The 144,179-nt window shown below is 43.0% G+C and overlaps 3 protein-coding genes across 3 annotated transcripts; 2 read left to right on the forward strand and 1 right to left on the reverse strand.

Annotated features, from left to right (window-relative positions):
• The first annotated feature begins 4,625 nt into the window (after positions 1-4,625).
• Positions 4,626-57,210, forward strand: NME8 (NME/NM23 family member 8). Its single transcript, XM_043975664.1, has 16 exons — positions 4,626-4,658; positions 4,749-4,806; positions 5,024-5,133; positions 11,080-11,151; positions 13,483-13,599; positions 20,633-20,702; positions 26,555-26,628; positions 28,542-28,634; positions 34,796-35,055; positions 37,167-37,348; positions 43,728-43,872; positions 47,295-47,390; positions 51,723-51,874; positions 53,995-54,139; positions 54,872-55,113; positions 57,103-57,210. Exons 1-15 carry the CDS (start codon positions 4,626-4,628, stop codon positions 55,110-55,112), a joined length of 1,848 nt encoding a protein of 615 aa, XP_043831599.1. The 3' UTR covers position 55,113; positions 57,103-57,210.
• A 9,257-nt stretch (positions 57,211-66,467) lies between these two features.
• SFRP4 (secreted frizzled related protein 4) lies at positions 66,468-80,119 on the reverse strand. Its single transcript, XM_043975894.1, has 6 exons — positions 79,647-80,119; positions 76,920-77,000; positions 76,760-76,825; positions 71,852-72,050; positions 70,811-70,874; positions 66,468-69,066 (listed from the first exon to the last, which is right to left on the reverse strand). The coding sequence occupies exons 1-6, from the start codon at positions 80,089-80,091 to the stop codon at positions 68,887-68,889; spliced, it is 1,035 nt and encodes a 344-aa protein (XP_043831829.1). The 5' UTR covers positions 80,092-80,119; the 3' UTR covers positions 66,468-68,886.
• Positions 80,120-86,674: 6,555 nt separating this feature from the next.
• On the forward strand, positions 86,675-104,999 carry EPDR1 (ependymin related 1). Its single transcript, XM_043984759.1, has 3 exons — positions 86,675-87,311; positions 102,049-102,257; positions 104,124-104,999. Exons 1-3 carry the CDS (start codon positions 87,085-87,087, stop codon positions 104,312-104,314), a joined length of 627 nt encoding a protein of 208 aa, XP_043840694.1. The 5' UTR covers positions 86,675-87,084; the 3' UTR covers positions 104,315-104,999.
• The last annotated feature ends 39,180 nt before the right edge of the window (positions 105,000-144,179 follow it).

Consider the following 144,179-nt stretch of genomic DNA (forward strand, 5'->3'; position numbering starts at 1 on the left):
GGATTTGTCTTGGATCATTGCACTGCTGAGAAGAGCCAAGTCTATTACAGCTGATCATCACACAGTGTTGCTGTTACAATGTTCTCTCCGTTCTGCTCACTTCATTCAGCATCAGTCCACTTCAGTCTTTCCAAGTTTTTCTGAACTCCGCCTGCTTATCTTAATAGGTATTTATTGACTGACGTAAAGGAAGTCAGACATTCTATGAGGTGGAGGTTAAGGGGGAGAGCATTGGAGGCAGGCCCGGTGGGGTGGGGCTGTCAGGGCCCAGGCACGGAGACGGGAGGTGGAGGGTCCAGAGCTGGCAGCTAGGCCAGTTTGGCCGGCATTCATGCCGGGAAGAGGAAGGAGTTAAAAGACAGGAACGCTAAGAGGGACAGGACAGGCCGTGGAACTCTTTCTATATCTCAATGCTGTGGAGTCAGACACGGAAAAAGCACCGACCAAGCACAATGATGCTCCTGCCTTGGGGTGTAGGAGCCCCAAGTCTAGAGGGATTGACAAAGAATAAGGCAAAGGAAGGAAGGCCTCCGGGATGCTAGGCCCGGGCTTGATGCCATTTGCCCCTTGGTCTTCTAGTCCAGAACGTTCCAGACCGACAGTGTCAGCAGCGTCTTTGTCGCCCCTGGAGAAGCCGAGCGCCGGCTCCTGATGCTTCCTGGCGCTGGTCCGGGCCAAGCGGACGGACGGAGATCCGGCTGCGCAAGGAGCAGACGGCCACTCCCCTTGCCACCCACCCCAGGACGGTGACTTGGGGCTGGGAGAGAGGGCCTCTGACGGTGGAGAGAGCGCGGCGCGGCCCCGCCCGCCCGCCCCGCAGCCTCAGGTGACGGGTTGGTCTCAGCTCGAGGGCGCCGGGGGTTGAGCAGCGTCCCCGAGGGCCCAGCGGCACTGTCCAACCTTCCCCCAGGCGATCCAGTCGCCCGTCCTCCCTCCTTCCATCCGTGCGCCATCCCTCTCTCCCTTTAGCCACCTTTCCTGTAGTTCTTCCAACACACTGCTGTGTGTCTCCTCAGGTATTATGAAAGGAACAAGGGAAAGAAAATCCACGGGATGGGCGGGGGAGGAAAAGGCTGCTATGTGGGGGTCCATTACTTAGGTCCCTGAGGCCGCACCGATTGTAAGTATCAGAGAGATTTGAACTCAGGTCCTCGGACCGACGGACCTCAAGTCGGTAGGGGGCGTCCAGATGACAACCATCCCCGGGTCTTGAAGGCTCAGCTGTGCGGAAAGCCAAAGCATCCCATGGATCTTTCCCCGATTTCCTTTCCTAGAGCTGAAGGATTTCTGTCGGTTCTCCGAACGGTCGGATTATGCGCTACCTGATTGTTTCTGGTCCTTACTGGTTCTTAATCCTTCAACTGACGGCTGACTGTTTACAGAACACTGGCGTCTGGAAAGCACTTAGCATTCATTATGTCATTTAAACCTCGCAACAGCCCTTGAAGTATGGTCATTCCCATGTTACAGGCTGGGAAACTAAAGACTCAGAGGTTAGGTTATTTGCCCATAGTCACCCAGCCAGTACAGATCAAAGGCAGGACTTCATTCTAGGGCTTCTTTACTCTGAGGTCAGCCTTGTGTCCACTACGTGAGGTTGCCTTACTTTGTACAGGGGAAGAAACTGCTAATTGCTTCTTGGGACAGTCCTTTCTTGGCCCACATTCAAGACCCTTTAGAGTGCTTAATGTTTACTGTATTATTTCATGTGATTTTCAGTATCACCCTGTGAGATAGGGACTGCCTGGTCGATCATCTTACAGTCGAGGAAACTAAGGCTCAGATAATTAGTGTCAGAACCTGACATTTCATAACTCCAAGACCAAAATAAGGTTTCAGTGGGAAGGAACACAAACATGTTCCTTTGGACTCACTGCTCTGGTCTCATTAAATGGTATTAAGAGGTGTTTATTTCCTGTTTGAAAATACCAGTTATAGAATTTTAGACATGGAGTATACCAGGATTGGACAGAGGTAGGAAATTGGTGAATTGTTCTTGAGGACCATCAACATTTCCAAGCTGCCTTTAGAGAGAACAGGACTGTTTTATGTAAAAGTAACCAAGGATCAAATAAGATAGTATTCTTAAAGTATTACAAATGACAGAAAAAATAAGATACAACTGTCTGCTCTCAGTAGTCTGATGGCATGTGCTTGATTGCTTCTGGTCCTGGCTAGGTTGGTCTCCTTTATATGGAGAAAAAGCTCTGCTTCTGATGTCACTTATTGGCAAATTCTCAATTTTTAAAAACTTGGGTTTGGAGGTTTGAGGGGCTAAGAGACCTGTGGATAAACATGGATACACGTGGTTTATCTTTTTGTCACTCATGACTAGTCCTTTCACCAGGTAAGCAGCAGCTTTAAATGCATGTGGTTTTTATTGGGGTGGGAGGAGAAAGATATATAATGGGCAATTTCTCATAATTAGCTTGAGGGTGACACTCATTTAGTCATCTTGGGTGACTCTTGGCTGCACACTGGTTCATATCTTATGCCTATCATTTACTCTCCGTGTGACATTGGGCAAGCCACAATCTCATGGGGTCCCAGTTTTCTCGCCTGTAAAATGATGAGGTTAGACAAGACAAGATGACCTTGATGTTTCTTTCAGCTCTAGATCTGTCAGCCTATGGTAACAACCTGAGGGTGACATTGGAAGAATTGATCACCATCTCCAAGTAAGGGAGGGGAAGCCCAGGAGGATTTCTTGCAAAGGAGGAATCAGATCTGTTGAACTTTTAGCCTGAAAATTTTGAGGTTAACAGCAGCTATACTTCCAAGCAAATTGAACATTTTATCATGTAAGCAAACAAGAAGCATTACAGTCAATGATTCTTAATATAGACATTTCATCTGCTGAGGAAAGAAATCTTCTTAAATGGAAGTTACATTGGCACTTTTCATATACAGTAACGGATACCTGGATGCTAAGAACTCAAGGTTTTTTTTTTTTTAATTTTAAGTTATATTGGGAGACAAAGAAGGATCTGAGAAAGCATTAAACCTTCGGTTGGGGAAGATGGGCTGATGATTGATAACCAACAAGAGAGTGAAGGTAGAGCTACCCAATCCCCATTTTGTTTCTGTTTTCTCTACCAAAAAGACTTTCGTCTGGGAGGGACAAAGAATGACTCATAGGGAGTTGGTAACCAAGAGAAATAGTAAAAGAAAACCTAGTTATCATCGATGCCCAGATGAATGAGCTCCCCAGTTCTTGAAAGAATTGGCAGCTGTGATGGCCAAGCCCCTGTCAATGATGTTTGAAAGATTATGGAAAATAGGAGAGGTTTAGAAAAGGACAAATGTTCTGATGAGAGAGAGAGAGAGAGAGAGAGAGAGACAGACAGACAGACAGACAGACAGACAGACAGACAGACAGACAGACACTGTCCACTATAGAACAGTGAATTGAGCTTTGATTCCTAAGAAAATTCAATCCATTAAAGAGATGATTGGTGAACCATTCTCTGGAAAGGGAAGCAGTGATGCTAAAGAGCCAGACTGGTTTCCTCAAGAACAAATTGAGCCACACTGACTTCATTTCCTCTGTTGATGTTGTCACTAAGCTATCGGATGAGGGCAATGATTTTAGCAAAGCATTTTGATAAAGTATCCCATTCTGTACTTGTGGAGATGATAGGGAGATATGGATTAGATGATTTGATAATAGAGGTATTCAGAATTGGTTAGATGGCTGGATTCAGAGAGCCATTGTGAGTATTCAGTATCATTGTGGTAGAATGTCTCCAGGAGAGTACCCTAGGGCTCTGGAGTTGGTTAAATATGTTTATCAGAGACTTGGATAAAGCCATAAATGGCCTGCTCAGCAAGTGTGCAGATAACACACAGCTAGGAGGGTTAGAGGGTTAGCTAACAAATTGGATAACAGAGTCAGGATGCCAAAGGATAGAACATGGGACTGAATCTACAAAGATCAAATTCAGTAAAGGTCAATGTGAAGTCTTGCCCTTGGGTACACAAAATCCAAAGATGGGAAAGGTAAGAATAGACAGAGATGTGTTCAGGAAAGGGTCTGGGGGTTTGGGTGGACCGCAAGCTTAATGGGTCTTCTTGGAGATCTTCAAGCAGATGTTTGATGCCCCCAGTTGGGCATATTATGTTGGTGATTCCTTCTTGTCGGGGCTCGAATAAGTTTCCTTCCATCTCTCAGATTCTGTGATTCAGGGAATCTAGGGCCATGCAGGGGCTCCGTCCACCAAGCAATAAGGCTGAGCACTCACAGGCATAGAGGAGAGAGGATGCCCCTGGGTCAGCTGGATGTGTTGATTACTTCTGTTTTTGCTAGATCCTCTCAGTCAAAAGGAGAAGAGGATGAGGAAGAAGGCTTAGCTCTGCTTTCCATCTACAAGCAAAGCTTCACACGCTAGTAACACCTTGAATCATGGCATGGGTCAGAGCAGTCTCAGTGGACAAGAAAGAGGCCACCCAGACTAGCCTGAGAAACAAGCTTCCATTGACCGCAGTGCCCGCTTGGGTTTGCTTGGGCTATGTGGCAATGATTCCTCAGACACGTACAACTCTTTGTGTGAACATACTCAAGCCCATTCCTCCCACTTTCTCTTCAGTGTCTTCTCTTTTTCTCTTTTGGCCCATTCAGCAGGTAGATGGCAGGCAAGAAGAAAGAAGTCCAGTTACAGGTATGCATCATGAACTGTGAACCACTTGGGAGCTTGGGCCCATTCTTAGCTTAACTCATGGGTAGAGACACAGTCCTTTCCTTGTTGCAGACAGTCATCAATAATGAAACCCTGTGGGAAGAAATGTTGCAGAACAAAGGCCTAACAGGTATCTAACAATGTCTGATGTCTATTCCAGGGACTGCTACCCCTTCAGTGGCTAGATTTGGGTCCAGTCATTCTCCCTGACCCCCCTGCTCAGGTTCCCACACCCTCTGTCACCCAGTAATGGGATGCTGGCCAGTCAGGAGCCACCATATTTGGAGGGGTGTTTCTGGAGATGTCACTGAGCAACCTAACCCTTCGTAAACATTTCTGTGTTTTAGTAATCGATGTCTACCAAGCTTGGTGTGGACCTTGCAAAGCAATACAGACTTTGTTCCGGAAGCTGAAAAATGAGCTTTCATCTGACGAGGAGCTTCTGCATTTTGTTGTGGTGAGAACTTACGTCCATAGGTCCTAGATGTAAAATTGGAAGGTAGCTCAGAAGTCCCCTGTTCCAGTGCCCCAAACAACCAAAGGGCTGAGGTGGGTTTATGGAAGCACATTTTCCATGGTGTATAATGCCACTCTTCCTCTCTCTCCTGCCTGGTATGTCTGCCAAAGAGTAGTAACTACTTTAACTTAGGTGAGTTATTAATTTGTTTGTTTGTTTTGTTGTTGTTTTTTGCGGGGCAATGGGGGTAAGTGACTTGCCCAGGGTCACACAGCTAGTAAGTGTCAAGTGTCTGAGGCCGGATTTGAACTCAGGTCCTCCCGAATCCAGGACCGGTGCTCTATCCACTGCGCCCCCTAGCTGCCCGAGTTATTCATCTTTTTGAGCATAAACTTCTTCATCTATAAAACAGAAATGATTGCATTTATAGTATTTCTACTGATGCCCCATCTGGATGCCTCTTCATGGCTTGGAGCTAACCTTTAGTGATGTTGGTGGGTTTGACAAATGCTTTCATTCAGAAGAGGAGGCAGGGGCATGTAGACAGAAACAGCTAGAGTGATTAATGCACAGTATCACCCTTAGGGGGTAGCTAGGTGGTTCGGTGCGAGTGCTGGGCTTGGAGTCAGGAAGACCTGAGTTCAAATCTGGCCTAAAACACTCGCTAGCTGTGTAACCCTGGGCAAGTCTTATAACCTCTCTTTGCCTCAATCCACTGGAGAAGGAAATGGCAAACTACTCCATTATATTTGCCAAGAAAACCCAATGGACAGTAATGGTGTGATATATTCCAGGGGTCATGATTGAACAACAACAAAAACAATCACACTTAGACTCAGGCAGAGGTAGAGGGGCAGTCCTGGCTCCCACACCTTAAGGGACACCGCACTTTGGAGGACTCGACTCATGGTAGGCAAAAAAAAATTAAATAAATACATAAATAAATTATGATGAGATAGCTTTAGGCTAGGCTGGATCGGATTTACTTTCATTCTGTCCCCTGAGCATCATGGGCCTATCAGTGTTATTATTATGCCTCATTTACCAGTGAGGAAACTGAGGACGATAAAGACTGTGATTTGCTTAGGGTGGCAAAACTTTTAAGTGTCTGAAGCAGGATTCTCCTGACTCCAAGTTCAATAGATTCTCCCCATTGTGCCATCTAGATGGGACATTTCAATCACTCTCTTTGAAACCTCTGAAATGGTAAATATGGGTTTGGAAACATACTCCTTTTTAGTCTTTATTGCTCTGTGTCTCTCTCTCTCTCTGTGTATGTGTGAAGTACAAGAACCACTGCTATAATCTACAAGGAGGCAGATCCCAGCTCAATGTAAGGAGCAGTTGGGAGGCAGCTTGGCCCCTGATCCAGGGGAGCTGAGTCTCAGTGCCGTAGGCCAGTGTTCTCCAAACTCTTTTGACCGATCGCCCCATCAATCAAAAATTATATTTAATTATAAATGATATGCATGGATTCCTGTGCTCATTTGTTATGTTACAGAAAAATAGACATGAAAGAAGAGATCCCAGTGAAATAAGCAATCTAAAATATTTTAGTTGGCCCTGGAACAAAACCCTTTTGTTCTCACTAAAATATTAACTTTTTTTTCTAATGAGAAGAGTGTGGCTACACAGGTTTTATTATCTAAAAAGAAAAACCTTGTTTCTGTCCTGACAGGGGAAACTTACTGCTTTTTATGTGGTTTCTTTGGTGGGTTGACTTCATGTCATGCTTGATTTCCCATCAGCCATTGCTGCTATAACATTTTGTTAGCATGACTCACTTTAGACAGTAATGTTCCAGCCAGCCAGGACCAGGCCCTCTTCTCCAGACTCCCTGTGCTGTCTCTTGCCTCTGTGGATTTGCAGAGTCTGTCCCTTAAGCCTAGAATGAGCTCTCCCTTTCGTCTCAAGTCTGGCAGTATGGGGCACCCTAGCTCTAAGTTCTTTCCCACCTACATTTTCACTGAACTCTTTCTCTCCTTTACCCTTGTAACCTGCCCTGTGACATTATAACGTGTGCCCCCATGAGGGCAGGGGTTATAATGTCAACGTCTAATAAAAAAGCATGTTGGTTACTGTGAGATACTTACTGTACAGAACTGAGTCAGTCCCCCTCCTCAGGAAGCTTCTATTTTACTAGGGGAGGCACAGATGAATACATATATAGATCACATACAAAATAACAACATAGTGACTTGGAATGGGGTTAACAGCCAGGGAAAGAAGGAATGGACTCTTGACTGAGGTGGCATTTGAGCCCAGGTGTCTAGGAGATGGGCAGCCTGGGCTAAGGTCCAGAGAAAGGAGATGGGATGTTACATGTCACATTGAAGCCAAAGAATGGTAACTTTAAATACTGATGTTAGTAGCATCCTCTCTATGTTCTGTGCAGTTAATGGCTTTTGATGTCCTATATTTACTTCCTAGAAATTTCTAATATATATATCCTGCTTAAAAATTCTGGGTGCTTTACCTAAATTTTTGTTTTGGTTTTTTTGGTGAGGCAATTGGGGTTAAGTGACTTGCCTAGGGTCACACAGCTAGTTAAGTGTTAAGTATCTGAGGCCGGATTTGAACTCAGGTCCTCCTGAATCCAGGGCCGGTGCTCTATCCACTGCGCCATCTAGCTGCCCCCTAAATTTTTAATGGTTCATAAAATGCACCACTATTCCTTTAAATTAGTTTTTTTTTTATAAAAAAGTATAATAATCATTCTTGTTATGACTATAACTGCAAAATACTTAAATCAAAAAAATTATCCTGTTTTTACAAGGGGCAGATGGATGGCATATTGGCATCAAAGTGTGCATGTGCCCTAGCTCATCATATTGAGCATGAGGAGTGTCTTCTGTTATGTGATGCTAAGATAGAGACTGGATTGTTTGTCTATAGACTGGAATATTTTTTTTAGTTTTCATTTTAATTGTTGTGTTTATTTAAGTTGTCATAAATAATAGTGCAACCCCGCTCCCTCAGGCGTAGCATGATTTTTAACATGAAAATATTGTCCGTTTCTATCAACAATTGAAACATAAGTTCCATTTAATTTCATTTTCTTAAATTATAATTTTCTTACATTTCTGTTTGATACAAATGATTATTTTAATTTCAAGAAAGATACAGTTATTGTATCTGAGGTTTCAAAAAAGCAGGGCACTATGAAATGTAGACAGTGTTCTACTTTCTGGTTTATTTGTATTGGCAACACAACAAATAATAAAAAAAAAGACAATTTAAACTTTAGTGTAAAATGCAACATTTTTCTTTAAAATCCTCTATTTCATGAAAATGAACATCATTGTTAGGGTCTTCAATGAAGGGTGTTTTTCATGCAAAATGCACCAAAATAGAATTCTGTTCTACAATAAAATTTTTATTCACTGTGCTTTGTTCTTTGACATACACTATTACAAAAAAGGGCTACATTTTCTGTTTTTCTTAGAATGTATATTATTGGCAATTATAGCTGACTCTTAAATATAGTCTAACTTCTGAGTCTTGGCTATCAATGGTGTTGGAAAACACTAAAGAAAATGAAGCTATGGACCTTTCTGGCATGTTGAAGGCCTGCAGACAGGAGTGAGGTGAGCCTTCACAGTGTGAACTATTTTCCTGGAATATCTGAAGAATGTTGGGAATATCTTGGAGGATGGGGGTGTGTGTGTGTGTGTGTGTGTGTGTGTGTTTGAGAGAGAGAGAGAGGGCTTATTCCTTAACTCTTCAATGGTTGTGAATTGGTTTACAAAAGTAATCCCCATTTAGACAATCATTTCTACTTTGTACTGTTCATTGTTTTGCACCATAATACTTATGAAAAGATGAATGTTGCAAATTAATTATTCTAAATCTTCATTGATAAATCAGCATGCCTCCCATGGACCCATGGATTTTGTAACACATTTAAAACAATTTACAAAATTAAATCATTTCTATAGACAGGGCCCTTAGCAAAAAAACCTTTCCTGGGGGTTGTACAACCTAGGGTGGCCCTGCTGATTCACGTCCATGAGTACAGCCACTATTTCCAAAGAAATTCTATCATAAGTCATTCAGAGAAAGGCTTGGAATGGCTTCTCAGGATGTATCCTGGGAGTTGTAGTCTTTTCCCAATCTAGAAAGAAAGAGAGAAGCGTGGGGCCATCTAGAGTTAGAGCTGTGCCTTGTAGGGAGAATTTACACATGCTGCCTCATTTCCTCCAGGTCAGATCAAGTTTGGGAATCCAGTAGGTGGCAGTGAGCATGTGCGTGTCTTCTGTATCCTACCTGCATGATTGGATGTGGCCATTTGTTTGTATTTTATTCAGTCCAGTCAGCATGAGGCTTGATCTTTGTTCCAACCCTCTAGTTCTTGGGTTCTCAAAAAATAATGCCTGTAGAGCTTCAGCTCTGCCAAGCCCTACCATGCTGGAGGGAAGGAGATTTCTGGTTCATGCCTTGTTAGCTTAGGGGAGGCTGCTCATGACCAGCTTGGTCACAACTCCACAACGCCAATGACTTTTGTAACATAATAAGTCTGGGGATGGTGTGGAGGGGACTGTGATACATAGTATATGAACTAGCTAACTAACCAACTAGATAGAGAGATGCTACCCACATCACTGTCCATTGAGCACCTGCTACCTGCAAAGAAGAGGCAGTGTGGCACAGTCAAGGTGGCTTTGGAATCAAGAAGGGTAGGGGTCAAGTCCTGCCCATGACTCTTACTAGTTGTATGACCAAGGATGAGTCGCTTCACCACTCAGCACACCAGGCTATTCTGCTACTGTAAGTTACTGAGACCTGTTGACCCTCACTAGAGGAGGGAATTTCCACATCAGGAATTGCCCCCCTACCCCCACAATGAAATGACAGGTCAGAGGCTTGAAGAGCTAGTGCTGGAAGCAATCCTGGAGACCAAGTACAGATTGACCGATACCTATATGTCTGTAGCTTGGATTCTGATCTCAGCCTACATGACAGCCAGACCAAGTACACACACACAACTGTATATACATTCATGTGTATTTGGACAGCTGATTGCTCTCTCTCTCTGTCTTTATTTATGAAAGTACGTCCATGTATTTCCTTAAGGAAATTAATTCCTTTAAGGAAATATATGTGTATATGGATATTTATGTTATATAAAAGGCTGCCCCAATACACAAACATATATGATAGGTTGTCCAAATAGATATGTATATATGTATGTGAACATACATGAACACGCATTTTATATGTGTCACTTTGTGGTTTGCGAATTGATATATATATATACATACATATATTTACACACATACCTATATGTATATATAAATATAAAGCCTATGTATCTGTATCTATGTAAATAATCAATCTCTCTCTCTTTTTTTTTTTTTTGCTGGGCAATGGGGGTTAAGTGACTTGCCTGGGGTCACACAGCTAGTAAGTGTCAACTGTCTGAGGTCGGATTTGAACTCAAGTACTCCTGAATCCAGGGCCGGTGCTTTATCTACTGCACCACCTAGCTGCCCCAATCAATCTCATTTGATTCACAAGATAGCCCTGCCAGGTAGATGCTAGTATTATTCTCATTTGCAGATGGGGAAACTGAGGTCCAGAGAGATTAGTGACTCAGAGTCACACAGATGATAAGTGTCTGAGGGGGGATTCAAACCCAAATCTTCGTCTCTAGCATCCTTTCCACCATAGCAAGCTGCCTAGTCAGATGCACATGACTTTGGGTCATGGGATTTATTGTAGGAAGGGACCTAGAAGAGTTCGTCTCATCTGACCACTCACCTTATGCACACGAGGAAACAGGCCCAGAGATGCTCATTGATTCCGCAGAATTGTAAAGTGCACTAGCGGCAAGCTAAGTGCTCTCTCCGCTGTATTAAGTGAATACAGAAACTGATTTTAGACAGTTTTTAACCTGGTGTGTATGCACTAGCCTGTGACTATATAAAATGTTTGCTTTTATTGCAGGCAGAAGCAGACAGTCTGGTGACCCTGCAGCCATTTAGAGATAAATGTGAACCTGTTTTCCTCTTTAGTCTTGTAAGTATCATACCTATGCATACCATTGTCTTGTCTAGTTCAAACTTCTAGTAGAAAATTGAAATGTAGCCCAAAAGACAATGGCCAAATTCATTGATGTGAGAGAAAATGAGATGTAATAGGGATCAAAGGCACATGGTAGCTTTAGCATCAGGGACTGGATGAAAGAGGAGAGAATTGTGTCAAGGAGTTTTGAGACAGAGAAGGCAACAAGAAAAGGGGTCTCATGGGGAATAATTTTATTTTCTCAGGAAAATTAGAGATGTTCCTTGATGAAACAATGCTGTTGGGGACATCTAGGCCAGAGAGAATGTGCCAACTTAGCCAGATAGTAAAGACCCATCTCTAACCCTAGTCCAGCATTGCCTGAGATTCTGAGACTTTGTCCCATTCTTCCAAATTCCTCTATTTCAAATGAGGGCACTGCCACACTCTCAGGAACCTGGGTTTACCACCTCAGATTCATGCTTGACTTTTCCCTTTGTGTCCCCCTTCACCCTTGTATCCATGACTTACTGAGATGGTTAAAAAAAAAGTTAAGAAATTCCAGGGTATCGGGATTTGGATTTTAGCAATTCATATAGTGAAGATAGTTATTGGAACCCATCACTTTTTTGTTTTGTTTTGTTTTGTTTTGTTTTAGTAAGGCAATTGGGGTTAAGTGACTTGCCCAGGGTCACACAGCTAGTAAGTGTTAAGTGTCTGAGGCCGAATTTGAACTCAGGTACTCCTGAATCCAGGGCTGGTGCTCTATCCACTGCACCATCTACTGCCCCCAACTTTATTTTATTTTATTTTTTGCGGAGCAATGGGGGTTAAGCGACTTGCTCAGGGTCACACAGCTAGTAAGTGTCAAGTGTCGGAGGCCGGATTTGAACTCAGGTACTCCTGAATCCAGGGCTGGTGCTTTATCCACTGCACCACCTAGCTGCCCCCGGAACCCATCACTTTTTTCGTAAGCAGTGCTGGCTTGACATTGCAAAGAACACTAGTTGTGAATGCCTGTTGGCCAGGTAGAAATCCCCTTAGCATTTCTCTTCCTTGACTCCTGAGGAGTTTATCCTGACTGTAGGTCTGGTCTGTTGGGGCTGAACTTTAACAAGCTCCTAGGACACTTTGGGAAGGCAGCCTGAGAACCTAGAGTAGGGGAGAGAAGTTGCATAAAACAAGAGTCAGAGTGAGCAGTCACCATGAGTTGGACAGTCTTGGTCCCCCCTGGCTCCCACCTACTATTTGGTCCTACTCTCCCTAAACAGCATTCCAGACCACTGACCACAGGGTGTTGCCTGGATTTGAATTGTAGACCATGTTTGCATTGTACTTCCTCCTCAATTTAACTTCTCATTTCTATTTTCCTTGAAAGCTCAAATTAGGTTCCACCTTCAATACTCAATTTAGATTCTATCTCCTTGGTGAAGCTTCCTCTGTTTTCTCACCCACAGGTCCCATGCTTCCCCCCCCCCCCTTAATCCTCAGTATAATCTCAGATTATAACATTCTGTTTAACTCTCTATGTACTTGTAACTCTCCATCCCCTCCCAATAGATGTAAATTCCTTAGTGGGAGGGATGAATTTGTTTTTGACATATCTCCAGCACCTAGCACAATGTCTTGCATATGGTCAGAATTTTATTGATATTTTTTGAATTGGAGGGAAGATTCATCCAGTATTCCAAATTGGACTAAAGGTCTGAGCCAAAGCATCCAGAAAGGGGACAGCTAGATGGCGCAGTGGATAAAGCACAGGCCCTGGATTCAGGAGGACCTGAGTTCAAATCTGGCCTCAGACACTGGACACTTACTAGCTGTGTGACCCTGGGCAAGTCACTTAACCCTCATTGCCCTGCAAAAAATAAAAATAAATAGTAGACAAAGCATCCAGAAAGGCATTTGTACAGTGTGTATGAGGAGATAAAGGTGACAAGGCTTCATGACGTTGAGGGTCTGACATGGTCTGACATGGACTGACAGCTAGCTTTGTCTTTGTCAGAGTAGATTTCATTGATCCCTTTTGGTTTTATACCAGTTATTTTTGAAAATGCTCTCTTCTTCTGATCTTTAAATTGAATGCTTTCTTGTTAACAATGAGATACATTTAAAGAAAAACAGCTCTTACAGTGATGATATCTGAGAACATTTTGCTCTTGTGATCTCCTATGTCTCTGCTGAGAGGAGAGGCTATGTTTTTATTAGTGATCATCATCTAATAGCTTACTTTAAAACAACAAATTGTAATAGTGAAAAAAAGACTGATGAAAGACAATTACAATTGAAAAACTGGCCATGGAATCACACTGTGAATATGATTTTCTTTTTCCTCTTTTCTTTCAGAATGGCAGGATCATATCAATGGTTAGAGGTGCAAATGCACCTCTGTTAAATGCTAAAGTGATTCAACTAATAGAAGATGAAAGGAAAATATTAGCAGGGGAAATGATCCGCCCAGTGGTAATTTACAAAAAACAATTTGCTCTCTACTCGTGACATATTGAGACTGAGATATTGAGATAGCTATTGCTTCACCAATGTGAAGATACTCTACTAACTTAATCCATCAGTCAACAATCAATAAATAAGTACTTTTTGTATGCCAGGCACTGGGGCTACACATACAAGAATTAAACAGCGCCTAGCCACAAGGAGCTTACGTTTTAATAGGAGAGACAACACACCAATATGAAGGTATAAAAAAAGACACACAAAAAAGCCAGGCCCGAGGTAACCTCAATGGGGAAGATGCTAGTGACCGAGGGACCCAGGAAACAAGGATGAGAAGACCTCCTCCCCATTCTGTGCCATTCCTGTCCATGTTTCCCATAAGTCCTCCTCAGAGGGTCTTTCCAATGCACTGGCGATTTTATCTTGGTTTCCTAATAGAGCAGGGGCAGCAAGGGGGCATGAGCTCATAGCTCTCTCTGAGGATGTTTGCACGGATGTGCCACAGACTGTTCCTGGGGTGAGTGACATGCCTTTGGTGGTGGTGGTGAGATGGAGGGAAAGAAGCAGAGACATTTAGGGGAGGAGCTCATGCCATCTGGCGGCTTCCTGTTTTAACTAATTATTTTTGCTGATTAGGTCCTATGTTTTGTTGTTTCTATGTTATTGAAGGACTGTAAGTACTGTTGTTATCCCCCTAAGCTTGTCAGGTGACAGGCTCTGACAAAGCTCTGGTCACTCCTGCCTAGGTACAGTTATGCTGCCTGCCCATCTCTCATCCCGCACATATGTCTTCTCCCAAAGTCTTTCCCATAGCTTCCTTTTCTCCACAATTGACGATTAGTAGCATTTACTTATCATTTAGTCTACAGTTGAACAAAACCATCCGGTAAATGAGTAAATAATTTGTTGCTTGGTGGTGGTGGGGAATTGACTACTTGGCCAAAGGAATAATAAGTATGTTTCTTTGGGGGAAGCTTTTCAAAAGTTGTTATTGATTATGGTCATGGCAGAAAACAAAAGCAGGAATTATAGGTTGAAAGTATGTTATCCTCCTCATCAAATTCCAACAATTAGAGCTTACTTAACATTAAAATCCATCGAGCCCCTTTGCTCCTTGCAATCAATGAAAGGATCTCTGAGCCACACTGATTGATGATCAAAGGCCAGAGGCATCTCCACATCCAAGACACTGTGTGGTACCCTAGAATGTGTACTGAATTTGGCATTCAGATCTCCTCTCTTATCACCTCTAGTTGTGTGATCTTGGGCAAGTCACTCCTTAAATCCTGTGGGCTTCAGTTTACTCATCTGTAAAAATGGAGGGGTTCTACCAAAGTCCTTTCCAACTTTAGATCTATCTCTGATCCTATAGTTTTACTAGATAACCTTAATCAATTTCTAGTACTTTTGGGGGTGGAAATCCACTTGGATGATAGTTTTATTTTGTCAATTATAGATCAAAAGAGTGATTGAGTATTATTATGATTATTTGTAAGTAATTACAACATTTTTATTTAAAGTTTTGAGTTCCAAATTCTATCCCTCTTTGCCTCCCTGCCCTCCCCCTTCCCTGAGGCAGTAAGCAATCAGATGTAGGTTATACATGTGCAATTATGTAAAATATTGCCATATTAGTCATTTTGTACAGGAAAATTTGAATAAAAGAAAAAAATGAAAGTGAAAAATAGCATGGTTCAGTCCATGTTCAATCAGTATCAGTTCTTTCTTTGGCAGTGAATTGTATGCTTCATCTTTAGTCCTTTGGGATTGTCTTGGATCATTGTATTGCTCAGTCATTCACAGTTCTTCATCAAGCAACATTGCTGTCACTGTGCACAATGTTTTCCTGGTTCTGCTCACCTCACTAGACATCAGTTCATACAAGTCTTTCCAGGCCTTTCTGAAATCATCCTGCTTGTCATTTCTTATAGCACAATAATATTTCAAGGAGTGATGTATTTAAAACCTGAACTGCTATAACATCATTTTGTTCTCTGTTTAAGAGATAGAGCAAAAAAAAAAAAGAGATAGAGCACATTTCTAAAGAACTAAAGTTGAACATCACTGAGAGGGGGATGGAGAGGATAAGGGGAATGTCTAATGACAAACAAGGAACTAGGCAGGAGAAGCTATGTCATGGAGGTCATAGGAAAAATATGTCAATGGAAAACAAGTTGGATTGATCATGAAGGAAGAGTGAGGCATATTTGATGTTTAGCTTATGTGCTTTAGTAGTGCCCATGGTATGTGGAAAGAACTAGAGGAAGGTCTCTTCTAGTGTGTGGACCCTTTAGGATTGATATATGGGATCTCATCAGCCTCTCCCCTACCTCCCAGGTCTTTCTCATTTCCCCCACCTGTTGGTGCCTGGGCTCTAAGATTACCTTCTGTCTAATCTGTAAATATTTGTATATAACTATTTTTGTGCTGGTTATCCTCCCCCATTAGAATGTAAGGTCCTTGAGGGCAGGATTACTTTTCCTTTTCTTTGTGTACCCCAGCACTTAGCATAGTGCCTGGTTCAGAGTAAATACTTAACAAATAGTTTTTGACCAAATGATAATGATTCATGTAGGTTATATAGACATGGATGAAGGATAATCTGCATCTTGGGAGCACATGTCCATATTGATGAGATCACAGACCCATTTGAATATCGAAATATAAAGGGGTGTCACAGAGTGGTTTGAAATGGCATTTTTCTGGTTATGAGAGTTTGAACAATTTTTTGATCATTTGTGTTTCTTCTTTTGAGTACTCCCTGTTCAGATTATTTGTTTGCTTATTAAATGGGGGTGGGGTAGGGGTAAGATGGATTGTACATTTACAGATTTGTGCCAATTCTTTATGGGCTTGGATGTCAAATTTGTATTACTTTACACAGTAACACAAAAGTCTTCCTCCAGTGCCACACATTGTATGGATGGGAGGCAGGATTCTCAAAGGCTATCCTGAACAACACAAACTCAGGCAGGTTCTCCCTAGCTGGAAAAGCTTTGAGGATCATCCCAGTGACAGACTGTGGCTGTGCTCCGAGGGCTTGTATGGCTGGGTACCAAGAAACTTATAGTCACTAGGCTGGCCACTCAGTGATGAATTTTTAGGTCATGGAGATCCATGCATTACAAACACAGATTGCCTTCACTTCTGTCTGATCCTCTTCTGCTCCTGCCGGGAGGGGGAGGATCAGAGTGGTAGAAAAGAGTCAGGACAAAGAAGCAAAGTTTATAGGCTTTATAGACATTAATTTACCTCTTGGTATACTAAATGTGAGATCAGAGAGTCAGAGAGCGAGGGTTTGTACCTGAGAGGTTCTCTTATTTTACAAATGAGGAAATGAAGGGTAAGTGATATGTTCAAGGCATTTAGGGGGCAGAGCCCATATTGGACCCCAAGTGAGAGAGAGGCCACTCGTTCTGGAAGCCTCGCAATTCACTGGAGTCTGGTCTCATTATAAGGAAGGTTTTCTTTACCTCTGCATCCAAAGACAAATTTATTTTCAATAATAAAAATAACAAACATTTATAGGGTGCTTACTATGTACCAGGAATTGTACTAAACTCTTTCCAATTATTTTCTCATTTGATCCTTACAACAACCCTGCAAGGTAGGTACTATCATTATCTTTGTTTTACAGATGAGGAAACTGAGATAAACAGATGTTAAGCAACTTGCTCAGGGTCACATGGCTAATAAGAGAATCTGAGGCTGGATCTGAACTCAAGGCCTTCTTGACTTCAGGCCTGGCACTCTATCCACTGTACCACTTGGCTGCCCCCATTTTCCATGATGACCAGCATGTCAACCCATGACTGGAATAACAGAATCCTATCTGTATAGAGATCCTCTTTGAATTTCCAAGTCAAAAGGGCCCTCAGAAGCAGGCCTCCTAGACCAACAGAGTGACCTCATGGGTGTTCATAGAGCTACATCTGGCCTGTGCTCTGTGTGTGCCAACAATATCAGAGACTTCTGAGGCACAGATGAGACTGGGTAGATTTTATATATTCTCAGGTGTAAGCTGATTATTTCTGGCTCAGCAACCACATTTTAAAATGTTGTAGGCAGGGACAGAGTTTTTTGGTAAAGGAAGCAAGCTCAAAATCCTTTTGTGACTCAAACAAGATTTAAATGAATGAATGAATAAATGAAGCACTTATTTATTTATTTATTTATTAAAAATTTTATTTTTGCAGGGCAATTGGGGTTAAGTAACTTGCCCAGGGTCATACAGCTAGTGTCAAGTGTCTGAGACCAGATTTGAACTCAGGTCCTCCTGAATCCAGAGCCGTTGCTTTATCCACTGCACCACCTAGCTGCCTCGTAAATGAAGCACTTATTAAGTCCTGACTGTATGCCAAACACTTCTACCAGAGCATGTGATCACAAGGATCATTTTTACTATTACAAAAATCTCTAGAGAAACAGCTTTTGTGTCTTCTTGGTATATTTTCAGGACAAACAGGTGGTGCTTCTCCCTTATCTTTCCCTCTCTCTACTAGCATGCAACAATGGGGCTTTAGCTATGGTTCTGAGGCCTTCATTTTTTACCTAACTGCAGTCTGAAGTCTTACTTTCTAAGCTTCTCCAAGTGAGAGAGAGGCCACTCGTTCTGGAAGCCTCCCAATTCACTAGAGTCTGGTCTCATTATAAGGAAGGTTTTCTTTACCTCTGGCCTAAATTGACATCTTTGCTGTTTCCATCCTTTGCTCCTATTTCTTTCCCATTGAGACAAGCAGAACAAAAAGAATTCCCCTTCTACCTCTTGCTAGAAATGAAAATAAGAGACAAAAGGATGTTGTAACTCAGGGGAAGGATGCTTTACAGTTTCCCCTTGGAGAGGTGAAGAAAGGAGTTGACAGAGCTGGCTTTATCATTCTTCCAAAGACAACTCCAAATGCTATTTCATGGGGCATTCGGTCATCTTTTATTACAGTGCTTATGATCAATATTGTCAAAAAGACCAGCGTGAAGATCATTGCAGCTTGTGCACTAATGTTGTTTGTTGAGGATAAGGGAGTAGAGAAATCCTATGAAGACCTTAGAAAAACCTCCAGATTAAATCAACATATACCTTTTATATGTGGTGGCAAATGTGAAAGTAGGCATAGGAGAAGGTGGCAAAGATATGTGGCAATGCATGGTTCGGGAGCAAAAGTCAAGATACGTAAAAGGCTTGTGGACATTACCAAACACCTTGGTCACCATTCATGAATGCTTTCTTCACAGAGTGGAAAGATGCTGGATATGAGAACCCACAGTATCATGGAAAAATGAGAATTATTACATTTTGATAGGAAATAATTGGTTACTTATTTGTAAGAAATTTCCAAATTAGCCATAAGTGTCCAATATGACCATGGACATGATAATGAAAAAAACCCTATATATTACATTAGGAGAATGAATAAGAATGAGAAGATATGGTACACAGTTGAAGCAGCTCCAACTAGTACTATTCAAACAACATGTTGACAATGAAAAGTGGAAAGTGGATGAAGGTTAATGAAACAGACTATTAATGTTTTCTAAGGAATTTTAATGACTGTAGATCAATGGTTGCTTCCTCTCTCCTGGGCTGCTGGTAAATCCCCAGGCTTTCTTCCTCTGTACACTGATCATACCATAGACAACTCTGCTACACACTCCTTGTACAAGATTTACTAGTCATAGCACTTTACTACTGGTATCTTTAAGACTGATGAAAACCTTGAAAAGAAAGCTTAACTGTACTGGGAAGTCAATTTGGGGATGTAACCATATACCTCAACTTTTTGTAGGTCATATTCATACTTTTTTTATTGTGTTTAGAAAAAATCTTGTGTAGTTAGAATTAGGGCGTTTTGATATGTAATATCTTTCCCCTTGGAAAAGGTCACCTTCTTGTCATTGTCATGTAGGTAATGTGTCTGGGTTATTTGAATTTGACTTCAACCCTGGTTGGCACCCTATACGTTTTGGTGATATGCAATATGTTCCTTGTTTCTGGGAAATATTGTGGTATAATTTCCCAAAATCTAGTGGCCAAGTTAATTTTGGGTTATATTCTCTTTTAGAATCCGGATGATCCTTATATTTAAAAATACCATTCTATCCTATAACTCAATCACTTTGTATTATAAGTCTTTCATGTCTTTTTCTAGTTGATAACATCCTGTGCTCATTTTCTTGCTTTCTCTGTTGCTTCTGCAGTTCTGGCATTCAAAGATATGATTCTGTTGTCCAATGAGAGTATGATTTTCATGTACCTAGAACTGAAAGGGGCAAAGAAAACAGGAACACCATCCCAAGACCATTTCTCAGGACCATAGGATTAAGGGGAGGGGAAGATGGCCCTTCCCCACCCATCATGGTGCCCCTGGTGTGGATGAATGAGTTGTTTACCCCTGGATATCACCTGAAACAGGGAGACTATTCCCCAGTCAGGTAGATTGAAAATTGAAGCCCATGGGAAGAGGCTACTCACACCTAGATGGTAACTTATGCCAGATATTCACATATGTACCAATTGTCCCTCAATGATGGGTGCCTCCATCTTATGTGTTCTGGGCATGTGCTTAAGTCCCATTGTATTTGTATCCTCAGCACTTAGCACCATACCTGGCACATAGTAGGCACTTTATAAATGCTTATTAACTTGACATTCATTCCATACTCACATTTGGTACATCCCTCATTCTTCCTCTACTCAGCATGTTGTTCCTTATAAGAAAGATTTAAAAAAGGATGAAAAAAACAAACAACAGTCAAGCAAAACTAACCATCAGATGGACTGTGTCTGATAGTACATGTGTTGTTCCAACCCTGTAGACCCCCACCTCTGCAATGGAATGGAATGAAGTGCATTTTCTCAAATTTTGTCTTAGAACAATTTGCCATCATAGTTACACAGGATTCCGGGTTTAAAAAATTGTTCATATTAAATTGCGATAGTTATTGTGTACATTATTTTCTTTATCCTAATAGCTCGGTTTAAAAAAAAAAATATTGATCAGGAAATCAGTCATTATCCTCCACTTGTATTTTCTCCCTTCTCTAATAGCTTCCTGAATTAGTACTGACAGATTCAGATGAAGGTGAAGATGTGGTTGACACTCCAGAAGTACCTGCGGGCAAGTAATAATTATTTAAATTAAATGGGAAGCGCTAAACCAAGTTACATGGCTCTTGAGTGTAATCATGTGATTCTCCCAACCACAAAAATCCTCCTCATGGCATGGAAGATACTCTTGGTTCTTGAGGGCCATATTGGCAGAGACCAAATCTTGGCAGGTCTGACTCATTTGAAGAGGCTTCTGGTATGGTCCTGGTGGCAGCTGGAATCTGTGGTCTGAGGGTCCCTCTATGGATGGGGAGGTTGGCTATTGGTAGACTGCTCACTCACCAGATGATGGATTCTTTGTCTGTGTTGACCTACACAACACAGCATCTCTTCTTTTTCTTTCTTTTTTTTAGCATCTCTTCTTTTTCAAGAGACCTGCTTGTGATTCTGACAGAACATGGCTCATGGAGGAAATACTGAAAAAATTCCAGGGTCTAGAGTTACCATCTTTAAAAGATTAAAGGCACCTCTGATCTTTTTGTGAATCATGTCTTCCCTTATTATAGTATTCTTTAGCACTTCTTACTCATTAGTGTTTCTTAAAAAGAGAGGCAGCATGGGACCAACAGCTGTTTTCTATGGGTGCTTGGTTAATATAGTCACATTTAAACTGCTCAAATGAGAAATCCATCTTCCCTTTGACTTAATTTTTAGGGTAAAAACCTATGGGGGAACTTGGATAGTTTTGATCAAATGAGATCAAGTGTATAAAGTGCACATTGCCTGGCACATAGTAGGTGTCATATAAATACTTATTTTGCTTCTTTTTTTTGGGTTTATGGAGTTGAACTTTAGAGAGTTGACTCTGGTTAAAAATGCCATGGAGCTCTTTGCCTTTAAGAGAGGTTTTTTTTTTTTAAACAATTCTGGATTGATTTTATCTGTATCTAACCTTTGCCCAACTTGTGACCTTCTGGACATGAATCCTCCCTTCAGGGATGTAGGCTGTAACTCATGGATGCTTCCCAATACTGAGTGACTCTTGTCCGTGTGAATGTCCTTCCTAAAATCCTTCAGGGAGGGTCTGCTGAAGGTGTCTTGGGGCTTCTCCTAGTTTTCTTTCTGGTAGCATCAGGGGTGAAGGATTCATTCTCTCACGAAAGGGGTACCAGATAGTAGGGTGGGTGGTAAAAGGCCACCTTCCCCTTGGGCTCTATCACCCCAAGAAATGGGGTTAAGGCTTTTGTCTTGTTTTCTTTGTGTATTTCTTTCAGGTCTAGGGACAGGGAGTGGAGTCCCTGATGTAGGAGCTCCAACACCCTGGCTTCTTAGGCCTTCTTTAGTAGGTTGGTTACAACCTCTGGCCTGGAATCCAGTTGTTAGGTGGTCTCTAAGTTTCCCATGGCTAAACCTCCCAGTTTGGGGGACTCCACTCTCCATACCTAGAATTGAAAAGAACAGACAAAACAAGATAAAACCGCCTGAGATTCCAGAGGACAGTTTTTCAGGACCACAGGTCCTAAGGGGAGGGGTGGGACAGACCTTTCATGCCCAGCTTATTGCAAAGTGCCCCACTGTGAGTGAATGAGTCCTGCACCTCTGCATGCCACCAGAAAAAGAGAGTGACTGTGCCTCCGGTAGATTTAAAGGTGAAGTCATTTCTGGCTAGATACCCAGTGGAAAGAGGTTCTCCCCACCCATTCAGCAGGCCAGCACAGGCCATCTTCTCCAAGAATCAGGTCCTTGGTATCTCCTATATGGCTGCCTCCATCTTAGATGCTCTGAGCCAAAGCCCTATTACCACTTGATAACATATTGCAGCCTTTTCAAGTTAGCTATATGTCTTTCCATTGCCCCAGGTGTCACTGGGGTTGCTCAAATATTATCATGGTTTTAAAAAGATTAAAATGGAGGAACTTTAGATGTAAAAATGACTTAATATAACTATCCTAACCTAGTTCTATTTTAATGAAAAGTTTGTTTTTTTTAAAAATCACTTTCTGTGAAGAGAAGCACAGTCCCTATTTAAGACTAGAGACAGAGATCTGACCTTGTTTTAAGCGGTTTCTAATGGGAAGACAATGGATGCAAAGGTAAATTGATCAGTAAGCCTCACGCATAAAGTTCAGAGATGTGTTCCGATAGCTATAGAGTATCTTTTGAAATGAAGAAGATGGTTGAAGTAATTCAGTGCTCCTGGCTATCACCTGAAGCAGGGTGGCCATCAGCTTTTCCTGTTTCTGGATGATTTCAAGCTGTGTGGATTGGCAAGGAAAACTCCTGAAGAGAAGGGAGTTAAAATCTTTGGGGAGTTTCTTCAGTAACTAAATGAGAAAGTGTCTGGAAGAGCAGACAACTGCAGCTCTGAAAAAATAGAACTGAAAGAATATTGGAAGCTGAGTAAAAGCTAGGAGAGAATTAAGTACTAAGTTATGTGAACATGAAGAAGCCAGAGAAAAGCTATCTCTTTATTTAACCTAATTGGAAGGTGAATCTAAACACTGAAGGGTTTTGAAAGTTGGACAAACCTCATCAGAGATTCCAGAACTTGAGACAAATCTCAGGCAATTTGAGGATGAGTTAAGTAGGGGTGAATAGGTATATTCTACTTAAGCCAAATAGAGAACCAGTATCAGACTCAGCAATAATGAAATTAAAGAAAAATTGAAAAGGAACCTAGTTGTACCTAGTTTGTATTTCTTTAAATCTTGCTCCAATTATCTATTACCCTTTAAGATGTAGTGGTGAACTGTCATTTTCTATTTTTATAGTAAAATCATTATTGAGTAGAAGAATTGTTATGTCCTTTTTGACTCAGTTAGAAACACATAAGGCAAACCTAATTGTTCAAGCCATGAAATTCTACCAAAGACACCACTGTTTACCTGATGATGCCAGTTTGCCACGATTACAAAGTGCTCCCTGCAAAAAACACGCCAAAACTTTCCCAGTGGGATTTCCTTATAAATCCCCACCTATGAAATGATGACAAATGCCAATAATACCTAAATATAAATGATTTCAACATAGGCTTATAAAATTGATGAATGATAAATACATAAAAGATTATGGAAGGGAATTTAGTAATGTTTAGGCTAGATGACTAACTTTTTTTCGGTGGGGTGGGGCAATGAGGATTAAGTGACTTGCCCAGGGTCACACAGCTAGTAAGTTTCCAGGGCTGGTGCTTTGTCCACTGTGTCACCTAGCTGCCCCCTAGATGACTAACTTTTTTTTTTGCGGGGCAATGAGGGTTAAGTGACTTTGCCCAGAGTCACACAGTTAGTGTCAAGTGTCTGAGGCTGGATTTGAACTCAGGTCCTCCTGAATCCAGGGCTGGTGCTTTATCCACTGTGCCACCTAGCTGCCCTAGATGACTAACTTTTAAGAAAGACGGGATAGAGGACTACCCCAGCATTCTCTTTCCCATAAACTGTTCCTGGATGTGTACAGGTGAACTAAGTCAACTCTAAGTGAATTCTAAGTCAACAGACCATCTCTGATTTTCTTGTGACTTGTGTCCCCCAATTAGTATATGATATTCTTTAGTCCTTATAAAGAAGAGAGGTGGATGATAGATGGAATATTAGAATTGGATTCAAGACGACCCGAGTCTATATTTAATTAGTTTTGTAACTTGCTAGTTGCTAAATCCCTCTAAGCCTCAGTTTCTTCATCTGTAAAATAGATGTAAATATCTGTAGTACCTCCCTCACAAAGGTTGTCATGAAGTTCAAGCTAATCAATATATGTTGAGCACTTTGCAAATGTTAAAGAGCTTTGTAATTGCTCCAGCCCTTACTCTTTTTTTTTTCTGATAAAAGTATTTTATTTTTTTCCAAGCCCTTACTCTTAAAAGACCTATGATTGCTTCTGCTTGGGTTACTCCATCCAGAGACTCAGATAACAGTCCATGTGGGTCTTAGGAGATAGTATTCTTGAAATTGTGGGAAATGCAAGACAAATACAGGAAGCATTTGATTATTTCAGGGCCAGCATTCTGGGTAGCTGGGGTCAGGAGGAGCACAGGGGAGATTCTCCAAGCTTGTCTCAGCTGCTATTTGAATGTCATGGTCCATTCTTAACATGCTGGCAGAATCTGCCAAATTATGTCCTCCTCTGGAGGGCCACCTCCTAGCATTGGAGAGGACATTAATGATTTCAGTTCAACATGTCAGCACAACACTCTTAGTTCTTACTACATTCAAGGTCATGTGGAGGCCCTACCTATTCATGAAGGTTATGAACTTTCTTGACATATGCAAGGTCAGTAATGTCTCTTTGAAGTTGGCCAGAAAACCTTTTGAAGAGTTGGAATGGGTCATTGAACCTACTGGAAGAGGAGGAGACATTGAGGAAAACATTGCCAGCATCCTGTGCCACTGTTTCCTTACCCGTTTGCACAATAAATCTGTTGGAATCTTTTAGGCATTGGATATAGAGCCCCTGGATATAAATAAATATACTATTTCTTCATGTGGGTTAGTGAGGAAAACTATTGTATATCACTGACCAAAAACAAAGCAAGATAGCAAACAATGACCACCCCCCCCCAAATCCCTAAACACAGGGACTATATTAGGGGAAACATCCAAGGGTCGAACCAATATGCAAATATATCATAAATGACTTTTATATAACAAAAATAGAATCTTTAATGAAGAATTCTAAAGATCTAATGTAATAATAATTACTTCCGAAAAGAGGACTGTAATAGATTAATACCTTCCTTGGACACAAGGACACAAGAACTTCCCAACTGGTGTGTGTGTGTGTGTGTGTGTGTGTATGTGTGTATGTAAAAGAGACAGAGTCAGACAGACAGAGACAGACAGGAACACAGACAAAGACAAAAGGAGAGACTGAGAGATTTGAAATGATAGAGGAAGAAAGTGAGAATGAAAGGAGAGGATAGAAGGAGAATAAGGAGGCTATTCTCTCACAAGTAATCAGAAGGGAAACAGAGAGAAAGGTCAAGAATCAAGAATCCAGCAGATCAGAATTAAATGCTGCCTACTACTTTAAGAGTCAATAACAAACTACTTTGAGTGTCCTAGTTATGTATCTTGCCACTTACTATCTGTGTAACCTTTGGCAAGTCACTCAACCTTTCTCCTCATCTGCAAAATGAGGGGTTGGACTAGATGATTTCTAAGGTCTCTTCCAGCTCTAAATGAATTATCCCATCATCCCAAAGTCTAAGGCTATTCTTTAGCTTCTGCTCCAAGGCTGAGAAAATGTCTCTGGCTCTACCAACAAGAGTCAGTTAAGAACCAATAACAATAATAACAACAATAGCTAACATTTATATAGTGCTTCAAAGTTTTCAGAATAACACACATACATACATAAGCTTGTTTTGCCCCTCAACAATAATAGCAGGTGCTATTATTCCCATTTTACAGATGAGGAAACCAAAGTTGGTTGATGTGAAGTGACTTGCCCAGGTTGACATAGATAGTTAGGGTCCCAGGAAAGATTCAAGATAAAGTCTTCCTGACTAAAATCAAGGAGGTAGGTTCAGCTCCATTCACAATAGCAAGCTACCTCTTCAGTCCATCCCATGCGACTCATTGGGAACCAAAGTTTTGGATCAAGAAGCTCCTGACCTTTTCACAAGAGAGTTTGGTTACTCTCCTGTGACCCACTTGAGGACCACTTCTGTGTTGGTTAGGGATTGGGAAGATGGTGGTGGTGGTGATTATTTTATAACTTGCTCCCATTCAAACAGCTTGAAGGCATTGGGGATCAACTTCAGTATTGCCAATGATGATGGAGCTAAGAAGACTTTGTTAAAATGGTACAATCAGATGATAAAAAGTGGCTAACTGGTGTGTTCATTACAAGTTAGGAGTTTACATTTTAGAACAAAACCCCCTCATTCGTTATTTTGTAAGAAAAACCAATTTATTTTTATCCTAGAGGATATATACAATGTATTGGTAATAAGACCAAGTGCAGTAGAAGAGGAAAGAGCAGAAGAAATTAAACAAATGGTGAGTAATATTTTTAAAAACAAAACTAAAAGATGACTGTTGGGTTCATATGAATGTCACAAGACTGAGACTTTCCTGACTGCTCCACTTAGAGGGGGGAAATGCTTCCAATACAAGATGGTAAATTCCAATTAGATATAGGTCTTCTTGAGTCCAGGTTAGCATCCTATTTATCTTGGCTTATCCCTTGTTATTCAGCTTAATGTTATCTTTGGAAGAGTGAAAGGAAAGGAGGAAAGGAAGAGAAGGAAGGAAGGGTAGGAGTGAGGGGGAGAAGAAAGAAGGAGGGTTGAAAGGAAGGAATGAGAAAGAAAAGAGGAGTAGAAGAAAGAGCAGAGGAAGGAAAGGAAAGACTGAGAGAGGAAAAGAGATAAAAGGGAGGAGAAGAAAAGAAGAGGAAGAAAATGGGGAAGGAAGGATGAAAGAAAAAGAAGGATGGAGGCAGGGAGGGAGAAAGAATTATTCTTTAATACATAGTCTATATGTGTTTTTAACATGCCATTGGAGGTACAGATACATTTTTATAGTGAGTCTCCATTTGGAGAGGAAGTCCCATTCTAGGAAAACAGAGGGTTGTGATGGAGAGGAAAAAGAGCAAAGGAGTCCTGAAGACATCCTTGTGATACTGGAATTCTAGTGGTCAGCGTCGTTTCCACTAAGCAGTAGGTGGAGCAAATGACTTAATCCAGAAAGGCAGAGACAAACAGTAGATTCTGGCCAGGGAAATTTAAGATATGCTAACCAGAAACAGAAAAGGCAGGGGGGGGGGGGGGAGACAGACACAGACACAGAGAGACAGGCAGTGAGAGATAGAGACACAGAGAGACTGAGACAAAGAGAGAGACACATAAAGAGAGACATAGAGACACAAAGACAGAGACAGAGATAGAAACAGGAGAGATACACAGACACACACTGAGATAGAGAGAACACTGCTAGGGACCACTGACATCATGATACAGAGATTGAAATATGTAGCCTGAAGTCCCTGCCATGTTCCTGATCTTGGGGTGGCAATTACTCATGAGCGAGGATCAAAGAGGGGGAAGGGCAAACACCTCAAACCTGAAGGAGGGGAAGCTAGGTCCTGGCCTTCAATCCTTTGTTCCACATTCCTGGCTTTCTTATCTATATGTGCCTAGGGCTTTGAGCCCTACATGGGAAATGCAGGTCAGTGAGAACAGTGAGCAGTAGGAAAGTCTCACCTGGCAGCAAATCCAGCCAGTTGTCTTGGTGACAGAGGTAATATTCTATAAAGATAATGGACCCAAAGTATGGGATGAGCGCTAAGGGTAGTGAGGTGAATGAGGAGATCATGACCTTAGAGTTCACCTAGTCTAACCACCTCATTTTACAGCTAGATAAGGAAATTTAGATCAAGAAGTATTAAATAATCCAATCAAGATCACTCATAGGATCATAAATCCAGGGCTAAAATGGACCTTGGATACCATCTGGTTTTCTCTGTCTTTTCTCCCTAATGTACAGGATTTCAGCTACTTTATGCATTAAATAAGTATCTGTCACCTGCCCTGGGAATCTGATCATTGTTTACAACATGATTTCTATGGGAAAATGTGCCCAGACATAGCAAGCAGCCAACCTAAAAGAGTAACATGTAAATTGACCTCCTAGGAGGTTGATGATCTCCTGTCAGCATTTCAGCCTTCAGCTTCAATGTGACACATCTTTCTATACCTCTGACTAATGCTTTTGAAAGCTTAAAGGAATAGGGCACAGGCAAAGAAAGGCCTCCCTATTGGTATATTTAAAGCAGCTTAACAGGTGTAGTCTTTATAGGAAATGAAATCTACTCCAAATGGTTTGTTAAACACTGTAGAGTAACCTGAGTGATTTCTTTTCTCTGTTACCCATCAATGCTTCTGAAATGCACCATGAATCTATAATTGGAGATTGTGAATTTTGGCGTTCTCATAGTAGCAGAGGAGCAGAGGATCCTAGATGATGAGCAAACTAGAGATTTTTATCATGAGATTTCAGATAAGGTAAGAAAAGTATAAAGAAATGATTGTCTTTGTCAAATATAGTGGGATATAAATATTCTTGATATTTGTCTTAGAGAAAATGTCATTTCTTTTTCTTTTCAAACAGGGAAATGAGGGTTAAGTGACTTGGACAGGGTCACACACCTAGTAAGTGTCAAGTGTCTGAGACTGGATTTGAACTCAGGTCCTCCTGAATCCAGGACTGGTGCTTTATCCACTGTGCCACCTAGCTACCCTGAGAAAATTTCTGTTACTATATGTAACATCCCTTCTGGCTACTTTCATAGAGTAGCTACTACTCCCAGATTCGAAGGTATACTCTTTGGGTCTTCACTCCTAAAACTATAATTCATGGGCTCCTACCAACGTGCTTCTCCATAATAGTCAGGTAGTGGACACAATTGATTTAAAACAAAGACATTTACTAAAACAGTGTAATAAGAGCAATAGTACAAAACATTCGCCTCATAAGCCTTGGGTGCAATCTTCCAGAAACAGTGTCCATGGGAAGAGTGAGCATAAATTTGGCAATGAGACCCACACATATGAAACACATGTGGCCAAGGCAACTCATACTTCCTGTACTGTAGAGCCCTGAGATCCTTTCTCTTTTTGTGACGCCTTCTCTGTGGTTCCACTCTCAATTGCCCGTTCTTCCTTCAATCCACATTTGTCTTTCTTCTTTGGTGCCAGGCATCATATTCCTTGAAGCTGCTTTTGGACTGTGATAAATGTGCTAAATGAAATTCTTCATTTCCTGTTACTAAATCTACTAGAGTTGGAGGACAGGGATCATCTGATCATAGGACAAGAACCCCCTGCACTCACAGATTTAACTTTCTATTTTTGTCGAGGGTATCACTACCCACCTTGTCACCTAGACTGGTATCTTCAGTCATATCCATCTCTTCCTTCTTCATCACCCCTGAATCCAGTCAGTCACCAAGTTTTGCTGATTCTACTTCTGTCAGATCTTTAGCATTGGTCCCCCTTTCTCTATTTATATATGTATCCACTATCCTAGTTCATGTCCTTACCACCTCTTTCTTGTACTATTTTAATAGCCTCCTAACAGCATTTCCTGATTCTAGTCTTTCTCCTCTCTAATCCATGAAGCTGAACAAATAATTTTTCCTAAAACGCATGTCCGGCCGTGTTACTTCCCTGTTAAAAACCTTCCATGGCTCCCTATTACCTCTAGGATATTATGCAAACTCCTCAGCCTGACATTTAAAACTCTTTACAAACTGACTCCAACCTTGGTCCAGTTTCATTTCATATTACTCCCTTTCATGCACTTGATATGACACAACATTTCTCTTTCCTAGGCTGTCACACAGATTTTCTCCCATTCCTGTGATGTACTCCCTCCTCATTTCCATTTCTTAAATATACTTAGTATCTTTCTTTGAAGTTCAGCAGAGGTACAACCTTTTCTATGATCCCTAGTTATTAGTGATCTCTTCTCAAATCACCTTGTATTGCAATGATCCAAGACAATGCCAAAAGACTTATGGTGGAAAATGCTCTCCATATTCAGAAAAAGAACTATGGAGTCTGGATGCAGATCGAAACATACAATTTTCACTTTTGTTGTCCCTTTGTTGTTGTTGTTTATTCTGTTGTTTATTCCCTTCTTTTGTTCTGATTCTTCTTCCAACATGATTCATGTGGAAATATGTTTAACGTGATTGAAATGTATAACCTATATCAGATTGCTTGCTGGCTTTGGAAGGGAGGAGGGTGGGAGAAAAATTTGGAATTAAAAAAATCTTTACGTGTAATTTGAAAAAAACTCCCCCAAATTCCCAAATCACCCAGTATTGGCTTATTCATGTACATGTTGTATTTTTCTCAGTAGTGGGGTACAAACTCCTTCGGTTGACCTCCACTGTCCTCTTCAGAATTTTTGTCTCCTACCATAGGGGAAGCAAGAAGGGATAATGGGAACAATACTGGGTCAGTGCCTTCCCAAATATCCCCTCCCCGCTATTAGTCTCCCCTCCCCCTCCATTATCACCATCCCTATCTGAACTTCCCTGAAGGGTAAGATAGATTTCTATATCAAACCGATTATATTTTTTGTTCCTTCTTTGTGCCAACTTTGATGAGAGTAAGGTTTAATCTTTGCCCATGTCCCTTCCTTCCCCTCCATTATGATAATTTATTTATTTGGATTTTTAGGCCTCTGTGTGTATGTGTGGGTTCACTCCATTCCGTTTTTACCTTCCTACTTCTTCCATGCACTTTCGTTTTAGCCCTTTATTTTATTTTTTTTTATGGTGTTATATCATCAATGTCACTTTATGATCATACCCTCTGTCTACATATACTCTTTCTAATCATTCTTATATTACATTTTTAAATTTACAAATATTATCGTACCTTAAATATTATCTTATGACCACAAGCTCTTTACATATACTCCCAATTGCATTAAAAATTACTTTTATAATAAAGTTACTGAGAATTACAAATATTTTATCATACAGAACTAGAAATAGTGTTAACCTTATTAAATTTCTTAGAGTTTTTCTTTCTTGTTTCTTTTTTATCTTTTTATGTGTCACTTAAACCTTGTACTTATATTTCACTTGAACCTTGTATTTGGAAGTCAAATTTCCCATTCAACTGTCCTTTTAATCAAAAATGCTTTAAATTCCTCTATTTTGTTAAATGTCTATTTTTCCCCCTGAAAGATTATATTCAATTTTGCTGGGTATGTAATTCTTGGTTGTAAACCTAACTCCTTTGCCTTCTGGTATATTATATTCCAAGCCCTGTGATTTTTTAATGTGGAAGCTGCCAAATTGTGTGTAATTCTGAGTGTAGCTCCATGGCATACGAAGTGTTTCTTTTTGGTTGCTTGCAATACCTTTTCTTTGATCTGTGAGTTTTGAAATTTGGTTATGATGTTCCTGGGATTTTTCATTTTGGGATCTCTTTCAGGCAGTGATTGGTAGATTCTTTCAATATCTATTTTGCCCTCTGGTTCTAATATTTCAGGGCAATGTTCCTTGATTATTTATTTATTTTTAAGTGAGGCAATTGGGGTTAAGTGACTTGCCCAGGGCCACACAGCTAGTAAGTGTTAAGTGTCTGAGGCCAGATTTGAACTCAGGTACTCCTGACTTCAGGGCTGGTGCTCTATCCACTGTGCCACCTAGCTGCCCCCTTGATAATTTATTGAAAGATATTGTCCAGGCTTTTTTTTTTTTCTTTTTTTTTTTTTCAGTGAGGCAATTGGGGTTAAGTGACTTGCCCAAGGTTACACAGCTAGTAAGTGTTAAGTGTCTGAGCCTAGATTTGAACTCAGGTACTCCTGACTCCAGGGCCGGTGCTCTATCCACTGCGCCACCTAGCTGCCCCCCCCCCTTTTTTTTTGGTCATACCTTTCAGGTAGACCAATAATTCTTATATTATCTTTCCTGGATCTATTCTCTAGGTCAGTTGTTTTTTTCAATGAGAAATTTTACATTTTCTATTTTTTTTTTGCTTTTCTGATTTTGTTTTACTGCATCTTGGTGTCTTATAGAATCGCTAGTTCCCATTTGTTCAATTTTAATTTTTAAAGAATTATTTTCTTCATTTACTTTTTGTAATTCCTTTTCTGTTTGGCCAAATCTGTTCCTTAGGGAATTATTTTCCTCAGTAATTTTTTGTATTTTATATTATTATTTTGTATTTCTTTTTCATGGTTCTCCTGCATCACTTCCAATCTTTCCTCAACCTCTCTAATTTGATTTTCAAAGTCCCTTTTAAGCCCTTCCAGGAATTAATTTTGGTCTTGAGACCAATTTGTACTTCTCTTGGAAGGTTCACCTGTAGTCATTTTGTCCTCCTCTATACTTGTGTCTTGAGATTTCCTTTTATCGAAGTAGCTGTGAATAGTCAAACTTTTTCAATGTTTTTTTTTTTTACTCATTTTGTATCAGCTGGGCCCTGGAGGAGTGATTCCTTTGATTTTCAGGCCCTGTGGTGGTAACCTGCTGTTGGGTTGTTATGGTAACCTGTTACTCTGTTAACAAGCCGTGAATAGTAATTTTGTTGTGATTTTCTAAATCCCTGGGTCTGGTTTCACTCTGGAAATAAGGAAGGACCTTTTCACAGGGAGGGGGCGGGAATCTGTTGCTGACCTGTTTGTGTGGGGCTTCACTACTGTTCAGCAGGCTCAGAGGTCTGTTGTTGGCTTCTGCTGTGAGCCTAGAAGCTGTTTCTGTTGTTGCTGCTCCTGGACCTCACTACCCTCCCACCCAGGTAAGACAGACCTTTCCTGCCAGGCTGGTAGATTGTTTCTCTGTTCCTTGGTGAGTTCAGAGGCAGTTTTATATCAGTTTAGAGGGGAAATCTGGGAGAGCTGCAGTTGGCTACTTTCTCACTCAGCCATCGTCTGCCTGCCAATGAGTGGCTATGTGAACTTGGGTAAATCACTTCTTTTTTTTTTTTTTAGCAACAAACATTTATTTATTTTATTTTTTCCAGTTACATGTAAGGGTAGTTTTCAACATTCATTTTCATAAAATTTAGAGTTCCAAATTTTTCTCCCTCCCTCCCTTTCCTCCCCCCTCCATAAGATCTCAATCAGGTTATATATGTACAATCCACAAGTGTTCTTTTTATCAGTTCTTTCTATGAGGGTGGATAGCAAGTTTCCTCATTAGTTCCTTGGGATTGTCTTGGATCATTGCATTGCTGAGAGTAATTAAGTCATTCACAATTGCTCATTGAATAATACTGTTGTCACTATGCACAATGTCCTTCCAGCTCTGGTCACTTCACTATACATTGGAGTTCATTAGTCTTTCCAGATTTTTCTGGGATCATCCAAGACAGTCACCCACTGCATGACCCCAGGCATGTGCCCCAACTCCAATTTTTGTCATTTCCTATAGCACAAGACCATTCCACCACAGCCATATACTACAGCTTCTTCAGTCATTCCTCAATTGATGGACATTGCCTTGATTCTCAATTCTCAGCCTCCACAAAGAGTTGCTATAAATATTTTTTGTACAATTTTCCTCCCTTTTCTCTTTTTCATGATTACTATTGTTAACTGTTTCCCTTCCATCCTATTCCCTTCCCCATGATATTTATTCTATTATCCATCTTCTTTCATCCTATCACTCTTCAAAAGGGATTTGCTTCTGTCTGTCCCCTCCCCCACTCTGCCCTTCCTTCTTTTGCCCCTCTTTCTTTATCCCCTTCCCCAACTATTTTCCTGCTGGGTTAGAGATATTACTCCACCCAATTGAGTGTGTATGTTATTCCTTCCTTGAGCTAATTCTAATGAGATTGAGGTCTTTGAGCCAATTCTGATGAGTGTTAGGCTCATTTACTACCCAGATTAAATAGATTACTCCACCCACTTGGGTGTGTCTGTTAGTCGCTCCTTGAGGCAGCTCTGATGAGTTTAAGGTCTTTGAGTCTTTTCTGATGAGTGTAAAATTCATTTACTGACCTGCTCCTCCCCCATCTCTTCCCCCCACTCCATAAGCCTTTTCTTGTTTCTTTCATGTAGGATTTCACCTCTGCCCTTCCCCCTCCCCCAGTGCATTCCCCATAGTCCTCAATTTAATCTTAAAGATGTCATGGGCAGCTAGGTGACACAGTGGACAAAACATCTACCCTGGACCCAGGGGGATCCTAGCCAAAACCTGGCCTCAGACACAAGACAGTCACCCACTGCATAACCCCAGGCATGTCCCCCAACTCCAATTTTTTTATAGTTCTCTAAGGTCTTGTATTTGAAAGTCAAATTTGCCATTCAGTTCAGGTCTTTTCATCACAAATATCTGAAATTCCTCTTATTTATTAAAGTCCCATTTTTTCCTCTGAAAGATTATGCTGAGTTTTGCTGGGTAAATCACTTCTAATCCCCCCACCTCACTTTACCTACCTGTAAAATGAAGAGTTTAAATTAGTTTATTTCCAAAGTCCCTTCCAACTATATTGTTCTACAACTTACAGGTTTCCTCACTTATTTAGGAGGCATTTAACATTTTCACCATTGGCATTTCCTAGTAAAATATAGTATCATATAAATCATCACATGGCAAATATTTTTCACTTTGTGAAATTCACTGTAATAAAGTAATCAATTTCTGCTGACTGCAGGAAGCGGATCTGCAATAAATAACTGAGATTTGATTTCTTTGTAGTTTGACTTTGAAGATTTTGTCTTATATACAACAAGTAACCCAAGTTATATTCTGGGCATTTCCCTGGGACCCCCGGTAAAAGAAGGAGAAACGAAAGAAAAAACAGATCAGCCAAAGGAAAAAGAGGGTCAGTCAGAAGAAAAAGATCAGCCAGAAGAAAAAGAGGGTCAACCAGAAGAAAAAGAAGATGAATCAGAAGAACCAAAAGAAGAAGAAGAAGTAGAAGAAGAAGAAGAAGAAGAAGAAGAGAAGCCAAATAGGTATGATGAGACTTGCAAAAAATGACTCCCATCCACTTGGCCTCTTCCTAATAATTACTAAGTCACAAAGGCTTATCTTCAATATTGTTCTAATTCATGTCTTCAGGTAAATTAAAAAATATCTCATAACCATCAGTTGAATCTAAAACATGGGTGAACTCAAGCCTTTTTGCAACTCTAAAGATTCATACATTCAAACGAGCTCTGAAGGTTATGGGCCTTTTTCTGATCTTGTTGGGGACTGGTTGAAGGATAAAGATGAGGAATCAATCTAGACTGAGCTGTGCTCTCACCATATGGGAATTTGGCTCTACTGTGAGCTCAGATGTCTTCTTTCCTTTTCTCCTCTCTCTCTGACCCTAGAAAGCTTGATGCTGGCAAATCTAAATAAAAATAAATAGGCAAATAAATAAATAAACAAACAAATAAAAAATACTGGCAAAAAAGTCATTTGACTTTTCCTTTTTTAAGCTGCTGAGCTGAATTAACTTGGAAGCATAGAGGCCTGATTAGGGCAATTCCCTGACCAACTTAGTGAGGGCCACAAGATTTGTATCTCAATTTAGACTGTGGACATACCTCTTCCTGTCTCATTAGTTAAGTTTTGAGTCTTCACAACGGAGGATGGTTCTCAGGGGGTTGGAGCCACAGCTTTGTGCTGTGCTGTTAAAAGGGAGCCATGAGATATGAGCTGGTTCTTATCTCAAAGACCTTGAGAGATTTGAGCATAGAACAGAGGATAGAAGAGTTAAGAGCCTGTGCATACTCATTTCTGTCGGGGCTGGATGCCATTAATGGCACTGAAAAACACTAATGGAGCCTTTCAATCATGTGACTTCAAGCAAGGATGAAACCACATGCTCAGACTGGTGTGTGTGTGTTGGTTTCTGGACGTTGTGGTGTTCTTAGAGAGCTTAGAGACACAGCCTTCTAAAGAAAAAAGGCGGGGGGTGTTCCTGAATAGTGTTAACCTCTTGGGGAGAAAAGAATTATGGCCCAGGAGCTGGAAGAGCAACAAGGGACTGAGCCAGAGTTGGAGGAGAAAAAACAAACCAAAACCCTTCCAATACCCCAAACAAAAAACCCCATCTCTACTAACTGTGAATTATTTCCCCAATGGCCTAATGGGAATATACTCCATGAGAGTCATTGGGGTCATTCAGTCAATCCATTCATCATGTTGAACCCTAGACAGTGAATGAAGGGGCAGCTAGGTGGTGCAGTGGATTAAGGACTGACCCTGGATTCAGGAGGATCTGAGTTCAAATCCAGCCTCAGACACAACATTTACTAGCTGTGTGGCCTGGGGCAAGTCACTTAACCCTCATTGCCCCACCCAAAAAAAAGGACAGTGAATGAATGAATGAATGAATGAAAATGAACCTTTAAATCATTTATTATGTGCTAAATGTTAGGGCTACAGGCAAGAATATCACCTCCACTTAGAAGGAAAAGACAACACATAAAGGGCAGCTAGTGTTGCAACAGGGGGATGGAGCATGATTTGGAAAAGGCTGGGAAGCATCATGGAGGCCTGATTCCAGACAAGAGAAGGCCAAATCTCCCCTATCATTGTCCAGGGTCCCAGACATGGAAAAGAAGGAAAGGAAACAAGCATTTATTAAGTACTTACTATGTGCTAGGCATTGTACTAAGCACTTTATAAATATTTCATTCGATCCTCACCACAACCCTAGGAGGTAGGTGCTGCTATTATCCCCATTTCACAGTTGGGGAAAATGAGGTAAACAGAGGTCAGGTGATTTCCAGCGTCACACGGTTAATAAGTATCTGAGGCTAGATTTGAACTAAGGTCTGAACTCTGACTCCAGAGTATTCAGTCATTCTGTGCCATCTGACTAGCCCCTGGTTCTGATGGGAAGTGTCTGGGAAGTGGGCTAGGAGGCTGATCCCAGGCAAGGTGAAAGGTCACCTCTCAGAGCCTATGGTCCAAGGGAAAATGAAATAATAGGTGAAAAGCAGGTTGGAAATCTTGATATACTGTATATATGTAAACTACTAGCATTATTCATCAAAGTCTAAATATTGTTCTAGACAGTATATGATAATCGAAGGAAATTAATCTATAATAATGGCTTTCATTTTCACAGCATACGAGAGCTGTTGGAAAGGAAAGAGTTGTTACCAGTTTGTGATCTTGTAGACAATCCAGAATTGGCAAGGAGGCATCTCATTCTATTTTTTCCAGATTTTGCTAAAACAAAAAATCTCGAGCTGTTGGTTGAAAGGACACTGGCTATAATCAGACCTGATCTCTTAAATGGAAATGTCGGTAGGTAATGACACTTGCTATTGCATAAAGTTGTCTTTTGGATGATACTTGCAAAAAATAAAATAAAAAAGATGCTTACTGCCACATTTAAAAGAAAGGAAAGGAGAAAGTGACCAGTTATAATCTTGCTATGCTGCTTAGCTGCCTCACCATCATGTGTGGATGGTGATCCTGGGCTCTCAAAGGCTATGATGCTGGAAAGGCCTGGTAGAGTCCTGAAGGTGATAAATATTGGCAAGGACAATCCATGACAGGCAAAAAATTAAAATAAAATAAATAAAGCAAATGTTCCCATCCACTTCTTTTTAATATAATATTTTATTTCCCCCCACCAAATTACATGTTAAAACAATTTTTAAAACATTAAAAAAAAAAGTTTTGAATTCCAAACCCATTCACTTCTGTTGTTTTTGTTTTTTTGTTTTTGGTGAGGCCATTGGGGTTAAGTGACTTGCCCAGGGTCACACAGCTAGTAAAAGTCAAGTGTCTGAGGCCAGATTTGAACTCAGCTTCTCCTGAATCCAGGGTCAGTGCTCTATCCACTGCACCACCTAGCTGCCCTAACCCATTCGCTTCTAAAGAGATGGGACTGAGTGTTCGCCAATGGGACAGAAAGTGCTAAGAATCATACCATTCTTAGGTCATATATCAGCATTAAGTCAACTGTAGGTAGTTTTAATGTGAGACCCTCTTTTCCCCCAATGAGCAGTGGGTCAGGGAAATCATAGAGGGGATTCTTGGTCAAGTTGGGGCTGCACTAGCTTGAATCAGAAACCCCTTTCACCTCTGACAAATTGTATGGGTCAGTCCCTGTGGGAGAGGATTCACTGTAAAGAAGGTGACCTAACCCTGGAATGGCCTTCCCACTGGAAAAAGAATCAGGAGGCATTCTAGCTAAAGAAGGTCCTTGTACTCTCCTCAGGGAAACATATAGAGAAGTTGGCCAAGTTGGTGCCATTGGGAGTCCAACGGCAACCAGTAGTGCTGACTCCATGTAATCCTCTTTTCCTGCAATACTCACCAACTCAGAAAATAGTGAAATCAATCCATCAACAAGCATTGATTAAGAACCTACTATGTGCCAAGCATTGAGCCAGGCACTAGAGATACAAATACAATCGCTACTCTTAAGGAGCTTACATTCTAATGGGAGAGGCAATAAGAGCATGTGTTGTTCCACCATTTCAGTCGTGGATGACTCTCCATGGCTCCATTTGGGGTTTTATTGGCAAAGATATTGGAGTGGTTTTGGCATTTCCTTCTCCAGCTCATTTAATAGATGAGGAACTGAGACAAACAGGGTTAAGCAACTTGTCCAGGGTCACACAGCTAGTAAGTGTCTGAGACCAGATTTGAACTTGTAAAGATGGGTCTTCCTGACTCTAGGCCCAGGACTCTATGCACTTGCCCCAGAGGCATGTAGAAGAAAATAAATATAAGGAGAGTAAGTACAAATAAAAATGGAGTAGTTTGGGAGGGAGGGCATCAGCAGGGAAGAAAGAAAATAATAAGTCCTGTACTGTTGCCCTTGATGGGTGTGTTGGTTGGTTTTGTTGAATTGTTCCTTTTTTCTCTTTCTCTTTCTTCTTCTTCTTCTTCTTCTTCTTCTTCTTCTTCTTCTTCTTCTTCTTCTTCTTCTTCTTCTTCTTCTTCTTCTTCTTCTTCTTCTTCTTCTTCTTCTTCTTCTTCTTCTTGTGACTTCTTGGGTAGAGGAGCCAGAAAGATATATGTAGGGGGAAATTATGTATTACAACAACAAAAAAGAGCAATACAATTTTTTTCTAGGAAAAAGATCATTGTAGTTTATGCAACAATATCTCTTGTTGAGGATGAATAAAAAGAGAAAATCAATGAGGGAACTAGATGAAATTCTCTCAGCTAAGTTAACATTTGCCTGCTAATTAGTAATTTCAGTGGGATTGTTGAAGGGCACAGGGAATGATAGCTATAGACACATTGGGCACAGTAGTTTGGAATCAAGAAATAAAAGGTGATAAAAGCTTGAAGTCCACTTGGAAAACTCATAATCATGCCATATCAATACTTCCTTCCAGAAGGGAGCCTGAAGCCTTTGGATATAGTGAACTCAGAACAAATCATTGACAAGATAAAATCAACTTCCTTTTTAAAAAAATTTTTATTATTATTTTTTTTTGCAGGGGAATGAGGGTTAAGTGACTTGCCCAGGTTCACACAGCTAGTAAGTGTCAAATGTCTGAGGCTGGATTTGAATTCAGGTCCTCCTGAATCCAGGGCTGGTGCTTTTTCCACTGTACCACCTAGCTGCCCCAATCAACTTCCTTTTAAGAAATGGAAAACTTCCTGACGTGGGAATCATTACAGAATCAGTTGTTTGTGTGTAGCAAGTTAAATTCATAAATAATAAAGATAACAAAATACAGTGTGAGATGGCAACAATTCCAATCTGACCTGGCCAAAAAACCTTGGGGCTTGGATCTGGAGAGTTACCCAGGCAAATAAATGTCTCGTTGTTTGAAGCTCAGGTATTCCATGTATTTTAGATTTGGGGAATGCTGAGTCTCCAGCAGGGGTGGCTGTAAGCAGAGGTAATACATTGAGCATGTGTACATTCTCTTCTTTAAAAGAACTAGCTTTCAGTGAAAGAATGAAACTTGGATGGCCTTTGGTTAAATTTTCAGAACCTGAGAGAGTTTCTCAGCTCCAAAACTATAGCTTGTCTCAGTCAGCATATATATATATATATATATATATATATATATATATATATATAGTTATAGTTATAGTTATAGAAATAGTTATATAGCCAGCTTACATCACCATACCAAGGAGGACAAAGGAGACCAGAAACTTTAGCAAGAAACCAGTCTTTCTTCAGAGGCAATGGCCTTCAAGAACAATGTTGGTTGAGTGTATAATCTCCTTTACAAGAGTATCAAAGGGGATGGAGACTTATAAACAGTGTTACCTAACATAGTAGCAAAAAACAGCTGAGGGGAAAGTGAGACTGCAGTGAAATTGCTATGAGAACCAGCTAAGACATTGGTACATGAGAATTGGTACATGAGACCAGAAACAAGTTTATTCTCTCTCTCTCTCTCTCTCTCTCTCTCTCTCTCTCTCTCTCTCTCTCTCTCTCTCTCTCTCTCTCTCTCTGTTTCTGTCTCTGTCTCTTTATTGTACTCAAGAACAAAGTACCAAGGTACCCTGAAGGTACTAGGTGGAGTATGCCAGGCAAGCCAAACCACCACCACTTCCTTGACTAAAACCTCCTCTCAGACTCCAATGGGAATATCTTGATAGATTGGGCTTGAGAGTATCAGTGACCCCCCAGACCATCAACTCCTGTGCAAATACATCCTGGCACCTAACTGTTCCTGTGTTCTTACAGCCATGGCCACTGAAAATCCAGAAAAGAAAGTTCTCCCTATCAAAGTCCCTGGCACTATCAAGTGACTCAAAATTAGAAACTAATGTAATGTAATTTTCTCACTGGAAATGACATGAAATAAGAAACATCACTACTTGCTTTGCTACTGCTCACCAAGGATGATGGGACCTTTTCATCTGCCTTTCAGTTGCAACTCTGTTCTGTGTGTGCTGTCTCCCTGCATCAGAAGGGTCATTCCTTGAGAGCAGAAGCTTGTCTTACTTTTATATCTCCTGTGTTTGCACAGAGTAAATGCTTAATAAATAATTATTCATTCATTCATTCATTTTCTTGCTGATCTCCTTAGCTTCCATGAGTTTATCAAGTCTATGTAGATGACTCCCCAAACCAAATATATGTAGCCCTAGTGTCTCTCCTGAGCTGCAGTTCTACATCACCTTCTTTACTTTCCCACCTGGATGTCCCATAAACATCTCAAACCCAACACATCCAAAGTCTGACAATCATCTTTCCCCTTAAATCCACAGAGACTTCTAATTTCCCTATTTCTGTTGATTGCACTACCACCATAGGGAAGTCGTCACTAACTCTTCCCCCACCCTCATGCCCTATAGCTAATCCTTTGCCAAGAGTTATCAATTCTATCCCCTCTGTCACATCCTCCCCTTCACTCCAGTTATATGACTAGCCCCTAATTTCGTCCCTCATCTCCTGAGCTACTGCAATGATTGGTTCTAGTCTCTCCCCATTCCAGTCCATCCTTCATATGCTACCAAACTGATATTCCTAAAGCACAATCTGAGCCTATCACTTCCCTGCTCAACAATCTTCAATGGCTTCCTATGACATTTAGGATAAAATAAAACCTCATTTATTTGGTATTTAAGTTCTTCACAGTTTAGCTCCAACCTATCTTTTATTAAAATACTTTTTTATTGATTTGTCTTCATTTCATCTTATAACAATATAAAAAGAGAAAAAAGAAACAGCTCAGCAAAACTAACCAATGTATTGAAAGAGTCTGAGAATTATATAGTATTGAACATCCACAGTTTCCCATATTTGCAGAGAAGTGGTAGAAAGTTCCCTCTCTGTTTTTGGGATCTAAGCCAATCATTACGATCTCACAGAATTCAGTTCTAATTTTGTTGTTGGTCTTTCCACTTTTATTATTGTAGTCATTGTGTAAATTGTTCTCCTAGTTCTGCTCACTTTGCTCTGAGTTCCTACAAGTCTTTCCATGCTATTCTTTAGTCATCATTTCTTGCAGCATACCAATCATTTATTTTTTAGTCCAATTGATAGACATCCATTTTGTTTCCAGTTTTTCACAGTACAAAAAAGTACAGTCATAAATATTTGAGTTTTTATGGGGCTTTTCTTTTTCTTTTTGAATTCTTGAGGGTATATACTTAGCTGTGGAATTTCTAGGTAAAAATGTATGGACATTTTTGTCACTTTCTCATAAAAATTCTAAGTGCTGCCTAGAATGGTTATACCAACTCACAATTTTCCCAACAGTGCATTAATGTGCCTGTTTTTTCATGACCCCTCCAGCATTGACTGTCCTCATCTTTTGTTATCTTTGCCAATTTTCTGCGTGAGATGAAATCTCACAGTTGTCATGTTTCAAATTTCTCTTAATATTATGGATTTTTTCATAGAGTTGCTAATACTTTTCATCGCTTCTTTGGTAACTTTGTTCCTGTCCTTTGAGCCTTTATCTATTGGCCTTATGGAATTCTGTTAGTTACCTATCAATCTGGGACATTATAGAGCCCATCATAGTTGTTGATTCCAACCAATTTTTTCAGACTGATTTCATGTTTTTTCCTCTTCCCATCCTCTTTATTCTATCCAGGGTAGACTATTTGCTATTCCCTATAAGCGATGCCTTTTGCTTTTTTGTCTTTGCATATAGGTAGTTGCCCATGCCTGAAATGCTTTCTGTTCTTACTTAAACCTCTTGAAATCTCAGATTAAGTGCCACCTCTTGTGATTCCTTTCTTGATACCTGCTGTTTTTAGTTCTTCCTCCTCTCCTTGAATCAGAAGGGGAGGCTCCTAAAAGAAACGGTTCAGGAGCTTGAGAGGGAAAAATGGAAGATTATCTGATTTGTAATTTCTGGGTGTATTCTGTGGCATCCCTCTAAATGGGCCCAGACCAGAAGAAGGGAGCAAGGAAAGTCGATTCCTATTGGGGATGTCAGAGCGCCATCTGGGAACAGTGAAGGATATTACACCCATTAGTAAAGCCCATTCAAAAGCATTGTTGCCTAGCACCACCTGATGGGAAACACACACACACACACACACACACACACACACACACACACACACACACACACCTGTAGACCTCTATCTGGTCAATTAATTAATTACTTGTTTAATCACATGATAGTGGCTCTCTGAAGATTTCAGAAAGTACTAGTAGGAGGCAGGGTGTGGATGGGTATAACCTTAGCACCAAGCCCACACCACTGGTTACATTATTTGGGCACCTTTTCTTAGAGTAGAATGGAAGTTTTTTCTATATGTATTTATTAAAAAGATTTTGTTTTTTGGGTTTTTAAAAAAACATTTGGGGGAGGGGACAGACAAGGAGGTAATGATAATAAACGCAAAAATAAATTTAAGAAATTTAAAAGTGAGTTAAGACAAGAAATACAAACCCCTTGAGGGCAGGACCAATTTTGCTTTTGTCTTTGTCTCCCTAGCACCTGGCACAGTGCCTGCCCTGTGGTAGACAATCAATGAATGCTTGTTGGATTGAACTGAATAGTAGTAGGTATCCGTGGAGGACTCATGGGAGGTCTTGTGGCTCTAGTTTCGGCCAAAAATTTCCAGTTTTACTTGGTGCCCCATGGGAACAACAGTAAGGCTTGTTTGGCCAACAGACTACTACTTGCCCCAACTAGTGAGACCCAGGCCTCCCTCTGTACTGACGTCCACCCATGAGCCCTTCAGCATCTGGCCACAGGGTACTGACAGTTTTCTTTTTCTTCTTAAGAGGACATTCTGGAACTCCTCCAGAAAGAGGGCTTTGTCGTAAAAATGGAAAAAGAGTTGTCCTTGACGGAGGAGGAAGTCAAAACATTTTATGACCACTACAAGTATAGAGACTTTTTCTCAACTCTGATAGAGCACATGAGCAGGTACAGTAGTGCTTTGAGGGAGTCACTGGCATCACTGAAGAATGCCAGACAAGAGTGGGAGAGATGGATTATGTGGGTCTCTGGGAAGCACCTTTGTCTAATCCATAAGACCCTGGTTAGCTCTTAGTGCATTTACTTCTCTAGATAATTTATATAACCTTGAGAGGAGGGAATGAGTTTATTGCAATCACTGTTGTTTCCATTTTACAAACAAGAAAACTGAGACTCACTCAGGTTAAGGAGGAGCAATGCAGCATAATGGATAGGATGCTGGATTTGAACTCAGGAAGACCTGAATCAGATGCTTAGTAGCTCTGCACTTCGAGATAGTCACCTCATCTCTCTGGGCTTCAGCTTCTCCATCTGTGCAATAAGGGGTTTGGACCCTTCCACCTCTCAGTCTGTCATGCCACGACTTTCTCACGGTCACACAATTAATAAATGTCAGGGCTAAGATTTGAACTCCCTTTTCTTTTCTGACTTGAAATTCATGATGGGAATTGCATTCATTTATGCTGATTTACACTAGCCTCAGTTTCGAAGGGTGATGTTTTCTAATCTAGCTCCAAGATCCTGGGGAGCAACCCTATTTGGAGCCTGAAACCCCCTGAATATGGTGAGTATAGTATGCTATGTTTTGCTGCAAGACACAGGGTCTCCCTCTCTAAGAAGCAATGTAGGTAGTAATAGTAGGTAGGATCCTGAAAGAGGAGTAGGGTAAGAACTGGATTAGAATCTTGTCTCTGATACTCATGGGTTGTGTGACCATAGATAAGTCATGTAACTTTCTTGAACCTCCATTTTCTTATCTCTAAAATGGAAATAATAACATCATTAGTACCTATATAATAAAATTTATGTGGGATCATATGAGATAATGAATATAAAATGCTTTACAAATTTTAAAAGGAATATAAATATCTGATAATAATGATTAGTAGCTAATTGAGTACCATTGAACCACAAATTACACAGTGTAATGCCATGAAACCAAGGTACTATTTTTAGGAAAATTTAGAAAGATGGTCATGTGATCAAGATTTGTTAATTACAGGGTTTTTTGTTTGTTTGTTGTTTTTTTAGTGAGGCAATTGGGGTTAAGTGACTTGCCCAGGGTCACACAGCTAGTAAGTGTTAAGTGTCTCAGTTTTTTTTAAAGGGTATTTACCTTTGTAAAGAACTGATCTCCAATCCAGGAAGGGTTGGATGAAAATCCTGCATGTGGGACCCTGGCTGTGCAACCCTGGGCAAATCACAGAACCCCTCAACCTTCTAGGCAATGGCCCACCACTATAAGTTGCAGAGAAAGTGCCAACTTGAACTAGTAGAGGGACTATGTTCCTCTGGGAGTTCAAATTAAATTACAGATCTCATATTTATATATATTTATATAGAAAAGACTATGTTAAAAGAGGGGAAGGGAGAGCTTCTGAGTTATGTTTAAGGTCTTCTCTGTTGGAATGAAAAGTTTATGCTGTCATGTAACTGCATAGAGGCTGCTCTCTGAGGCTGCCATGGTGGTCCTATGCAGTCAGAGAGGGCTCTGGATTCTTGCCATACATTTGTGGCTTCTCTCCCTTGTCAAGAGTAATCTAAGGAAGGGGTTGTCTCTAGCTTAGCAGTACAGGCAAAGTTACAGTTCAGGACAGAATGCTGATCCCCAAGAAGAAAGAAGCAACTCAAACACCTGTTTGTGATGTAAAACTGGAAAAATATATAAATTAATATATATTATATAATATATAAATTAATTATATATATAAATAAATTCTGACATTAAATGTCAAGAGCATTTTCACACACAGTAGAACACAATTTCATAGTATGTTTTTTAAATATGTATATAGGTGTATGTATGTTTGTATATATATATATATATATATATATATACATTTTACACATTACTTCTAAAACTCTCTTGCTTATGTATGCTTCCTTCTGAATTTCCTTCTATTCTGAGCATTAAAAAAATGTTATAATGGCCTAGTTTTTTGGCATCACTATTGAGAATCTCCTCTTTCTCTTAATACCCCTTTAATTAAAAACCGAGTGAGAGAGAGGAAAAAAAAACCTTGTAATAATCAAAGACAAACAAAATAAATCTATGTGCTAGTCATGTCCAAAAATACATGTCTCTGATCCTCGTGTCTATTCCTTCCCTCTCAGGATGTGGGTAACATGTTTCATTATCTTGCTGATTTTTGGTATAGTTCTGGGGTGGAAGAAGTCATATGTTGTGGTTGTTAGTTAGATTTCTGGATCATTATTTGATCTGGTGTGAACTTCAGGGTTTTGCTAGAGTAAGTAGATGGGAACTGGGTTGTCTGCTCAGCCATCTTCTGTCTAGGTATTTTCCTCAAACATTTCTCACAGAATAATTGAAACCCAATGGACTCTTGGGCTCCATTGTCTAGGACAATAGTGCAGTCCACATTTTCAATCAGTATCATCACATCTGTACATTCTCCTATGAGTCCAGGGGGAAAATAAATCCCCTAGTGCGGTCATGATAATTACTTGTGAGAAATTAGGCAGTCACCTTTCCAGCTGCCTTTCCTTTTTCCTAAAGCTGGTCCTGGATTGGTCCATTGTTTGGTTTCTTCAGTGCCAAAGTCACCTTCTCCTTTCATCTACATTTGTTTTTCATAGAGTTTAACCATGAAAAGAGAAGAGAGTTATGGAATGATAGCTAGCAAGGGCTTTTCGAGGATGGAGGAGACATGGACATATTTGTAGACACCAGGGAAGCAGTTGGTAAACAGGGAGATCCTGAAGATAAGTGAGAGAGTAGGAAAGAGAGGGGGGACATTCTGCTGCAGAAGATGGGATGGAATGGAATTGCTTATCCATATGGAGGGATTCAAGGTTCCTTGAGTGTGGGGCCTGTGTCCTAGCTATTTTTATATTTCCCCCATTACCTCAATTGTACTTTGCACAGTCAATGTTTATTGAGTAAATGAGTGAATGAGAATAGTGATGGGGTCTTGGCTTGGGATTTTTTGGTATAGAGAACCCATGGATGAGGAAACTCCTGCCACTGGGGTGTGGCATCTTCTCTGCAACTTAGAGTCTTGAAGTTACCTCAGTCATTGGGATGTTATGTGGCTTGTCCAGGGCCACACAGACACTATGTGTCAGAGGCAGGACTTGCCCATGGTTCTTCCTGGCTTTGAGAACAACTGTCTATTCACAATCTAAGATCTCTGTGTCTGTGTCTGTGTCTCTCTCTGTCTCTTTTCCCCTCTTCCCTTCTTCCCCACACTCAAACATACACACACGCACACACACATGTGCACACACACATGCACAAACACACGCACAACACACAGCTAGAGCACACGTACTTTATGAGTTGGACTTTCTCTTCAGTAAATGACTATTTCCCTCTCTCTCCCCCCAACCCCATCCCCATTTTTTTCCAGCGCTCCAGTTCTGGCACTTTGTTTAGAACGAGCAAATGCTGTGCACTACTGGCGATATATACTGGGCCCAACAGCTGTTAATGAAAACCCCACCAGGTACTTCCTAGCAGAGGGCTCCAAGCTTTTCTAGAATAGCAGCGGGTAAGAAAGGATGGGATGAAAGTCACTTGAAATGTGGAGGAGGGGTTGATAAGGAATAGGTGGGTACCCAGTTGAAATCCCACTCTGGACATACATAGGGTGGCTCCCTGGCACTAATTGGGAGTATATAAGTGGATATGATACTTGGTTGGAAACTTGGCACTTAATGGTTCAATGCCCAGCCTAGGGGTTCTTCTGGGTGGATAAAAGCAGCCCCCATGCTCTCTACCTGTAAGAAGTCTCGTCAGGGCAGTTGTCAGATGCCAGCTGCTAGCCCCTAGTTTAGGTAAAGTTTGAAGGCTAAATGTATGACTGTAATTGACCACCTGGGGAACTCTCTTATATGGTAGATAATCAATAGGTCCATTTACAAAATGATTTCTTCATATACTCTTAGAAATTATTAATATCTTTTTGCACTAGAGATTTCACCTGTAGGTATATATACCTAATCTAAGTAAAAATAGGAGGAAAGGGAATCTCAAATGCTCTAAGTTTATAGCATCACAAGAGCTGGAAACAAGGTGGGTGCCCATCACTTGGAGAAAGGCTGAATGAACAGTGGTATGTGATTATAACAGAGTATTACTATGCTGGAAGAAGCAACGAACACGACAAACTTAGAGAATGTACTAAGAAAAGAGAACTCAGAAAATAGATTCAGGCTGTCCCCAAAGTCTTAGTACAGTTATAGGCTACTTAGTTTAAAAATTATAACCTACAATTGCACCAATATTTTTGACATAACCTGGATTTAATGAATAGTCAAGAATATAAGTGGAAACATATAATAACAATAGTGGAAATGGAATCCTGGGTAATGATAATGCTCCATCTTGGCCTTCAAGAAGATGGAGGAGAGCGGCACTGCCCCTTCTCTGCAGAGATGGAAGATTATGTATTTGAAACACAGCACATGCTGCTGAACTTGGCTGATGGACTGGTCAGTTCTTCTGAATTGCTTTTTGTTTTCTCCTTTCTTTCTTCTCTCTTTTTCTTTTATGAGGAATGGCTTGCACCCTGGAAATGAAAGTGATATAAGAACAAGAAATACTAGTAATTTTTCAAATTGGCAATATGCCAATATCTCTAGAGAGATTATGGAATCCTCTCGAGGGCCATCTTGTATCCCTCATTCCTGGCCCATAGCTGCACAGAGAGGAAGGACCTCCATCAGGATTGATCATCTTGAGAAAGATCATCCCTCAATGACTGTGTTGAGTAAGGCATTCCTACCCTCGAGGAATGAGATGGTCCTAAGCTATGGAGACCACTTTTGGAATGTCACATTCTGTTCTGGGTGACATAGTTTAGAAAGGACATTAGGAAACTGGAGGGCATCCCAAGGAGGCCACACAAGATGGGAAAGGGCTTTGAGAACATGCCAGATGAGAAGCCATTGGAGGAACTGAGAGTGCTTAGCCTGGAGAAGCCTCAGGAGGGAAATGCCACCTGTGTTTGAGAATTTGAAGGGTTATCATGTGTGAGAGGGATTGGAACTACTCTAGAGGTTTGACTCTAGAGAGCAGAAATTGAACCACTGGGTGGAAGTTCAGAGAGGTAGATTTAAACTCAAAGAAAGAAAAACATTTCTAAGGATGAAAGTGATTGAAAAACAGAATGACTTCCTTAGGGGGCAGGGGTGGGCTGGGCCATTAGATTCTCCTTCTCTGGGATGCCCACTTGGTGGTGATGGTGTATTCCTGCTTGGGAAGAGGTTGGGAGAGATGGTCTCTTGAGATTCTGTGCTAATCAGTTGGAGGAGCAAATCCTTCCACAAAGCTAGTGATGGCTCTAAGGAAAAGAGAAGTTGGATTGGAGAGATCCCAGGGAAGGAAGTTGATGGGGAAGTTCTTATTGACAGGCAGTAGATGAAGCAGGACCAGGATTATTGGTTATGTTACACAGGAAGCTTCCTACTCCACTATTACCTAAATGGGGACAAAGCCCTCTGCCACAGAGCAACGGAGGCATCAGATAAAAATAACTCATGAATAGAATGAATGTTGAACTTGGAGGCAGAAGAGAGCTGAGTTCAAATACCGGCTCTCCTACTCCCTCACTAGGTGACCCTGAGCAAGTCACCCTAGCTCATTTAGCTTCAGTTTCTTCACCTGTAAAGTAGGAATCATAATACAATGCCCACCTCACAGTGTTAGTGTAAACAAAGAGCTTAGGTAACCATAAAGTGCCATGGAAATACAACAGAGATTCTCTACCAGCCAGCAGCACACCATCCATATGTGGAAACCTCAGCTACAGCAAATGGAGAAGTATTGAATGCTGTGGATAAGTTCATCTACCTTGACAGTATACTTTCCAGGGATGTCCACATCCCTGGATGATGAGGCTGACACACACATTGCTAGAGCTAGCTCAGTGTCTGGGAGGCTCTGAAGGAAAGTGTGGGAGAGAAGAGGAATTAAACTGCCTACCAAACTGAAGGTCTACAGAGCTGTTGTGCTGACCTTATTGTCATTGTTGTATGCCTGGGAAACCTGGACTTTCTGCCAGAGCCATGCCAGGAAACCGAATTGCTTCCATTTGAATTGCCTTAGGAAGATTCTGATGATCACCTGGCAAGACTAGGTACCAGACATTGAGGTCCTTTTTTGAGCTCAAGTGCCAAGCATTCAAACTCTACTGCAGAGAGCCCAACTCCAATGGGCTGGCCACATTGTTGAATGCCAAATATATGCCTGAAAGACTATTTTGTGGAGATCTCACACAGGGCAAGTGCTCACACAGAAGTCATAAGAAGTGATACAAAGAGATTCTCAGGTTCTCTCTGAAGAACTTTGGTATCAATTTGAGACATGGGAGACACTGGCACAGGACCATCCAGCATGGTGTGCCTGCGTCAAAGAAGGTGCTGTGCTCTTTGAGTAAAGCAAGATTGCAGCAGCCTAAAAGCAATGTGAGGTGCATAAATTTAGAGACATCTCCATCCCAAATGTTTACATGGATTATTTGTGCCTGACCTTTGGAAGGGCCTTCTGATTGGCCACTGTCAGACATACTGTACCTTGACCCTAACATAGCGATGTCTTTTTGGACCTCTTCAATTTGGAAGGACAGTCACTGTAGTCAAAATATCATGTCAATTGAATAATTCTTATGAGATACAAAAATACTTGATTCCTTACTGCCTATTTTTGCCATCATATTTCTTATTTTTAGAAGTATTTTTCAACTTAAATTTGTTCATTAGTTTAGGGGCAACTAGGTGGCTCAATGGATAGAGGACCAGGCCTGGAGTCAGGAAGACTTCCTTAGTTCAAATGCAGCCTTAGACACTTGCTGACTGTGTGCCCCATGACAAGTCATTTAACCCCGTTTGCCTCAGTTTCCTCATCTTTAAAATGAGCTAGAGAAAGAAACAGTAAACCACTCCAGTGTCTTTGTCAAAAAATGGGGTCAGGGAAAGCATTGAATACAACTGAAATGACGGAACAACAAAAACAACAATACAACTTCGTGAGTCAACATGGAAGACAGCCAGCTTTGGAGTCAGAAGGACCCCTGTTCGAGTCCTGCCCCAGAGCTGTACTGGCTGTGTGGCCAGTCATTTAACTTCTCGGACAACTCTAATGCTGTAAATGTTGGATTAGGAGAGCTGCTCTGCATTGCTTCCTAAAATCACAGGCCCAGTAAAAATACAAAACAGGACAAATTTAGATGAAATAACATTGTAATGCACAGTCAGCTCTACAACAGTACTGCAATCAACCCATGAGACCCGTTCAGGAAAAGCCAGCTTACGTGTTGTATAAACTCTCTGAGGGCAGGGACGATTCACCTTTGTCTCTGCATCCCCAGCACTTAAGTACAGTGTCTGCTGTATACTAAGTGATTTTAAGATGCTGATTGACTGACTGACTGAGCCCACGTGGAGAGTTGTAGCATTTAATCTCCCAGGGCTGGCTAAGGATTGACAAGGATTGGACAGTGGGGGCTGGAGTTTGGCCTGCATACAGTGAGTGTTGTTGCTGAAGGACACAGGCAGGGGTCACTTTAACACACACACACACACACACACACACACACACACACACACACACACACACACACACACACTGGTGAATTTGATCTTCTTGAAGCCAAATGCAAGATGTTTATCCCTACTATATTTCATCTTATCTGTCCCACTGCTCGTTAGACCCACTGGAAAGGTCTTTTTGGCTCCAAAGCCTGGTTACAAAGAGAGTGTCAGGTTTCTCAGTGTTGATAAGAGCTTGCAGGAGCTCGACAGAGTTGGACTTTTAAAACTTTTCTCCTTTTTAAAAGTTTGCGGGAAATTCTTGGCCCAGAAAATTCTCAGTTCAACCAACTTCATGGAAAGGATTCCCCAGCAGCTGCCACTGAAGAAATTCGCTTCTGCTTTCCTTATGAGCACACTGTGGCATTGATCAAGCCTCATGCCTTCCAAGACCTGAGGGGTGAGCATTTAAATAAACAGGTCAAGGTCACTGGAGTTTCGGATTCTCTTTTAGGGGTGTGGATTGCATTAGATGAAGGCTCCCTCCATTAAATTGCTTCATGTTTTAAGTCATTACTCCTTAATAATACCTTAATAAATACTTTTGATGTATGTCAGCCCCCAAGGGATAGGAACTTCCCTACTCAGGGAGGTCTAAGTTTTCTGTGTCTAGTTCTGAGAATAAGGAGTGGGCAGGGATCCTGATCTGAGTTTCAAATCCACCACCTGTGCTCATAAGCCATTTGACTGTGGACAAATCACTTAAATCTCCCTTGGCCTCGGTTCCTTCAACTCTAAAAGGAGAGTGGTGTGAATGGTATCTGATGACTGGCTATAGCATTTGTTAAGCACTCAGTGTGTGCTAGGTACCATGCTACGTCTTAGAGACATAAATACAAGATAGTCCCTTCCCTCAGGAAGTTTATATTCTAATGGAGGGCAATGTCTAAAGGAGAACCAGAAAGTAGGGCTTGTTGGGGTACAGTGTGGGCAAGGCTGTTGGGTAAGTGGGCAGAGAAGTCTAGGGAGTGAAGGGGGCCTGGCTGAAGCTCTACCTGCAATGGTGCTAAGGGCCAGGGAGTCACCACCTGGGAGAGTGGGGGAGTCACCACCTGGGAGAGTGGGGCTTCTGGGCTTCTAACCATAGCTCTAGTATATCTGCTCCTTATTTTTTTGATTGCCTCCCTCCATTCATGCACATACTCATCTGAGAAGACATAAATCCTTCCAGCTTTGGAAAAAAGCTGCTTTTAGAAATGGTAAAGTCGTTCTAAGAGTACAATTACCCAAGATTCATATTTATGCATTATGTGGCCAGTGTCTTCACGATAACTTGGTTATGAGACCAAAACCATTCCTCACTGCTCCAACAGATGCTGAAGAGGGAGGTAGAGGTGCAATTGTCTCACATGCACACACTCACACACAGTGTAGGGTTATTCTGTGTTGTGGATACGAAGATTGCCACCACCCCACCCCGCAAAAAAAGGAAAGAAAGAAAAAAGGGAAGCAACAGTGCTCCAGTAGCATCCATCTTGTTTAGGCCTCCCATTGTTAGAGATTTGAGGTTTCATGATATACTTTATACTCATAACTGACATGGTTGGAGAATTGGTACTGAATTTCTAGCATCAGCAGAACAGAAAACTCACTGTATTTTATGCATGTTAATAAAGGAATGACTTGGGGGCAGCTAGGTGGTACAGTGGATAAAGCACTGGCCCTGGAGTCAGGAGTACCTGAGCTCAAATCCAGCCTCAGACACTTGACACTTAACTAACTGTGTGACCCTGGGCAAGTCACTTAATCCCCTTTGCCCCGCAAAAAAATAAAGGAATGACTTGTTCTTATTCTACAGAAAATGGAAATTAGAAGTCAAACACCCCTTGTATTCCAAAACTAGGGTCTTGTACTTTTTGTAATTGTCATTTAAATTGTCAGGCGGTTTGGAGCTATCAGTTAATCTGTCTTCTAATACACTGTTTAATATAGCACTGAAGAAATGATCCAAGTTGTCAACAGATGAATGATCAACTAATAGCTCTGCTAGTAATTGATTTATTTTTTTTCAATAAAGGTGCATAAACAGTGTGTGTGTGTGTGTGTGTGTGTGTGTGTGTGAGAGAGAGAGAGAGAGAGAGAGAGAGAGAGAGAGAGAGAGAGATTTGTTCTGGACATTAGCTGCATGGATTTACCCATTAACACCTCCTTGAAAGGACAAGGGAACCTCCTGGATATTCCCCCCTAGTAATTGTTCTGGGCATCTTGTTGAAGATGAGTGATTATGTCTATCTTTAGGCAGGTCTTGTTTGACTCAGTCTGTTCTTAGATGGATGGGAGCCTCTCCTTTGTTCTGGTCCTATAAAGAAAGTGGGTGGGGTATGGTTCTTGAGATTTTGTGTGTGTGTGTGTGTGTGTGTGTGTGTGTGTGTGATTTTGAGGGAATGAAGAAGCAGCAACTCAGCACCCCCACTACTTCCCAGCACCCCTCCCTTCCTCCCCAGTTTAAGCCCACCTGAATAATTGTAGGAAAGTAAACGGAGTTAGAAAGCCAACCAGATGTCTGTTTTTCTCACCCAGGGGGTATCATAAGAAAGATTCAAGAAAGTGGGTTTTCGGTGTCCCACATGAAGGAAATTCAGTTAACTCAAGACAAGGTCAAGACGCTTTATCACGCTCATATAGAAAAAGACTTCTTTGAGGACTTAGTGTTTCACATGACTGAGTAAGTGCTTGTTTTCTTTTCTAAAACCAATTGGTGTATGAGAAAAATCCACAGACCAAGAAAAAAGACTTGTGTTGACAAAAACATCTTGGAATTTTTCCATGTTCTGTTTCTGTTAATCGTAAGAATCAGGGCCTTTAAAATAGTATTTGGTCCTGGTTTTGAAGAGGGAGCACAGTGTGAAGGCACAAACTCATGTACCTCTACTCAGCATCCTGTGAGAAGTCCATTGGCAAGGTGGCAAGATCAAGTCTCAGGCTAGGCCTATGCCAGAAGACCATCACAGGCAGGGCAGAGCGGGAGGGGCTTCACAGAGGAACCCCTGGAGCTGACTTCAAATCATTAAATGTATCACATCAGGGGGAGGACTTGTTCCCCAGTAGGATGAAGTACCAGAAGAGAGCCTTTAAATATAAGGAACAAAATCATCTGTGGGTTGCAATATGTAAATACAATGTGATTTCATTAACTATTAGTGCCACCGGTCCAAATTTCATATCTGAAGTTGAAACATTTAAAATATTTGAACATAGGAGAGGTAGTGTGGTAGAACAGCTAGAGAGCTGGGCTCGGGCAAGAAAGTCTGGGTTCAAGTCCCTCCCATCCCTGACAGATATGACTGTGGGTCACGGGACTCAGAAGTCCATCAGTGAAAGGCATATGCAGTCTTTCATGTGGTATACAATAGGACAAGAGTTGGCGACCATTCTTTGATGGTCTTTTGACTTCTAGGGGTCCCTGCATGGCTATGATCATAAGTAAGGAGAATGCAGTGCAGGACTGGAGAAAGTTAGTTGGCCCAGCAGACCCAGAAGAAGCGAGAAAGGTTGCCCCTGAGTCCGTCCGGGCCCTCTTCGGGAAGGACATCTTGGACAATGCAGTGCATGTATCATCTACCAAAGAACACGCCCTGAAGACCATTGAGTTGTTATTTGGAGATATCGATTTGGACTTCGTGGAGCATGATATGTAAGGTAGAAAGCCTGGAGTTTCTTATTTTCTTTTCTGGGTTTGTCCAGTTTTTAGGACTGACCCCAGAATGGGCTTACCAAAAGTACTTGTTTAGAATTGTAGATCTTGAGTCGGAAGGGGCTCCAGGGGTCATTGAGTCTGATCACTCATTTTATAAGGGAGGAAACCAAGTCACAGAGAGGCTGAATGGATTGACTAAGGTCACACAGCTATTAAGAATCTAAGGGGAGATTTGAACCCAGGGCTTTCTGACTCCAAGTCTTCTCCCAACCCCTTTATCTTGATCATGTTCACAATTATCCTGTGCATAGGACCTCAGAGTTGTAGGGGAATCTGAAGGTCACTCATTTCAACCTAGTCAAGCTGAAGCATGAAGCCCCCACTCAGCTTTCCTAACAGATGGTAAGCCAGCCTCTAGTGACAGGGAACTCTCTACCTTGTGAAGTGGAGAGCTGGGCCTTTTGGAAGGTTGACATTTGTCTCAATATGGTTTGCCCCATTATTCCTAGCTCTGGCCTCCAGAGTCAAGAAGAAGAAGCCTAGTCTTCCCTATTCCATGCCAGAAAGATCCCTGTCGCATACAGGAAGGCCCTGCAAACGTCCCACTGTCTCTGTAGCCCAGGTGAAGGGAAACTGTCTAGTTCGTGATTGGGGATTCAGGCCCACTCAGTATCTGCGGCCCAGCTGTAAGCAGTGTAAAGACGATGCAGTCAGTCCTTCGGTCAGTCAATAGACATTTACATGCTTACTTACTGTGCTAAATTCTAGGGCTACAAGAGACAGCAGAAACACATTCTGTTCGTCAAATAGCTCGTATTATTATTTTTTTTTGTGAGGCAATTGGGGTTAAGTGACTTGCCCAGGGTCACACAGCTAGTAAGTGTTAAGTGTCTGAGGCCGGATTTGAACTCAGGTACTCCTGACTCCAGGGCCGGTGCTCTATCCACTGCACCACCTAGCTGCCCCAAGAGCTCATATTCTAATGGGGGAGATATACAGAGCAGATGTGAGATAGAGCAGAGATGGTATTAGTAGCTGGAAGGATGGATGGAAAAGGGCTCTGGCAGAAGACAGGATTTGAGTCTGGATTTGGGGATGCTCAGACGTCTTCCTTGGGTCGTCCATGCCTTCAGTTACAAAGAGGATCAGCTGGGCTCCTTAGAATGGGGCATTCCCCAATGCCTGGTAACTAGGCTCTTGTTCCTCATCACGAGTTTTCCTACTGATTCAGCACTTGGAGGACTGTGGAAAGATGATGATGTGGCTTCTTCCTGACAAGTGTCAACTTGCTAGGTGGCCCATTTCTGGGACCCAGTTTGCTGTTCTTTAAAATGAAGGGACTGGGGGCAGCTAGGTGGTACAGTGGATAAAGCACTGGCCCTGGAGTCAGGAGGACCTGAGTTCAAATCCAGCCTCAGTCACTTGACACTTACTAGCTGTATGACCCTGGGCAAGTCACTTAACCCTCATTGCCCCCCCCCCAAATGAAGGGACCACTGTTAGGCAAAGCCTGAGGTCCCATCCTGCTCTAACATTATGGGATTCTATGCAATGGTATTGCCTGCTGAAGTCAGGCAGGGGGGCAATTGGAAGGAGTGAATATTGAATGAGGCAGCTAGGCTAAAGCAGTAGACCTAGAGTTAGGAAGACCTGAGTTCAAATCCAGCCTCAGACACTTTCTAGCTGTGTGACCTTGGACAAGTTTCCTCAACTGTAAAACGATGATCATAACAGCACCTACCTGCCAAGGTTGTTGTGAGGAACAAACAAGATAATATTTGTAAAGCACTTTACACAGTGCTTGGCACACAACAGTAGAAGTATTTATTCCCTTCCCCACTCCCCATCCCAAGGCATGTTGGTCTCCTGTATGCAAATAACTGGGAACTTGCTTTGAACATGGCAGAAAGGATGTAAATAAGAAAATAGGCAGGAGTATAAGGACAGGCTGTCATGGAGAGGTTGTGAATGGGTTCATTTTTCTTCCCTAGAGCTCTCAGCAGATGTTGCTCCATTCCATCCACATGTGCTACAGCAGTGAAATCTATGATACACCTTCCTCTTGCAACAATGGGAACAGCAGCCTGTTGGGGGAAAGGACACAGTGATATCAACATAAATAAAACATAAAAAAATGAAACAATCCTCTAAAACTGGAAAAAAAACCCTTTTTCTGCATTGGTTTTATGGGGCAATTGTGGGCATTATAAACATAAAATAGAGATCCATCAGTGTAGAGGTGAACATTAAACTCAAGCTGATGAGGATATGAGCAAGAGCGAAGAGAGAAAAGCAAAAAGGAGGTGGGACAGGACCTTGGGAAACACTTGGAGGAAGAAGGTGGCTAACAGAGCTGCAAAGAGGGATCAAAGGGAAAACAAAACCCCACCTCATGACTGCTGGCCCTACACAGCAATCCTGTTATATTCTTCCATGATCAGGCCTCTAAAATTTGAGAGTGTAGAATAATTATCCCACAAAATATAACATTCTTTAAGAAATCTTTATAAAGTTGAGTTGGTGCAACTGGCCATCAAAGTTCTGTCCTCTCATTCAATTTGCTTCAGAAAACAAGTTAATAAATATTTGAAGTGACATTATTTCCCAAAAGTTTTTAGAACTACCAAATTTGCCAACTTGCTAGCTGTGTGACCTTGGTCAAGTCCCTTCCCCTTTCTGTGCCTTTTTTCTCCTCTGGAAAGTGAAGAGATTGGATCAGAGTAGATCTTTCTAAAGTTGCCTTCTAGCATGGATGATCTTTGACTCTATGATTCTAAATTAATAAAAGAAATCCATCCCAAAGATGGCTTCTTTGACTGCCTTCCCAATAATTCCTTGCAGAATTCACAGCATCTTTGGGGTTTACCAACTCTGACACATGCTTGCTGTGGGGCCCTTGGCATATCACTCACCCATAATGAGCCTCAGTGGCCTCAAGTCTAAAATGGAAATGAATAATACCTATGGTACCTTACTTGTCAGGTTATTGGGAGGCTCAAATGAGATGCTATACAGAAAGTTGTTTGCAAACTTTTCAGGGCTATAGAAATGATCATGATTGTTATTATTATTGTTGGTTTTTTTTTTGTCTGGACCTGTGACTCCATTGGTGTAGGGAGTTACCAGTGAGGAACCTCTCTATCAATTCAGATGGATGTCCATCCTAGATCTTAAGTGTCTTAATTGCCTGAGACACAGAAAGGTTGAATGTTTTGTACAGAGTCACACAGCTAGTATATTAGAAGCAGGGTCCCACCACCATGACCACCACCACCACCATCATCATCAAATAGGGTTTCAATGAATAGATTTACTGTTTCTGCCAGCATAGAATCACATATCTCACCAAATGAAGAACTGGCACAGCCATTTCCATATTCTCCCCAAGTAAAATTGCTTCCTAGTATCTCACCAGTAGATGGCATATGCAGACCTAGTATAGACATATGGGCGTTTCCATTTAATCACTTGCTTGGGAATGATGGAGAATAATTTATAGGATTCCTGGTTTAGAGCTGAATGGAATTTTTTTCAGATGAAGAAACTGAGATAAGGTGAAATGATGGTTGATCTGGGTTGGGAGCACAATGGAAGAGGAGTGGTCTTTGTGGCCAGCGAATGCAGACTGGAATCCCATCTGTACCATATCCTACCTGGGGGACCGTGGGTAATCATTCTGGGCCTCAGTTTGCTCATGTGTACAACGAGAGCATTGGACCTGGTGACTTTTAAGGTCTCTTCAAGTTGTAAAGCTAGTAACCTACAACTCATTTACAGGAATACAAATAGAAAGTGTCACAACTAGGATTCAAACCCAGGGTTTTCTTTTAAATTTTTTATTGATATATTTGTTTTTTCATTACCTTCATTTTGGAATATATCACTTTCCTGGCCCATTCCTAAGAATAATACCTTATAAATTTTTTTATTTTTATTTATTTATTTATTTATTTTTGCAGGGCAATGGGGGTTAAGTGACTTGCCCAGGGTCACACAGCTAGTCAGTGTCAAATGTCTGAGGCCAGATTTGAACTCAGGCACTCCTGAATCCAGGGCTGGTGCTTTATCCACTGCGCCACAATGCCACCCTCTAAAATTTTTTTTAAAAAAGAAAGAAAATCCGGGGGAGGATAGTTCAGCAAAATTGGCCAACTCATCAAGTGGGTCTTGCAAAATAGACAATATTCCACATCTGTGGTGCCCCATGTCTGCAAAAATGGGAGAGAGGAGCATTTTTTCAACTCTTCTTCAGGGACAAGCTTGTGAACCCAAGTTTTTTGGCTCTAGGCCCAGCAGTTCCTTTACTGCATCAGCTGCTACTGTCTTATGATGACAAAATATTGCACAACAGTCCGTGACAGTCCCCAAGCTGCTCCTTTCCTATTACTGGGTAGGGAACATTTTTCATTAGTGTAGTGTGGCCATTTTTCTAGATAAGTGAACCAATTCAGAGAGGTGAAGTCACTTGCCCAGAGTTACACAGTAATGGAACAATTACTACATGAATCTTACAAGAGTTTCCTCTAGGTTTTGAAGGCTCTGGGCTCTTCTGGCTTTCTGGCTACCTGGTCAAGAAAGATAAATGAATTTTATAAATGAATCTTTAAATAGATCAACTAATTCTAATATCAAATAAATGATTTGTAATAATAGGCAAAGAAAGGATCCTACCAGACTCCTTTTGTGAAACAAATATACAGTGCTGATACCTAAACTAGAAAGAGCAAAAACAGAGAAAGAAAATTATAGACTAATTTAATTAATGAATGTAGATGTAAAAATCCTAAATAACATTCTAGCTAGGAAACTACAACAATCTATCACAAAGATTATAAGTTGTGACCAAGTAGGATTTATACCAGGAATACAGGCATGGTTTAATAATTACAAAAGAAACAAAAATCATATGATTATATCAATAGATGCAGAAAAGGCTTTTGAAAAAACGCAACACAATCCTATTAAAAACATTTGAAGCCATAAGAATAAATAGATTTTTCCTTAAAAAGATAAGAAACATCTATCTACAACCATCAGTAAGCATTATTTGTAATGGGGATAAGCTAGAGGCCTTCCCAATAATATCAGGAGTGAAACAAGGATGCCCATCACCACCAGTATGATTCAATACTGTATTAGAAATGCTAGCAATAGCAATAAGAGAAGAAAGAGAAATAGAAGAAATCAGAATGGGCAATTTTTACTTTTTTTTTTTTTTTTGCGGGGCAGTGAGGATTCAGTGACTTGCTCAGGGTCACACAGCCAGTAAGTGTCAAGTGTCTGAGGCAGGTCCTCCTGAATCCAGAGCCAGTGCTTTATCCACTGCACCACCTAGCTGCTCCTTGGGCAATCTCTTTTTGCAGCTGATATGATGATATACTTGGAAAATCCTAGGGATGCAACTTAAAAGCTAGTTGAAACAATAATTTTAGGAAAGTATCAGGATATAAAATAAACTCACATAAATCATCAGCATTTTTATGTTATCACCAACAAATATATAACCAAAAATACATGCCAAAACATTTCTATGTATCATATGAAAAAAGGGATAGTAGGAGATAATCCATTTAAAATTACCATAGACAGCATAAAATACCCGGGACTATACCTGACAAGACAAAGCTAGGAACAACTACATGAACATAATTCTAAAACATTTTTAAAAATACAAATAAAGGCAGATTTAAATAATTGGAGAAATGATCATTATTTGTGGGTGGCCAGAGCCAATATAATAAAAATGACAATTCTACCTAAAAGAACCTATTCAATGCCATCTCAATTAAATTACCAAAAAATTTTATTGAGCTAGAAAAAACAACAAAATTCATTTGGAAGAAAAAAAGATCAAGAATACCAAAGGAATTAATGAAAAAAGGTAAAGAAAGGAGGTTTACCAGTACTAGATCTTAAATTCGCAATAATTAAATAAGGCAATAATTGTCAAAACTATCTGGAACTTGGGCAGCTAGGTGGCACAGTGGATAAGGCACCCTCCCTGGATTCAGGAGGACCTGAATTCAAATTCGGTCTCAGCCACTTGACACTTACTAGCTGTGTGACCTTAGGCAAGTCACTTACCCATCATTGCCTCGCCAAAAAAACCCAAAACAAAACACCAACCTATCTGGAACTGGCTAAGAAATAGAAATGTGGATCAGTGGAATAGAGTAGGCATATATCACACAGTTGTAAATTATTATAATAATATTGTCTTTGACAAATATGAAGATTTAGCTCTTGGGATAAGAATTCACTATTTGGTAAACATTTTTGGGGGGTGTGGGAAACTAGAAGGCAGTCTGGGGGCAGCTAGGTGGCGTAGTGGATAGAGAACCGGCCCTGGAGTCAGGAGTACCTGAGTTCAAATCTGGCCTCAGACACTTAACAATTACTAGCTGTGTGACCCTGGGCAAGTCACTTAACCCCAATTGCCTCACTAAAAAAAAAAAAAAGAAGGCAGTCTGGCAGAAACTAGGTATAATTCAGTATCTTACACCATTTATCAAGATAAGTTCAAAATGGACACTTGACCTCGATATAAAGGGAGATATCATAAGTAAACTAGAAGAACATGGGACACATTACCTATTAAACGTATGCATAGAAGAATTTATGAATAAGCAAGATGTAGAGAGTATTGGGAGATGTAAAATGGATAATTTTGATTACATCAGATAAAAAAGGTTTTATACAAATAAGACCAATGTAGCCAAGACTAGAAGGAAAGCAGAACATTTGGGGAAATTTTTCTCCAATAAAGGTCTTGTATCTCAAATATATAGAGAACTTTGTCAAATTTATAACATGAGTCATTCCCCAACTGACGAATGGTCAAAGGATATGAACAGTTTTAGATGAAGAAACCATTGCTATGTAGAGTCATATAAAAATCCTCTAAATCATTATTGATTAGAAAAATGCAAATTAAAACAACTTTGAGATATCATCTCAAACTTATCAGATTGGCTAAAATGATAGGAGATTATGATAAATGTTGCAGGGAATGTAGAAAAATGGGGACACTAATACACTGTTGGTTGAACTGTGAACTGATCCAACCATTTTGGAGAGCAATCTGGAATTATGACCAAAGAGTTATAAAACTGTATATACCTTTTGACCCAGCAATACCACTATTAGCTCTGTTTCTCAAGGTGATCAGAGAAAAAGGAAAAGAACATGTATGTTCTCAAATATATCAGCTCTCTTTGTGGAGGCAAAGAACTGGAAATTGCCCATCAATTGGGGAATGGCTAAACAAATTGTGGTATATGATTATGATGGAATACTACTGTGCTGTAAGAAATGATAGGTAGGTTGATTTTCAAAAAACATGGAAAGACTTGCATGAAATAATGAAGAGTGAAATGAGCAGAACCAAGAGAACATTGAATACGGTGACAGTAATATTGTTCAAAGAATAACTGTGGGGCAGCTAGGTGGTGCAGTGGATAGAGCATTGGCCCTGGAATCAGGAGGACCTGAGTTCAAATCTGACCTCAGACACTTAACACTTACTAGCTGTGTGACCCTGGACAAGTCACTTAACCCCAATTGCATCACCAAAAAAGAAAAGAAAATAATAATAAGAAGAATAACTGTGAATGACTAAGCTATTCTGAGTATTATGAATATTTAAATCAATCACAAAGACCTATGAAGGAAGATGCTATCCTTCTCCAGAGAAAGAACCTATAAATAGAAATATGCATATATAGTTTTGCATATATACGTATCTGTCTATGTGTGTGTCAAATGGTGGCTTTCTTTAGTGTAGGGTGGAGAGGGATGGAGGAAGGGAGACAGCTTGGAACTTAAAATGTAAACAAAAAAATTAAATTAAAAAAAGAAAAAAGCCATCTAAACTAATTAACTCTAAATCTTCATTTCTCACTCATTTCTCAGGGCCTTGAAATCTGCCATTAGACTGCACCATTCAATAGAAATCATTTCCTCTGGGATTAATAATTATCTCCTAGATGCTAGGTCCAATGGCCTTTTCTCAATTTTAATCCTTTTTTTTAAAGACCTCTTTGTAGACTTTGACTCTATTGATGACCCCTTCTCAAGGATACTCTCTTTCCCTAGTTTGCAATGCAGCTCTCTTCTGGGTCTCCTGACTATTCTTCAATTATTTTTTGCTGGTTCATCCATCTCCTGCCTTTTAGCCATGGGTATCTCCAAAGCTCTGTTTTGGGCCTTTTCTCTTCCCTTTCTCTATACCCTCTCTTGGTAACATCACCAGCAAGGGTTCAATTATCCTTTTTATTGTAAACTACCCTTTTTTTTTTTTTTTTGGTGAGGCAAGTGGGGTTAAATGACTTGCCCAGGGTCACACAGCTAGTCAGTGTCAAGTGTCTGAGGCCAGATTTGAACTCAGGTCCTCCTGAATCCAGGGCCGGTGCTTTATCCACTGCACCACCTAGCTGCTCCTCAATTATCCTTTTTAATATAGATGACCCCTAGATGTTATCTTTCTCTTGAGTTCTACACAAGAAGCATGTCAGATCTTTCTAACCTAATGTTAAGTAGGGATCTGAAATTTAATATGGCCCAAATGGGACTTGTTATCTTTTCCCCCTAATCAGTACTTCTTCCAAACATCCCCTCCCCCTTTTCTGCTGAGAGCACTACCATTCTACCACTTCCCATGTTCTTAGCTCTAAAGTCATCCTCCACTCCTTACTGCCAACCCATTTATGCAATCAGTTGCTAAATCTGGTCTTGCCTCATTACTTGTATACTTGAGAAGAAGCCAGAAAGGAAAATAATTCGGGTCAAAGAAGACAAGAACATCCCAGGTACAATGAAAGCCGCTTTTAGAAGTTTCTCCATTAAAAAGAAAAGGATGTCCCAAATGAGCTCATGGGAGTCCTAGGTTGAGCCCCTAGTATACATTTAATGCTCTCAGGATCATCAAGGACCCACCTGAGGGGTCCATGATGTGAGGGAGGGTGGATGTTTCCAAGGTGACCCATTTATCCACAGGACTAGATGAGATTATGGAATAGGTTTGGACTAATAGAATGGAAGTCCCTTGAGGACAAGAACAGTATCATTTTAACCTTTGTTTTCTGAGCACCCAGCCTGTGGTCAGTACTTACACATGTTTACTGAATTTGTTTACTGGGACAGAATGTGGCCCAGGGGTTACACTTTATCCATCCGTTACCTTTTACATGCATTTACTGTGCCATTGGGGAAATCTTCAGTCTAAGATTTCTCTGAAGTAGAATAGAAAAAATTCTATCCCTTCCCCTTCTCTGCTCTTCCTAACTTGTTCCTTGGACTTTATCAAAGGAGATTTAGTTATAGAAGGTGGCGACAGGAAACTTTTGCAAGTTAAACATAGCTCACAGTGTTATTTGCAAGTATATTTTCTACTAAGATGTATACACAGTTTTCCCTAACTGTATGTTAGCTCTATGACAGACTGGGACTATTTCTTTGTATCCCTAGCACTTGATACAAAGGAGGCTCTTAATAACAGCTTGTTGATTGATACAGTGCTTGCCCTGAGATTCACTGAGCATCGATTGTAAGAGGTCACATGACAATTGCCCATGGTCACACAGGTAGGAAGTATATGATAGTACATCTAAACCAAGGGCTGCCTCCCTACTGAGCCAGCCCTCTCCCTTCCCATATCCCATCCTGCCTTCACAATGAGGTTCAATAAAAAGGTCTGGCTTAGCTTTCTTCTAAGGAGGTTTAGTTCCAGGAGGTATCAGCAGACTCATTTTAAGGGAGTTCTAGCTATGGTGTGACTCTAGACAAGTCACTTTACCCCTCTAAGCTTTAGTCCCCTCTTCTATTTTTTTTGTTTTATGTTTTTTTTTTTGGTTTTTTTTGTTTGTTTTTTTTCCCCCTCTTCTATTAAATGAGTGAGTTGGACCCAAGGACCTCCGAGGTCTTTTACAGCTCTCAAACTGTGCTGCACCTGTACCTGTCCAACTGGTTCTACCACAAACAGAAAACCTATTGGTCATATGGAGGCCAGAATTCTTGTAGAGCCATCCACCCAAAGATTCCTTTTCTCCATACAGGATTCCCACTCAGCTCAGAGCCTGATTCATTTTCTCTTGCAATTTTACTGACTTTGGTGTATTGAAAGAGAAGAATGTTCCCAGGAGCACTCAATTCAATTGTTATTGTTTGTCCTTTGTTCTTGAAGAGGACCATGACATTGGGGTGATGTCATGACTTACAATGAATTGGATTTAACTGAGGGAGGGATGTGTAAAGTCACCAACCTCACTCTCTCCTCCAAAGCCATCTGGGTCCAGAGGCAAGATATACATCAGGCTGACTGGGGATGGCCCTGGATGTTTAAGGCAATTGGGGTTAAATGACTTGCCCAGGTTCATACAGCTAGCAAGTGTCTGAGGTCAGATTTTGAACTCAGGTCCCCTCAGCTTTAGGGCCAGTGCTCCATCTACTATGGCACTTAGTTACCCCTACTCAATTCAATAGGCATTGATTAAATGCTAAGACTAAAGTGGGCAAAGTGTTGGGAAGGAAGAAGGAAACCAAGTCCATCAGCCCAGGCTCTCAAGCAACTTACATTTTAATGGCAAAACCACCTGTACATAGATAAGAAAACACATGTAAATCAAAGTAATGGGGGGGGGGGTTGTTTGCAACTAGAGGGATCAGGACAGACTTCCCCAAAGTACTGAGAGGAGCCTTGAAAGAAACTAGAGATTCTCTAAGGCAGGGGTGAGGCTGAGGCAAGGGGATGACATGCAAAGGAACAGAGGCTGGAGATAAAGTAAAAGGACCTTCAGGTAGGCTTTAAAGCTGGCTCATTAATAAGCAATGTACTGAGCATGGGCTCTTTATTATTGGCTTCCAATATTTAGGTGATGAGGCAGTAAGATGGAGGACTTTGGGGAAAGGAGTTGTTTTCAGCTCAGTCACACTCTTTAGCTGCTAAGCTAAAATTGTGTCATGGCAGAACCTTCCTAAGGATCCTTGTAAGGGGAAGAGGGAAACAATAGGGGTGCTCAGAGAATGAGAAGAATGTAGAATTGGAAGGCATCTTAGGGAGGAGCTGCTGATAATGCCCTCAGTTTTCAGATGGGGAAACTGAGGCCCATGCTGGGAGGGGAACATCTCTTGCCCATGGCCACAGAAATAGTGGCAGGAGCCAGGAGGAGGACCCAGGTGTCCTTACGTCCAGTGCTATCCTCACTGTACCACACACTCTTAAGTGGGCTTTTCAGTCAGGAGAGGGAGAAGGCAGCTTTTAAAGGGATGTGCTATTGATGTAAAGTTCATGTGTGTGTGTGTGTGTGTGTGTGTGTGTGTGTGTGTGTGTTTAACAGATAATAGCAGAGTCCCAAGTGGGTCTGGTGCCATCTTTCTCCCTTTATTAGTCCCTTTAAAAATACGAAATCCCCTTCGCAGTAATTCACTGTTCAAAGAATAGAAAGGAATAAACTATTTAAGCAATAATATATACTTCCTAGTATGTGGCCCAGGGAGGCAGCCTGATGCTGGAGAGAGAAAGCTGGCCTTGGAGCAGGAAAATCAGGGCTCAAACTCTAATATACTTTGGTCGGGGGATTCTAGCTCAGGCACCCAAACTCTAAGACAGCCAATTGAGGAGCGCCAATGAGCCAACCTGTGACATCTGGGACACACCACAAGTCCCTTAACTTCTCAGGCACCTGAGGTTCTCCAGGGCCCCGGGGCAGACAGGCTGCTCTGGCGGAAGGCTACCATCTCTTCTTGGGGGCTAGCTATGCCGATGAAATAACAGGCAGAGGCTGGATGACTGGCTGCCTGCCTGTTGGGTCCCTTGGAGTGGGGCTTCTATGGGATGGGGGAAATGCCCCCCTCCCGAACTTTCTTCCAGTTCAAAAAAGACATCCCCTGCCTAACTCAGCTTAGCGGCCACACTGCCCAATACTGGACTTTCCATCACAGGGCCAGCTCACCACTTCCCCTGCCCTCCAGAACCTCTTTTAGGTATATCAGGATCACAAAGAGGCTCGATCTCTTTTCCGGCACTTTCACTGAAATCCTATGTCCACCACATTGTGCTGATCTGGGTTCAGATCCCACTTTAGACACTTTTTTAAGCCTGTGAGTTGGTGTCCTGTATCCTCTGAGTCCTTGTATGTGCTCTTTCCTCTCCACTGGGAGAGGTGGGGATGAAGAACAGACACACTTCCTGCCAGTTTATGGATAGGGCAGCCGATGCAGGGTCTGGTGCCACTGTGAGCTTTTCACGTTGCAAAGGTCCTGCCTCAGAGTCTTCCAGTGACAAAAACCCAGTACACAAGAAAGGTCTCTTTTCAGGTGCCTTTTAGCCAGGCTTAGTCTACTGAGGCCCTCAGAGTGGCTGGGGAGGGAGCTGGACCCAACCTCATGGGAGCTCACACAGTCCTTATCGCTCAGGGAAGAGTGTTAGAGGAAAAGAAACCTTAGCCACTGTAGGTATTCAAGAAATGCTTGTTGTTTACAGGAGAATGCAAGCTTACTGAAGGCAGGACTGATTTAATTTCCTTCTTGGTATCTCCAGTGCCTACTACTACTCTGGGCACACTTTTTTTTTTCGGGACTGGATCTTTAATTTCATCCAGGTAAGATGTAGATCAGAATCTTCTGTAAGAGTTATCTAGACCATTAAAGGTTGAATAACTCATCTGGGATCACACAGCCAATGTGTGTCAGAAGTGATACTTGAACTTAGGTCTTCTGGACTCTGAGACAGACTCTCCAGTCACTATGCCATGGGGGTTTATTGACCCCCACACATTTGGTGCTTAATAAACATTTGTTTAATTGAATTTACTTCCTTGGGTCTCCCCTACCCCTGCACAGATCCACTGCCCTGGGTCTCAGAGGCAGCAAATACTTCAGGTGGAATTCCAATCCAGGACATCCCTGCTGACACCTCAAAATGAATCACGAGCCTCTTCTCGGAGTTTTTTGGCCAAAATGAGATTTGAAAGCCAAGTCAGTTAGCCCTAACAGACGACCATATCTTACTTTGAATACTTAAAATGTTTCTAACACTTGGAGTTCTCCCAGTGTAGGCTGGGCTGCCTTAGGAGGTGGGGAATCCTCATTCCCTTTTGGGAATGTTATGGTGGGATTTTCACATATTGTTTGCATGAGATGGTGGCTGATGTTCTTTACCGCTCTGAAATTCTGTGACTCTTAGAATTATGGAATAATTTCATTACACATGGAAAACAGTAATAACCCACCACACCCCACAGAGCTCTTTGAAATACTGCATCTTTCCTTCCTATTTCTTGCTTCTTTTGCAAACAAACATTCATCTTCTAGACTACAGTTGATATCCTAACTGTAGAAGCCAGCTGAAGTGAGCTACATTTTACAGACAAAGAGTTTGGCATATGAGGCATTTTTACCATCCACACCAGGGACTGGAGTGTCCTTCCACTGTACGCTCTCCATCCTCACCAGCGGCAGGAGCGCCCTTCCGCTATCCTCTCAGCCATCACCCACTAACTGATAGAATATTATGGGGCTGCTTTGGCGATGAGAAGCTTTGCCCTTCTGCTCAAAGCCTCCTCAAACATCAATGCAGGTGCCAACCTGGAGCTATGGCTTGCAGTGGCTAAGCATGAGAAAGCAAACCTTGGATAGTAAAGTGCTAGGAAACACAATCTGCAGAGGACTGAGGCCGCACCCCGTGGGAAGGATGGTGGGCGTAAGTTCTTGGGCATACGCCCAAAGGAGGCTTGGGTCCCCATCGTGGCTGAAAGTCTTTGATTGGGGAAACTGTCAGCTCACGCCCTCTGCGGTTTTGGTCGCTTGGGGGCGCTCCTGGCTTTGATGCTCTTCTGAGGGCCCACAGGACGGGGCCCCAGGGGCTTTCCCTTGGGCTTGGGAGGGCCACTGCGGCTGGTGCGCCCAGCAGTTCGCTTCTGAGTCGTTCGCTGCTGCTCTTGTAGCCTCTCTTCCCACTGCTGTAGAGAAAATTTGGAAACATAAGCATGAAGGTTATGTTGCTAGTCAGAGGGTGACGCTCTTTCTCCTACAAAGTCAAGAACATGGCTCTTGTTTCAGCTTTTTTTTTTGGCCACCCAGTTCCTTTTTCTTTATTTCCAATTTCATAGATTCTGTTCTGGAGGGTCAAGGTTGCCAGGACTTTGACCTTTGGATAAATGGGGGCATTGCCATCTCTTGGACTATGCTAAAGATTGTCACTTAGAAGCCCCAGTAGACCAGGGCTCCTTGACTTTCACGGATCCCCAAGGTATTTATGGAGAGACATCAGGGGGTCCAGGAAGTTGGGGAAAAGGATATATTTGTTTTCACTAACCTCTGACTGAAACTTAGCATTTCCTTGAATGATGAATATAAAAATCCCTTATCTGAAAAGGGCTGAAACATCTTCATTAGATTGCCAAGAGTCCATGCTGCAAAAGGGAGTGAGAGCCCTTGCTCTGGACACTGGCATGATATTGACATACGGTGCTATCCTTGTAACATTTTTTTTTAAGTGAGGCAATTGGGGTTAAGTGACTTGCCCAGGGTCACACAGCTAGTAAGTGTTAAGTGTCTGAGGCCAGATTTGAACTCAGGTCCTCCTGATTCCAGGGCCGGTGCTCTATCCACTGTGCCACCTAGCTGCTGCACCATCCTTGTAACTTTCGGTCTGTGGCACTCTCACCCACCCAGGCACCCAGGTTTGACTTTGATCTTTCTCTACAACCCCAAATCTGAGGCCATGGACAGTTCTATCAGTTCTGCCTCTTTTGTGGATGGAGTTGCTCCTTAATAAAAGTGTGTTGAAACAAGTCAATGTCTTTTTTTTTTCTTTTTTTGGTGAGGCAATTGGGATTAAGTGACCTGCCCAGGGTCACACAGCTAGTAAGTGTCAAGTGTCTAGGGCCGGATTTGAACTCAGGTCCTCCTGAATCCAGGGCCAGTGCTCTATCCACTGTGCCACCTAGCTGCCCCAAGCCAGTGTATCTTTAAAAAGAAAGAAGGAAATGATTATTTAACATCACACAGATTGAGCTGGCCAATTTAGCTTCCAGGTGATTTAGGCCAGTCAAAGAAGAAGTCACAGAGTGGGCCTGTGAGAGCCTCTTGGGCCTCTCTCACCTCTTCCCACAGACATTCCTTGTGGCATCTACCCTAGGAGGGTGGGGCATATTGCTCAGAGAACCAGCTTTGGAGCCAGCCCACCTCTGATGCATGAGCATCACAGATCCGAGTCTCAGAGAAGATGCTGACCTGCATTGGCAGGAAGTTTCCTCCCTAGGAGTTTATTATACCAGTGAAAACACAGAACCAGTCCCCCTCCCTACTTCACTGTGTGATGTACTAGGGACATAGCTAATCCATGTCAGCCTAGGGATCTGAGGCCGGGTATCCCTGACTCTGAGGCCAGCTCTCTATCTCTATCTCTATTATGCCACACTACCTCCTAAAGGGAGGATCTTATCACAAGGGGTAGCAGAGGGACTAAGGAGAGCCATGAAAATCCATAAAATGTCTCTGTCGCTACAATTCCCCCACAGACCCAGATTGCCTCCCCCATAAACCCCCTCTACAGTCCTCCATACACACCCTCACAGATATCCAACACATATATCATACACACAAATTCACCCCCACCCCACATACACGCAGATGCCTCCATTCCCTCCCCCTCCTGGTACTCCCACACACCAGCGACAAAAGGGCAGTGGTCATACTTACTATAAACCTTTTCCCCAGCTGGTCTTTCCATTTTTCTACCAGGCAATTCTCAAGAAGCATCATTCTGAAACAAATAGTTGATGAAATAAAGTGTCATGAATGTGTCTGTCTAGTCAGTATTTTTATTTATTGATTGATTGATTTTTTGCAGGGCAATGGGGGTTAATTGACGTGCCCAGGATCACACAGCTAGTAAGTGTCAAGTGTCCGAGGCCGGATTTGAACTCAGGTCCTCCTGAATCCAAGGCCAGTGCTTTATCCACTGTACCACCTAGCCGCCCTAGTCAGTATTTTTAAAGCTACACCTACCATAGACTTCACCTTGGACCTCCATGACCAGCACCATCAGGAGGAGCAGCAGCAGTAGTGGTGGGGGCATACCCATAGTACTTTAAATGCGAGATGCTTTACATCTGATTCCCTCCTCAGTAGCAGCCCTGCAAGGCTGGAGGGAACTGAGGCTGACAGAGATAAGGTAACTTGCCCAGGTTTCAAGCTCAGGTGTTCCTGACTCCAAGTCTAGGACTCTAAGTCTAACTAAGCGGTGCAGAGGTTCCTGCTTTCACACATTCTAGGTCTAGAATCCCAAGACCTGATAATTCATTCCACTTCAGAAATGATTTTATATCTCTTTTATAAATACTAACACCTGGCCACGTTGTCTTCTCTAGCAGGATACAACCTCCCTGAGGGCAGAGATGGCTTCATTTTGGTCTTTGTATTCCTAGAACTAAACACAGGGTTCGGCACAGAGTGGGCACTTAACAAATGCTTATCAGGTGATTGCTTGACACAGAATAAGGAAGCCAGCCAAGTGGGAGAAAGCTTTTTGGAAGGAGTGCTAGCTAAGCCAACTGGTGCGGCATTAAATTAATTTTGTACTCAAAGACTAGAGTTTTCCATTCATAATACGCCCACCCCTAAGATGTAGGAAGTGCTAGGTGCTGGATTACAAAGGCAAAAACCAAACACAAAAGCATCATGCCTAAGCATCCATCAAAATCCATCTTCTCCCTGCCCTCCATCCCTGCCTCTGCCTACCTTGACCTCCATTCATAACACATGATGAGCACGTCTTGGTGGGGCAGGATGTTTGGGCACTGGCAGGAAGAGTTAGTCACAAGAGGCACCTGAGTCCGGGGAATGGGTGACAAGGACTTGAAAATCTCTTTCACGTCCACCACTGTGGTGACTTCGTGGCAGCCAGTTCTTTGCACGGCTTTTATTTTGGCGTGAATCACTGCAATTCAAAAGATATTGTGAGCAACGCTGCCATCCTCACGGGTTTGATGACCATCTCTTTGTGATGATGCTTAAATCGATCTAACCTTCACTAACTTCTCTGCTGAAGTAAACCCTGCCAGCTCAGCTCACATTTCCAACTGCCTTTCAGTTCCTTAACCTATCATATCATGTCCTTTAGACAGCTTTATTTTTTATTTCCCCCCAATTACATGTAAAGATTTTTTTTTTTGAGTTCCAAATTCCTGCCCCCTCCACACACACACACCTTTCCTTCCCCCCCCTCCCATGGCCAGCAAGCAATTTGATATAGGTTATATATTAGAATCATGGTAAATGCATTTCCACACTAGTCACGTTGTAAGAGATGAATCAGAACAAAAGAAAAGATGCAAGAAAGAATAAACAAGAACGACAACAAAAAAAGCAACAATGAAAGTGGAAATAGTCTGCTTCAATCTGCATTCAGACTCCATAGTTCTTTTTCTGAATGTGGAGAGTGTTTTCTACCATATATCTTTTGGCATTGTCTTGGATCATTGTATGGCTGAGAGGAGGTAAGCCTATCACACAATATTGCTGATACTGTGTACAGTATTCTCTCTTGGTTCTATTCATTTCACTCAATATTAATTCATGTAAATCTTGAAGTCTTTCTAGGTTTTTCTGAAATCCATCTGCTTATCATTTCTTTTAGCACAAGAGTATCCTGTAGACATCTTAAGCTAAACATGTCCCAAACAGAACCGATTATCTTTTCCTTAAACCCCACTCACCCCTACCATCCCTATTACTGTGGAGGACACCATCATTCTCCCAGTCTCTCAGCCTCACAACCTAGGAGTGATTCTGGATTCCTCACTATCTCTCACCACTCCCCCTCCCCCCCCCATACCTCAGCTGTTGTCCAGACCTATTGATTTCACCTTTGCAACATCTCCCCAATAAGCCCCCTTCTCTCCTCTGACACTTTGTCCACTCATATCCACATAGGGGTAGGCACTCATCACTTCCTGTCAGGACTGTTGTCATAGCCGCTGGAGACAGCGGTCTGCCTTCCTCAAGTTTTTCCCTACTCCAATCCATTCTTCATTCAACCACTAAAGCTCAGGTACCACCACCATGTGATTCCTCTACTCAGTAAACTCCACTGGCTCCCTATTGCCTCCTGTCTTCTTACACCTCCCTCCCCAGTAGGACTCTTTGATCCGGTGACACTGGCCTCCATCTCTCAGCTCTGGGTACTTTTTCCTGGCTGTCCTTCATCCCTGGGAATGTCCCTCTCCTCACCTCCATTTACTGTCTTCTCTGGTTTGCTTTAAGCCCCAACTAAAAGCCCATCTTCTATGTGGTCTTTCCCAGCTTCTCTTAATTCTACTTCTCTCTCAATGATTTCCAATTGATCTTTTGTGTAGCTTGTTTGTAAATACTTGTTGTCTTCCCCATTAGATCATAAGCTTCTTGGGGCCAGGGATTGTCTTTTGTTTCTTTTCTTTTCTTTTCTTTCTTTCTTTTTTCTTTTTTTTGGTGAGGCAATTGAGGTTAAGTGACTTGCCCAGGGTCACACAGCCAGTAAGTGTTAAGTGTCTGAGCCCGGATTTGAACTCAGGTCCTCCTGACTCCAGGGCTGGTGTTCTATCCACTGCTCCACCCAGCTGCTCCTTTTGTTTCTTTTTGTATCCCTAGTGCTTAGCACATAGTAGGAGCTTAATTAATGTTTATTGACTGACTGACCTCCAGCTAGTGGCTTTTCCCAAGCCTTTGAATGTTAGCATCTATCCTCAAAGATTTCCTTCAATTTTCCCCATATGTGTCTTATTTGTAGGCCTAGATAGAGTGCTGGGCCTGGAATCAGGAAGAACCGAGTTCAAATCTGCCCAGAGATAATTTCTAGCAGTATGACTGTGGGCAAGTCACTTAACCCTGCTTGCCCCAGTTTCCTCATCTGTAAAATGACCTGGAGAAGGAAATGGCAAACCACTCCAGTATCTTTGCCAGGAAAACCCCACTAAAAGGGGTCATGAAGGATCAGACATGATAGAAAAAAGCAACTATACAATGATATCTAACAGGCATTTCAAATTTTCTTCATCGGAATACAATTTCAGTTGGAAAAGAGACAAAAGAAGGGTGTGGTGTAGGAGACTGGGTTCCAGCCTCATCAATGCTGGCCTATGACCTTAGACAATTTACCTCTGTTTCCCAAGCCTCCATTTCCTCATCTGTATAATGGAGTGTATGTAATATATATGTGTATAATAATCCCTATATTACCTACCTCACAGGACTACCATGGGGAAAGTCCTTGTATACAAGAGCCTTGAGGGCTGGGACTACTGAAAGTCAGGTAGAGCCAAGAAGCATTTATTAAGCACTTACTGTGTGCCAGGGAGATAAAGAAAGACAAGACCCAGCCCCTGTCCTCCAGGATCTCAGATCCTAATATGGGAGAGAACATGTACACAAGCTCATACACACAAGACTCTTCTCTGAATGAAGGCCCTGCCGGATGGGGAGATAGGACATGGGGGGGTGGGGGAGGGAAAGAGACTGCAAAAGGCCTCCTGCATTATTGTCCTTGTATTCCCAGGCACTTAATCACCGTTGATTGTAAACTACAGAACCTTCCTGTAAATGTCCAAAGTAGCAGAAAAGTGCACCCACCACATCCTTTGGAGAACATGTGGAGTTAAAGGAACACAAGGAAAATGTTAAAGTGTCAAAAACAGATTTCAAATGCACAAGCAGCCTACTCGTTGTGCTGGCAAGAATTTGAACACTTTAATTTGTATTCAAATAACAGTAGCCTAATAATTTAGTGATTAGGACTAACAAACATTCCTAGCTAGAGATAGCACAGGGCTGGCTCCCCAAAGTACTTGGACATGATAGCAGTTTTACTATTAGTGTGCTTTTGAGTGAGAAAACTCACTCAGTAATAATGAATTCAGTGACAGCTTTAAATAAATGTGCAGGTCTGCTATCACAATCATATGGACATATATTTGATAAGTACTTATTCAGGTATATGTTCAAACTATTTCTTCAATCTACAGAAGGACTCAGAGTCAGGAAGACCTGAGTTCAAATTCTGACTCAGATACTTAGTAGCTGTATAACCCTAGATAAGTCACTTCATCTCTAACTCAGATTTCTCATTGGTTAAGTGGGGATTATTTTTTTTTATTTTTTTAAATTAAAAAAAAAATTTTTTTTAGTGAGGCAATTGGGGTTAAGTGACTTGCCCAGGGTCACACAGCCAGTAAGTGTTAAGTGTCTGAGGCCAGATTTGAACTCAGGTAGTCCTGAATCCAGGGCTGGTGCTCTATCCACTGCGCCACCTAGCTGCCTCTTAAGTGGGGATTATAATAGTACCTGTCTCACAGGGTTGTTGTGAGGAGCCAATGAGAACACACACGGTTGTTCAGTTATTTCAATTGTGTCTGACTCTTTGTGACTCCATTTGGGGTTTTCTTGGCAAAGATGCAAGAGTGGCTGGCTATTTCTTTCTCCTGCTCATTTTACAGATGAGGAACTGTTTGAGTTAAGTGACTTGCCCAGGGTGGAACAGCTAGTAAGCATCTGAGGCCACATTTGAATTCAGGAAGATGAGTCATCCTGACTCCAAGCCCAGCACTCTAGGCACTATGGCGCCACCTAGCCGCCCACAAACATATAGACACATCGATAAACTTCATTGTAGAATGTAATACATTTATAATATTTTATATATAGCATAACATTAGATCTACCTCTTTGCAAAACTTAGAGTGACATATAAGCATTCACTATTATTACATCCCCAACAATATTTTGGTGGCCTATACTGGACTCTGGTTAGGAATCACTGAAGTAGCTTGGAAGTCAGCTCTGAGTTTAAGGTCCTTCACTTCTTTTTTTTTTTTTTAGTGAGGCAATTGGGGGTTAAGTGACTTGCCCAGGGTCACACAGCCAGTAAGTGTTAAGTGTCTGAGGCCGGATTTGAACTCAGGTCCTCTTGAATCCAGGGCCGGTGCTCCATCCACTGTGCCACCTAGCTGCCCCCATGGTCCTTCACTTCTAAGCTTTACTGGGCCTTTGTAAAAAGGTAAAGCTGCCTACCCAGCCTGACTAACAGGCTTAGTTTTTGAACTGGCTAGAAATTCTGGGGAAAGTCCATTTGCCAACAGAAAAGTCCCATACAAACATCTCTAAGGAAAGTGCTCTTTCTTTTAAATAGAATTTACAAGTATTCCAGCTGTGGGTTAACAAGTTTTCTCCTTTTTAAAGCAATAAGGCATGCTTATTGCTTAAATGCCCAAATAGGGGTAAAGCATACAGGAGAGTCTCAGCATAGAAACTTTTGGGGAGAAGAAGGCTAGTGAGCCAAATCAGCTATCAGCAAGGCCCAAGGGCTGGGGTCCTCCCCAAGGAAAAGAAACAAGTCACAGGAAGATAACTGCCTGTTATAATGCTAAACTCTGATGCTCTGCAGATTCTGGCTGATTTACCCAGATCATCCCCTTCTCTGTCTCTATCTGTTTGACCTACACAGAATGGCTTACGTTGTGCATACTAGCTTGATTTTACCACTAAATTCACCCTATAACCCATCCACCCTTCTCCTTTTTTCAGTCGATAATGTATGAGTGGCTTGGGAGGAGGGCTTTGTTACCATCCAAGTCTCAGAAGTGGACAGCTCCATGCTCATGCAGCCCCATGACTCACCATAGCTGTAGTTCTTGCTCATATAGGTTGTGAGGGTGGGCTTCACCTTTTTGCATTTACACCGGTCTTGAGAAAACAAAAGAGAAAGGAAAGACTGAAAGCAGCTGTGGCATTTAGTTTGGAGAAGACAGCCAGGAAAAGTGAACAAAGAGGAACTCACCAGGGCTTAGGCGCTTGCAGTCAGTGTCAAGAGGTCTCTCCTGTACCATCATGTCTGGGGTCATGTCTATCCACTTCGCATCTGGAAAAGGGCATGGGCCACGTGGTATGTTAACTTCTAATTCTCTATTGAAAGAGCAAGTAGCAGGGCAGCTAGGTGGCCTAGTGGATAAAGCACCCACCAGTTCTGGATTCAGGAGGACCTGAACTCAAATCCGGACTCAAACACTTGACACTTATTAGCTGCGTGACCCTAGGCAATTCACTTAACCCTCATTGCCCCACATTAAAAAAAAAAAAGAGTAAGTAGTTTTTATATTCTCCACCAGCAGAATGAAGGACATGGAAATAGTGGCCTGGCATATGCTCTATCAGGTTTCGACCCCCTCCCCCAAGCTTCTTGAACTCTCGTACCCTCATTTTACAATATTATCTAAATTTATAGTATAGATTTTCTAAATTTATAGTATTTCTAAGTTTCCCAGGGCAGGCTCTAGTCTCAGGGCATCTTCACAGGCACAGTGCAAAGGGAAGGGACGGGCAGCTTTGGTAATGGCAACAGCCAGACTGGATACTTCATCCCCTCCGCCTGCCCCACACCCAGTTTCCGAGTCTCAGAATGAGAAGGGATCACTCACTTTTTAAGTTTCGGCTACTTATAACGATCAGGTAAAGGTGAAGTGTCCAAATTCCCCAAGGTTTTTTTTTTTTTCTATATAGCCATAATCTAAGTCTACATACAGATGACGTGAAATCAATCAAGCAATAAACAAGCATTTATTGACACACCTACTGTGTGCCTGGCCCTAAATAAGCAACCTATCACTATAGATACCCGATCATCTAGAGGTGTTTTTTTGAGATTCTTGATTATCCAGGTAGGTGTCTCCATTCGCAGATATAAGCTCAGCTTTAACTTGCTCGGAATGATGGAAAGAGGACTTAGGTTCTGATAGCTGCTATCTGTGGGGCCGTGCGTTAGCCACTTAACCTACCTGGGCCTCAGTTTCCACATCTGTAAAATGAGCCAGTTGGATTAGGCCACCTCTGAGGTCCCTTCTACTACAGATCCATAGTCATATGATCTCCTTCATGAGGTTGGTGATCAGCTGATCCATACAAATTTCAGGCTGTCAACAGGTATTTATTAAGTGCTTACTCTACCTAAGGGACTGTCCTAAATTCTGGGAACGAAAAGACAGAACAAAAACAGTCCCTGGCCCCAGAGAGCTCCCCATCTTAATGGGGAGATACCGGGTAAATACAAAGATACACACATGATATCTATGGGGGGGGGGGCATGAGGGGGCCAGAGGAAATGCCTTCAAGCCATGGAAAACCAACCAACCAATCAACCACTTTCTGCAGACATGGGAGGAGACGACACCAACCTTCTTGGTTCAGATAAAGGAAGGTCTTAGGGACCATAAGCCTCCATTTTTAGTCTTTTGGAGAACTTTCCCACTACGAAATCCCTGATGAGTCACGAGCCGGGCCTTTGCCCTCCTTCCCTTCTCTTGTTTCCAGCTGGAGGTGGGAAAAGGGGCAGTCACTTTGCCTCTAGACCTGGAAATACCAGGATCCTCCAGCTGGGCAGCCCGTTCCCCACACCAGATACCCAAGGATGGAGTGGAAATCATCCCTTTAGGTGTGAGAATGCCAGCCAGACTCCAAGCCTGTGCTGGTGACGTTATCATCATTATTAGGAGATCCAGTCAAGAAGCATGAAGTCCCCACTAGGTGCCTGGCACGGGGCTAAGCATCCTTTGGCATTCTAAGCAGACTAAGATGAAATGGGGCCACACTAAGGTTTGTGCAGGGCTCTGAGCCTCCATCAGACTGGGACGTGGGAACCACGTTATTATCCTCATTCTACAGATGAGGAAAGGATTCCGGAGGGTTTGTAAAGGAAGGGGAAGAGAAGGACTCCCAGGCTTGACCTAAAGCCTCCGGGAAGATTGGGGAGCAGAGCCCTTCGGGGAGAGGGCGGGTCGCACTAGTCTCTCCCGGGGCTCATAGGACGCAGTTACCTCTCTTGCTGCTACCGTTCAGCGGCCAGTGCCCTAAAAAGAGAGAAGCAGCTGGAGGCTGGCGCACGAGCCAAGTCTAGGGTTAGATTCCGGCTTAGAGCGTTAGAGATGGAAGAGACCCGGGTTTACGTCTAGTTCAGGCTCCTTATTTCACAGGGAAGGAAACTGAGACTCGTAGCGATCTCAGGATCATCCTCTGGAGCTGGAAGGGGTCCCCGAAGCTAGCTAGTCTAGGCTCCTTATTGTCCAGTGGAGGAAACTGTGTCTCAGAGTGGGGAGGCGACTTGCCTGAGGTCACGAAGTATGTGGTATGTGGCAGAGACCCTACGTCCTCCGACTCGAAAAGCAAGGGTGTGTGTGTGTGTGTGTGTGTGTGTGCGTGCGTGCGCGTCTGTGTCTGTGTCTCTCTCTCTCTCTCTGTGTGATATATGTCCCACCATATGTGATATGATATAATTCACACCATGCTAGTTGCGTGACCGCGGGCAAGTACGCCTTGTAGATATCTCCAAGAGACTCAGTTTCCCCACTGAAAACCAGGGGGCTAAGATAATTTCTGTTGCCAGCCTCCCCGGGGGTTTTGGAGGGGCAGCTGTGGAAGCCCTGACTCCAACTCCCCGGTGCCCTCCTTTTGGAACCTCTCCGGATGCCCCTGGCCCAGGGATCCCTCCCCAAGCTGCCCTGAGCCCTCTCGGCACCTTCAGGCAGGTCTGTGACGATGGCCTCAGGGGAGATGCACACGCCGCGGTCGTAGACCGGCAGGTCGTCGCAGGCCAGACTCTCGGGCCAGCTGTGGTTGTAGAGGCGCATGAGGGGCTCGCAGTCGTCCCGGGCGCGCTGGCACAGCGCCTTGCAGGGCCGAATGGGGTCGTGCAGGAACTCCAGCGCGCAGATGGGCGCATACATGGCGCACAGGAAGAAGCGCAGCACCGAGCTGCAGTTGGCGTCCACCAGCTCCTCGTACTGCTCAATGGCTAGCACGGCGTTCTCCTGCGTGCTGTGGTGCAGGTGGTTGGGCATGCGGGTCAGGTTCCAGGGCATGGAGCGGCACATGGGGATACGCACAGGCTCGCAAGGCGCGCCGCGCACTGCCCGGGTTAGGCGCAGTGCCAGGGCCAGTGCTGCCAGGCTGGCGACGAGCATGGCTGCAGCCGTCGGGCCGCCCTCCTGCTCAGTCCGCTACCGGCGCTGCCGCCGGGATTGCTGGGGCTGGCTGGGGCGCTGCCGTCTGGACAGCCGGGACCGCCTGGGGTGCCGCCGGCGGGACCGTCAGGGCCGCCTCGGGAGCTGCCGCCGGTGTAGCCCGCGGTCTCCCGCCCGCTAGCTCACGGTTCCGCTGGCCCCGTCGGACCTCGGAGCAGCTGGGAGCCCGCAGGCGGCCGCTCCTCTCTGCTGCGCCCCGGCCCCGGCCCTGGTCCCAGCTCCAGCTCCTGCTCCTGCTCAGGCTCCGAGTGCCGACAGCCATGGCCCCAGCAGGCTGCTATTTATCCCCGCGCCGCATCTGACGTGGGCCCGGCCCGCGGCTCGGCACTACGGGAGGGCTCCCCCGCTGCCGCCCCCCTCGGCCCCGACGCGCTGACATCACCTCCCCCGAGGGCAGGGGCAGGGGCTGGAGCTGCGGGGAGGGCCCGGGCGCACGCTCCCCCGGCTTGGAGATGAGGGCCACGGGGGCTGGGGAGTGGCTGCTGTGTTTATGGGGGTGGAGTGCGGCTCGTTAACCCTTGGGCCCGGCCCTCAGCCAGCCTGAGCTGGGCGCTCCTATCAACTCTTGGAAGTGCAAACTAGAAGCTCCGAATTGAGCAGAAAGCTGTTTTCGCTTTCTCCAACAGGGGGCTCAGCAGCTCCTTTGCCCGGGTCCCCAAAGGCTTTAAGAAAGACATTCTTAGGGGTGGGTGAAGAAAGAACTCCTTAACATTTCCCTGTGCTCTGAAACGTTTGTTTGTTTGGCTTTTTTTTTAGGGCAAATGTCCTTCTTTTGTGCTATTCCCACAGAAGCGGGTGTCTCTGGATTGTCACTCTGGGTGGCTGCAAGTCAGGAAGTCAATACACATTTCTTAAGAGCCAGGGACTGTGCTAAGTGCTGAAGATACAGAGAAAGGCAAAAGAGGCTCCCTGCACTCAAGGAGCTCACGTTTTATCGAGGGAGGCAACATGTCAATATCTTTGCACAAAGATACTCTAGCTAGGATAAGTAGGAAAGGCGGAGTCAGGGCTGGAATAACCGCGGAAGTCAGCTCCTGGCTATCTGGCCCGACTCTCTCATGTTATAGATGAGAAAACAAGGACCAGAGAGAGGAGGTAACCCGGATGAAGTCACACAGCAAGTGATAGACCATTGGAGACCGGGTGGTACGATCCAAGCAACACTGAGCTCTGGAGTCAGGGGACCTGGGTTCAAATCTGCTTGTGTTATCTGGAGCAAGGACTTTTCCCCTCTCTCAGGTTCAGTTCCCTTATTTTTAGGAGAAAGGAATGGGCCTCATGATTTCTAGGCTCTCTTCCAGCTCTAGAACTAGAATTCAACTTGGAACCCCAAATTCCTAGTTCGTCCATCTTGCATCACTCAAGGCTTGATTTTGGGGCCAGTTCTTGTCTCTCTATGACTTTGGGCAAGTGACATTGTCTCTGAACTGCAGACTCCTTATCTATAAATGAGTGGGTCAGATTAACTGCTTACTGAGGTTTTTCCAGTTTAAAACGTCCCTGTGTGTGTGTGTGTGTGTGTGTGTGTGTGTGTGTGTGTGTGTGTGTGTGTGTGAATGTACTCCAAGTATTCTTTGCTGTTTGGGGTTTTGAGAAATCTATCCTCTCCTTTCCTTTTTCCTGTAAATTTCCCTTCACTCTCTTTGCCTTTCTTCAGAACTTCCCAAGCCACTGAAAGAATGGGAAAAACAGTGGACACCACTTTTTGGGACTTCCCTTGTCCCAAAGGGCCCCAAACCAGAAATCTAAAGTCTTCATTTTGAGTTTGGGGTGGGGGTTGATTTGAGTGAGAAGATATGACTTGGAATGTGAGCATATGGAAGCACCTTGGGCCCAGGCCTCTCTCTCTGGCTTTGTGTTCCCAGGTCAGTAGGCACTTCCATGCTTGGTAAATCAGATTTCGTGAATCTGCTTTCTACTTCTGGCTTTTCAATCCTGTTAGGAAGAATTTGGCCAGCAGACCCCAATACGGCAATGTTTTGGTTGTGAAACCTGTGTGGCCTCATGTTTCCTGTTGGTAACTTTCTCGGTAGACTATCAAGGGAGGATGATTTTCCCTGTTATTTTGTTTTGTAGTATTGTGGTGCTAGAAAGGACTTTAGGAGGTGACCTAGTGCATCTTCTCTTTATCTAGGACAAGCATTTCTAATCTGGGGTGAAAAGACCCCAAAAGGGCCCATGGATAGATTTTCAGGTGTCCATAAACTTGGTTGGATTTGGGGGGATGACATCCTTCTTTTTGGTAACTTCTAACTGAAATGTTTCATTTCCTTCAATTATTTAAAAGTGCTTTTCTGAGAAGGGCTTCATAAGTTTCACCAGATTGCTGTAGACGTCCATGATACAAAAAAGGTGAGGAACCCTTGGTCTAGGAAGACCACAAGTCACCCATGAATCATAGTCTTTAAAGCTGGGAGGGATCTCAAAGACCATCAAATTCAACCCCTTCATCTTACAGATTCGGAAACTGAGATACAGAGAGATCAGGTGATTGGCTCAGGGTCACACAATAAATAAATGTGTCAGGATTTGAACCCAGATCTTCCTGATTCTAAGTGCAATACCCTACTTGCTATGCTAATGAAAGGCTGACCTTGATAGAAAGGTAGGAAGAGCAATAGCTATTTCTTCTGACTTCGGTTCCTCAAGAATCCAATCCAGGCGAGCTTTTGCCATAAGAGTCTGAGGGTAATGAAGAGCTTCATGTCTTCCCCTTGAAGTCTGGGAGAATCCTTTGCTTTTGTCCTAGCCCAGACCAGATGGCACCTCCTACTTCAGGTCTTTTCTCATTTCGATTCGCTTTAGAAATTACTTTGTATATATTCAATATTTTGTTTACTTGTTACATGCATTTCTGTGGTAGAATATAAGCACTCCAAGGGCAGGGACTGTTCTGGTTTTATATCTCTGGCCCCTGGCTGGGAGTCTTGTCATCAGTGCTTAATAAGCATTGCTTAATTGAGCTTTGTTGTTGCTCAGTGGTGTGCAACTCTTCATGAACCCTTTGGGGATTTTCTTGGTAGAGAGATGAGTGGTTTGGAATTTCCTTCTTCGGCTCATTTTACAGATGAAGAAATGGAGGAAAACAGGGTTAAGTGACTTGTCCAGGGTCACTCATATAGGAAGTATCTGAGGCCGGATTTGAATTCAGGTCTTCCTGAATCCAAGCCTGGTACTCTATCCATCGTACCACCTGGCTGCCCTGTGCTATGTAGCTGCTTAGGTTAGGATAAACTTAGGTTAGGATAAAGTCACATCAGATCAAAAGGACCAGGGAGTTGAGTTCTGTCTCCAGTCCACCCCAGGGCTTCAGATCTCTTTTAGAGTGGGCCATTGTATCACCAACTCTAACAGATTCTTGATCTGTTCCACAGAAAATGAAAACTCCTAGTTTTAATCCTAGATTTAATTTATGGAACTTGCCATGGCTAGTTGGAATAGAGGTATTCTTCTTCTTCCCTTAGATGTTTCTGACCTGGGAGGAGCAGATGAGGAAGGCATGGTTCCCACAGTCTTGTATTTACTGTGTCCTCCAGACAAGAGACTTCGCCTTGTTTCTAAGGCCATTCCTTAGAAGGGCAGCCTGCTATCTTTCATACTTTCACACATATAAAGATTTCATCAGACTCAAACCATAGCCTCATCTTCCCCTTGGCATTCCAAACCCCTCAAAACCTAGCCTCCCCCTTCCCTTTCAGTCTTCTTATATCTTACTCCTCAACAACTACTCTGACCGAGTGACATGGGCCTCTTGGCTTTTCCACTAGTAAGACATTTCGTCTCTTAGCTCTGGGCATTTTCTTTGGTTGTCCCCTCTGCTTGGGACCTTCTCCCTTTTTAACTCCATCCATTGACTTCCCCAGCTTCCTTTAAGTCCTAATTAAAATCCCACTTTCTACAGTAAGCCTTCCCCAATCTTCAGAATTCCAGTGCTTTTCCTGCTGTTAATTGTGTCCTATTTATACTGTCTAGAGCTTGCTTTGTATATATTTGTTTGCATGTTGTCTCCCCCATTAGACTATAAGTTCCTTGAGGGCAGAGATTGTCTTTTGCCTCCTTTTGTATTCCCAGCACTTAGCACAGTGCCTGGCACATAGTAGGTGCTTATTAATACTTCTTGATAGGGGCAGCTAGGTGGCACAGTTGATAAAGCACTAGCCCTGGATTCAGGAGGACCTGAGTTCAAATACAGCTTCAGACACTTGACTCTAGCTGTGTGACACTGGGCAAGTCACTTAACCCTCATTGCCCTGTTTTAAAAAATACTTCTTGATAGATGTTGAGCAAACCTAAAATTACAACTCAAAGCCTGTACTTTCTTTAAGCCTTGGGTCTTCAATACAAGTTTATCCTTGTACCTTAGCCCTAGATTTGTGTCTACATTAGAAGGATTTAAAGGTTAACTACCTTTCATGTTCAAGGCATTGTGCTATGTACCAGGGACACAAAGACATGGTCCCTCCCCTCAAGGGGGTTATACTCTAGAATGATACATCTGGCACACAGATCACAGAATTCTGGATCTAAAGCTGGAAGGGAACTTCTAGGTCATCTAGTCCAACCCTCTCATTCTACAGAGGAGGAAACTGATGCTGGAAGTGGTAAAATGACTTCCCAAGGTAGGAATTGGAAGATCTGGATTGGAACCCTGGCCCTCTGGAAATCTAGAACTCTTCACATTTCACTATAATTCCTCCCAGTCATTACCCTGTCAAGAAATAGAGGGTAATATGAGGAGAAGGGCAGGGCTAACAACTGCCGCTACTGGGCTTCTCTAGGGATCCCTCTGCATGCCTTCCCAACCTCTCCTGACAGTGCTTGGTCCTTCCTCAGACTGTTCTTGTGTGACAAGCAAGCCTTTTCCCCCTGCTGGGGTTTGTGTCCTCATCCATCAGGAGCACGTTTGGCAGGATGAAGTTCCCTCATATGCTTGTGTATGCTCCAGGAAATAGAGGGTTTAATGAGAGACATAAAGTTTGCTTTTGGTCAGGCAGGTTGGCTGGTTTAGGGGAAAGGATGGGCCCTGGGCAACATGGCGACCCTGCCATTGGGTGCTCCTGATGGTTGCATTAGATGATCTGTTATTTCCTTCCACTTTCACCCTTTTCCCTGCTTCTCTATCAGGCCCGGACCTAACCTCCTGCTTCCTCTACAGGCCAGCCTAGCCAGCCTCTGGACATCCCAGTCACTTTCTGGACAATTAATGGAAGAGCTAAAATGTATACTTGGCACCCGGGGTCCTCAGGGATTAGGATTCAAACATGTCTTAAGCAGTTGCTACTACACACCTCGACTCTGTGTTAAAGAAGTTCTATCAGTCTGCTAAATCCAATCTCAATAAGCTCTCCCTCCTGCCTCACCACTCCCATTGGCATACCCTGATCACCAGGCATAGTCAATCAACAAGCATTTATCAAGCATCTACTGTATCGGTTTCAGAATAATGAGGCAGCCCGGTCCCCTCTTCAACACCAGAGGTACTCAGTGTCTTTGAATGAAGGATTGGCTCTAGTAATGTTATAGGGGGCAAGAATAATTCTGTTTTGGTCTTAAGTTCCTAAGATCCAGTGGCCTGGACTCCTAGCAATAGACACAAGCTGTCAGCTGCAGGTCTGAGAATCCCAGCCAAAGAGCTAGAGAGAAGGGTGGTGAGTAGAGTGGAAAGTCCAGGGTCCTCACCTGTACAATGAGAGGGTTGACCTTGATGGCTTCTAGGGTGCTTTGCAGTGTTGTCTATAATCTAAGAAGTCAATTAGTCCATTCCATTGGACCCCAGATGGCTCAGGAGAGAGTGGGGCTGATGACTTTGAACAGCCCTGCCTCACTTAAATCCAATTCACAGAAAGTCATGACATTACCTCTCTGATGTCATGGTCCTCTTTCAGGAAAAAGGACAAACAACAAGAATAACAGATAGGGAAACGGAGGCACAGAGAGGGCAAATGACTTGCCTAAGGTGACACAGATAGTGAACTGAAGGAGCCTGAGGTCGTTTTTCACAAATATGTGGATATGATGGTTTGATCTGATTGAGAAGGTGAAAAAGCGCTTCCAATAGCCTTTAGCCCCCAAAGTAAACTCCTTGGGGCCAGAGAGATTCTCTGCAGGATCTAGCACGGTGCCTGGCGCACAGTAGCCCTGGGTCTAATGTCCTCGAAGCCTCAGTGTAAGTTATTGCACCTCTCTGAAATCCTCCCTTTCTTGGTTTGAAAAAGGAGGGGCCCTAAGGTCGCTACCAGGCCCTCCTAAAATTAAGCCGAGGGTGAATTCTCTGCCCCTGTGCTTGGGTTGGCTCCCCACCCAGTGTCCAGAGGGATGCTAAGATGCCCCTTGGGGGGGGAGGGGTGGCAGGGGCTGAGTAGAAGCTCTCGGCAGCTGGGCCCCTCCCCAGCATTTACTGCGGCAGCCCCGCCCGGCTGAGGCTGCAGCCCTCCCGCATTTGCCCGACTCTCCCTCCTCCCCCCGCCCGCACGTCCACTCTGCGGATGCCCATTGGGCTGTGACGGGCACGTTTGCCTCTGCATTTCCTGTTGGCAGCAGAGAGTCGGCGGGGGGGAAGGAAGCCGCAGTAGCAGCCGGAGCCGGAGCGGGAGGGAGCCAGCTGCGAGCTCCGTGCCCGCAGTGTCCTCCTGCTAGCTCCCTGCGCACGGGGAAGTCGGAGCCCAGGTCGCAGCTCTCTCCCGACGCGACTGGACCTCTGTCCCTCCCTCCCCCGGCAAGTGCACCGACGGGCTAGGGGAGGGAGGGGACGGCGGAGAGAGAGCCACTGCCCTTTTCTGCGTTTCCTTACCCTATCCTGCCCTGCCCTACCCTGTCCTACCTGCCCTGCCCTGCCCTGCGGTGCCCAGCCCAGCCCGGTCCTGCCCCGTCCTTAGCCTCTCTGCTCCCCAGCCCGCGCCTCTCCACCTGCGCTGTCCCCAGCGGCACTGAGGGATGCGCGCCGCGCTCCTAGTGGCTTGGCTACTGGGTGGCCTCTGCAGCTGGGAGCTGGCTGTCGGAGATCCCGGGCAGCCATGCCAGGCTCCGCAGCAGTGGGAAGGACGTCAGGTGCGCTACGATCACACCAGCGGCCGCAACACCCGTTCCCTGCTCTCCTACGATGGCCTCCAGCAGCGCATCCGCCTCCTGGAGGAGAGGAAGGCTCTCATCCCCTGCAAGAGGTGAGTGCCAGGGTCTCAGGCAGGGGCATAGGGAGAGTAGGGTGTAGTGAGGGAAGGTTTCAGTGGTGGGGAGGAACGAGGTGGGCTGCTGTGGTTAGGCGTAGGCTCACTGCGGCAAGGCGGAGGGGGAGGGGGAGGGGGAGGGGGAGTTGCATTGCCGCAAAGCTGGGGGCGCACAATGGCTAGGTAGGGAGGCGCGGGCGGGGGGGGGGATGCACTGCGGTGTGGGAAGAGGATCGTAGAAGCGCAAAGAAAGGAGGTGGGGGGGCACACTGGGGGAGGTAGGGGCCACTGCGGATTTGGGAAGGGGCCCACTTGAGAGATGCGGCAGAGAGAGGAGGTTGGGGTGGGGTGCACTGCGGCAAGGAGTGGGTGCGTTGAGGGTTTGGGGTGGGGCTCATTGAGGGACTCTGCGAAGAGAGGGGCGGGGGGCGTACTGCAGCAAGAGTGGAGGCGGGGGCTCATTGTGGAGAGACGCACAGAGAGGAGGCGGGGTAGGGGCGCAATGCGGCAAGGAGAGGAGGTGGGGGAAGGGCGCACTGCAGCAAGAAGAGGAGGGGAACACTGCGGCAAGGCGGGGAGGCGGGGGGGGGTACTGCGGCAAGGCGGGGAGGCGGAGGGGGGCACTGCGGCAAGGCGGGGAGGCGGAGGGGGGCACTGCGGCAAGGCGGGGAGGCGGGGGGGGCACTGCAGCAAAGCAGAGTAACGCACTGCGCAAGGCAGGAAGGTGGGGGGAGCACTGCAGTGAGGCGGGGGCGGGGGGCTCGTTGCAAGTGGGGGAGGGGCGCCCTGCGGGGTGTGCGGGAGTGCACCGTGGGGTTCGGAGAGGTTGGGGTGGAAGTAGCGCTTCCAGGTCCAGGGAAGAGGTTTGGGGGACCGCAATTAGCACGGCACTTCAGGTTGCGTGGTCGGGGTGCATTGCAGAGGCAGGAGACCACTGCGGGGCTCGGGAAGGCTGAGGGCGTGGGGTTGCGGGAGGATAGGGTGGGGGGAGGACCCCTGCACCTGGACTGGCTTTTCTGTCTGTCTGTAGTTTTTCCTTTGGGGGAGCAGAGCTGGGGGAGGGGGAGGGGACTCCTTTTCACTTCAGATCCCACTGGGAAAGGACCAGGCTCGCCCCCTCTTTAACATTTAAGGATTACTTATCCTGGCTGGGGCGTTGGGGCGTGGGGCTGGGAGGTGGGGTTGGAAAGGGGGGCAGGGGAAGAAGCCAATGGAAATGTACGCAGTCATTTATTTGGTCGGGGTGGGACCTGTCCTTGCCCAGTCTCAGTTGCGGCTCTTAGTGACTCGGGTTTTCTTTGGTGACAAGCTTTGTCTTCTTTCTGCCTGCCTGCAGCAAATGCCCGACTGGGCGGGGCAGCCGCCCCTCCCTCTGCAGGGGATGTATTGTCTGCAAGGGCTGCTAGGGCGAGAATTCCGGGCTCTGTAGACCAGCCCCCTTCCTCCGCCTGGCATCTCGCCTCTGGAAAATTGGGGCGATGGGGTACTTCCTTTTGAGCAACCAGCGCTCCCTACTCCTGCCCTTTCCAGGCTCCCTGGCATCCGCCGCCCATGGCTCTTCTATTTATATCCCGGGGGTAGGCCTCGTGGAAATTTTCCTGGGATGGCTTCAGGTGACACAAACAGGAGTCCAAGGCGTTAGGTAGACTCTTCCGCAGCCTGGCACAAAGCCGGTCTTCAGGGACAGCGTCCCCACGACAGGGAAACGTCCAGATGACAGAGCAGTCAATGGAAATGTATTAGAGCCCTTTCTTCCGGGGCGGGGGGTGGGGTGGGGTGGGGTGGAGGGGGGCGCAGGAACAATTAGGAAGCAGAAGCTAGGGGTGACAGGAACTTGAGAAGGAGTGCATAGCACCCTTTACAAACCCCTGCGCCCTCGTTGTTAAGGTGATGCTGGGTGGAGGAGGGAATAGGACTGGTGAGGGAGAGACCTTAGAAAAAGGTAGAGCAGGGATTTCGAGTTGGCTTGTGTTCCAAGCTCACGATTTTACAGGACGGCTTGAGAGGTTAATCAGAGCTGACTTTTTTTTTTTACCCAGAATACCTCGACAAACATTACATCACTCGATTTCTCACAACATTATATGCTATGAACACCCCCATTTTACAGATTCAGAAACGGAAGCCTAAGAGAGATTAAGAGACTTGCCCAGGGCTTCACAACTAGTGTCTGAGGTAGGATTTGAACCCAGATCTCCGTGAATCTAAGTTTAGCCTACTTTCCCATAGACTAGTGGCAGCTTATGGGCACTTGAACTCGGGGTCTTAGATTCCAAATACAGTCATTCCTTTGAGTGGCTCTTAGATATTGACTGGGAGAGAAGAGAGATCAGATCATTCTAGACCAGAAAAAGGAGAGCAGCATAGGCTGCTCCCACTGTGCGCCTTGGTTTGCCGAGAAAGGAATTCTTACAGCTGGGAGGGCCCTCAGCAGCCATCTACCCCTATACCTGAAAGGCACCCCACCCCCCACAAGCGATTTTGAACTTTAGTTCTTCCAGGTCCCATTCTGCCCCTTGGCTGGCTCCATTTTGGGGTCTCTCTATAACGGAGCTTTTCTTTCCCTCTATCCTAAACTGGCCCCTTAACAACTTTCCCCTCATTGCTTCTAGTTTTGCCCTCTGGGTACAACAAGGCAGAAAAAAGCTAGTTCTTCCTGCCCTTTAAGTAGGTGAAGACAGATGTACCTGACATGCACCACCTGAGTTCAGTTATCTCCAGATTAAACATCCACAATTCATTGTACTGGTTCTTATTTGAGAGGTCATACACCATCTGGGCCTCTCTCCTCTGAAAAGGGTCTTCTACTTTAACCCCATTAGAGGGACTGAGCACGTGACTCTGAGCCAAGCAGAGTGTGGAGGCACTGCCCCTCCTTAGCCCTGAAAACTAGGAGTCTCAGTGCAGCGAAAGATGGCACCAGCCCTTTGGACATCACCCTGCTGACTCTTATTGAGTTTGCAGTGCACTGACCTCCTCAGGGCCCCAGACACACTGCTGTCTCATCAGGCCTTCTCATCCCTTTCTTGTCAAGTTCCTTTTGGACCCAAATGTAAGACTTTACATATATTCTCATCGAATTTAACCCGATTACCCCAAATGCTTGAGCCTATCAACATCTTACCTGACCTAGAGTCGAAGCATGATGCTCAGGGATCAAAAGAATTTAAATTGGAGAGAGTGGGAAGGGACGGTGAGGCTTAGAATGCTAGGAGAAGTCTGAGATCAGCATAGCAGGAAACAGAGAGCCGGGATAGGCTTTTGGGTGTTATTTTTTTATTTTTATTTTTTGCAGGGCAGTGGGGGTTAAGTGACTTGCCCAGGGTCACACAGCTAGTAAGTGTTAAGTGTCTGAGGCTGGATTTGAACTCAGGTCCTCCTGAATCCAGAGCCAGTGCTTTATCCACTGCACCACCTCACTGCCTCTTTTGGGTGTTATTTGAATGTATCATTCTGTCAGCAGGCATCACTGAAGTCCCGAGTACCAAGCCCTTGCTCTCAAGGGTCTTATAATCCATCTGGAGAGGCAAACTTTTGATGCATGAAATAGGAGATGGTACAGGTTGGTAATGAGGCCTTTATGGTATGGTGCAGATGGATTCCAGTTGTTTATAGGGTTCTGAGGAAAGAGGATAGAATCATGAAGACTAGAGAAAGCAATGAAGACTTCAGGGGAGAAGTGGGGATGAAAGAGGGGCAAAGCTGAGATGGATGGGCACCAGGGAACAAGATACTTTGGGCTTGGAGAGTTATGTGAGAGAAGACAAAGCAAATGGCTGTCCCTGGAATGGTGAAGAGACCAACTTAGCAAGAACGGAGACAGGAATCTGGGGAGTGCGGTTAGATTATGCAAGCCTTGGAGTTCAGGGAAGGAGTTGGGCTGATACGGTGGGAAGAAAGGAGTTTCTGGAGGATTTTTGAGAAGATAACAAGGAATCGTGAGAGTCAAGGGGACACAGTGTATAGCCTGTTAGATGTGGAGTCAGGAAGACCAGGGATCAAATTTTGCTTCTGACATTAACTGGCTTTGGGACCTTAGGAAAGTGACCAAACCTTTCTGAGCCTCAGTTTCCTTCTCTGTAGCAGAAGTTAATATTTATATAACACTTTAATCATATAATCTAATTTGGTCCTCACAAAGACCCCATGAAGTATATGCAATGATTATTACCATTTTACAGATGAGAATGCTGAGTCTCACTTGCCCAGGTTCACAAAGCTAGTAAATGTCTGAGAAGGTTTCAAATTCCAGGCTCTATGTCCAATCCTCCTACATACTGCTTCCCCTCTGTAAAATGGGGGCCAGTAATAGCTCACGTGTAGTTGTGAAGTTCAGATGAGATGTTTGATAAAACACATTGTGAACTTTAAAGTACTATGTAAATGACAATTAGTGATTTTTTTTATTTTAGATTTTTTTTAAACTGAGACTTTTTTTTTTGTGGGGCAATGAAGACTAGGTCACTTGTCCAGGGTCACATAGCTAGTAAGTGTCAAGTGTCTGAGGCCAGATTTTAACTCAGGTCCTCCTGAATCCAGGGCCCGTGCTCTATCCACTGCGCAACCTAGCTGCCCCCAAAATTGAGACTTTAAAAAACATTCTGACCCCCTGCCCACCGAGTCTTCCCTCGAAACAAAGAAAGTGGGGGTGGGGTGGTTGTGCTCAGCAAAACTAACCTCATGCAGACTGTCTTTGCCAGTATGTATAGGTAGTGCTCCTTGCTTCCAACCCTGGAAATAGCCCCTCCAGCCTCAGGCTGTGCTATCCAGCAGAATTAAATTCTCTGCACCCCGACCCTCTGGGAAAAGAAATGGCCAACAGATCCATCGATTTCCTGAATAGATTGTGAACCTGATCCCTCTAAAAACAACAACAAAAAAGATCTATAAAGGGACATTGGGGAGATCTCAACATTTTTTCTAATTTAGAAAAATTTGAAAAACATTCTTCGTTTTTTAATTTTGAATTCCAACTTTTCTCCCTCCCTCTGGCCCCTCCTCTACTCGCTGAGAAGGCAAACAATATGAGATCAATTAGGGATGTGAAATCAGACCTCAGCATATTTCAATTTGAGTATCAGAGGCATGATGCAGAAGGCAAAGTCAGCATTGAAAAACAATCTGTGAATTTTGCTGTCTGAAGTCTTGAGGACCCAAGGCTCAATGAGTGCTGGTTTGTGTCCAAAGGGGAAGGTCAATACAATATTTCTGTTCTAACAAGATTATAACAATCATTTAGATGCAAGTGAACCACTTTTCGATGTCGTTCTCATCATTGTCCACAATGGGAGCTGCAGCTGACTGTGGGAATGTGGCTGTGGAGTGAGATTGCCACATGGATCCTGTCTTTTCCAGAAAAGACCTGGGCCCTTTGGCGAACAATCACGGGTATTCATTCAGTGGTAACTGAAATGGGGGGGGGGGCCCTCCAGGAAGCCAGTAGGTGACAGGCCTGTGATGAGAGTGCAGCATGAATTAAAAACAAAAAACGAACAGAAAACTGAGCTCTAGAATTGTAGCATCTTTCTTGTTCTTGAGAGCTCCAGTGAGGCCTATGTTCAGTTTCTCAGAATGGAATCTACTGTAGTTTGGTGTTTAATAGTTCTTTTTTATGGGATGAAAGGACCCTATTCTATCAGAGACTTAGAGCTGGAAGAGACGTCAGAGGCCACATAGTCAAACCCTTTTTGTTTTGTAGGTGGGATGGCCCAGGAAGTAAGGCAGAGCCTGGATTCCAACCAGGTGTCCCATGTCCACATTCAACCCTCTCCACTTCCTCTTCTCTCTGATCAAGGCACCCATGCCCTGGATCTGATTCCGATCCTCTCCCACATACCCAGAGGAGCAGAACCCTCACATGTCCAAGCCTCCTCTCATTCCTGGTTGAGACAAGGGATAACCCTCCTGGCTGCCTCTCTGATGGAGAGAGAGAGAGAGAGAGAGAGAGAGAGAGAGAGAGAGAGAGAGAGAGAGAGAGAGAGAGAGAGTGTGTGCGCGTGTGTGTGTGTGTGTGTGTGTGTGTGTGTGTGTGTGTGTGTGTGTGTGTGTGTGTGTAATTCCCCTGGCTTCTTGAAGCCTGTGCCCAGGGGTTCCGGTGCTGGCCATTCCTGCCCCATGGCACCGATTTTGTACATCATTTGCATGTACTTTTAGGCACATTTTTTTTCTGTAATTAAATGTAAGGTCCTTGAGGACAAAGTGCTGTTTTACACACAAGAAGGCTGAGGCCTCATTAGGCAAATTGACTTGCTTGATCTTACACACGTAATGAACTCAGGTTCTCTGCCTCCAAGACCAGTGCCCTTTCTATGGAATCATAATAGTAGCTTCTCCATGGTTACTGGACTATTTCTTGAGTGTCAGAAAAGGGATTGGAACCCTGGCCTCTTCTAACTCTAAAGTCAGAGTTCCTTTTTAATTGTTAATTTTTTTTTGTGGGTAAGTAAGGGTTAAGTAATTTGCTCAGGGTCACACAGCTAGTAAGTATCAAGTGTCTGAGGTCACATTTGAACTCAGGTCCTCCTGAATCCAGGGCTGGTGCTTTACCCACTGTGTCACCTAGCTCCCCCAGCCAGAGTTCTTTTAAACAATATTCTTTTGATGCTCTAAAAACCCATAATTGTCACTTGCTGCCCCCTCACCAACAGAGTCCTCCCTTGTAACAGAAGAGCTCATTTTTTAAAAGAGCTCATTTATGCGAAACAAAGCAATATACTAGCTATTTCTGAAAGTGTATGCCTCCTTTCACATATGTAGCCCACCACACTCCCTCTCATAGCCAGGGACAAAACCAGGAGGATGAAAGAATTCCTGGAGGGGCAGATTGGAGAGAAATCTCCGAGAAGGACTTGAGCATCCAAAGGGCTTTGCAAATGTGCTGCCCTATATGCAAGGTCTCCCAAAGCTTTGTGCTTCTGGGTCCACAGGTGTGGCTGGTCAGGGGTGTTCACTGCATAAAAGCTACATGGTGTCCAGATGCAGTCACTGTTGATCCTCAGGGAAAACAGAACAATGCAACAAAACAGGAATTTAGCTGCTCGAACCCCCAGTGACTGTTTGAAGAGGGGACCCAGTTGCCGCTTTGTGCTTGCTACTGAATTGAAAAGTGCATTTGCAAGTTGGCTCAGTTTTTTTTTTTAACTTCATGTTTGTCCTGTAAATGGTTTGGAAAAGTACCACCAACTGTTGCTGTGGAATGGTCCAGCCTTTCCTGGCTCTGTATGGAAAATATGAAATCACTTGATAAGCCTAGGAGATCATGCTGCCCCCTGCAGTGGGAATGGAAGGGCTCTGACTTATACTTCTTTGCTTTGGGGGTTTTCTCTCCTCCTGGCCTCTTATTTTAACTTAAAAATTTGAAACAAGGAAAAGATTCAGTACTTAGGATGAATGAAAAGAAGTCCTTATTAGGCAGTTACTGTGTGCCAAGTTCTAGGGTTACAAATAGACAAGTGGGCGCTCCCATTTTAATGGGGAAGACACCACCAGTCAGAGGGAAGGGCCCTTGGGCCTAAGGGAGTGGTGTCAAGGGTCAAGGTAGAAGGTAAGGTAAATGTCTCTTTTTAAATGTCATTTCTACTGATATGCTAATATCCAACTCTGGCGTTGAGCCATCCAATAGTGTCTAGGATTTTGGTGGTACTTTCTTTTCTCTCTCTTCAGGAGCTGCAGCTGCTAAGAAGGTGGGGGCCGAAGTTTGTCCCGAGGCAGTTGCCAGGTCACCTCTCCACAGGGGTTATTTGTATGGTTGAAGGCTTTAGGGTCTGGCTGGAAGCAGGGCTGATGATCTGGTGATCTGGTGGGTGCCACTACTCCCAGGCTGCCCAGTGGCACTTGGCCAGGGGTCAGTGTTGGTGGTAATGGAGATAGTCGGTCCATTTCTGTACAAATGTTGTTCCTCTCAATGATGGTTGTATGGGGTAAGCATGTCGGCCTGGGATGGGTCAGGGAGGGAAAGGGAGATGGTTTGCTGACTCATATCTTTGAGATGTTGAAAGTGCGAATAGTGGATGGATCTGTGTGTTGCCCTTTTGGGAGGACATGGATGATGGTCCCACGGGATGGGCAAACAAGTTGGGTGGGTTTGATCTGTATCATCAGTGGGAACTGCCAAATGGAGAAGATTATGGCTCCATTCGAGTAAGTGAATATGCAATTAGCCACCCATGGGTGGCATGGTAATAATAATAGCTGGCATATAGAGAGCACTTTAAAGTTTTCAAAGTATTTTATAGATGTTGATTAATCCTCAAAACAAATCTCTGAGGTAGGTGCTATTATCATTCCCATTTTATATATGAAGAAGCTGAGGCATGGTTGTGTGCCTAGGATGACACAAGTAATAAGGCTTTGAGGCAGGATTTGATTTGAACTCATGACTTTCTGCCTCCTGAACCACCATCCTGCCAATTAATGTGTATTAAGAGTTTGATTTTTCTTTTAAGTGATGCAACCTGAGTGAAATGGTAAGTGGAATCATTTGCACCAACACTAGTCAACTTTAATCAATGGATCCTTTGAAGATAGCTCTTAGCTCACACAGGATGCAGATGAGCTTTGATTGAAGTAATTTCAGCTCCAGATGCTTATACTGTGCTTGCTATTTGCAGAGGACTTTGTTGCATAGTGGGGAGGATGCCAAATCCTAATGACAGACACAGAGTATTTTAAGCCTTTAAAGTGCTTGACGCACATTATCTCATTGAGGCATCAGCATCACATACTCCTAGTATCACTTGTCCCCATTTTATAGATCAAGAAACTGTCCCCAAGAGGTACAATGACTTCCTAGGTCCACATATCTAAGTGTTAGAAGCCGGTCTTAACCCAGAGTTCCTCCTACCTCTAAGTTCAGTGCTTTCTTTTTTCTTTTCTTTTTTTTTGGTGGGGCAATTGTTAAGTGTTAATTGTTAAGTGACTTGCCTATGGTCACACAGCTAGTCAGTGTCAAGTGTCTGAGGCCGGATTTGAACTCAGGTACTCCTGAATCCAGGGCCGGTGCTTTATCCACTGTGCCACCTAGCCGCCCCTAGTTCAGTGCTTTCTTAAAGCTGTCTCACAATCAATTCCTTGCCTTGATTGAATTTACCCTTTAATGGGAGAGCTAAGACAAGTCACAAATTACTAGACTTTTGTTAAATTGAACTGAATTCTGAGTCAAAGTAGGTGTTGATGAGAGCACAAGGGCAGACAGAGCTCTTTTTAAAATTTTATTTATTTTTTTTAAATGGGGCAATGAGGGTTAAGTGACTTGCCCAGGGTCACACAGCTAGTAGGTGTCAAGTGTCTGAGGCCAAATTTGAACTCAGGTCATCCTGAATTCAGGGCCGGTGCTTTATCCACTGTGCCACCTAGCTGCCCCCAGACAGAGCTCTTTATGAGAGGGAAAGAAAGGGAAAGAAGCTTCAAATGACAGAACCAACACTCCTATAGCCATTCAAGCTATGTACTTTACACACTTCTCATTGGAGAATCACAGCAGTCAGGTCAGGTCGATTCTATAGGCCTCATGCCCATCTTACAGATGGGGAACCTGAGTTTCAGAGAATTAAGCACCTGGAAAAGTGCCTTACACATAGCAGGCTCTTAGTAAATGCTTCTTGATTGGTTGATTGACTCACCAAGCTACTAAATATCAGAGTTGGGATTTGAACCCTGGTCTTTCTAACTCCCACCATTTTCTTCCACCAGACTTTCCAGTTGGAAAAATAAGAGGAGGATGGTATTTGAGCTCAGCAGAATTCCATCAGGTGGAGTTGGGGTTGGGGGAGGGCATTCTAGGCCTAAGGAAACTTAGAAACGAAGGTATAGAACTGGGGATGCAGGTTGTGGTTGGGAAACTGTGGGTCCCCAGTTTGTGTGGGGCACAGGGCATAGACGATGTCAAAGTAAGACCTCAGGAGTAGCATTTGGGAGAATGTTTTTGCCCTGAAATAAATGTCTACTCCCCAGTTCTCATTTCCAGTGTTCCGCATATCCAAACATATCCTTGGACAACGCTTTCAGAATTCTTTGCCATTATTTTATCTTTTGAACTCATATAACAGTTGAGGAGGCCGGTCATTTCAGAAATCTTAAAAATGAACTTGGAATCATCATTGGATTTGGGTTGTTAGGCACCGGCTCCAACAGGAAGCCATCTGACATGGACACAGATCATTATTTTGAAGACATCTTTTTCCTTCATGCCTCATCCTAACTCCAGGGTGTAACCTCAGCTTCAAATGCATCAGGAGGGGCAAATGGCCCCAGCTCAGGGCTTCTTCTGGAGAGTCCCAGAGTAGGGGCTGACCAGACATCGGAGCCAGGCATTACTAATTTATTGGGTTGCATTTTAAGCAAGTAAGGCCGTCCAGATTCTCCCACAAGAGCCAAAGTCCTTTTTGCAATCAGACTAAGATTTCTTCTGGGCCCCTCTCTTTATTTTGAAGGATTGGGTTAGTGTTATGTGGAGTAGAGAGACTTTCACCCCCATAAGATAAATGACCTCTCTTTTAGTTATGTCTTAGGGGCAAGCATGGATATCTTTAATCAATCCAGAAGTATTTATTAAGTGCTTACTATGTGCCAGGCACTGTGCTAGATTCTGGGGGTATCAATATAACAAAGTACACAATCTCTACCCTCGAGGAGCTCCTGTTTTATCCAGAAAGACCGCATGTCTACATATACATAAATCCAGAGGAAGCACAAATACAGAGTCATGAAATTCAGTGTCGCTGTGTGTGGGGGGGCATCAGATGTACACAGTGGCACTTGTGCTTCCTCCTGAAGGAAGAGAGGAGACCTCCGTGGTTCAGGTGAGAAAGGAGTGCATTCCAGGCACTAGGGAAAGTTTATACAAGGCCCCTGAGCCAGGAGTTTGCTTAGGAATCATAGAACATGGGGAGAAGGCACGTCTGATGGAGCTGGGGGTCGCTTGGGAATAGCTTGTAAAAGGCTTTCAAAGCCAAAAAGAAGAGTTCATATTTTATTCTAGAGACAATAGGGGCAGAATACAGTTGGAGCTATCATTTCCCTATTCTTGGAAATGGTTTCTGTCTTAATGCATCCCATGTTTGCATTAGCTCTCTTGGCTACTCCCTTGTTTGTTAACCCATATTAAGCTTGGAGTCCAATTTAATACCCAGATTTTTTTTCTCAAAACAATTCCTTTATAACCATTCTTCTTCCATCTGATACCAGCAAAGTAGATTTTTTTTATGTCCAAGATTTTGCATTTATCCCTATTGAAGATCAGCTTCCTTGATTTAGCCCAATCTTTTTAGTATTGCCTCTGTCATCTAGTGTGTTAAGCAGCCCTCCCAGATTGGTGTCATCAGGCAATATGATGAGCATGTCACCTATGGCTACATCCAAAGTATTGATAAAAATGCTACCCAGCGTAGGGCCAAACACAGACCCTTGGGCTATTCTACTGTGGATATTCTGCCACATCAAAGATGATCTATCGATGACTACTCTTTGACTCTAGCTAGCCAACATGTTGCCAGTCCATCTGATTCTGTTATCTAATCCATCTTCCTCCATTTTCTCCACAGAAACAGTATGAGATACTTGACCAAAATCTTTGCTAACCTCTGCTTAATCTATCCCCACAACCTCACCTGTTAATTTACTCATTTTACTAAAAAAGGAAATAAGGTGAGTCTGGCATGACCTTTTCATGTTGAAGCCAGGCTAGCTCTTTGGAATCACCACTTTCCTTTATAGATACTCACCAGTGATCTCTTTAATGATTCATTCTAGAGTTTTCCTAGTAAGAAAAGTCAAGCTAAGTGGCCTGTAGTTTGCAGATTCTGTTCTTTACCCCCCCCCCTTTTTTTTAAATTGGGACACCATTTGCCCTTCTCCAATTGCATAGTCCCTTTCCAATTTTCCTTTAGCCTTCATGTGTCATTGACAATGGCCCAGGGGTCACATCTGTTATTTCTTTCAGAACTTGAGTATACAGTTAATCTATTAAGGGCACCTAAGTGTTCTCTAACTATTTACTGCCTTATTTATTTTGAGCATCAATTCCCTATTAGTCATTTTTGTTCTCTTATTGCCACTGTAAAGATAAGTCTCTCTTGGAAAAACATAAATCAAATAAGAATTCAACAGTTTCTCCTGACTTTTATCAGTTATCATCATCTCATCCACCCCAAGCAAAAGTCCTCTCCCTTCTGTGACCTTCTTTTTCTCCCAATATAACTTAACACTTCTTTGTGGTCCTTAGTTTCCCTCCTGACACTGTTTTATTTACAAGACAGTTCAGCATACTAATTCAGGAAGGCAGGGTGTCAACTAGAATTTACTAAGCACCCCATGTATCAGACATTGTTCATTGAATGAAATAGTCCCTGTATTCAAAGAATTTCCATCATTTGGGAAGAAGCAATATGTACCTATAAGCCACAAACATTGATACAAAACATGACACATAATATATGTGCATATATGGTGGTGATTAGAAAAGGCTTTATATATAAGTAGAGTTTTGGAGGAAATAAGGGATTCTAAGAGGCAGAGGTGGTATGGGGGTAGGCATTCTGGGCATGGAGGATTGTCAGAAAATGGAGTGTCACCTGTTGAAGAACAAGAAAGAACAATGCTTTGAGAACAACAGGTCTCATCACTGTTTTTTGGGTTTTTTTGGTGGGGCAGTGAGAGTTAAGTGACTTGCCCAGGGTCACACAGCTAGTGTCAAGTGTATGAGGCCAGATTTGAACTCAGCTTCTCTTGCCACTGGTTTATATCTAATAGTGCATTCATTAAAGAGCCACCAGAGTAGGACCAGCATAAAAAAGCAGAGGTCTCCTGTTGCTTCCATATGTTGTCTATTGGTCAGTGATGTTTGCATTAATGTTCACATGAGCCTTTGTTAGGCATCTTTGATCCACCTGGGGTTGTCTCAAGTCCTTTCCCCATGCATGAAAGTGCTAGATTCTCATTTTAGACTAACACTATAGGTCTCATCTTTTGGAATTACTGTCTTTGAGTGGAAAATAAATATTTCACTCATGTGTTTTTTTTTTAGCCATACCTTTCTTTCCTTAATAAAATCCTTTAAACCTTTCCTGTCAAAATAAACACATTTTTAGTCTGGCTGCTATTTTGTTGAAAGTTCCGTCTTTGGAGATCAGTAGTTTGAGAACAGCAGACTAAGTGACATACTGTAGCAGATAGCCCTTTACAAGGGAACAGTTTACTCGGGGAGGTGGTGGTCAGTCCAGTGGCTAGCTTGAGAAAAACATTCGCTGGAAGTTGTTCATGACAGATAATGCCTTACTGTTTTACAAACTCCCCACCCCTGCCCCTAAACATTTCTGTTTAAGCAAAACCATTTCCTTAATGTATGTGAGCTCTCTGTTCATCTTTTTTCTTTGGGTGGGTGGGGGGCGGGGGAGAAAGGGGTTTATACTTGTGCTGTTTTTGATGTAGAGAGTTCCCAGTCAGGAAATTTCCTTTAATCAATGCAAGATGATACTAATTCTACAATGTCATCACAGATTGTTGCCTGGGGGGCCCTGGAAAAGAATTGAGGAAATGCAACAAGTCTCTCCCTCCTTTGAGATCTTGAAGGGGCTTTTTTTTTTCAGGGCAGTTGTGGTTAAGTGACTTGCCTAGGGTCACACAGCTGGTAAGTGTTAAGTGTCTGAGGCCAGATTTGAACTCAGGTATTCCTGAATCCAGGGCCAGTGCTTTTATCCACTGCGCCACCTAGCTGCCCCGTTGAAGGGACTTTTGAAGTCATCTCTTCCAACATCTACACTATACCGCTGAGGACACTGAAGTCCAGAGAGACCCAGGGATTTTCCTCAGGTCCGACAGGGAGTGAAAGGTAGAATCAGGATTTGAACTCACGTTCTAAAGCCAAATTTCCACTCTATTTTGCTCTATAGTTCACGATGTGCCCAAAGCACAGCTGCACTCCTGTTTTATGTATTTATATAGTTTTTCCAACCCCTTCATTTTACAGATGGGAAGACTGAGGCTCAGAAAGAAGAGGTGAGAATTGAAGCTCATTGGGAGCAGGGATAGTTTCATGTTTGTCCTTATATCCCCACTGTCTCATACAGTGACTGGCACATAGGAAACATTTAATACATTCTTTTTTTAAATTTAGAATTTTATTTCCCAAGTTACATGTAAAACCAAATTTTGACATTAATTTTTTTTTTTAAAGTGAGACAATTGGGGTTAAGTGACTTGCCCAGGGTCACACAGCTAGTAAGTGTTAAGTGTCTGAGGCTGGATTTGAACTCAGGTACTCCTGACTCCAGGGCCGGTGCTCTATCCACTGCGCCACCTAGCTGCCCCGACATTAATTTTTAAAAACTTTGTGTTCCAACTTCTCTTCCTCTCTCCTCCCCTTCAAGAACTCAAGCAATTCAATATAAATTATACATGAGCAGTTGTGCAAAACATCTCCACATTAGGCAGGTTGTGAAAGAAAAGAGACAAAAACAAAACTTCAATTAAGGAACTATCAAAAAATTATGCTTCAATCTGTTTTTAGATACCATCAGTTCTTTCTCTGTAGATGGAACATTTAATACATTCTTATTGATTGATTAAGTGAGTGGGGTGTGGGAAGGGGAAGAAACTGCCTTGGTAGGGCAAAATCCTCCAATTTCTTTCCTCATTTAAAAATCCCATTTATGTCAAAGCTCTTTGGGTTTTAAACATACAATAAACAAAACCCCCCACAAAACCATGACTGTCCTTTCTTTATGGTCCTGTCTTTCAGGTTCTTTGAATATATTTTCCTCTATCAAGATGGAGTGATGTTTCAGATTGACCAGGCCACCAAGCTGTGCTCCAAGATTGCTTTGACCGACCAATGGGATCCTCTAGATATCCCCCAAAACTCAACTTATGAAGACCAGTATTACATTGGTGGCCCTGATGACCAGATAATGGTCCAGGAATGGTCAGACAGGAAGCCAGCCCGGAAATGTAAGTGGATATCTTTTGGGCCTTCATTCTGCTGATTTCAAGCCAAAGACAGGACAGACACTGGGACAGAGGCCCTGGTTGTAACTTTTCCAAGGAAGGTGATTCTTAGGGAAATTTGAAAAGTTTACCTAACCTTTTTAGAAGGACTCCCTCCATTACATTTCCTCCATAGAAACTCCAAAGGGGTTGGCATTCAGTTCAGAGTATCACAATGTATCCACCTGCCTCTTACCTTTTCTGGTGGAGATTCCAAAAGGGTTGAATGAGGCCAGGTGGGGAACTAGACTGAAGCAGCATTTAACAAGGTCTTCCTACATGCAAAGGATTGTGCCAGTTGACCAGGACAAACGGGACTTGACTTATTGCAAAACAAATCCCTGTGAGTTGGGAACAGTAAAGAACAGAGTTTTGGACCCTTAGCAATATGCACACGTAAGGCTTCAGGGTATCCAGACATAATCTCAGGCTTTCTCTCAGATTTTCTTCTTCCTGCTCTAAGGGACTAAGTGAATATCCCCTTGGTAAGTCTGGGGAATCAATGACTCAAGAAACAATCACTAAGTGCCAGGAGCACAAAGACAAATGAAAGAGTCCTCCTGTCTTGAAGGACCATACATTCTGCTGGGGAGGTGGGGAAGGAACCTGTACACATGTAAGTAACTAGAAGAAGTCTATGTACACACACACGCACACATATATTATATACTTTCATAGACTACATAGCTTGTACTCTGAAGCTTTTGATCTTTTCCTATGAGAATTTTGGTTTCTGTTATTATACTACTAGTCCTAATAATAATGAGGAGGAGGAAGAAGAAGATGATAACTAGCTTTAAGCTTTGCAAAGCACTTTAAAAATATTTCATTTGATTCTTGTAACAACACTGAGAGGCCATTTTAATACTCGTTACAGATGAGAAAGCTGAAGCAGATAGACACTAAGTGAATTGTCCAAGGATACATAGCTAGTAAGTTTCTGAGGCTGGATTTGAACTCAGGTGTTTTCCAGCTCGAGGGTCAGCTCTTTATCCACTATGCCACCAGATGTCTCAGAGATTCAATTTTACATAAGAGGGATGGGTGGAACACAATATAAGTGTATTCAAAATGGAACTTAGAAAATACAGGACATCTCAAAAATCTTAGTGCAGTTTTAAGCTATCAAAGCTTACTAAGACTTTTGGGACATGCAGTAAAAGCAATTTGGGAGAGAGTTGCTAGTAGCAGGTGGGAATAGGACAGGAATTTGGAAAAACCTCAAGTTGGAGCTGGTACCAGAACTGAGTTTTGAAGGAAATAAGAACTTCTAAGAGGCAAAAATATATGGGATCTGGTGAACCTATTCATGTTCTGCCTATATTTTTCATACCTTCATGAACTTCCTTCAAATTATCTCAGCCTTCAGCTGTCTATATAGAAGAATCCTATTTTATTTATTTATATATCTATCTATTTACCTATTTATTTATGAGGCAATTGGGGTTAAGTGACTTGCCCAGGGTAACACAGCTAGTGTTAAGTGTCTGAGGCCGGATATGAACTCAGGTCCTCTTGACTCCAAGGCTGGTGCTCTATCCACTGAGCCACCTAACTGCCCCAGAAGAATTCTATTTTTAAAAAAATCAATTTCCATCTCAAAATTCCCTCCATTGCCTTTGATTGTTTACCAGGATTTATTTGTCTGCCTCCTTTAACTTTCTCTGTAGTTGACTCCCCCTTCATACATTATTCCCTATCCCCACAGACCACAGTATATTTCACAGAATTGACAATACCTTCTCCTTTCTTGCCCATATTCTTTCCCCTGTGATTCCTTAAAAACATCACAGCCATGAGCTTGTGTTTAGATTTCCTTCCTTCTTACAGATGAAGCATGGGTTGGCATCTATACTGTCAAGGATTGTTACCCAGTGCAAGAAACCTACACCAGGAACTACAGTGTCACCTTCTCTACTCGATTCTTTGATATCCAGCTTGGCATTCGTGACCCCTCGGTTTTCACTCCACCAAGCACTTGTGAGAGAGCCCAGACAAAAGGGATGAAGGATGCCTGCTGACCACTGACATGAGCTGCTCATAGGCTGAAACGTCACAGTAACTACTGACCTGTTGAGAAAACTACTGACATCCCCTGAAAGTTGATTGTGGCTTTTTAGGCTGTCAGAGCCTCCATGGGATAGCAAATCCTATTGTTGCTTGTATAAATGCCATCAGGTAATTGGTGCCAGCTGCTGCTTTTTTTTTCCTACTTAAGACTCAAACTGTGTTTCCACAGGTAAACTAAAATCAAAGGGGAGTAATGATGCAGGTATTCATGATCAGAAAAAAAACCCATCCTGGCTAATTTTGGTTAAAAACCACCAGCTTTTGGCCTGAATTACCCAGATGGGTTAGCTCATTTTTCAGTTTTCTTTTCCTATTTAGACATGGTTTCATTTAATGTGTTTGCTGGCTGTTCCTAAAAGTTTCTGGATAATATGCTCTGGAATAGAAAATCTGCTTGATCTTGTGATAACTATTCTGTTAAAATGTACTTGATTTTTCAGGCTAAAGAGAGAGGGAAAGGCCACTTGGTTTGGTTCACCCAACAGATTGCTAGCCTGTCCTGTGTTACCATTGTGGTCATTGGTGGGTTTGCCCAAGAGTTCTGTTAAATAGCTAAATGGGAAATGGAACATGGCATATCCCAAACATCCCATTTATTTCATAATCATCAAAACCATTAAATACATTACATGCTCATTGTGCTTTGATATTTTCTTGTCATTCAGGAAGTCGTCGATCCATTGTTTCCTTTTGCTTTCACCTCTCCACACTTGTTTCCCATTCACAGAAGTTCATTCACTCATTTGACAAGCATTTATTAATCGCTTCCTCTGTGCTAGGTGCTAAGGCTACAAAAGATGAAAATGTGATTGTCTCTGTTCTCAAAGTGCTGATATTCTGTTGGGTGGGGGGAGGGGAGAGGGGGAATCTGCACACAGATTGTCTATTGGAATCTAAGTGAGGTCCTACCCAAAGATGGTGAAGAGAATAGATGACCTTCCACAATCCTGTACAGCTTTGAGGTTGTGGTTTTCTAGAATGAACAGGTTGGTATTATGCCTTTAGCAGGAAATCAAAGATTCAGGTACCCACCAAAGGATTCTTATGTTAGTCATCCTTTGGTGAAACATTTAAATCCATAGAGTGGAAAATTCTGCAGCTAGTGAATATAGCAGACATCGGTGTATTTCCTATAAAAGAGGATTAACCAGTGCCCACAGTTCATAATGCCCTAATTTTTCAAGTAATGTAGGTTGTACAGAGCATGTACAAATATCCCCTACTTCCTCCAGACTGACTATGAGGGAGCTTTGGGGCTGATCTCTGGCTCCATATGACTTGGAGGGGGTGGTAAAGGACTTGAAATTTGAGATGATGAAGAGTCCCTTAATGGGATGCTCAGGTAAAGGAGCCACTGACACAGTGGATATACAGAAGGGATCATCCCCTCCCCCCCTCTCTTTCCCTTTCTTGGTAGAAACTCTCCAGGTGTTCTGACTGTGATGTGACTCCACTAAGGGCTCAGTATCATGGGCTGACCCCACTGCCACTCCTTACATGGCCAAACAGAGGCAGGCAGGGAATATCTGGACATGTTCATTATAACTCATGTTCCCTTAGATACCCGTGGCAACCTGAATGCTCAGGTGGGCTTATACAAAACAGGTATGCTCTTGGGAAACTTCTCTCTGATAACTTTGCTATGTCTTGTGTTTTGCCTTTACCCGGATGGTGTCTGTCTTTCTGTCTCTTTCTTCCTGTGAATATTGAAATTTTGTATATTCTTGGCTTTCCCCTAGTGGTATTTGAGTAAGCTCACATTCAGGCAACCAAAGCTACTTTGAAGCATTTTGCATATAAAATGTACTTATTCCAAGCAGAAAAGGACATAAAGAGAAGTTCCCTCTGCATCTAGTAGCAAGGTGATAAGGCCACTCTCCTTCCTTCCTAGAGGGGTCCTCATATAAACAAACTCATAACACCAATAGGGAAAGTCTCAATAGTGTTAATAGACTTCTAGAACTGCAGTGAAGACATCATCTGCATCCCATCTCCTGCCCAGAGTCCCATGCAGCTTCTCCTTCCTCGCTCTGGCTTCTGTCCGCTAATTCTGCACCTGTCTCAGCTTTAGTCTTGTTCCTGATGCTCCTGCTTATAGCTGCCGCTGCTACTGCCACTTTTGCTGCTGCTACTGCTTCTGCTGTTGCTGCTGCTGCTACTGCTGCTGCCGCTGCTTCTGCTGTTGCCGCCGCTTCTGCTTCTGTTGCCGCTGCCGCTGCTGCTTCTGCTGCCGCTACTGCTTCTGCTGCCGCTACTGCTTCTGCTGCCGCTACTGCTTCTGCGTGCTACCATGAGCTTGGATGCTTCTCTCTGCACCTACTTTTTTCGGGCATCCAGCAATGTCCGCTCTCTTCTAATCAGCACCTCCACCTAGACCCCATGGCAACATGGGAAAGTGAGTCTCTTCTCAGTCCTCTCCTCTGTTTCATATGTCTGTTAATTTGTATCCCCAGTTTAACAAGTTACAGTCCCTGCAAATTACATCTGGTGCATATAAATATATGTATGTGCTTTTGGATAGTTATTCTACACATCTATTTTTGTTACATGTAACAAAAGAGACACCCAGGTTACATGAGGATACATGATGTATACCATCCCATGGTAAAGATTCATACTATAGACCAAATACAGAGGTCAAGGGTAGGTATATATGACATGACATCGTGTCTTAGAATTGTATAGGATAGATGAATCCTATAGTACACAAATGGCTGCCACTTCCCATGTTCCCAGGGCTGCTGTAGTCAACTCTGTATTTAATGCCTTTGTCTCTCCAATGTAACAGGAGAAGAACACAGATCAAACTCACAATAGTGGTGTTCAAGCTGAGGCTTCCAACTTGCTCTGCTTAATTATCTTCTCCTTCAGTCTTGGAGTCATCAGGGCTAGAGAGTACTGACTTCTCAGGGCCAGATGCCAACTGAAGTCTTTTGTCAGAACTGGGGCAAACCCCCTCAAGGCCCGCTGGATGCTTGGGTTGTGGCTGGCCTGGCCCAGCCCACACTGCTTCCTTTCTTTCTATGCAGCAATTCTTTCTCCTGCTTCTGTTTCCATCACTGCTTGCTTCAACCTTACATGCAAAACTCACCAGGCTTTTCCAACCTTTCATTCTGTTAGAATTTGTGTTGGGTGATATCTCCATGCTGCAGTCTCACGCCCAGCCTTCTGGGAAATATAATCCAGAGAATTTTCCCCAATGGTTGAAGCTTCCAAGCATTGTGGGAACTGCAGTCCATGAATAAATTTTGTACAGTTAAAGAAAAATAAATCTGTAGTGCCTGTCCATCACATGTGAATCTTCATACACACCTCATTGATGTTCATCAGTTAGTATATAGCATACTCCCACAAGATCATACAAAATGTAAATAGGCATATACATTAGTAAGTAAACATCTACATTAGTTTCATTCCACAACCAGGCACCTAGAGTTATAGCTATATTGTACATGTTACATAGGAACACAGTATACACCAACTATGTAGGTATACTCTTACCTGTGTTCTGTCACTGGAAGTTATCTTTCTTCTTACTTCTGTAGCATCCTAAGTCATCCTAAACCCTAATCTTAGAGTCCTGGCACTTCTCTGGGGACCTGATTCCTTTAGACAAGTGATTTTCTATTTCAATCTTAACGCCAAACAAAGTGAACATTTCTATATACAAAGTAGAACAGAGAAAGAGGATTGTACATGAAAACTGTGAATCTCTCAAGTAAAGCCTACTTTTCCTTTTAAGGGTGTGTGTGTGTGTGTGTGTGTGTGTGTGTGTGTGTGTGTGTGTGCATGTGCATGTGCATGCTGCTATCTATTCTGCACCCTTTTTCTAAGACCTGCTGACCTACTGTCTGAGTTCTGACCTCCTGGATGATTTAGGCTGTAGGGCCCAATACATAACTCCTTGGGGCTTCCTCAGGGGGAATACTGGGAAGGAAATGGGTAGCCCCTGGATCCAGCCATTCCTCCATGGTTAGGCAGAGATCTCCCTTGATTTTGGCAAGCTTTCATCTTGGCAGACTTTCCAAACTCTCAAGAGGTTACTAACATGCAATTTCTCTTTTTAATTGGCCCTAAAAGTTCTCTCCCTATATGTTATCATCTGACTCCAAGTGTTGATCTGCAACTGCTGCATAGGCCCATCTCAAAGGCCCTCAGTAGCCCCTCCATCATTCTTGTCCTCCAGATAATCTGGACGGTGCCCAAATGGGCAATAGGTAGTTGCAATGTATTATTATTACAGGGCTCTTGCCGTGCTATGGAGCTGTTTTGTAGATAGGATATTTACCAGTATTTGGTATAGGGTGATTCTTGGCCAGTTCACTATCTTATGTTTTTTTTTGGACAGCAAGATTCCTTAGCAGGCTGCTATCCTCTTCCTAAATTTACTGATAGTGAACTAAGCATCGGATTCTTACTTGGTCCCCTCTGAGATTTTCTCAGCTGAGGCCAAAGCTAAGCATTAGTCTCTGTTAACTGATCTCTCTAACACCTCCTTGATGAACTTGCATTCAAAGTCTTGACTTGCTCAGAATGGATCCTGACCGGGAAACCATACCCTGCTAATACTTTTCTACAACATGTTGGCAACTGTAGAATGTTTCTGGTTTCAGTGCACGGTGACTAAGATCGTCCGCCACCACCAGAATGTTGCTCATGTTCTACCTACCTCTTTTCAAAGATAAAACGTCTATACGCACAAACTCCAAAGACTGGCTACTTGTATTCTCCAGATAAGCAGTACAAGGAAGATGTATTTTCCTTTGAACACATTGAGCACACTTAAAACTACATCCTACATCCATTTCCTTACGTGTTGGGCCAGCAGAATCAGTTTTGCACACAAAGAGAACAGCCAAGTTCTCTTTTGACCCAGATGTTCCAAACCATCATCTAGGGTTTTCATGGTCATGGAGCAGTCGGCTATGATGAGCACCAACTGCTTTCTTGTCCTTTGTGCTGATGAATCACTAATTGTTGACTCCAGTGCTCTCTTTTGTAATTCTAACTTATGCCACCTTCTCAATACTAGGTTGTCTTTTGGGAATGTAGTTTGAGTCCTTGGGGTCCAAACCATCCATTTTTTGATTTTTAGAACTTCTTTACAAAGAAGAAGTTGAAGAAAGAGAAGGAATATGATTGGTCAACACTAGTAACAAGTGGTCTGCTCCCACTCCCTGGCCCCTCTTTTCTTCTACTTACCTAGACCCTTATTACTGGTTCTTATGTTTTATTTCCTTTTTATGAATCACATTTCAAAGTTGAAGTATGTTTTCCCTCTCTATCTTCCCTCTTCATTTCCTCCCATATCCCTGTTTCCCTGTTGTTTTAATCATTTGTATGCTAATTTCTCCATGTATACATGTATGTGTTTATGTTCAACTTTCCTTTGGCCAGTTCAGGAAAGAAAGAAGCTCATGAGATACTTGCTTCCCACATCCTTCCTTCCAGGATTGTATACTCTTCTTCTTTAACAGCCCAATTATGAGCCTAATCATTTCTTCCTAAGTGTATTGCTTTCCCCCTTCTTTTCTTTTCTCTCTGAAAAGAAAAAAATAGAGTGAAACCATTTTCAAGCACTGTGTCTATCTTAACTCCCTGTGACATTTAAAGATGGTGTGTTTCTAAAGGAACACAATTCTTCTCCCCCTATTAGAGTATAAACACTTCATCATCATTTAGTCCTTTCCAATTGCTTGAATATATTTCTCTTGACTCCTGTGCTTGTCTTCCAAGGTTTCTATTCATCTGTTGTTTTTTTTTAAATCAAAAATTCCATCCCCTGCCCCCTTTTAGGGTTATATTCAGTCTTGCAGAATAAGTTATTCTTGGTTCTAAGCCTTCATCTTTTGCCTTTGGATTATCATATTTCGAGATCTTCTCTCCTTTATATAATTATATCATAGTCTTGTGTGATCCTGACTATGGTTCTTTGATACTTGAACTACTTCTTTTTAGTTTCTTGTAGTAGTTTTTTCACTGACCTGTATGTTCCAGATTTTGACAATGACATTCCTGCCTTTTTAAAATTGGGCATTTCTTTTAGGACATGACTGGTGAGTTCTTTTAATTTTACTTTTCCCTAAGGGTCTAATAGATCTGGGAAGTTTTGTGATTTCTTGAAATATGAAACCCAGGATTTTTGTTTGGTCATAGTTTTCAATGAATCCAATGATTCTTAAATTATTCTTGACCTATTTTTCATTGTTTTTCATAGTAAAGATTTTATATTTTCTTATACTTTAACAATCTTTTCACTTTGTTCTGATATTTCTTCTTGTTTCCTGGAGTCACTGAGTTTTGTTTGCTCCATTCTAGTGTTCAAGTAGTTCACTATTTGGATAAGGTTTTGTTTCTTCCACACTGACTCTATTAGGCAGCATCTGATTTAGCACTTGTCCCAATATGTGAGTGGATTCTCATCTGTTCAAACACTGAAATCTAGTTCCAAGCACACACTTGTGGAGCCTCTCTTCAAAGTCAAGAACTCTGATTTTTGGATATGATCATATAAACCTTGCTGTCTGTGAATCCCTGAATGGAAAATGCAGTTGGCTTCCTGTGACTCTCACTCTTTTGGCGTATAACTACTGGTGTCAGTGTGAAGCACAAAAATTCTGCTTGACTCTACAAAAGCCAACACTGGCAGTGCATTCATGAGGCAGCTGACCGTGTCCTTGAAGGTATTTCTCATCTGTCCCAATGATATTCCAATAGGGTCTAAGGGTTTAGGCCTGCTTCCTCCCCTCCCCCTCCCTGCTATTGCCTTTGAAAATCCAAGGTAATTCTACATTTCTCCTTCAATGTCAGCATATAAATTAAATTCAACAAGCATCTATTGATTACCTACTTTGTGCTAGGCACTGAAGATACAAAGAAAAAAACATCTTAGGGGCATCTAGGTGGCATAGGGGATAGAGTACTAGCTATGTGACCCCAGGCAAGTCACTTAACCCCTGTGAGCCTAAAAAACCCCCAAACAGGGCAGCTAGGTGGCGCAGTGTATAAATCACTGGCCTTGGAGTCAGGAGGACCTGAGTTCAAATCCAGCCTCAGACACTTGACACTTAACTAGCTGTGTGACCCTGGGCAAGTCACTTAACCCTCATTGCCCTGCAAAACAAACAAACAAACAAACAAAAACCCCCAAACAAACAAAAACAAAAATCTAACCCCAAACCAGACAAACCCAAACCAAACAAACCAAACACCTTAGAGGTAGAAAGCACTGCCTCTTTGGTAATGAGTGAACACCCCTCTGTCTTGCTGCAGCTCTCACAGTGATTATTGTTCAAGGCACCATTTCCCACCCCCTCCCTCCTGCAATTGTTTTCTTTCCCCTTTTTGCCCAGATCTCTGATGCATGAATCAGTCTCAGAGGAGACTTTCACAGGGCTTTTTAAATGTCACAGGCTCCAGAGCCTCCTTACTCAACCCGAGTCTGAGTGAAGGGACACCATCACACTTCAGGCTCATACAAAGCTTTCTGGGAAATGTAGTCCAGAGATTGCCTCCTATGAGCAAGATTCTCTTGCTTCCAATCATCGTGGGAAATGAAGCTCATGACAAGGCTCTGTAGATTTCCTTTTTCCAGATCCCTCTCCTCCTTCCCCCCATCAAAAACAAAACCAAAATTTTGCACTTCCTGAAAACCAGAAGTTTGTTGTTAAGGTTTTTTAGCTTCTGTCCCAAGACATAAGGTCCTTGTTTTTCATTTTGAACTCTAATTTCATCCCTTAACTTTCCTTTTAATGATTTCCTAGGGGTGGTTGTGAGAATCGAAAGAGAAAACATGTAAAATGCTTTTTAAACCTTAAAAGCGCCCTTCACTTGTTAGTTATCATCATTATTCACATAACTGTTCCTAAGGTATGGTTATTGAATATTGGAGATTGCCCTGATGCCAGGCCTCTGGGAGGGCCCCTACATGGCAGATGCCTAGGCACCTCTGCCCCTTTTCATCTCTTTGGGCAGTCCCTTAGCAGGATGGCTCTTGCCATTTTGTCTCCTGCTGTGCCTCCTCCAGGCTGGGTTCCAAATCCCACTGGCTCCAGGCCCCAGTAGGCCTGCCCTCCCTTAGAACCTGAACAGGCTTCTGGCTGGCTTTGTGTGCAATCCTGGACCGGATAGAAGAGTTTCCAGGCGTTTCTTTTTGGTTTTATCCATCATAGCTTCAACAGGCCTTCTTTTTCATCTTTGCTAGGGAGATTTTAGGGGAGTCTGACTTAGCTGTGGCCTTTTGCACAACCATCTTTCCTGGGAGTTAACCTTCTTACTGGACTGTGGTTCAGCACTATTGCTGATGAACCTGCTGTTGGGACCCTTTTGACCTATGGGACTTGCCATCCTTGCCTGCATGCCTGGGACTGAATTGACTCTGGATCTCCATCCTGTCGTGGAAGTCTAGATGAGGGCAAGAGACAATGGTAGACAGCTTAAGGTGGTAGACTGCTGTCCCTTTCTGACAGACTCGGAAGCCTCCTGTTTCTTAAGTCACGACTGGTGCCACCAGATTGTTGGTCTGAAGTCAACATTAGTACAGGGCAGTGTGGGTAGACATGGCGTAGTACTTTGATTTGCCCTTTGGGGATTATTTTTAATACTTTGGTGTGCTTCTTACTGTTTTGAGATAAATTAGGGGGAACTGGAATCAGACACAATCTCTCACACGGCCATTTTGCTGGAATTCCACCAGCTACTTTTTTCCCTGATGTACTCAAAGTAGCAGGAGCCCCAGAAGTCCCTTGGGACCTGTGTTCACCCAGCCAAAGATACAAGCTTTCTTTTCCTTAACTTCCTCCTCCATGGGAACCTTCCCTGCCAGCATCAGACAGGCCTTTCCAGCAGATGGCTGGGCTGATGTATCTCTGCATCTCCAGTGTCAAGCACTGTGCTGGGCATATCATAGGCACTTCATAAATGTTTGTCCACTCATTGGTTTGTATCTCCTGTCCTTGCAGAATGTAAACTTCTTGAGGATAAGGACTATTTACATTTGTCTTTGTATCTCCAGCACATAAAAGCACTTAAGTGCTTGTCGTTGGCTGGCTCACTGGAATTCTGGGAGTGGCTTACTGAGCGTTGTTCTTTTATGGGAGGTTCAATAGTTTGTGCACATCTGAATCTTTCCAGCCCTCTTCTATACTACTCTGGGCAAGGCATGGGAATTTTGGAACTCCATGATGATGCCTTGGAGTAATAGCTTCTCGATGGAGTACTTGGGATGTATAAATCCCAAGGTTCTACATCTCTGAGAATCATTTTCCTGGGATCAATTTGACAGATTTTGGCAGTTATTGAAATGGATTCTATATTTTGGTCTTTAGGTACATCCTGCTATTCATGTGGGGAAAACTCCTGGTGCCCTTACCATGAATTTCTTCCCTACAAATCCCTTGTATTCCTTCAAAGGGTCTCTTAATCTTAAGGAATTGGGATTCTCTGTATCTGCCCCAAGACTGTAGGGTCAAGGCACACTCAATGCTTTTGATCAGCACAGGTTTTTCTCCTTTTGTCATCTTTGGCACAAGAGGTATGACCTGTCTACAAGGGTATTCTGGTCCCAAATCAGCAGTGCCTGACCAGTACTTTGAACAGAGCCTGAGATTTGACCAAATCAGTGCTAAAATTCCAGGTATATTTACTGGGTCTACATGTACTGAAGCCACAGTGCTCACCTTCTTCCTGACATTCATGAATTTCCAGGACAACACCGAAGGCAGACATGATTCCCATATGAATAGTCTTTCTCCCTCCATCCACAATGTCCTGGCCTTGAGGGAGGCCATAGAGGCATAACATATGCCTTTGGCTTTCATGTCGCCATAGTTACAAATGCAGTCTTCACCTATAGTCTCCTGGTAATTAAAATCAGTTTTCTGTGCTCTCAGCCCTCTGTATTCACTGAACATTTGACCACCATTCTCTGCAATAGTCTCTCTGACCTTAGGACAAAGCCAGAGAGCTTCTATTTACTCTTGGGAGAGAGGTACAAATTTCATGTTGTTATTATCTGTGCCCTCAGTGCCACCATATTGGCTGCCAATGAACACAAATATAACACTGTTACCTCATGACAAAGACTCACTAGTTGAATTCCAGTTCCCTGGGATTCCTGCATTCTATCTGTGGTACATTCTAGCCAGGTATTAAAGCCCTTCCTGCTTGATAAGCAAGCATCTCCTCTTGCCCACTCTCAAATATCCCCATAATTGAACCTCATGGGCCTCTGTTGGCTGTAGGGCTTGATTGGTGGGCTAAATCCATGCCTCTGTTGGCATTGGTTCACTGGTTAGATATTAGGGTATCTCCCTTATAAGTAGTCATTTTGCGTACTTCACAGTCCATTCTGCTTTTTATGTATGGGACTTTGTCTTGTTCGGCAACTCCTGGCCAAAAGCGGAGGGCTTAGTAGCAATGTTCAACTATTTCCCTTTCTGTATATTTCTTGGTTGACCTAGAAAGGCCTCATGGTTTCAGGCAGCCTACACATTTCTTTCTGAATAGCTTCCCCATTGTGGAACAACCAAACATACAGAGGAGTCCAGACTACTATGAAAAAGTACCTTCAATGGTGCTCTAATCCCAGTATATATATATATATATATATGTGAATGGAGTCCTTCTATAACTCAACAGTCATAGTGGCCACTCCCTTCGGTCCACACATGTATAATGCTCTCTAGGCTCAAGCCTGCCTAGATTTTTGAGCACCTGCTTCAAAGGCAGTTTTGTGTAGTAGTGAAGGTGATCTAGGCCTCTGAGCAACCACCACTAAATCTATTAAACAGATCCTGGAAGAAGCCAAAGTTCCTACCCCTTCCAAGCATCAATGAATCCTTGACAAGTCTCACAAAAAGTCATAAGGCAAGTGCTCCAAATCAAAGGTTTGAGGAACCATTTTGATTTTGGGGACTTAATCTTTAATAACCAATCAATTAACTAGGATTTATTAAGCATCTTTTATATGCCAGGCACTATATTGAGTCCTGGGGATGCAAAGACAGCAATGAAACATAAGGCTGACAAGACTTCTATTTTGCCCCCACCCAGAGAGGCTCTCTCTTCCCCACTCTCCTGGACTCTTTGCACTCACTTTCCTTTGCTCTCTCATTCTTGCTCTCGCTCTCGCTCTCGCTCTCGCTCTCTCGCTCTTGCTCTTGCTCTCTCGCTCTTGCTCTTGCTCTTGCTCTCTCGATCTTGCTCTCACTCCTGTTCTCTTGCTCTCTCAATGCTTTCCTCTGAACATTTAAATTTAGCTTGTATTTTGCTCTCCCCATAGGGGTATTCAAGTCATCTCACCACTAGACAATGTAGGCATTTTGAACTTTTTTGGGACCATACTTATGAATTCATTAGTATATAGAATTCCCAGAGGGGAAATTCTCTCTACCGATGCCCACTGGCCCCTGCTCTATAACTTACAGTCTTAAAAATGTGCTTGGGGTTACTGAGAGGTTAACTAATTTGTTCAAGGTCACATCATTATTATGTGGGAGACATGGGAATCAAACCCAGATTTTCTAGAGTCCAAGGCTGGTGCTCCATCCACTCTGCCTCAAAGCGACTTGGAACAAAAAGCATGTTTGCTATAAGCATACCCGGGGATAAAGACGAATGCTCTCCCAATCCAAAAGGAAGTAAATGGAGCTGATAGCCTCCCTTCCTCTGCCCCTGGGCACCAATTGGGAAAGTCTCATTCATGGGAGTGGAGTAGGAGAACCTCCATGAAGAACTCAGTGCTGGAGTCCTGGCTCTCAGCTTGTTTCCCCTGTAGTCCCTGTCCCTTGCATCGACTTCTGTGTGCCCACATCTGTCTGAGCTCGCACCCTGCTTGCTTCTGCCTCTGCCCTGCCTCTGCTTCTGCTTCTGCTGCCGCTGCTTCTGCCTCTGCCTCTGCTTCTGCTGCTTCTGCTGCCGCTGCCGCTTCTGCCTCTGCCTCTGCCTCTGCCTCTGCCTCTGCCTCTGCCTCTGCCTCTGCCTCTGCCTCTGCCTCTGCCTCTGCCTCTGCCTCTGCCTCTGCCGCTGCCTCTGCTTCTGCTTCTGCCTCTGCTTCTGCTTCTGCTTCTGCTTCTGCTTCTGCTTCTGCCATAATTGTGGATGCTTTTTAACTCCCCCTCCTCTGCTTTGTTCTCCTCCTCCTCCTCCTCCTCCTCCTCCTCCTCCTCCTCCTTCTTCTCTTTCGCTTCCTCCTCCTTGTTCCTAGTAATCTCTGCTTCTCTCCAATCAGTGCCTATGCCTTGGGACCAGGGCATTATAGGAAAGGAAATCTTCCCTGGTTCCTTTCCTTCCACATTGTGCATGTCCATTACACAGAAAGCCTACTATAGTCACAACAGGAATGGAATAAGAGCTAGGAGCCCTGGCCCTTGAACTGGTCCTGCTCCTGGGTAGCAGGTAGTGTGATAGCAAATCATTTAACCTTTGGGGTCTCATTTATTTTCCATCTATAAGATGACATGAGTTGGGCTACCAGTTTTCTTAGGTCTCCTTCAGCTCTAAAATGCTATGTTTTTTGTCTTTGCCATACTCTCTTTCAATGGACCATCTTCTCATACAGAAAAGAGCTTTGGACACTGGAAGATAGTTGTATGGGAAAGGAAACTACAAATATATATTGATTACATTTCATCCTTTTGGAAAACATCTAGTATTCTTCTATTTGATTCCAACCTGTGATTTCAGGTAGAGAAGTCCCAAGTGTGGAAACTCCTACCATCATTTTGGTTGCAGATTATTAACAACTTGTCTAGAATTTATAGTCTCTGAGCATTGCCTGGGGGCACTGGTCCTTGGTCACATAGCTAATGGGCGTTTATGCATTTTATTTCAGTAGAAAATCTTAAATTTAGAGCTGGAAGGGACCTTAGAGCTCATCTCCTCCACTCCCCTCATTTGACCAATGAGGAAAATTGGGGCCTAGAGAAATTAAGTGACTTGCTTGAGGTCAGACAGATGGTAAATAGAAGAGCCAGGAATGAACCCAGGGCCTCTGACTCCAGCTCCAGTACCATCTCCACCAAACCTTGTAATATCCTGCATTGTAAAGAGTTAATACAATTTTTTAAAATGAAGATAATTGACTTTCAACACAAGGGAAAAGGAATATTTTCCCCCAAAGAGTAAAACAATTTTGTCGATGGCCAACATGGATATAAGTCTGGCTACCCAGATATTAAAAATTATATAAGGAAGAGAATAGGCATTGTGACTATCTCCTTCCTGGCATCTCCTACCACCTTGTAAAAGGTTATATTGTACAAAATTTTAACAATCAGACTGTGGCCACTTGAAAATAGATTTTACTCTTTGGTCCATTGTATATAAAAACTCAGTCTATTGAGGCTGCTGTTTGGCTGGGGCAGTCATATAGGATATAGAAAATAATGAACTCTTTCCTTTTCCATTTTTAAAAATACATAAGTGTGATCTGGATTGTACTGAACATGTGCAGATACTCCCTGCCTGCTTTGAGTCAACCACAAGGGAGTTTTGGGGCTGGCTTCTCGCCAAGTAGGACTCAAGGCTAAAGGCTCGCAAGGAGAGCTGATGCCTGAGTGGATGTACAAGCGGGATCAATCCATCCCTGCTTACTTTCCTTCCAAAAAACCCCCTAACAATGGCAGAAGCCCAAGTTCAGTTGAATTCTGGGACAGCATCTGTTTAAGTCTCTTGTCTCCATTGCAACATAGGCACCACATCATCTACACCCTTGCCCCCCCCATCCTAGAGCCCTCCTACCCAAAGGATCTTATATGTAACTCTTTGTATTTATTCCTATTTATTCTCTCTATATTTATTCTGTATATACTTATATATATATATGTATGTATATGTACATATGAATGTGTGTGTTGTTGCCCTCATCAGAATCCAAGCTCCTTGCAACTAGGGATGGTTTCATTTCTTGTTTGTTTTTTGTATTCTCAGTGTCTGGCACATATTGGACACTTCATAAATGTTTGGTGACTGACTGACTGATCCATATGCGACAAACCTTGACAGAGTTTCGAGGACCTGAGTTTTATGAGGTGGGAGGGGTGAAACTTGTTCCTTGCTCATTGCATTGCTCCCTAAGCTCCAGCCTTCTTCTGCAAAGGCAAACCTCTCTGTTAGGTGGTATTGGCGATTGCCTTCTCAGCTTGGAGTCCTAAGGCAGTAGCCTTGGAAAGCAGAGAGCTGGGTCCTGGTCACCTAGTGAATCAGTCCAAACTTGAAGAGAACAAAGAAGGTGGGGAATGGAATTTGAAGGACTATGGGAATTGGTTTTGGGAGATTGTTTCTGGCAGCCAGAAAGGAAGAAGGACCAGATAGGGCAATGGGTATTCTTAGGTTGGAAAGTCCCTCTGAAGACTTGTGGATCTGCAACCTATGGAGATGCAGGAGATTGGGTCTCTCTAATTCTTTGGCAGAGTCCTGTGGGACTCCCCTTCCCATCATGCACCACACATTTCTCCTCTACAATGTCTACAATGATTCAGTCCCATTGAAATTCTACTTGTTAGAGATTCAAATGAATGAAAATCCATTCTTTCTTCAAACGACCTCAGTTTCTTTACCTGTAAAAGAAGGTGTTGGGGTAGAGGGTCTCAGAGGTACTTTCCAACTGGAGAATTAAATTCTTGCATCCTATGAATATTTTATAGGACCCAGGGAGGTACCATTAGATAGTTCTAGGAAGTAGGAAAGATTCAAAATGGAAACAAAAGAACGAATTGTGCCTAAGATTGGTTTGGCTATTTCACCTCTTTCCAGAGAGCAAATAGGAAGTGGAATATTCCTTAGGAAAATGGGTTACAGGAGGATTAAGGGAGCCAGCCCCCACAGGCCTTTCCTGGAGAGGCTGGAAGTGAATGAGACTTCTCTGGGCATAGAAATACTGGAGAAGAGGTGTTTGAAGCTGTTTAGTCCTGAAAAGCTTCTGACAAGTGGTTGGTCATCTACTCTTTGTTTAAAGACCTTCAGGGATGGGAAGCTCACTACATCTTGAGAGAGTCCACTGTGCCTTTGAAGGGCTCTATTTCTTCCTTATGATGAGCCAATATCTGTTTTGCTGAGGTTTCCATGTGTTGGCTCTACTCTGGTCTTAGCTGCCAGGAAGAGCAAGTCTGATTCCTTGTCCACAGGAACCTCCCTGCCTTTCTCAAACATGCCCCCTGAAAAACCAAGTGGTTTGTGGCTGTGAGTAGTGTCCTTTCCAGACAGCTGCATTCCTGCCTCCTCCTCTAGGTCTGTATCCCAGACTTGCTCTTTGACATCATCCATCCCTTACCTGGTAAGCTGGCTCCTAGAGCAATGGGAAGGATCTTGGGGGAATATTGGAGGGATGAACTGTGTTTGGCAAACAAAATGTCCTTACAACACATCTCCTTCCTGTGCTGCCAACTGGAATGAGAGGTGGAGGAAAAGGGTGTGGGGGGTATTATCTCTCAGTGAAAGAGTTTCCTCAAGCTACAAGAAAGTTGCATTCCATGAGCATCATGCCTTATTATCTGAAACTTCTCCCCTAGAAATAGAAAAAATATGTGGACTCCTCAGCCCTCAGTTCCCATTTCCAGACTCCTGTAGACACTCTTGTTGGAGTCAGCAGGTAAACACACGTGGGTTCAAATACCAGCTCTGACAAGATCACAGTGTGACTTTGGGCAAGTGGCTTAACTTCTTTGGGCCTCAGTTTCCTCATCTTTACAATGTGTGAGGTTAGACCAGATGGCCTCTGAGGTCCCTTCCAGCTTTTGATCTATGAACCTCCATCCCCAACTTGACTCTCAGGGAGGTGCAGGAGTTGAGCCCTCCAACCTTCAGGGGCCTTTGGAACCCAGAATCACCATTGTCTCCTTCACCTCCTCCACTGCCTTCTACCCTCAATCTCTCAATGACTTTCCTCAACTTGCTTTGTATCTAGAGAATATGTTAGTTGAGACTTTGCCGTGTATGCACATAATTCCTTGGTGGCTCTTCTCTGTTCCTTCTCATAGGCTTACAGAACTTTCCAGCTAGAAAAGACTTCACCCCTTAGCTTCTCAGGAGAAGTTTTCCCTCCCGAATGATGGGAAACCAGAGAATTGCCCTGAAATGTGCACAAAGATACCTTGTTAATGGCAGTCATTTTGAACTCTGAAGATAAGTCAAAAAGCTATTCATTCATTTATTCACCATTCACCATTCACTTATTCATTCATCATTCATTCAACAATGTCCATGGTGATAAAGTTGGGCAAACCAGAAGATTGGGAATGGTGATGCCAGGACTGGCAACAATCTCCACCTTTGGCTTTTCATGTGTTTGGGGTTTTCATGGTAGAGGGAAAAGGAAGTAGTGTCCAGAGTGTTGGAATTGGAGACAGGAAGATGGAGAACTCTAACCTGTACTCAAAGCCCACCTCTGACACTGTTTGGTTGTGTGACCCTGGGAGAGTCACTTAACTACTCTGAACCTCGGTTTCCTCCTTTGTAAAAATGGATAGTAACAGTATCTACCCTCCAGGGTTGTTGTGAGGTTCAAATGAGATAATGTTTGCAAAGCCCTTTGCAAATGTTAAAGTGCTAGGGAAATGCCAATTATTATTAATTCTGTTGCCCAAGAATTGTGATCACTGAATAAGTTAATTGGTGAATGACCATTCCTTCCAGTTCTCCTCTTTAAGGCATGCTCATTCCAGTCCTGTATAGCTACAAGGACCATCTCTTGATTGTGTTTAGCAATATCTGCATGGTTGCTCATCTGTCAAATGATCTCCTTGCTCATTTGCTGTTCATGATCTGAGTTGGATCTCTGTCTCTTGCTGACTGAGTGAGCTTGGACAAACCTTTATGAGCATTAGTTTGTGCTGCCGAGCAGGGCTATTCACACTTGTATAGTGGGTTGATCAGGGGAATTCCCTTGTGAATTTGATGAAGTTGCCCTTTGGCCCCTCTTTGAGAGGATTGAGGACATCTCCTGTTTAAGGATCATGGATCAAGGCTCAATTCTGGACCCATGACTCCCTTTCCTAGGGAGATGCCTTTCCCCATGATCTTGACCAGGGAATGCCTTTGATCAACCCTCCATACTTGCACTACCTACCTCACAGGGTTGTTGTGAGGGTCCAATGAGGATGGATGCCAAGTACTTTGTGAACCCTCAAGCGTCATCTAAATGCCAGCCAACAACATGCTCTCAGCATACTCCAATTTGGACTCCTACCAGTCCCTTGAATCAGCACCTCCTGGAAATGGAATGGAGATGCTTAATCCTGTGTGTTTTAAGGACTAAAGCCACATTGGTAAGGCAACTCAGAGGCTTGGGGTTGTGTTCTAGCCTTTTGATGGAAGAAAAATACGGAAATAAAATGCCCCTAAATCACTTAGCTGTAATTGGACTTTTCAGATTACATTGTGGGCGATTTAGGAGTCTGGATTTTGGGGATCTCTCAGTTCTCTTCTTCAAGATTCTGTCATTTTCACTCCTTCCCTGGCACTGGCAAAGGTCAAGAGACTGAAAAGATATTCACTGAAAAGTGAAAAGATCTGAAGAATCATCTTTAACTTGAGATGTCAGTTTGGCAGAAACACTTTTATAAGAACAGGGCATTTTCTGCCCTTCATTTGTCTCTTTGCCAAGCTAAAGTCTGCAAAGCCCTCAAGGCCTAACTCAAGACATTGCTTCCGCGAAGCTTTTTTCCCTGACTCTGCTTCCCAGTGAACTTTTCTGCCTTTGGGTTATCTCCGGCATGGACAGGATGTCTCACATGATTGCGTGCTTCTCGAACGTATCCTAAGTGTTTCATGTTTTGTATTTGTGGGTGTCTTGTTTGCCTTTGTAGACTGCCAGCTTCTCAAAAGCAAGCGCCATTGCTTCTGCTGCTTCTGTACCCTCCTGAGCCCTCAGCACAATAATGGGCACACAGGGGGAACTTGGTAAGTGCTTACAGGTTGGAACTTGACTTGAGGCAACCCATTCTAAAAATGGGCTGGTTCAAGGAACACTAAGTTCCTCTTCACTGTAGGTTTTCAAGGCTGGAGGACCACTTGTTGGGGATGAAGTAGGGGAGGGGGTTCTCCCGTACAAGTAAGGGTCGCATGAGCTGGCCACTGAGGCCCCTGCCAACTCTGAAATCTGGTGCGTCTGTGACTTCAGCCAAATCATAGAATGAACTTGTCTTCAATGGAAGACCTGAGAACTTCTGACTCATCAGCATTACAAGCTCAACAAATCCAAACTGAAACTCATCTTTTCCCTAATCCCACCCTTTTCCCAAATTTCCTCTTTCAGTCAAGGATGTCACTATATTCCCAGTCCCCAGTTTCATAATCTTAGGGTCATGTATGACTCTTTCCTCCTCCCATCCCCAGTCCCATTTTGAATCAGTTGCCAAGTCTTATTGATTCTACTTCCCCAACATAGTTTCTGTCTGTTCCCTTCTCTCTCCTCCCATAGCCACTGCTCTAGTTCAAGCTCTCATTACCTGTAGCCTAGAATCATGAAACAGTTTCCTAATTTGACTTCTAGCTTCTGGTCTCTCCTCTCTCCAGTACTCCACAGTGCTGGTAAAGTAATCTTTGTAAAGCATAGGAGAGACCATGACATTCCCTTGTTGAAAAATATAAACCCCTAAGCTTGGCATTTGAATCTCTTCACAGTCTGTCTCCAGCTCAACTTTCCTACTTGCCCTTTTCCAAAGTTGGCATTTTCCCTCCTGCTTCTGTGAGTTTTTAACTCCAAATTCCCTATGTCTGGGGTTCATTCTCTCCTTGCCTCTACCTGTTACACTCCTTAGCTTCTTACCAGGCTCAGCTCTCAAGCTATGTCCTACATGAGATGTCCTATATGACACTATTCATGATCCTGGACTGGTTTTTTGAGCTCACTCTCTCTCTTCAAATGATCGAGTATTTGCTTTTTTGTATATATGTGTTGTATCCCTCCTAAGGGCATCGTGTTTCCAGCACCTCGCACAGTGCCTGGCACATTGTAGGCACTTACTAAATGTGTATTGAATTTTTAAGTGACTCTAAATGGGAGATTTCATGAAATCCCTCCTCTGACCAAAACCTCACGTTGTTCATAACTGTTCTCCAGAAAATGCTATCATCTTTTTAGAGGTCAGGTGACAAAGTGTGAGAGAGTCGGCAGTCAGCTGTAATCCCATTGATTGTTCTGTGTTCTGAAGCATCGGGGTAGCTGGATTGTATGTATGGAAAAAAGACACTAGAGCTGTTCATTCATGATGCCTTTGCTCAGTGGGAGGGATATGGGCTTGTGGGATATCCTAGTTGTGAACTGCATATTGTTTCCATTAGGGTGACAATTAGCATATATTTTACATATCTGTTTTAAATTGAAAGCTGGAAACTATAAGGAACTTGGCAAGCCAGTCGGGAACTCAAGACCCTGTCATTTGGGAATATTCTGTGGTGGATACAACATACCCAGAGCTGAAGTAACCTGAGCATTTTTGTGTGCATCCAAGCCTGGCCAATTGTTGCTAATAGCATAGGCGCGACTTCTCTTAATATGTGTTTGTCCAAATCTGCAGAGCTAAATCCTGTTATTCTGCATCAGGGTAATTGTAGATGGCAAAAGATGTACGCTTGCTATGTGACTGCTGTCGTCGAATTTCTTGGTTGTGCTCTGTAATTCCAATAAAGAAAATGATCTACACATAGAAATGAGTCGAGGGGTTTTATTTGCCCTTGCTGTAAACTTTTTCCAATTCAAAATGCTTCCCTGGGGCAGCTCTTCTGCCAGGGATGATCAGGTTCTATCCCAGGGCCCCAGGAAGGGGGAGGCTGCCAGGGCTTTTGAATTGGCTATTCAATGAAGATGAGCTAATCTTGGTAAGAAGGAAGGATATATGTAAGCAAGTATATGAACTGGTTGGATTGACCACAGCTTTGGGCTTGATGTGCAGATCTAGACATCTCTATCTTAAGATGCCAGAGATTTCCTACATTTGGTGCATTCCCAGCAGGGAAAATGGGAATTCATGGTAAATTTATTAAAAACAACTAATGTTTACATAAACACCTTAAGTTTTACCAAGCTGACGAGGGAGGAATCATGGGAATCTTTGGCACCTACCCCTCTGTCCCATCATCCAGTAGCAATGCTTTCTTTTTGTTTGTTTGTTTTTGTTTTTGTCTTTTTTTTGGGGGGGGGTTGTTTTGTTTTTTTTTGCGGGGCCGTGGGGGTTAAGTGACTTGCCCAAGGTCACACAGCTAGTAAGTGTCAAGTGTCTGAGGCCAGATTTGAACTCAGGAACTCCTGAATCCAGGGCCGGTGCTTTATCCACTGTGCCACCTAGCCGCCCCGGTAGCAATGCTTTCTAAAGGGGGACCCAATGAAATCCATGACCACAGCAGAGGGAGGACAATTGGTTTTCACACAATACTTACATATCTGAAGCCAGACTTATTGGTACAACTTTTCTGGGTTCATTAGACTTGACTCTTGGTCTCACAGTAAGATGCAGGAACAAAGCTACAGATTGGTCCTCCCAGGCACCTCCAATTGGTGGGAATGTTCCACTAGGCCTTTGGCCTCAGACCTTCTGTAGATTTCCCTGCTATAAAGGCAACAATTGTATTTTTATAGTCTTTATTCAATATCCTGGTCTCCCACAAATGAAGGAAATGGTGGAAATAAGACAAGATGTCTGGAATGCAAAAGAAGTTTATTTGGAGAGGAATTAGGAAGAGTTATATAGCCCAAAGCTAGAAGAAAACAGGTAACTGGAGACAGGGAAATTTTCTCCACTTTTTTTTTTTGTTTTTAATCTCAAGTCTCCTTCATTCCTGTATGGGAATAGAAGATATTTACATGAAGAACTTTTTATTTATTTATTTTTAACTGAGTCTCCTTTGGCTGGAGGAGCAGTGACCACTCACTGGCTCCACTTCCAAACTGGGCTAGTTTGCCTCTCCTTAGACGCTTTGGTGGCCTCTCACTTTTGGGGGTTCAGATTTGATGCCAGACTTAGTGAGGGCACCCACACCATTTTCACCCTACTTCTGAAGCTCTGAACTCCAGAGCTCAAGAGGTCTACCAAGCACCTTCCCCAGTTCCGAGTATTACAGGTATGCTCCACCCGATCTGGAACAAGTAATCTTGAATATGTTTTTTCACACCTGAGCTTTTCCTTCTAAAGGTTTTACTTAAAGCCCAGTGCAGATTTGCATGGAAGGACAGTGGCCAGAAGATGGAGGGATGGAAAATACTTTACTTCAAAAAAGCATCTTTCTCATCATAACCTTTTTAGGTCATTATGGCACCTTGGGGCAGGTGTCTCTTTCTTTATCATATTCAGTTTATTAAATATTTCCTGAGCTTCTATGACCCCAGAGCTCTAGGTTGGAAAGGGCCTCAGAGACAATCTAATCCAACCCCCACATTTAAAAATGAGGAAACCGAGGACCAAGGAGTTTAATTAATTTTCCCAAGATTGCACTGGTAGTAAAAGTCACTGGCCAGATTTCAGCCCAGGTCAGAGCCAGGACCTTTTTCATTATCCCATGTTGCTGCTATGCCAAAGACTGGGAATTGTACTAGGGACACAAAGACAAATAGTATGATAATTACAAAAATACAAAATACTGATACAAATGAGAAAAATACCAAAAATTCGGTGCAGCTAGATGGCACAGTGGATAGAGCACCGGCCCTGGATTCAGGAGTATCTGAGTTCAAATCTGACCTCTGACACTTAATACTTACTAGCTGTGTGACCCTGAGCAAGTCACTTAACCCCAATTGCCTCACTAAAAAATACCAATAATTCCCTCAAGGAATTTAAATACTAAGGTGGGTTAAGAAAGGAGAAATGTTTATATGTGCAAGGATAAAAGACAGTCGAGGATGTCTTTGCCCTCCAGAGTACATTATACTGGGTGAGTTTTGTAGTCTACCATTTCCATCCCCCCTCCTCAAGCCAGATTCATAAGTTGGGCCCCAGACCATTGGTTCTTCCATGTTCAGGGTTCTGTGTAGGTCTGCCCTCTTAACATAGTCCTTCTTGAACTCCCACCTGCACATTTACTTTTCATTGTTAGTTGCCACAATTAAGGCATTTACTATAAAAACATTGTAAGAACAATAGTAACCAAACTCCCTTCCTTCCAGCCCCTGGCCACCACAGACCTGAAGCATCCTCTCCCACCAACACACTAAGCATTAGTGGGAAGAGAGGGCATACACAAAATTCACTAGGAGGAAGGTGCATCTTGAAGGAGTGCGTGTGGTAGCCCAGGCAATTCACTCCTCCAGCCCCACAATACCCTGAAATTGGTTCCCTTCCCCTTTTCAAGGTGTCCGCATGCTCCTTGTTGGGGGGCACATCACCCTAGCTGAGTTTCTTTCTATGGCGCCACTCCCTATGATCAAGCTCTTTTTGTCTAGCCTTGCTTAACTGGGCCTGCTCTCTATTGGGTACAATGCTTCCTGCCATAACTCTGTCATTGGGTGCCATGGCCAGAAGAAGGAGAGCCCTTCCCAACACCAAGAGGTAAGGATTCATTTTCTTCTAGTGTGGATTCTTTTCCCAAACTGACTTTTTCTTAAGCCACCAAAAGTGCCCACTTTTCAGAAGTGTCTCCTGTCTCAACTGTTCCCTGGATCAGTGGTCTCCATTATTTTTTTGATCACAGGCCCCATCAATAAAAATTTTCTTGAGTGTGTACCTCCCCAAAGTGGTAGATATATTTACAAATTAAATATATGTATGCACTTCTGTATTAGTAATTATATTCATTATAAAACTTACACAAATAGATATTTTGAAAGGATGAGATAATATTTAATAATCTCTAGACTCAATAGGGATAAATTAGAGTTGATTGAGTAGGAGAGTGACATGATCAGAATAATGATTAAGGAAAATAGCATTAATAACTCTGAAGAGAATAGATTGCAATGGGGAGACTAATTTGGATACTACTGCAATGGCCCAGGTAAGAAGGGACAAGGACATAACTAGAGTTGGTGGCCACGTAAGTATAGAGAAGGGCACAGTTGCAAAATGTGGTGTAGAAATAGAAATGATGGGGGTAGCTAGGTGGTGCGGTAGATAAAGTACCAACCCTGGATTCAGGAGGACCCTAGTTCAAATCTGGCCTCAGACACTTGACACTTACTAGCTGTATGACCCTGGGCAAGTCACTTAATCATCATTGCCCTGTGGGACAAAAAAGAAATAGCAATGATACAATTTGGCTATGGATTGGATATGTGCAATGAGAGGGACCAAGGAGTTGATGATGACTCTGAGGTTATAAGCTTGAGTGATTGGAAGGCTAGGGTACTCGATAAAAATAAGGAAGTTTGGAAGAGGGGTGGATTTATATCTACAATATTACATTATTTTACTAGCTGTGTGATCCTGGGCAAGTTTTTGAACCCTATTTGGCTCAGTTTTCTCATCTGTAAAATGAACTAGAGAAGGAAATGGCAAAGCACTCTGGTATCTTTGTCAAGAAAACCCCACATGGGGTCATGGAAAGTTGGCTACAACTGAAATCACTCAACAACAACAAAATTGTCTTATCTAAAGATAGTGAAAGATTTATATCACATTATTTAAAGATAATATAATATCTACAGTATATCTTGAAACTCACGTACACCTACACGTCCTGAGTAATTTACTGTGTATCACCCAAGGAGAAGGCAGGTTTTATTTTAGAATCGGTCACTGTTTGGAAGCCAGTGCTAGGTAGGTTATAACCACTCCAAGGAGCCTTCATGTAGTACAAAAAGGAGGAAATTGGAAACTTGCACAGAGGAGGGAGAGGGTGCAGTGAGCGTTCAGGAATCACAGTAGGTGTGACTGGGTTGGAGACAAGTTCCTTTTTGGTTATCTAAGAGAGAGTGGGTGATGCGACCCATTTTCCCCACTCTCTGATTAGTTGGTTATATACATCCCTATGGAGTGAGGCCACAGCCTCCCAGGTGGTCCCAGCCCTGAGTTTAGAGACAACAACCCTAGAAAGTATCTTACTTTTGTAAATCACCACCAGGGGCCTGGCAAACCCTGCAGCCAGCCAATGGCGAGCCACTCTTCAATTCCATCAAGTTTGACCTTAGAATTTCAAAAAGTGGTGATGAAGTGGAGCTACTCTTTGTACTTCCTTGATGTCCTGTAATTCGTTTACCTGTCCTGGGATAAAATCTGTGATCAAGGGTCTCCTGATTTACTCCTCCCACTACAGTGAAATACAAGATAGGGGTGATGGAGGAAAAGGGAGAGATCTAGACAGTTCTCTGGAAATTTGTGAGAATAGAGAACATAAATATTAATTTTGTGTGTTGTGTTTGTGTGCGTGTGTGTGTATACACATATGCATGTATGAGTGTGGGGACAGGGGCATCAAGGTAAGCTATATGAAGGAGGTGGTACCAGAGCTGACCCCCTGCTTTTGGCAGAGTTTCATTCCATGGAACTTCATGTCAGGTTTGTGGTATGCTTCCTTTTCCTTGTCCATTCCCCCTTTTGTCCAGGTGATCTGTGGTATACTCCAATAGTAATATAATTTTTATTTCTCCTCCCCCCATCATGATTCAGGCATTTCCCACATTGTTCCCTCCTGTATTGCTTTGATTATATGACCTGAATATGTTTTCAAGCTATACAATGATATTATCCCCCATCCTCCCCCCATCTATTTCCCTTCTGAAGAAGGTATTATGCTCTTCCAGAGCCACGTTTTAGGCATGGATCCCTACCACCAGATTAGAGTGAGCTCAGTGAAGTCCAGTTTCTCTATGTGTTTTAGGGTATCTAGTTCATTTGGCTTAGAATAGGATGGGCTTCTTTAGAAGCAGCCCTGGAGGGTTTCAGGTGGAAGTTGGGAGACCCTTTGTCTGGGTTGTTCTAGGAAGGAAAGGGGTTAAGTAGGGACTGGATTAAGTTACTTCTGAAACCTCTTCCAATATGGAAATTCCTCAATCCTGTGATATTTTTACTCAGCTTTGGGTCTTATTGATCAGTTATTAAATATCCTATAAGAACAAGAGCAGGGAACGCCCTTGCCCCCCATGCAAAGCGATGCCCCATATGCCCCATGATTTGGAGCCACTGCTTGAGTAGCCATCGAGTGTTACCTCTCTTAAAAGTTTTTGCAATTTAGTGGCAGATCAATATCACGAAATCAATGAATAAAATTTTATCTGGGGAATTTGGGGCATTAGCTGTTACATCGTGGAGCCATTAAATCTGGGAGCATCCTCCTGGTTTAGGACCTAGGTGTACTGGATAATATCAGCTTGCAAGCTCTTGAAGGTGTGATTGTGGTTTTTGTCTTTGCATTACTAGGATTTAGCACAATATATATATATATATATATATATATATATATATATACATACATATATAGATACACACACACACATTTTTTTTTTTATGAGGCAATTGGGGTTAAGTGACTTGCCCAGGGTCACACAGCTAGTAAGTGTTAAATGTCTCAGGCCAGATTTGAACTCAGGTCCTCCTGACTCCAGGGCCAGTGCTCTATCCACTGCACCACCTAGCTGCCCCTAGCACAGTATATATTGACATATAGTAGGGGCTTAATGAATGTTGGCCAAATTGAATTGAATTGGATCATCATATTTTTCAGCCTCAAAGTTTAAAGAGAGAGGATTATGGACTTCCAGTCCCCTATTCCAAATAGGTACATGATTTGTCCCTTCAACTCACATTGAGGGTAGATATAGTATCATACTTCTCCTGGCTCCCTCATGGGTCTTGTGTAGTGCCTTGAACTAAATTAGGCACTCAAGGGTGCCTAAGGTCATCTTTGGGTTATCATAGGATAAGCATCCTGCTGATGCCTTATCGATTTTGATGGTAAAAATGATAGCCAGTGTAAGGCCAATCTACAATTGAGTGAGATGATATGGACTGAAAACCTTAAGGCACCATAGAAGAGCCAGCTATTATAATTCCAATGATAAATTAGAGTATTAAGGGATTGACTTGAATTGAATAGCAGATATGGAATAGCGTGGGAGGAAGGAGCCAGAAAAAAGTTCTGAAGACACATAACACTAGTGATTGACCATTTGGGCTTCAGGGCTGAGCCTAATGAAGGATTACCACGGAGCTCAATCTTTGGAGGTTGAAGACTATAATGACTGTAAATCCCTTGGATCAGCCAAGCTCCAGAATGCCAATAATAATGATACTTGATGATAATAATGGAGTATTAGTCAGGACATCCAGGTCCTTAATGAAGCTGTGGGGAAACCAGAAAGAAAAACAAAGAAGCGAAGAAAGGAAAGAACTCTTACTGGAAAGCAAAGGCCATATCCGGTCATTGGAAACCAACATTCCTTATGGCTCCATCTGAGGGTTTTTGTTCCCATGGAAGGTTTCTTTGAATAAGCCATAGAGGTGGAGTGTTTAGAGGCCTTGGTTTCTCTCCATTTCCTTTCTTCCTTCTCATCATCAGCCCAAAGCCTATGGCCCTTGGGATGAAATTTGGGATTGTTTTGACCCTTCCAGACATGCATGAAAAAGTAAAATGTATCTAATGGGCTATATTAGAGTAAACCAAAGATGTTTTATTGGGGGTTAGGGTTAGGGTTAGGCCTTCAAATTTGTTCAGAGGCAAAGGGGCTAGACATGAGAAAAGCACAAATGGGTGCTTCAACCTCATGGACCTAAGAGGTCACTGATTGAGAGATATTTCACTCAAATATCATATCTCAGTGTCCCTAGGAGGGTAGTTGAAGAAGATGGGACTATAGTGTTCAATTTGTATGGCTCACTGTGACTGGATTATCTAGACCCTATGTTTAAACTCCCAAGTAACATATTTGGAATCAACAAATTTTAGAGTTAGAAGGGACATCATTGGCAGTCTAGTACAATCTATCCCTCATTCAATCGACAAGGTTTTATCAAGTGCCCGCTATGTGCTAGGCACTGGGGATGCAAGCACCAAGAATGGAACCAGAAATCTGAATGAAAAATTCTGCGCAACATACTTGATAAGTATCCAAAATTTTCCTGAAGACCTCTTATGACAGAGAACTCACTGTTTCCCAAGATAGTCCATTTCACTTTGTGATAGTTCTCATCGTTAGGAAGTTCTTCTTGGAGTTAACCTAAATTTGCCTCTTTGCAACTTCTACCAGTGCCTCCTGGTTCTACCTTCTGGAGCCAAGTAGAGCGAGTCTGTCTTCTTCATGTACCTACTAAGTCTTCTCTTCTCCTAACTAAATGCCTTCAATTCCTTCCTAACCCTTATATGGAATGAACATGAGGCACTTCAACATCTAATTTTTCTCCTCTGGAAATTCTCTAGCTTATTAGAGAACAAGCACTGTAATATGTTCTATAACTGAACAAAATACCCTAGATGTTGTTTCTCAGTGCAGAGTACAGGTATGTTACTATCTCTATATCATGGGAGTGGCACAGTGAATAAAGCTCTGGGCCTGGAGTTAGGAAGACATCCTTGTGAGTTCAAATCCAGCCTCAGACACTTAGTAGCTGTGTGACCCTGGGCTAATCACTTAACCCCATTTCCTGCAGTTTCCTCATCTGTAAAATGAGCTGGAGAAGGAAATGGCAAACCACTCTAGTGTCCAAGGAAACTCCAAATGGGGTCAGGAAGAGTTTGACATAACTGAAAAATGTCTGAAGAGTAACAACAGCAACAAACATTCCTCTCTTAATATGTAAGATTGCATTAGCTTTCATGACAGCTATATGATGTTGTTGATCCCTATTAATCTTTTAGTATACTAAGGTCCCCTTATCTTTTTCAGATAAACTACTTTAACTCACCTCATGCTGTTCTTGGGATTGTTTTTTAAACCCAAGGGTAAGACTCTACACTTACCTCTATTAAATTTCATCTGCTTAAATTCATCCTGTCATTTCAGCCTGTCTAGGCATTTTTGAATCCTTACTATATAATCCAGCGTGTTAGCTATTCTTCCTAGTCTTTGGTCATCTTTGGGTTATCATAGGCTAAGCATCCTGGTGATGATTTTATCCATTTTGATGATAAAAATGATGGCCAGTGTAGGACCAATCTACAATTGTGCTACACTCTCCTGGAAACCTTCCAAGGTGATACCCCACCATTGGGTCTGCCCTTCAACTAGTTCCAAATGTCACTAATTGTGTTATTAGCTGGTCCAGGTCTTTTCATATTTTATGCAAGAGTCTTGTTGAAGATGTCAACTGGTATCCTTCTTTCACAATCATTGTTGTTGTTTGTCCTTCATTCTCGAAGAGGACCATAATAGATATGACTTGCACTGGATTGGATTTAAATGAGGAAGGGCTGTGCAGAGTTACTGGCATCCCTTTTTCCTCCAGAGACATGAGTTCATTGGCAAAATATGTTATCAGGACGACTGGAGATGGCCCTGGATGTTTAAGGTTAAGTGACTTGCCCTAGATCACACAGCTAGTAAGTGTCTGAGGTGAGATTTGAACTCAGGTCCTCCCAACTTCCAGGCCAGTGCTTTATCCACTGCACCACCTAGTTGCCCTAACAATATCCTAGCTACTCAGTCACAATATTCTTTTATTGTCTTCTGAACATGAGGGAGAAGACTCAGCACAGCTGATAAGTGTACATTTCTTTCACTAAACTGCACAAAACCAAACACTTTCATAATCTCTGATGAAACAAAACCAAATGAAGACAATGCAAAGAGGATAGAGTACAATAACTTGGGAGATTATTGGAGCTATGCTAAGTATAAATAGATGTATTCAAAGTAGAATCAGAGAGGTCCAGTAGCCTTTCAAGGACCTCAGGAAAATCTAAGGATAGTAGAATCTTGGCCAGAGATGGAGTACACTTAAGAAAGGCTGGGGAGAATGTTGATTTTTTTCAGGGCAATGAGGGTTAAGTGACTTTCTCAGGGTCACACAGCTAGTAAGTGTCAAGTGTTTGAGGCTGCATCTGAACTCAGGCCCTCTTGAATCCAGAGCCAGTGCTTTATCCACTGTACCTCCTAGCTACCCCTGAGAATGTATTTTCTAGATATCTTACAGATCCAAGCAAAAAGGCTTTAAACTAAAAAGGTTGGGAGAAGGAAAAGACTGCTTATGTAGACTTCCCAATGAAGTATCCTGGAGAGAAGCTATGATGAAGGACAAACATAGCAGGTGAAACACCTGAAAACTCACAGAAGAAACAATCCAAGGAAGGAATCAGTAATAACACCTGTGGCCTCAAATATCTGTACACAAATACCAAAAGTTTAGGCAACATATGAGAAGTCCTAGCACAGAGAGACAAATCTAACCTCTGTAAAAAAATTAATTATTTAGCTAATGTGGAAAAATTATATAATTGGATTTATGAAAAATTATAAGCTTAAAGAAATTATAACTGGGCCGTAAGTCCCTTCGTGGTCGCCATTCAAATGTGGAATATTTTTGATGACTAGGGCTAATTTGGGGGCTAAAGCTGACTGGAGGACTAATCTGGGGACTTTTGACTATTCGGCTATCTGACTGCTATTAACTTAGCATGGGCCATTTATAAAGTTCCACCACACTGCTCCACTCCCAAATTGATAAGCAAAATATTAAGAAGCCTCTTAACTAAATAATCAAAGCAGAGTTTATTTATGAGATACTATCTAAAATTAAGAGTTCAGGGAAATAAAATGTACAACCTGACTGCATTCCCGTTCCTGTGCTTCCACCTGCTGCCCCTGGAACTTTTTTTAATATAATAAGGACCATAGCCGCCTCTTGCCTTAGGGTACTTTCACTTTTCTCTAACTTTTACTCTTTTTCTCCTTCACTTCAGCTTCCCTGCTTCACTTTGACTTCTAACTCCACCTGCCTTAATCTTCGCTTTCTCCAACCTGTACCCTGTACTGACCACTTCTGTGCTCTCCACTGCCACCTATTCTGTCTGTCTGCTCCATCAGTCTTGTCCTTCAGCCTCTCTTAATCTTGTCCACTGGCCTTTCTTCCTCTTGTTGGTCCTAGTCCTTTAGCCTTCTCCTGCGTCCTTGTAGCCCCCTGTCTCTTGTCTGCCGCCCCCTCCTGTCTAATTCCCAGGCCTATATATATTTTCCTTTTCTCCACTCAAATCTCGGGGCTTTTTGTACCCACACACCAAGCTAATCCGCCAGCCAGGGCTGTGGCTGGGGCTGGGGGGGATGCTCGAGCATCCTGTGCCTCAGCCCAGGCTACGCCAGAGCCCGGCCTGGATGAGCCCGGGATCTCTGGGATAGCTCCGCTCAGGGTGGAGGGAGCTAGCGCTCCTTCCCCCCAGCTGTCTGACCTGGCATCTTGTACAGCCCATGGAGCTTTTTGGCTCAGCTGAAGCAGAGGGGGAGGGGCACTAGCGCCTCCCACACAGAAGAGACCCTGAGGGCCTAAGGTTTTCTAATCTCAGCCTAAAGGTAGGGTCCCCAAATCAAAATAAATTTCCACACCTCCTAGATATCATTGAACCTTGGTGGAATGAAACCTATCACTGTGACCATGGTTTTGAATGGGTATACTTCATTCAAAATAGACAGGACAGGTAACAGATGGGGGTAGAGTAGCAATATATATCAAGAAAAGAAACTCATAGGAAAACATCCAGGTACCAGAATGGAGTAGAAGCATGATAGAGAGTATCTGGATGAAGGCCAATGGAACAAGAAACAGAAGCACTGAAATATCAAACAGCCGCCCGCCCCCCTCCCCCGCCAAAAGAAAGAGGAAATAGATAATGAATTTGGAAAGCAGATCATCAGGAGGGCACAGAGGGAAGCTATAGTAGTGAAGGGATTCTCCAATTATCCAGCTCTCTCTCTCTGTCAAAAGCTGGTAAGCTGATAACTACTAAATTTTCCTTAGTGATAATTTCATCTTTCAAAAGGTGAAGGGACCAATAAGGGGATATTCTCTTCTGGTTCTTATTTTCATTGACAGCCTCAGTTTCCTCTTCCATAAAATAGGAATAAAACATATTATTATGTTTGTTATTATTATAATTATAAATAGCATTTATATAATGCCCATTAGTGAAAATCAGATCCAAAATGGATGTCCTGGGGCAGCTAGATGGCGCAGTGGATAGAGCACTGGCCCTGGAGTCAGGAGTACCTGAGTTCAAATCCGGCCTCAGACACTTAACACTTACTAGCTGTGTGACCCTGGGCAAGTCACTTAACCCCAATTGCCTCACTAAAAAAAAAAAAAAAAAGGATGTCCTTTTGTTGGTGGTGGGGGTGGAGAATGACTGTTCCAATCCAATAAACATTTATTAAGCACCTACTATGTGCCAGGCATGGTGTTAAGCACTGAGGATACCATTAATAAAGAAAACCCCTGATCTCAAAGAGTGTACAATCTAAGGGGGAGGGAGGGAGAGAAGACAAGAAAGGAGGCAAGAAAGTAGAAGGGGCAGGTGGGGAATGGGAAAAAGACCAGGGGGCTATCTTGTTTCATGGAGTTGAAATCAGGGTGGATTGAGATGAGACATCTACTTTCTGCCCCTATAAAGGAAGGCATTGGGAGGAGTTTGGTGTGCCATCCTCTATCCCTCCAATGAAAGGGGAGAGGAGGCCATGGAAAGTGGTATCAGTCAGGATTTGAGTTAGCAGTATAGAGGTGAAATTAGAGGTGATGAACTTAACTTGGAGGGTAGAGAGACAATCCAGCCAGACTCTGTTATGTGCTCTAGATTTGGGGAAAGCAGATTTCAAAACCTCCAGAGAAAAGATAGATGGGGTTCTATGGACTAAAATGCTATAGGGAAAGCAAGGCCAGGAGAGATGGGGGAGCCTAATTCTGAAGATGTAAAAGGGAAACATTTCAACGAGGAGGAAAGTACAAATTTGTCCAGGGATTTGAATGTGGATGCACACAGAACTCACCAACCAGCTTAAATTTAAAGAAAGGTACAGAAGATGGAAGTAAGGCTAGGTAACAAAGGATAAAGCATGACATGGTCATGTAAAAATAATGTTGGGAGGACTAAAGCTCAGAATAAGCTGATCCTGGTGAAGGAAGCTAAGAACAATGAAGGGAGGTTGTTTGATTTTACCCATAATGGAAAAAAAAGGAGGAATCAAAGAAAGGATAGGCCCTTTCCTTGGGGTGTATGAAATAATGCTAACTTACAAAAGAGAAGAGATAGAATTGTTCAACCCTTATTTTGCTTCTGTTTTCTCTGCTAAGAAGAATGACCTTTACACTGGAAAAAGCTTTTAAAAAAAATGGAGTTGATTGCCAAGTAAATAGAGAGTAGCAGGGCATTTGCCTGCTCAAGATGAATCCTGGGAAAACTGGCAAATGTGCTTCCTGACCCATTGTCACTAGTATTTGAAAGATCATAGAAAATAGGAGAGACATTACAAAATTGGAAAAGGACAAATGACCCATTTTTTTTGGTGAAGCAATTGGGGTTAAGTGACTTGCCCAGGGTCACACAGCTAGTTAAGTGTTAAGTGTCTGAGGCCGGATTTGAACTCAGGTCCTTCTGACTCCAGGGCTGGTGCTCTATTCACTGTGCCACCAAGCTGTCCCCCCCATTTTTTTTTAAAGGAAGAGAGCAACACTCATAAACTAGAGATCAATTAGCTTGACTTTGATTCTTGGGCAAATTCTAAACTATCTTACCAAAGAGATGATTAGTGAACCTCTAGAAAGGGAAGCAGTGATTACAAAGCACTGATGTGAGTCTAAGCACAACAGATCATGCCAAACTAACTTCCTTTCCTTTTGTGACAGGATTATTAAAACAATAAATGAAGATTTTGTTTACCTAGATCTTTGCAAAGTTTTTAATAACATATCTAATATTATTTTTGCAGAGAATATGAAAAGAGATGGGTTTGGCATAATTCAGTCAGATGGATTCACATTTGGATGGCCAGACTCTAAGTGTAACTGGTAATGATTCAACATTGTTGTGGTAGGTCTCCAGTGGAGTACCCAAGGGATCTGTGCTTAGCCCTCTGCTGTTTACAATGTTTGTCAATGACTTGGTTAAAGACATAAGTGATCAAACTTGGAGATGACACAAGGCTTGGAGAGTTAGCTAACACATCAGATTAGAGTCAAGACTCAAAAAGATTTTGACAAGCTCAAGCATGGGACTTAATCTAATAAGATGAAATTCAGTAAGGATAAATGTCAAGTGTTACACTTGGATGCAAGAAATCAGCTGCATCAGTACAAGACAGGAGAGGCAAGGTTATACAGAGAATTCTGTGATAAAAAATCCACTGAGGTTTTAGTGGATTGCAAGCTCAGTGTGAATTAATAGTGCGCTGGGGCAGCCCAAAAGCAGAAGCTGCATTTGTACTGCATCAAGAGAGACACCACTTCCAGGAATAATGAGAGAGAGGTCCCATTGCTCTCAGCTCTCATCTGGTATCATTGGTTCAGTTTTGGACCCACCAGTTCTGGGAATAATGGCAGAATTAATTTTCTCATTCAGTGTGTGTGTGTGTGTGTGTGTGTGTGTGTGTGTATGCATGCATATGTATGTTTTCCCCCCCAGGCAGTCAGGGTTAAGTGACTTGCCCAGGGTCATATAGCTAATAAGTGTCAAGTGTCTGAGGCCAGATTTTAACTCAGGTCCTCCTGACTCCCAGCCATGCTCTGTCCACTGGGCCACCTAGCTGCCCCTCATGTGTTTTTTTTTGGTTTTGTTTTTTTTAGTGAGGCAATTGGGGTTAAGTGACTTGCCCAGGGTCACACAGCTAGTAAGTGTTTAGTGTCTGAGGCTGGATTTGAACTCAGGTACTCCTGACTCCAGGGCCGGTGCTCTATCTACTTTGCCACCTAGCTGCCCTTCCCTCATGTTTTTTTTTTTTGTTTTGTTTTGTTTTTGTTTTTTTGCAGGGTAATGAGGGTTAAGTGACTTGCCCAGGGTCACACAGCTAGTAAGTGTCAAGTGTCTGAGGCCGGATTTGAACTCAGGTACTCCTGAATCCAGGGCCGGTGCTTTACCACTGCGCTATCTAGCTGCCCCCTCCTCATGCGTTTTTGAAGGGATGTATATTAGTATCTGTGTTGTGGGTCTTAGAGACCTGGAGATGTTCTATCCACCTGCTTCATCTCTCATTATGTGGCTATCTTTGGTTCATTAACAGGATGGATTTATCAAATATATATGTATATATATGGAAGGATATATGTGTACACACATATCTATACATATCTATCTCTATCTCTCTATAAGAAACTATGAGCACTGTTCCCACTAGCAAATCCCCATTTCCTCCTCGAAACAGCAGCATTTCACTTGGCCAGCTGGGCAGCTAGGGGAAAATTGGGTGGTGTCCCTAAGTCGGAGTCAGAATGATGAGTTCAAATCCTGTCTTAGGAGTGGGCTAGCTGAATGATCCTGAGTATATAGTCTCAAGGTCCTCATCTATTAAGTAGGGATAAGCATAGCACCCATTTCACAGGATTGCTATTTATTTATTTATGGAAATTTTTTGTGGGTCAGTGGGGGTTAAGTGACTTGCCCAGGGTCACACAGCTAGTAAGTATCAAGTGTCTGAGGCTGAATTTGAACTCAGGTCCTCCTGAATCCAGGGCCAGTGCTTTATCCACTGCACCCCCTAGCTGTTCCTTCACAGGATTGTTATGAGGATCAAATAAGATAATTTATGGAAAGTACTTTGAAAAGCTTATTGTGCTGTGTAAAGATTGGTTATTATGGGGCAGCTAGGTGGCACAGTAGATAGAGCACTGGCCTTGGATTCAGGGGGACCTGAGTTCAAATCTGGCCTCAGACACTTAACACTTACTAGCTGTGTGACCCTGGGCAAGTCACTTAACCCCAATTGCCTCACCAAAAAAAAGATTGGCTATTATTTTATATGCCATAATTGTGTCCACTACCCAAGGAAACAATTGTGCTTGGCCAGATGCACTCTTATTTTTAAAACGTTATGCATAGAATCAAGGAAAAAATAGTCAGAAATACATATGTATAATGAAGAGCACAAAGCCACAGTTTTACCCAGACTCAGGCAGTCATCAACTAATCTATAGACACTCAGAACCCAGGAGGTCTCGGAAGGACATAGAAGGACACAGTTCTCAGCTCCCACCAGTTAGTCAAGGGAATTCCCCAGTGCTGATTAATGATGGAGAGTGGGTAGAGGCCCCCAGCTGCTCCTAATGTTGATGCTCCCCTCACCTTCTGTCATAGACAGCTGCCTTTAATCTTTTCTCCTCTTGGCCATCTGGGGCTGCTCATTTATTGGCTATATAAGACTCTCCTCCCCCCCCCCCCTTTCTGGCTTCTTCATCAATAGTGAAAAGGTAGGTGTGGTCAAGGGTAGGCAAGACATGGAGTGAAGCACTGTTGCTTTGATGGGGCTCTCTTAGCTTCTCTGTCCTTGAACTCAGTCTTGCGGTGTCCAAGTTCCATCTGGTGGAAACCACTTCCTGTCCTCTCTGTCTCCTTTGCAACAGGCTTAATGAGGGTGTGGAGGGGGAGGAGTCAAAGCAAGGCACAAACACTTGGTTGTCATTTGGGGCTTAAATAGTGGGATTCCACCTGACACATCTGTGTATCCCCAGGGTCTTTTCCATACAGGGCACTTAATCCATTCTTCTCCTTCTCCTCCTCCCTCCTCCCTCTCCCTCCTCCTCCATCTTTCTCCTCCCTCTTCTCTTCTTCCTTCTTCTTGGCAGTGAGGGCTAAGTGACTTGCCCAGGGTCACACAGCTAGTAAGTGTCAAGTGTCTGAGGTCGGATTTGAACTCTGGTCCTCCTGAATCCAGGGCTGGTGCTTTATTCACAGCGCTACCTAGCTGCCCCCTTAATCCATTCTTATTCATTCATTCATTCATTCATTCATTCATTCATTCATTCATTCATTCATCTGTTTATCTATCTATCTATCTATCTATCTATCTATCTATCTATCTATCTATCTATCTATTTTTGTGGGGGGCAGTGGGGGTTAAGTGACTTGCCCAGGGTCACACAGCTAGTAAGTGTCAAGTGTCTGAGGCTGGATTTGAACTCAGGTACTCCTGAATCCCGGGCAGGTGCTTTATTCACTGTGCCACCTAGCTGCCCCCTTAATCCATTCTTAATGAATTTGAATAAGAGTCCCTGAGATGGCAAAGTAATTCAGTGGTGCTTACTAATATGCTAGACTTGCTATCAAGAAGATGAGTTCAAATCCTGCCTCAGACATTATCTATGTAGTTCTGGGCAAGTCATTTAAGTTCAAAATCTGTTTGGACCTATGACTTCTGGTGTCCTTCTGAATCTTGCTTTAACAGGTACATTGTTCCCTTCTCTTCACTTTTCCTTTTATGTGTTCTCTTCCTCCATTATGAACATAAGTTCCTGAAGGGAACTTTTTCTTTTTGGTGGTATTTATTTATGTCCTTAGCTCTTACCACAGTGTAAGCACATAGTAAGAGCATAATGAATGCTGTCTGCCTGCCTGCCTGCCTGCCTGTCTGCCTCTCTCCTTCCCTTCCTCCCGCTGTCTCAGTTTCTTCATCTAAAGCAAGGGGCTTCCACAGTCTCTTCCCACTCTAAGTCTATGATTTCTATTTTAGTGCATTCTGTAGGGTTAGCAAAAGCTAGAGATGTTGCATTCTTTTGCCTAATTCTGTGAAACAGGCAGAATTTATTTTTTCCATCTACTTAAAATGGTTTTGATTATATGAATTCTAAATTGTTTGCTAGATCCCCCCTTGGTAAATGCCTCGGTTGTTTCCTTCCAGAGGATGTTACTAAATCCATATCAGTTTGTCTATTAGCACACGATTGTCCTCCATAAAAGTGGGGATGTGTGGCCACAGGGCATGAGTCATGCTAAGGGGAGGCATAAACAATGGTGGTGGTGGTAGGGGAGTGACTCTGGGTACCAAAGACTTGAGGGCAGGAGACATTTGAGACTGATTGATTCCACCCTGTATTATGGCTGAGTGATGCTAAGGTATATGAAGCATATGCTTTGGCTCTCCTGAGGTTTCTGTCAGGCTTCTATGAGGGAACCTGACTCAGGGCAAGGGTCATTGTCAGCTTATCCATGAGGCCATGGCTCATCACCACCAGTCCAGAAGATACAGAAGCAAGCAATTTAGCTCTGATGAGCTTGCAGGTCACTGTGGCTGGGCCTCTGTGAGTGTGGGAGAATTAGATGTAAAGGAAAATCTGGCTTGGCCTGATCCCCCGGGATGGGTACTTCTAGGCTCTCAACCACATTTCATCAGTGCTAAGTGCAAACCACAGAATCTTAAGATTGTGCCCAAGCTGTTACCCTTGTGTGGCTATCCGGCCCTAGGTTCAGGCCTTTAACATTCCTCTGGAATCTCACTGGGACCCAAGCCTGTAGTTCAGTGCCCTGGGATAACAGAACTGAGATCTCTAAGAACTTTGAACAAAAGAGCAGCCACTCTTGAATGGATGAGAGAAGGCCCCATTATAATTCCATTTCGTAAACATTTAATAAGTGCCTACTATATGCCAGGTACTGTTCTAGACACCCGGGATACGAGGACAAAAAGAGAAGTCTTTTAAGGAACTTAAAGTAAAACCAGCGGCAGATGACATATACATATACATATACATAGATATACACATACACATATATAATATGTATATATATAATATATGTGTGTATATAAATGTGTGTATATCTATGGATATCTATCTATATATGCATGTAGTGGTGTACTCAGGGGACCCTTTTTTTGGCTCTTGGTTCAAGTGGATCTGTGTTCAATCTTGCAGAAATTCCAAAAAGAGGGAGTTAGCCTCTGCATCCCCCCCCCCAAGCTCTATGGTTTATTATGCCACAACCTGAAAGCTTTTGGAAAACCTCTTAAAGCTTAGGCATGACTCATGTCTAGGCACTCCTCTCCAAGGGAGGGTCCCTTCTAGAAAAGCTACTTCATATACAAAGCAGACATCAGGTATTGCAATGGAATGGAAAAGCATTTATCAGGCACCACTGTTCTAAGCTTTCCTACTCTCTCATGGTAGACAACCAATACTGTTTGTTTAGAGTATACATCTGCTCATTCTTTGGGATTTGGGAAAGGAAAATCATCATTCAACCTACAAGTCTTTAATAAGGGCTTACTGTATGCCAGGTCTATGCAGGACTCACTTTCTAAGAATTGCCTAATTGGCTGTTGAGCCTGAAGAGGTGAGGATGTGGGGTGTCATACCTGTTGGAAGAAGAGGCAGCTTTTGGATGTAGCCCTTCAAGTAACCAGATGTGCTCTCTTTAAGGGGTGGAGAAGGAAGACCTTTCTCTTTCCTGACATAATGGCCATTCTCCATATAGATCCAGAGCTCAACCATCTGGGTCCTTGGCTTCCTTTGTTTCCTTCATATTTTTTCCTTCATTTAGCATTTGTTTGTTTGTTTATTTTTTGTTTTTTATTTTAATGAAGCAATTGGGGTTAAGTGACTTGCCCAGGGACACACAGCTAGTAAGTGTTAAGTGTCTGAGGCCGGATTTGAACTCAGGTACTCCTGACTCCAGGGCCAGTGCTCTATCCACTGTACCACCTAGCTGCCCTTCATTTAGCATTAACCTTTTGAATTGAAAGTCTAGAAAAATTGCGACATTATCATTCACTGGAATGGTGTTCTATGAAATAGGGCTGGTTGATAGCAGGGGGAAGTGCCTGTATTAAATAGTTTAATCCCCACCAGGAAAGAGTCCACCAGAATGAAGAGCAAGCATGGACAGTGTCTAGTGCAAAGGTGAAATGTGAAGTGGCTAACTGGCAAAATTGCTAAACTGTGCTATGCCTTAATGAGACTTATCTAACAACATTACAGCAGATTACAACAGTAGTTATAAGTAAGCTGCTAAATTCTGCTCTAATCATTCTGTAATGGACCCCATGATTTTTTTAAGGCTTTGAATATCCTTTTCTGAGTTGGAATAAATGAGCTATTTCCTATCTTATTCGTGTTTATACATTGGGTATCTCTCATTTTCCCCTTTACTGGGAAACCCCTTAGACTTTGAGTCCTAACTTTCACTATTACATAACTAGTAACTTTCCCCTGGATACTGTGAGGGAAGTAATGAGTCAATTGATATGAGAATAGGAAGCCTCATTCCACTTTAAAAAGTCAGGCTACTTTCCCCTTTTCCCTGAATGGCTAGATTATAGAATAGAGAGAGGTACAGGCCTCCAACCCTGGAAGTTCCATCCCACTCTACTCCTCTAACCTAAATGCGAGATATGTACAGACAACAGCATGAAGACCAGTTTTAGGGGACCTTAGAATTCAGTAAGGGTGAATAATGTGGAATCAACCTGGAAAGACAGACTGGAGATAGATCCTGAAATTCTTTTAAAATGTCAAACAAAGGATTTTGTGTTTTATCCTAAAGGCAATGAGAAGCCACAGAAGTTTCTTGAGTGGGGGAGTGACACCCAGACCCAGGATCAAATGGGCAGCTTTTCCCCTCGGGCCTCTTTTCATACCATTCCATTCTCCATAGAGCTGCAGTGATTTTCCTAAAGCATAGGTGTGACCATTTCACTTTTCTTCTGAGGAAGGTCCAGTGGCTCTCTTACTTCTAGGATAATATTTAAATTCCTCTGACATTTAAAGTCCTTCACAACTTGGAACCCAACTCTTTCCCTCTTTATTACATATTACTCCCATTAACCATCTCTAATGGTTCAGTCAAATTGGCCTTATTGTTCCTCACACTGAGCACTCCATTTCTTATCTCTGAGTTTTTGCTCTAGCTCAGGCCTAGAATGCACTTACTCAGCTTCTACCTCTTAGAACCCGGAGTCTTCAAGACCCTGTTCAAACACCAAATGTGACATAAGGAGGCCTTTCCAGATCCCTGAACCTCTTTGTGTCCTCCCCTTAAAATCCCTTTCTATCC

Source organism: Dromiciops gliroides, chromosome 1 (assembly GCF_019393635.1).
Source record: "Dromiciops gliroides isolate mDroGli1 chromosome 1, mDroGli1.pri, whole genome shotgun sequence".
NCBI classification, from domain to species: Eukaryota; Metazoa; Chordata; class Mammalia; order Microbiotheria; family Microbiotheriidae; genus Dromiciops; species Dromiciops gliroides.

Coding starts and splice junctions, on each gene's coding strand:
- NME8 (XM_043975664.1), top strand. CDS start 4,626: ATGGCAGGCAAGAAGAAAGAAGTCCAGTTACAG. Junction 4,659..4,748: donor AGAAAGAAGTCCAGTTACAG/GTATGCATCATG, acceptor TCCTTGTTGCAG/ACAGTCATCAATAATGAAAC. Junction 37,349..43,727: donor TCTCTTAAATGGAAATGTCG/GTAGGTAATGAC, acceptor TTTCTTCTTAAG/AGGACATTCTGGAACTCCTC.
- SFRP4 (XM_043975894.1), bottom strand. CDS start 80,091: ATGCTCGTCGCCAGCCTGGCAGCACTGGCCCTGGCACTGCGCCTAACC. Junction 72,051..76,759: donor GAGCAAGAACTACAGCTATG/GTGAGTCATGGG, acceptor TTTGAATTGCAG/TGATTCACGCCAAAATAAAA. Junction 69,067..70,810: donor AGCTGGGGAAAAGGTTTATA/GTAAGTATGACC, acceptor TTTTCTCTACAG/CAGTGGGAAGAGAGGCTACA.
- EPDR1 (XM_043984759.1), top strand. CDS start 87,085: ATGCGCGCCGCGCTCCTAGTGGCTTGGCTACTGGGTGGCCTCTGCAGC. Junction 87,312..102,048: donor GCTCTCATCCCCTGCAAGAG/GTGAGTGCCAGG, acceptor CCTGTCTTTCAG/GTTCTTTGAATATATTTTCC. Junction 102,258..104,123: donor CAGGAAGCCAGCCCGGAAAT/GTAAGTGGATAT, acceptor TCCTTCTTACAG/ATGAAGCATGGGTTGGCATC.